The 121,896-nt window shown below is 43.5% G+C and overlaps 11 protein-coding genes across 17 annotated transcripts in view; 6 read left to right on the forward strand and 5 right to left on the reverse strand.

Moving 5' to 3' along the window:
* mphosph8 (M-phase phosphoprotein 8) overlaps positions 1-224 on the reverse strand; it is a 13,722-nt gene extending 13,498 nt beyond the window's left edge. For 2 of the 4 annotated variants that reach the window (XM_048977782.1, XM_048977781.1), the window contains exon 1: positions 1-224. This exon is cut by the window's left edge and continues 25 nt beyond it. In XM_048977782.1, the coding sequence (XP_048833739.1) occupies positions 1-80 (80 nt within the window). In that variant the 5' untranslated portion in view covers positions 81-224. The other 2 variants (XM_048977785.1, XM_048977784.1) reach the window with 1 other exon arrangement.
* Positions 225-5,192: 4,968 nt separating this feature from the next.
* Positions 5,193-9,262, forward strand: LOC125710274 (gastrula zinc finger protein XlCGF57.1-like). The gene is made up of 2 exons (XM_048979837.1): positions 5,193-5,558; positions 6,198-9,262. The coding sequence occupies exon 2, from the start codon at positions 6,403-6,405 to the stop codon at positions 8,011-8,013; it is 1,611 nt and encodes a 536-aa protein (XP_048835794.1). The 5' UTR covers positions 5,193-5,558; positions 6,198-6,402; the 3' UTR covers positions 8,014-9,262.
* A 6,423-nt stretch (positions 9,263-15,685) lies between these two features.
* LOC125710047 (ribosomal RNA processing protein 1 homolog A-like) lies at positions 15,686-23,819 on the reverse strand. Its single transcript, XM_048979212.1, has 16 exons — positions 23,373-23,819; positions 23,179-23,261; positions 22,720-22,777; positions 22,411-22,496; positions 22,010-22,071; positions 21,514-21,643; positions 21,267-21,331; positions 20,962-21,179; positions 20,719-20,813; positions 20,166-20,263; positions 19,818-19,837; positions 19,461-19,613; positions 17,666-18,561; positions 16,935-17,081; positions 16,552-16,618; positions 15,686-16,448 (listed from the first exon to the last, which is right to left on the reverse strand). Exons 1-16 carry the CDS (start codon positions 23,518-23,520, stop codon positions 16,273-16,275), a joined length of 2,502 nt encoding a protein of 833 aa, XP_048835169.1. The 5' UTR covers positions 23,521-23,819; the 3' UTR covers positions 15,686-16,272.
* A 10,174-nt stretch (positions 23,820-33,993) lies between these two features.
* pde9aa (phosphodiesterase 9aa) lies at positions 33,994-54,195 on the forward strand. Its single transcript, XM_048978111.1, has 19 exons — positions 33,994-34,197; positions 38,009-38,079; positions 39,649-39,726; positions 40,971-41,014; positions 42,190-42,244; positions 42,348-42,418; positions 46,238-46,322; positions 47,139-47,196; positions 47,962-48,036; positions 48,989-49,075; positions 49,214-49,318; positions 50,157-50,239; positions 50,382-50,538; positions 51,483-51,596; positions 51,698-51,802; positions 52,649-52,777; positions 53,562-53,657; positions 53,758-53,820; positions 53,980-54,195. The coding sequence occupies exons 1-18, from the start codon at positions 34,135-34,137 to the stop codon at positions 53,806-53,808; spliced, it is 1,527 nt and encodes a 508-aa protein (XP_048834068.1). The 5' UTR covers positions 33,994-34,134; the 3' UTR covers positions 53,809-53,820; positions 53,980-54,195.
* A 335-nt stretch (positions 54,196-54,530) lies between these two features.
* On the reverse strand, positions 54,531-58,412 carry wdr4 (WD repeat domain 4). Its single transcript, XM_048978115.1, has 11 exons — positions 58,243-58,412; positions 58,016-58,078; positions 57,764-57,910; positions 57,525-57,681; positions 57,008-57,120; positions 56,802-56,862; positions 56,545-56,640; positions 56,306-56,367; positions 55,871-56,057; positions 55,696-55,765; positions 54,531-55,385 (listed from the first exon to the last, which is right to left on the reverse strand). The coding sequence occupies exons 1-11, from the start codon at positions 58,323-58,325 to the stop codon at positions 55,177-55,179; spliced, it is 1,248 nt and encodes a 415-aa protein (XP_048834072.1). The 5' UTR covers positions 58,326-58,412; the 3' UTR covers positions 54,531-55,176.
* On the forward strand, positions 58,394-64,479 carry si:ch211-140m22.7 (uncharacterized protein LOC570370 homolog). Its single transcript, XM_048978116.1, has 6 exons — positions 58,394-58,505; positions 58,906-58,958; positions 61,013-61,112; positions 62,830-62,893; positions 63,202-63,326; positions 64,143-64,479. Exons 2-6 carry the CDS (start codon positions 58,914-58,916, stop codon positions 64,172-64,174), a joined length of 366 nt encoding a protein of 121 aa, XP_048834073.1. The 5' UTR covers positions 58,394-58,505; positions 58,906-58,913; the 3' UTR covers positions 64,175-64,479.
* Positions 64,480-64,621: 142 nt separating this feature from the next.
* Positions 64,622-76,981, forward strand: LOC125709537 (uncharacterized). Of its 2 annotated transcripts, XM_048978107.1 has the most exons (4): positions 64,622-64,967; positions 65,683-72,297; positions 75,260-75,443; positions 75,853-76,981. In XM_048978107.1, the coding sequence occupies exon 2, from the start codon at positions 66,015-66,017 to the stop codon at positions 71,976-71,978; it is 5,964 nt and encodes a 1,987-aa protein (XP_048834064.1). In that variant the 5' UTR covers positions 64,622-64,967; positions 65,683-66,014; the 3' UTR covers positions 71,979-72,297; positions 75,260-75,443; positions 75,853-76,981. The 2 variants fall into 2 exon arrangements, with proteins under 2 accessions (XP_048834064.1, XP_048834065.1); XM_048978108.1 differs by lacking the exons at positions 75,260-75,443; positions 75,853-76,981 and adding an exon at positions 72,970-75,251.
* Positions 76,982-79,537: 2,556 nt separating this feature from the next.
* On the forward strand, positions 79,538-84,781 carry ndufv3 (NADH:ubiquinone oxidoreductase subunit V3). The gene is made up of 4 exons (XM_048978113.1): positions 79,538-79,717; positions 80,124-80,229; positions 81,245-82,324; positions 84,508-84,781. Exons 1-4 carry the CDS (start codon positions 79,673-79,675, stop codon positions 84,675-84,677), a joined length of 1,401 nt encoding a protein of 466 aa, XP_048834070.1. The 5' UTR covers positions 79,538-79,672; the 3' UTR covers positions 84,678-84,781.
* An 894-nt stretch (positions 84,782-85,675) lies between these two features.
* LOC125709542 (homeobox protein PKNOX1-like) lies at positions 85,676-99,831 on the forward strand. Its single transcript, XM_048978114.1, has 11 exons — positions 85,676-85,835; positions 87,523-87,622; positions 89,300-89,430; positions 89,691-89,862; positions 91,795-91,965; positions 93,821-93,935; positions 94,564-94,661; positions 94,752-94,880; positions 96,089-96,165; positions 96,800-96,963; positions 98,047-99,831. The coding sequence occupies exons 2-11, from the start codon at positions 87,584-87,586 to the stop codon at positions 98,262-98,264; spliced, it is 1,314 nt and encodes a 437-aa protein (XP_048834071.1). The 5' UTR covers positions 85,676-85,835; positions 87,523-87,583; the 3' UTR covers positions 98,265-99,831.
* Positions 99,832-100,681: 850 nt separating this feature from the next.
* On the reverse strand, positions 100,682-115,290 carry tmprss3a (transmembrane serine protease 3a). Of its 2 annotated transcripts, none has more exons than XM_048978110.1 (13): positions 115,118-115,290; positions 114,151-114,400; positions 113,450-113,569; positions 111,893-112,009; positions 111,379-111,502; positions 111,124-111,252; positions 110,203-110,243; positions 108,256-108,421; positions 107,893-108,062; positions 107,701-107,796; positions 107,304-107,446; positions 105,240-105,392; positions 100,682-100,878 (listed from the first exon to the last, which is right to left on the reverse strand). In XM_048978110.1, the coding sequence occupies exons 1-13, from the start codon at positions 115,190-115,192 to the stop codon at positions 100,834-100,836; spliced, it is 1,629 nt and encodes a 542-aa protein (XP_048834067.1). In that variant the 5' UTR covers positions 115,193-115,290; the 3' UTR covers positions 100,682-100,833. The 2 variants fall into 2 exon arrangements, with proteins under 2 accessions (XP_048834067.1, XP_048834066.1); XM_048978109.1 differs by having other exon boundaries at positions 114,151-114,403.
* A 2,929-nt stretch (positions 115,291-118,219) lies between these two features.
* fgf9 (fibroblast growth factor 9) lies at positions 118,220-121,593 on the reverse strand. 2 transcript variants are annotated; one of them, XM_048979916.1, is made up of 4 exons: positions 121,301-121,593; positions 119,954-120,079; positions 119,735-119,838; positions 118,220-119,447 (listed from the first exon to the last, which is right to left on the reverse strand). In XM_048979916.1, exons 1-4 carry the CDS (start codon positions 121,500-121,502, stop codon positions 119,265-119,267), a joined length of 615 nt encoding a protein of 204 aa, XP_048835873.1. In that variant the 5' UTR covers positions 121,503-121,593; the 3' UTR covers positions 118,220-119,264. The 2 variants fall into 2 exon arrangements, with proteins under 2 accessions (XP_048835873.1, XP_048835874.1); XM_048979917.1 differs by lacking the exon at positions 119,954-120,079.
* Positions 121,594-121,896: the final 303 nt, after the last annotated feature.

The following is a 121,896-nucleotide window of genomic DNA, read 5'->3' on the forward strand; positions in this document are numbered from 1 at the left end:
TTCTCCACCTCGTAAACATCCTCCTCCTCGTCCTGTTCGCTGTCTCCTGGTTCAGTCCTTTCGGCAGACGATACCTCCATCTCTGGTGATGTTGAATCTTCTGTCCTATTTATTTATTTTTAATCCAAACTTGTTTGCGTTCCAGAAATGCCCGCACCACAGTTCAGGCCGCACGGTCTGAGCAAGCGCTAGTTTTTTCCGCTCCCGGACGGAGGGGAGGGGACAGGACGCTTCTCTGAGGGGGCGGGCCATTGCGTCACCCGCTCAGCCAATAGCGTCGAAAGCTGGGACGAACAATTTTGGACGCAGGCAGTATGGTCAAACATATTAAAACAGGTGTAACTGCCGAGCAAGAGGGCGTATTGGATGAAAACCAGATCAAACTGGAATTAATGTTTTCTCAGTTCGAGAAAGTGGACTCGTCTGTAGACGTGGGTTATGAGATACGTCACGGGGAAACAAAACGGGAACACCTTTCACACTTCTTATTATAACATTAGTGCAGTTATAAGATATGTGCTTGTGGCACTCGGCTTTTGCGATTAACATCTTTCTGTGGACAAAAGTCTCTTGTTTTTCTGTACTTTACCGCCGTGATTAAATGCATGCTGCACTCCGGAAGAGGACAGAGGATTATATCCAAATCCATTTGGAACAAGATAAAATGCATTGTAGCGCTGCAACCAGTAGAGCAAATTGTTTCATTTCTAATGCTTTATTAATAGTCATTCTCAGCTGGTTCTTAAGCACTAAGGAATATAAAATAAGCGCTTACTCAGAAGGTATTAAATAAAAAAATATATACCTTTTAAAACACAGAAGACGGTGATTTTCAGTGTACAAGTCAGGGTCCGGGGAAAGAAGAATAACATAAAACATACAAGACGATAGATATTCAGTTAGGACTTTACGAGTTTGATATTTTTACTGAACATGCAAGCCCAAAAGAATCGATAATAATATTAAACTGTGTTTAAAACATCATATACCTTACTCTTGAGTATGTTAAAGAACTAAAAAGCTCTTTATGGTTACATAAGTGATTTAAAGCGCTGGGAGTGAATGTTTCTGACATTAACAGACGTTTAATCTTGCTTGTAAAGCCTGTTTACAAGCACATTCGGAGCACATTCAAATTCACCCCAACTGAAATTGATCTACAATAATCCCACATTTTTGAGTATACTATAAACTCTATTTCATTATAAAGCAGCAGTTAATTTCTGAAACTATATTTACCCTAAATATTTTATTTTTAGAATATTTTGACAAGGAAATTGCACACTTTTCACCAGCAGGTGTCAAATTGGAAATTCCATGTAATGAAAAATTACCTAGTCTTAAAACCCCTTGGACCATCTCAATAAGGAACAATTAATAGGTGAAATAAAGAGCCTCCTTGGTCTGGTGAATTGAAAGAGGAACACAGGAATTTGTCCTCAGTCCCACTGTGCAGCATCTCTATTTCTAAACTACCAATAGATTCCTGCTGAATGTCCGCGATGCACGTGCCCGCAGTTAGGCTGCTGTGTCCAAATCTGTTAATGTGGTGTCCAGATTGCTATTGTGCCACTATGTATACAACTACATGTAGTGTCCAGCAGGAGGGGGATGCCTTGCATGGCACTACATTTGGTTTTCATGCTGTTGCAGGCATGCCTGGCATTTTAGGTGCAGAGGGTGGAAGGCTTGTTCCTGTTGGTATTCCCAGCCTCCTGAATCCCATCTGCACCTGTCAAAAATGCTTCTCAGCACTAGGTATAAATGTCCAGGTGATATGCAACCTTCAAGGACATTGTGGCCAAGTGGTCTGGGAGTCCACATGATGCTTATATCTGCTCCAGCTTTGAAGTGTGTCACGTGGCAAAGAATGGTGCATTCGCTGGTTATTGGGAGACAGCAGGTACATTAATGGTGAAGAGCAAGATCATGGCTGCCACCAAAGCTAGAAAGGCAGGCTGGCAGCAAGTCACTCACAGCGTAAATGCTTGCAAACGGTGTGATTGTTATTAAGAAAAAGTAAATAATTGTCATCATTTTCAAATAAGATAAGATAAGAAAAAACTTTATTTATCCCGAGGGAAATTCTTTTGTTCTTTACATGCTCAGTGCAACAATAGGAATAAAGGTAAGGTAAAGAAAATAATAGTGCAAATAACTATGAGTAATACTTTGTATTATAACTATATAAATGCTCATAAATACTCATACTCTGTACAAAGTAAAAAAAAAAATGTGCTTTGTGGTTTTCGTAACTATCCTTAGTCTTTATAATCCATTTTTGATTATTCATCCATCCATCCATTTTCCAAACTGCTTATCCTACTGGGTCGTGGGGGGTCCGGAGCCTATCCCGGAAGCAATGGGCACGAAGGCAGGGAACAACCCAGGACGGGGGGCCAGCCCATCGCAGGGCACACTCACACACCATTCACTCACACATGCACTCCTACAGGTAATTTAGCAACTCCAATTAGCCTCAGCATGTTTTTGGACTGTGGGGGGAAACCGGAGTACCCGGAGGAAACCCCACGATGACATGGGGAGAGCATGCAAACTCCACACACATGGAACCCAGGTGGAGACTCGAACCCGGGTCCCAGAGGTGTGAGGTGACAATGCTAACCACTGCACCCCCCTGCCACCCCATATGAAAATTCAAATATTAATTAAAATTTCTTTGTAATTTGGAAAACCATGGGCTGTGCAAGAGATGCTATAAACTCAAATTGCTGAACTAATATCTCATTAAAGCAAAGATTGACTCTTCGTAGATATTGACAAGATTTTCACACATAGTGAATGAGCTCAAAATGCAAAAATGATCAGTGTGTATCTCTGACTGTGGACATCAAAGGTCTGAGACTAAAACTTTCCTGACTTGCTTTATGAAAGGTATTGCAACCTGAAGAGTGAATATCATATATACAGCCACAGGGCTTGGACAAAGTGACTGAACTACCTGGCCAATAGTGTTTGAGGTTTCACGCCTATATATGCGTGGCCTGGTGGCCAATCTTCACGGATTGTACATTCCACCAGTAAGAGCAGAGTGTGAAGGTTGAATTAGCAGAGCAATAGTACAGCTGTACATAAAATATTGTAATCAGCACCTCATAATAGGAAACACATCAGAGTTCAAATGAAAACATATGGCTCCATAACCTCCGGTCATGTACCAACAGCATTCAAAATAGCCAGGGTCATTCCCATCCTAAAAAAACCCACTCTAAATCCCTCAGACACTTGCAGCTACCGACCAGTATCGCTTCTTTCCTTCCTTTCAAAAATCCTCGAACGTACAGTCTACAACCAGCTTTCTCTCTATCTCTCTCAGAACAACCTCCAGGATCCTAATCAGTCTGGCTTTAAAGCAGCTCACTCTACAGAGACTGCCCTCTTAGCAGTCACTGAGAAGCTACATGCTGCCAGATCAGCCAAACTGTCATCTGTCCTCATCCTTCTTGACCTATCAGCAGCATTTGACACGGTCAACCACAAAACTCTCCTATCCATCCTTAGGAGTCTTGGCATTGGTGGCCTGGCCTGGCGCTGGCTGGCTTCCTACCTAGAAGGCCGAACATACCAAGTGACATGGAATGGATCCACATCTACTCCACGTTGTCTTTCCACCGGTGTCCCTCAGGGCTCGGTTCTTGGCCCTCTCCTATTCTCCCTCTACACTAAATCTCTTGGCGAAGTTATATCCTCACATGGCTTCTCCTACCACTGCTATGCCGATGACACTCAACTCATCCTCTCCTTCCCTCCCTCAGACACTCATGTCTCCACTAAGATCTCTACATGCTTGGCAGACATCTCATCTTGGATGACCACTCACCAGCTAAAACTCAACACTAGTAAAACTGAGCTGCTTTAAATCCCGGCTGACTCATCCCCCCTCCAGGACCTTGCGATCTCTTTCGACAACTCCCTGATCCGTCCTTCGGTTTCTGCTAGAAACCTTGGAGTTACCATAGATGATCGGTTGTCATTTTCCTCACATATCGCCAGTCTTTCTCGCTCTTGTCGGTTTCTCCTCTTTAACATCAGGAGGATACGTCCATTTCTTTCCACTCAGGCTACCCAGATACTCGTCCAGTCCCTCGTCATCTCACGCCTTGACTACTGTAACTCGCTTCTAGCGGGTTTACCACTGAGCGCCATCCGTCCCCTCCAACTGATTCAGAATGCAGCTGCTCGTCTTGTTTTCAACCTTCCCAAGTTCTCCCACACCACTCCTTTGCTGCGCTCCCTCCACTGGCTTCCTGTAGCTGCACGCATCAGATTCAAAACACTGATGCTGGCATACAAAGCCAAAAATTCTCTGGCACCATCCTACCTAAAGGACCTCATCACACCACGCTCTGCACCACGGTCTCTCCGATCCTCCAGCACTGCTCGACTGGTCCCTCCTCCCCTCAAGGCACAAGGAAGACACGCATCTCGGCTCTTCTCTGTCCTGGCACCTAATTGGTGGAATGAACTCCCCCTAGATGTCCGAACAGCTGAATCCTTGACTGTCTTCAAGCGACAACTCAAAACATTTCTTTTTCAGAAATACTTGACGTAGAACTTCTATATTCTTTCTCGACTCTTATTCTGGTGTGTTTTAAAAAAAAAACAAAAAAATAAAAAAAAAAATTCTGCACTACTCAATGGAGTTCTCAGAGATAGTATTCATAGCTTGGGTCCTTATTGAGCTAGCATCGGAAATTCATTGCAGAGTCTCAAAGCACTTATGTAAGTCGCTCTGGCTAAGGGCGTCTGCCAAATCCTGTAAATGTAAATGTAAATGTAAAACAAACTGTGGACAATGTGAGACATGTATTCTCTAATTAGTCCGTCTTTAAGAGCATGATCCTTAAACCAAACATGGGGGGGGTTCCACAAAGCAGGATTTCTAGTTATCCAAGTTAACTTAACATAGATGTCATAATTGTTGAGACTTTAAGTACAGCCCTAGTGACAAGCAAAGATACAAATTGGTACTGTAATTCTGGGATATCGGCCTACAAATAATGAATATACTGATAGTATTGTTCGTTAAGTAAAATATTGTTCAGGTATTGCCAATGTTTAAATTCCGCTTGTTGACTGCATGTTGGTGACAGTCATTAAATTAGGAGGCAGGTCACAGCATACTGACTGCATCCCGGGATCTAGTAGCTAACTCCCAGGCGGTAGGGGGCGCACAATACCAACACCATGAGCAGAAGTGGTGTACTTCGGGGATAGGGTTACAACCAGGTTACAGCAGTATTATGGATACTAGACATCGCGTAACTGTAAATAGTTACTTGATGATTTGAGGACGGGCTTTAACCCATCATTTTTAGCAGTGACAAGTCTAACAGATAAGTCTATTTCGAATAGCAGATAAAAAAAGACCCCACCAACCATGTCTGTCGAACGACAGGCATTTATTCTGTTCTCACTGTATATATTGACTTTAATTTGTCACCCTTAACAATTATTTTTGAGATTTTTCCAGCTGAACTCGCATAAATACCGTTAACATATCGCGTACAACGCTTATCCATCCAGAGAATATTGTGGTAAGTAGGACTTTCATAATCGAGTTCAGCGACGTTGCAGATATGTATAATATGTAGCACGAGGATTTATTGGTTTATTTGTATCCTGTAGCTGCATGCCACTCTGTAGGCAAGTTTTATCTGCATTATTGAATAAAAATTTATATAATAAAAAATTAAGTAGTATGTTATTGCTGGGGGTGGGTCATGAAGGATGTCTTGCGGCGTGGTGTTTGCCACTAATTATATTTATATGATTTTTTTTTATTTTGAGAGTTTGCTTTACATTCCGTATTTTGCATTTGTGATTTTGTTTTCATATACTGAACGTGTTATTTATATCATGGGTATTGTTAATTATTCACGCGGTAAAGTGTTAAAGTTTGCCTTTGCAAAAACTTGTTAGGTAAACGACGAATCAGTGAGACGCAAAATAATAACCCACGTGGAGCCGTGTTACGCAAGCAGCTACCTCCATTGGTGACGAGCCTCTTTAATGATATTCAGGTTCAAAAGGATTAAGAAATCAAACATTTACGTATTTAATAAAACTGGTAAATGTATAGCGATCGAGTGTAACAGCATAGGAGTAGTATCAGGTTCCATTTCCATTTGCATTGTCTTGTGTTTTACACGGTTTGTTTCATTTTTTTCTGCCAGGAACGGTATCAAGAACAGTGGGGACAACTGAACCCTGTCCATAAAGGGCAAATGGAAATTACATTTGGATATGGGGCCTTTAAGAACAGAAGACTAATAGTATAGTACCTAATACACAGTAAACGAAGTGTGGTGCTGCGGTGTTAATTAACACAACAGTAACTGTAAGAGCCAACAGACAGCAATCAGGTGCAACACAAGGGTCATGGCTTTGTGTGTTAAAAACGAATATGATACGGGCTCTTTATGCACTGGGGATTCAGCAGCAACACGGGAACCTGGCAGTCGTGGATCCTATCTGGATACTGAACAAATTAAAAGAGAAGTTGTTGATCCAGGCTACATCAAAGTAGACCAACATAGTGACTTGCAGTGCTTTGGTGATGCAGGGATAGAAGTTGAAGAAATGAAGTGTGAACCAGTTGGAGCTAAGACTGAAATCAAACAGTGTGAAGAGGATCTCAAAGAAATTATTGGAAATAGTATAGAATCTCAAGAGGAAAATCGGCTCTTAGTGAATTATAACTCTCAGTGTGGGAATGGGAGTAATATTTATACAGTAATTAACTGGTCAGATTGTATCCAGAGTACAAAGACATTTGACTTAAAAGACCAGCAGATTAAACCAAACAGAAATAAACATAGCTGTCCAGAATGTGGCAAATGTTTTACAAGATCTTATACTTTAGGGCAACACAAGAAAATTCATTCGGGAGAAAAACCGCACAATTGTGCTGACTGTGGAAAAAGTTTTGCCAATACAAAATATTTGGCAAAACACAGAAGAATTCATTCTGGGAAAAAAAATTACCTGATATGTGATTTGTGTGGGAAAAGTTTTGCAGATTCTTCATCTTTGAAGAAACACCATAAAGTGCACTCAGGGGAGAAACCCCACAGCTGTTTGGAATGTGGAAAAAGGTTTGCAGAAACATATTCCTTAAAAATGCATGTGCGACATCATTCAGGCGAGAAACCATACAGCTGTTCCCAGTGTGGGAAAAGTTTCTTCACTCTGTCGTCCTTAAAGAGGCACAAAAGGATTCATACGGGTGAAAAGCCAAATATCTGTGGACAATGTGGGAAAAGATTTTCGGATCCGTCATCTTTCAAAAAGCACCTTAAAGTTCATTCAGGTGAAAAACCACACAGATGTGCTGTCTGTGGCAAGTGTTTTGCAGAGGCTGAAACTTTAAGGAAACATATGAGGATTCATTCAGGTGAAAAACCGTACACCTGTTTCCAGTGTGGGAAGAGTTATACACAGGCATACCAATTAACAATACACAAGAGAATTCATTCTGGTGAAAAACCTTACAAATGCATTGAATGTGGCAAGTGTTATGCACAGGCAAACAACTTAACAGTACATATGAGAATCCATTCAGGGGAAAAACCATATAAATGTACGCAGTGTGGAAAGAGTTATACACAGGCAAACAATTTGACAATACATATGAGAATTCATTCAGATGAAAAGCCTTACAAATGTACACAGTGTGGTAAGAGTTTTGCTGAAGCCAACAGCTTAACAACACACACAAGGATTCATTCCGGGGAGAAACCCTACAGCTGTCCCCAGTGCGGGAAGGGTTTCATTTCTGTAGACTCCATAAAACGACACCAGAAAAGACATTTTAGTGAAAAACCTCATGGTTGCTCTGAATGTGGGAAGAGATTTGCTGATGCAGGATCTTTAAAACTGCATAAAAGAATTCATTCAGGGGAGAAGGCGTTCAGCTGTGACCAGTGTGGAAAGCGCTTTGGCTATCCATCCTCATTATGGTACCACCAGAAAATGCACACAGGTGACTAGATAAGCATAATTCATTTGAGAGTATGCTGGAAAAAAATTGTTATAACAAAGAAATAATATAGTTGTACTGCTACTGCAAAAAAAACACTGTTTGGGAAGTGTGTATAATACTACAAATGCACAATATGTTGGTTAATATTGCCAAACTTTAGTCAGTATTCAAAGTTAGCAGCATCGCAGCTAAAGATGTAATTACTAAAATCACAGAGATGATTGCATTACATCAGTGCTTCTCAACACGGTTTTCAGTCCACACTTCTGCTCCCTCTCAGGTCCTGGTAGGTTAGATGATCAGCCATTTTCCATATGGGAGAATGAGGGATTTCGTTGGCTCATTCACCACGTAGAAGCTCACTACACTCTCCCAATTCGGCTCTACTTCACTGACATCTCACTGCCTGCATTATATGATGTAGCTGCTGCACACATTCACAGGATCTTAAGAAGTAGTATCACCCACATCAGTTTCGCAGATTTGTGAAGCTCAAAGGTTAGTTATCAGTATCAGTAATAGACAAAAAAAACATTTGTTAACTATGGGTCAAAATGTATACATGGGTGTACCACTATTTGTTACCAGCATCACCATTGGTCGAAAATGTAATTGTGCAAGATGGCATGGTGACTAATTGAGCATTGCAGTAGTCATCACTTTCAGGCTTGTAGGTTTAATTATTCTCCATGGCTCTGTATGTATTCAGGTTTGCATGTTCTTCCTGTGTTGTGCTGGTTTCCTCCAGGTAATCTAGTTTTCTCCTGCAATCCATAAACATGGTAAATTGGTGTCTCTAAATTGCCCGTAGGGTCTTACTGTGCATCTGTAATCAACAGGAATCCTCTGCAGCATAGCATAGGCCCCACATCCACCACAGCCTTGTGCTGGAAAGGCGGTTATGATAGGTATGTGGATGGATGAAGACATGCATCGGAAATAAATAATCACAGTAAACCCACATATCAAGTGAATTTAATTACTGTGTCATTCACCTTTGAGTTTGCTTTTTCAATTTTGCAAATAATTTGTAAAGTTTTTAAATGTGAGATACTGCCAATAATTGTATGCAGATTTAATTAAAAAAAACTAAAAAGCATTAAATATTCCTGACATATCAAGTGTTGTGTAAATCAAGAACAGGGAAAATCCACTGGAGGAGAAGTGTAATTATGAATACATTTGAATAAAAAATGGAGATTATAATGCAGATCTGTGGGTACAACATTGCTTTTCAGTGAGAAACACAATAGTGTTGTAGACCAGTGTTTCCCAACCTTTTTTGAATTGTGTACCCCCTGAGAGATTTTCTCATACCACAAGTACCCCCTTTGTCAAATGTGTTGATGATTCAATAAAAGTAGAACGTACAACTGATTATCAAATTTAAAACATTTTATTAAATCTCCATAACTTGAACATTTAATTCATTAAGCAACACATCCCAGATAGATTTTCTTTCTATACCAGGGCACAGCTAATGGAATGGCTGATAATATTTACCCATCATCAGGGAAATTAAATATAAAATTTTTTTCCACGTACCCCCTGTAATGTGCTCGCGTACCACTAGGGGTACGCGTACCCCCGGTTGGGAATCACTGTTGTAGACTACAGGAATAGCAGACGTGTTGATCCACTATTGTCTAATGTTTTCTCATTCACTATTCCGTTTTATCACAATGACCATGTACCATTTTATTGAATAAAATGTCATCATTAAAAAACAAACAGGCTGCAATCACAAAAGGAAGCAGAAGCAGCCATAGGGTTTGTTTAACAAAACAACAAAATAAATGAAAGAGATGGTTTGGCTACAAGTTTGCATGTGTGGTAATTATGGGTGTTTAATTTGATTTCTAGTGATATGTGCATTTGCAGGCTGTCTGCAGAGCTGACTGTGTTAGAAAACCTTTAGCATTTCTTTCATCACACCACTTTTTAGTGTGAGATGGATGTGAAATGGTTTAATTTAAGCTCCACCTACATCTGAAAATGATTGTATGTATCCTTATAAGACGCTGCAAATCTGTTATGTAAGTCATTTGTAGAACAATGTGCAGGTGTGCTAAATGTGCAAATTATTTTGATTTATTTTTAAAAGGCACATGCAAAATAAAACACAGTCTGTGCCATTAAAGCTACGCAAACCCAGCATGTAAAGTGCTCATATCTATTCCAAATGCGGAGAGAATTCTCAGGAGCAAAAAGAAAAATGTACACCAGAATGCATTTGGGTGAGAAGTCATACCTGTGCACTCAAAGTGGGCAGCTTTGCGTGGGCTGTTGCTGAAAAAGATCATGTAATGTGGCTTTCAGGTGAAAACCACGCAATATCGTCAGCTTACAAAGTAGTTTTCAAGATTTTTTGTTTTCAGGAAAAAAGAGGCGGGTTTACCAGTGGAAACTTGTTAAAAGTAAATAATGTGGGGTTTTTTTGGGGGGGGGGGGGTTACAGTGGTTTGCAAAACTTCAATATGTTATTATAGAATTTATAAACTAACTTGTTTGTAACAGTGCATCAACAGGCAGAGCATCTACTGAAGGCGGTAGTGGTGAAGTCAAAGCATGTCTTCCTGTTTGTATTTCACCTATGAGGGATATTGCAAATACAATTTGATTTATAGTTTTGTTTACATAATATAAAGATGTTTAATGACCAGGGATATTTTGGTAAGCCGAATATTGCAGAAACGTTAGGAATAAGTTTCAGGTAACAAGCCAGACCATAATATGCATGAAGCAAAACAATAATAATAATAAAAAAAATGGGTTAGACAGCATCCATCTACTTCTATTGGTACGTAACAGGAGATCTAAAAATTAGCATCACACTGCATTTTGCATTTATAGGCTTGACTTCTTCCCATAGTGCATCCTGGTGTCTATTCTCCAGGTAAATAACTCACATGCATCGGGCCGTCCACATGATATAACAGAAAATGTGATTCATGAGACCAGGCCACCTGCTTCCATTCCTCCATGTTCCAGTTTTGATGCTCATGTGTCCATTGTAGGCGCTTTCAGAGCTCCACACACTGATCGTGTTACTGCACAAAAGATATAGCTGGGGTGCTCCCGATCGTTCCTTCTGAGCAGTGATACGATTTGGTGCGTGGAGTTCAGTAGAAGAAAATAGTTCGGACATTAAACTGCTTGTAGATTATCTTCAATATCCGGGTCATGATTTCTGTTGAGACAGAAATGCAGTTTAATTACCAGCTTTAACTACCACATAAAGAATGCCATTCAACCCCATTATATTCGAGTGAAGCCCGAAATTTCTACAGCCGATTTCTCTAAGACTATGCAACTCCCAGCAGAGCAATCTTGATTGATAGATAGTAATGAAGCCCCTCTAAAAGGTATCTTTTTCAGTTTTGAGGTGAAGTCGCTCAGCTCCTTACGCTTGTCCATTTGTCCTTCTTCCAACATATCAACTTCAATATATATTAGCGCTGTCCCAAACGATTATTCTTTAAATGATTAATCTGGCGATTATTGTTTTTATTTTCGATTATTCGACTAATCTAACAACTAATTTTTCGATTGATTTGATAATAAATTTATTGATAAGTAATTATTTTCAAGTTCGTCATGTAATACAATTCACCCCGCCGCCCCTCCCCCCCACAAATCTGAAATTCTCATTAACATTTCAATTTATTAAAACATTTCTTAAACATTGGAGCATTATTAACAAAAATGGCAAATCTTAAGAGATACAACTGAATTTCTGTGTTAGACTTAAGTTAATAATCACTGCAATAGTTTTAACAATTATTTCAGTAGACGAATCTGACTATATAATGTTGAAACAGATGCTAAAAATTCTGGAATGGGGAAGATGGTGGTGCAGGAGGTAGTGCTATCGTTCAGCAACCGAAGGGTTGCAGGTTTGAAGCCTGGTTTCTCCTGACCCCATTGACGTGTCCTTGAGCAAGACACTGAACCCCAAATTGCCCCCGGTGTTCAGGTTGGTGCCTTGCATGGCAGCCTCTGCCACCGGTGTATGAATGTGTGGTATGGATGGGTGAATGTCAGGCATAAAAATGTGAAGTGCTTTGAGTGCTCGTAAGAGTAGAAAAGCACTATATAAATGCAATCCATTTAAAACATGGAATGATTTCATAACTAAAGAAATGTTTTTAACAAAAACTAGCAAAGGTAGCTTATAGTTAAGCTCACTACAATGAGCCAGGAACGATTTAGGCTACAGTGTGTAAGAGAAGTCGTAAACGATAATTTGTCTCACTCTTACATGGCAGAATAAGTAAACAGAAAATATAAAACGGCTGAAACAGAGTCATTAACGTCAGCTACAGTAGAGGTGCAAAAAAGGTGTCATGACTGAAGTATTCCCAAGCTTTGGAAGACCGTGTGCAATCCTTTTTTGCTGCATGTGTATACAGAGGCGCAAATTTCCTTTTTGCAGGGTGGTAGGAGATGTATCATTAATATGTATGAGAAAGTGCTACATGATTGGCCAGTGCATGCCTCACAAAATAGTGCGGCACTGCAGGCACCGGTGCTGCCCTTATTTCAATGAACTTAGCAGCTAGCCTTTATGCAGGTACAGGTTTTACGCAGCCTTTGACAAACCGGAGCTAAGGCCAGGCAGCAGTCTTAAACATGCTCTGTCTAACAGAGACATGGATGAAACCTAATGAGTACTTAGCCTTAAATGAGGCGACGACTCCGGGATATAGTTATGAGCACAGAGCCCGACTCAATGGTAAAGGGGGAGGCGTTGCAGCAATTTATGAAAAAACACTACCGATAATGCAGAAGTCAGGATTTAAATTAAAGTCATTCGAATTATTGTTCCTCAAGATTTCAAGCACCTGTTCAAAATCTAAAACTCTATCTCTCCCCCTCATTACAATTTACCGTTCACCAGGTCCTTATTCGGATTTTTTAGCTGATTTTGCAGAATTGCTTTCAGACCTAATTATTCATAACTGAGAGAGCAATAATTGTGGGGAATTTAAATATTCATGTAGACAACGAACGTGATCTCCTGATAATAGCCTTTACTAATATACTAGACTCTATGGGTATCATTCAAAATGTAATTGGGCTTACCCATAACTGCGGTCACACCCTTGATTTAGTCCTATCGTTTGGTCTTGATATAGGTAATGTAACTCTACTGCCTCAGACCAGTATTATCTCAGACCATCATCTTATCACGTTCAATATTTACCATGCTCAAAATTATAACTCCCCGACTCGCTTCTATGCCAAACATACAATCACGTCACATACAGCAAGTAACTTGATAATTTCCCTGAGCTATCGTTTTTGACCAAATATCAAATCCTGCTGAACTTGATAGTATTACGGATTGTTTAGCATCTACGCTTAGTTCCACCCTAGATAAAATTGTTCCGTTAAAAATAAAAAAGATCAGAGTAAATAAAATTACTCCTTGATATAATGACCACTTGCGTACTTTAAAACAGGAGACACGGAAATTAGAACGTAATTAAGTGGAGTCATACTAAACTAGTGGTGTTCAAACTAGCATAGAAAGAGGCTGGTAGCATAAAAAGGCTCTTAGTGCCGCTAAATTAGAGTATCTGTCACAGCTAATTAAAATAAAGAAAAATAATCCAAAATTCCTATTTAATATGGTGTCCAAGCTGACTAATAACCAGACTACTACTCAAAGTGTGCCCGCGATATTTTCCACTGATGACTTTATACAATTTTTTTTTTTTTTTTACCAAAAAATAGGTTAAATTAGACAGAACATTTTGAATATTCCAATAACTATATTCTCTGGCCTTGACACTGCATGTGCTAATGCTGCAACCACCCTATTTGAACCATTTACTTCTCCTGTCTGCTGACCAAGGCTGTGCCTCGCTCCTAGTGCTGCTTAACCTTAGTACTGCTTTTGATACTATAGACCATGCCATTCTCCTAGACAAGATTGAACATACTGTAGGCATAAGGGGAGTGGCACTCCCTTGGTTTAAATCTTACCTGTCAGACCGCTATCAGTATGTGAATCTAAATAGTGATTCCTCAGAACATGTGAAGGTCAGATATGGAGTGTCACAAGGTTCAGTTTTAGGTCCCCTACTATTTAACTATACATGCTACCTTTAGGCTTAGTTATTCGTAAGCATGGAATTAGCTTTTATTGCTTTGCAGATGATACACCATTATATATAAACCAGAAGATAGACAGCAACTTCAGAGAATGGAAGAATGTTTATGCAAAAAATGTTGCATAAAAGTGGATGTCAGAGAACTTCCTCCAGTTAAATCTAGACAAGACTGAGGTTTTTACTGGCACTAATAACAGTGATTGATACTTTATTAACCCCCTGTAGGGAAATTATCTTTACACCTCCCTCAACTTGCTCTTTGTGGAGTAAGTTGACTGTGAAAGGCTGCCACCTGTAGCAGTGCCCAGGGAGCTAGGAGTTAAGGGTCTTGCTCAAGGAGCCACAGACGTGCTGAGGTTGGGTTCAAACCTGCAACCTTCTGATTACAAGGACACAGGCTTAGCCCACTGAGCCACACGCTGCCCTTCTGCTGACTATACGTCTATAACTTATATTTTTTTAATGATGCCATCAGTGAAACAACTAGCCAGCTTATTAGTGGAATAACTTTGTGTTGCAAATGAAAACCATGCCGCATGTCCAATAAATAAAATATTGTAGCTCTCGAGTGGTGAAGAGATTATCAGATGGACAGTAACTCTTTTATTGCGCAATTCTTAAAAGGACAGAATTAATGTTCTCCCGAGGGGATAATGTACTACTTTACCTTACAGTACGTCCGGCTTATCACTTAGTGCATTCCAGTTACAAAACATTTACGTAGTTTTACACAATGCGTCGACACAAAAATTCCACATCAACGTATTTTTATAATCGATTACATCGAATAATCGCCCCATTCCTTTTATATATATAATGTATTTTTGTATTTCAAAATATCTGGCAATCATCAAGATTACCTTAACCCTCTGATATCAGGTTGTTCAGATGAAGGCCGGTGGAAGGACCCTCTTAGCCACTGGAAGAGAAGCTAGTCATTCCAAGATTCATTTCTCCTTCAGCAACATATGGCTCCTTCCCTGTGAGCGTCACCCATTCAGCCAATGTTTTCTATTCAAGACAGTGCCCCTTACCACACTGCCAAACGGGTGAAGCAATTCCTCAAAGCCGAGGACATTGAAGTGATGAAATGACCAGCCCAGAGTCCCTATCAAGAATCTCTGGAAGCTAAATGGTGTCAAAGTTATGGCAAACCCACTACAGTATAGAATTGTGGAAGGAACTGGAAGACAAATGGAACAAAGTCAAGTCAGAGGGTTGCAAGATATTTCTCATGTCCTGTGGGCGCTGATGTGGCAGTCATTGAAAACAAGGACCTCTACACTTCCTATTCATTTCTGAAAGCTGTAACTGTCAAACATGTTGACAAAATTAATTTGCAAGTTTCTTCTATAATAAGTATCAATCCTGTAATTTTGATTGCAAACCTTCTTTAAATTTCTTTATATCTATTATTTTGTGATGTGGGATAGATTTCAAAGTACATCTATTCGGGAAAGAATAACTTTGAATTCAAATAAAACATTTTTATAATTTACAATCCTAAATTGTACAATCTTATCTTTAATTTTGATCAGTGGGATCATAATAAAGTCAGAAATAATTAAGAAAAATCTTTACTTGTCTATCTGCATTCATAGTCATGTACAGAATGTGGGCTGGTTTAGTAGCCTTAGGTAGGTAATTTACACGCTCTCTTTGGATGAATAGATGAATGATTGTATCCACTATCTCAATTTCTATTAAAATTTGTTGAAATTAATACTGTTTAAGCTCAAACGCTAATTGCATTCTCCAATGGCATAAAAACAAGGAAGAACAGAGAACTGGGTCAGCAAGATACACAATTGCTACATAAAAACACTCTGTCATTATGCTCTCCTAACATTACAAACCACATCTGAGGGGTATAACAGCAGTGACTCTCTTGTGAGTCTAACCAACTTATGGATGAAACGTATAGCAAAAAATGTGACTAAATAATGTATTATTTACAGGAGTAGGGAAAGATTGCAATGCTCAACCAGAACACACTCCCAGATTCTTCTGCAGAAGAATTTTAATCTAGCACTTATTTTGAATATAGAAAAGCTCATAGAACAACCGTTTTCAGCCAAAACAAGTCCATATTACTCAGTCATTCTGTAGATCGACATCAGGTTTTTGGAATTCTCTGCAAAAAGGTCCTTAAAAAAAATCAGCTGCACAAGGTCTCCTCTGGGTGGCACTGCTGCTGATTTTCTTAGCCTGAGCTACCACTGGTGACTTCAACACTCCAAACCGTGGCTTTTGCTTGGGGTCAAAAGGCACTCGGGATGAGCCGTCGGGGCTCACCAATAGGCTGCGGTCCGTCTTCCTGAACTCTGCATAAATGGAAGATAATCAAAATTCCATAACGTGTGCACATCAATCCAGAATTCTCACAGGCATGCACCATAACATCACCCCACATAGCAAGCAGCTAACCTGCGGTCTTGTTGTTCTTCAGCCCAAAAGTGACCTTCTTAGATTCAGACAGCGGCGTCCGCATCACCTGGAAGGAGAAACATTTTAGAACTTTCAAGCTCCTCATGCCAGATCCTTCAGGATCCTTCAGAATGAAACGTGGGAATGGAGGCACTCTGGAGCTTCCACCGCAGTGATGGTGCCACAGCTTCATTCTGAAGCATCCAGCCCAGCCCTGAGACCCTCAAATCATTTCATTGCTGCTGATTTGTGTGAATCATCTTTGGTTGACTGTCCTGGTTTAACCTACATGGGGCTCATTTACTCCAAACTGTCGCTTCATCCGATGGACGTAAGCAGGCCCCAGGGTGCCTGTTGCTCAGACCCATGTGTGGTAGCGATACCTGCTTGGTGGACGTGGCTCGGCCTCCTTTGCTCTTCCTGCAGAAGAGAGGAACTGGCGCAGCACCACTTTGAAACTTGACAAAATCTGACTTGGCCCCATTTGCTTTCTTCTTAAGGGCTTTTTTAGTTCTGCCTGGGCCAGCATCCTGTAGTAAGAGAACAACCAGGAGTGTTTTTACTGCATTTTCCTGCCCTTTTCTCTCATGTTTTTGAGTGTTGTTTTCCGTTTTCAATATTACATTTCATTATGCAGTTTTATTTTGTATATATTTTAATATCATTGAAATATTCAAATCAGAAAAGCAGACAAGGCTACATGACACTGGTATTGTAGTGTGGGTTTGTGAGGAGATTTTAATGTGGATATCAATAATTATCATGATATTCTAAAATTCTTATGTAGAAAATGGTAAAATATGACAGGTGGTCTTTGGTTTTTCTGAGTATGATGACCAAACTATTTTACTAATAGCTGGAGATTTCCTACTAAATAGAAGCAACTCAGAGGTGTTAACCATGCACCCTACTGACGATCTTTTTTCTATCTCAACCCTTAAAATGAATTAAAATGTCTAGTACACTAACGAGATCACCCTGAATGTTAATATCCATGTCATTAGTGTTCTCCCCATAGTCCGTAGTTTCTAGGCTATGTACATCGAGCTGGATAAGAATCTACATTAAGGGACGGTAACGCTGATGGTCGTGGGACAGCCATGTAGTGACTTACACTGGCCGCCGTGGGGGCACTGGTGCCCGCCCCCTCCACATGACCATTGGTCTGGCCTGACTGTTCCTCAGTCCACACGGTAACCTCTGCTGCCGCCTTCTTCATCTTCGGAACTAGGCTCTCTGCTGCAGGCTGCCTGTCTGCACACACACCACTTACGCAGAGGCCATCGGCTACCTGCCGCCTCTCACATTTCACGGACGTCTCTTTCATCCTTTTCTTCTTCTTCCTTTTCTCATTGGCCCCCTGGGAAGTAGCCGTTCCATTTGCGGTTTCTGGCCCTGTCTCCTCTGCCCCCCTGCTTTTTGTCACTGGGCTGTCTTGTTCTCCCCCCTTCAGGGCTGTGGGAGGTTCCAGCCCCAGTGGGCTCTTGGGCTCCTCTGCCAAAGAGCTGTTCCTCCTCTTCCTCTTCCTCTGCTTCTTCTTCTTCTGGCCAGGCATGCTGGCAGCGGTCTGGGCTTCTAATGTGGCCGCAGTCTCCTCCACCACCTGGCGTTCTGCCGTCGTCACATCATCCTGAACCAGGCCATCTGACATTTTCACACCGGAGTTGATCTTCTGCCTTTTCCCCTTCTGGTTTGTCACAGTGGCACCACCTTGTCCCCCCCTTTCTGGCACAGCTGGGTCTGTCCTTTTGTCTGCCATACAATGTTCTGACTGACCCTCCCTCACCACCTGAAAGCCCTCTTCTGCTTCTGGAACCCCCTGGGCTGAACCACTGTTCTGCTCTGACCCGTCCGCTGAAGGATCTCCTGTCTCCGCCCCTTTGTTCTTCTTCTTCCTCCTTTTCTTCTTTTTCTTGGCCATAGAATCAGTCTTCCCCTCGTCCCCTGTAGTCTCTCCTTCCACAGAGCCTTTTTTCTGCTTGACCGGAATCTCCTTTTCTTTCTTTTTGCCTAAAAATTAAGATGGCATAACAATTAAACCCATTTATCTGTATTGCCCCAGCAAAATACAAAAGTATTAGCTACTGGCACTAGGGTGTGAGGATGGTGCCTCCATTAGAGATGTTTTTCAGTCTTTTGGGTCGCTTTCCGCCACACCAGTTACCATACATTTGGTACAGTATTTTTGGTACTTTCCCTTTTCCAATGACTTGCAGCCAAGTACCAGTACCAAAAGTGCCAAACCAGCTGACGTACTTCAGTACTTTGGGTGGGACTTGAAATTCTTTCTTTGTCAATTAATAATGTAAAGTGCTTCTGAATTACAGTACAACCACAATCTTAAAAAAAGTTATGAACATTTTTTTTGTGTCACTGGGCAAACACCTAACGAGATCGCCCTTTCACGCCATGAAACCTAAGGAATCCACTTTCTTTCACTCCACTGTGTATTGGCTTGTGTGGGATCCGAACCCATAGACCAACAAGCTGTGGTACTTTCTCAAAGTAACAAAAGTACAGTACCTGGTGCAGTGGAAAAGCACCCTTGGTTCCAGTTTTAGGTTAATTAGGGAGCTGGCTATAGTGTATTGTGTAGGAAAGGTAGAGTTTGTACATTTATGTAGATGTGAGTGTGTGCTTGATTTGGCAAAACCCACAAACCATACTGGTTCTGCATCTCTCTCTGCACCCTACGTGGTACCCCAAGCCGCACCCTACGCGGTACCCCAAACCTGACGCACATCCCCCCAGAAACAGAACTACAGGCATCAGGCCACAGCGAAGGTTCTACACAGGCCAATACTATAAAATAAAAGCAAAAACTATAAAATCAGTAATAAGGCAGTTAATTTACTAAAACTGAGACTGTCCATTTACAGTAACACAACTACCGCTCTCTGCAAGCTCACCTTTGCCTTTCTTGGCCTTGGGGCCTTCATCCACGTCTTCCTCATTGATCCAACTCATCTTCCTCTTCTTTAATCTCCGCCGGCTCCCAAACATCTCGTCATCATCTTCATCTGTGGAGACCTCCTCTGGGTACTCATCCTGGGGGAACACACCTGGAGTGTAGAGGTTAAAAAAAAAGTAAGTGGATACAGAGAAAGGATGGATTAATGAAGGAAGAGAGACTGGCAGCCTCACCGACAAGATACATCAAATACTCAAGATTTTCATCCACTGGTCGTGATTATAAGACGGCTGACCCATGACACAGGGACAGAACACAATTCCACAGACACTGTAGTATTTATGGAGGCCCATACCTTCACTGAGATCTCGAAACCTGTAAGAACAAGAGTCGGAAAAGAAAACATAAATTCCTGAAAGCAGTAACAGTAAAGCAGACAGACATGGGTTCAGCAGCTCAGCAGAGAGGTGAAAAGCACCACCCAGTCCACACTCACACATGTCAACCAGGACTGCGATAGACCCCGCCAGGTAAGCATTGGGGCAGGGCCAAGGACAATTGTAGGAGTTCACCCATGGGCCTTAGCCCCCTGAGAAACATGGGATGCCATTCTCCTATGATTAAATTTGCTGAGCAGGGGGTACTACAATGCCTATCTCTGCTAAATAGGGTCTATAAGTGCCTATGGAAAGGCAACACTCACGTCTTCACTGCTCTGTAGAGCTTCTTCCTGTTGAAGGCAAGCGTGTTGCTGCGACCGGATAGCTCAAGCAGCCTGTCCGCCAGTGCCTTGTAGTCAAACTGTCACACAGAGGAAGAGGAAGCCTGGGCTCTCAGCATCTTACATTTGCAAACACGCCACATCCGTCTCCAGGCTCTCACATGCCAGATTCCAAATCTTATACAGCTTGGCGGTCACAAGCTGGTCTAGAAGATACAACTACCACAGACTGCCCGCCAGTACCGCACAGTGCACACGTCACTCTGTTATGCTTAAAGCCCTGTGAGAAAACCCCTAGAACTCTTTGAATATGGCCAAAAATTCAAACTTTGACCAAAACCTATAGAATACTACAGGGGAAGAAGACTCTGTGATTGGAAGGGACACAGTTAGGCTGGGGTCCTTCAGACCAGGATTCTGCTCATGGTGTCTAAATACTAAACTTTAAATGTGAGAAAGAACTAAAAGACAAGAATGACACCGTATGCACTGCAGATTTTCATTCTAGACTCTCCTGAAACACTGCATCACTGACCTGAAGCACAGGCCCAATGTTGTCCTCATTCTCCGGCAGGAGAGAGTCACCCTCCTCAAAGTCAGACAGCTCATCCGCTTCACTAGCAGGGACACCTAGAGAAAAGTACAAGAAGAGATGATTATTTGAGAATATTCATCTAGTTTCTACCAGAAACGTAGGAATAACAAAACAATCTGCATTGAAATTTGTATAATGTGCCCACTTAAGATATTCAAATATGATACAGTGACAAATACGTACCATTAACATGTTTGACTTTAGCTTTCTTAGAGCTTTGTGGGACAGCGTCAATCTCACACCCCTCTTCATCCTCCTCATCACCAGAGGCCTGACCCGAATCATCCTCCCCTGTTCCACCTCTTCCCTGAATCTCATTTAGGAGGTCCTCGATGGCAAAGGGGGCATGGTCAACAATCTCTTGGAACATGGTGCTACAGATGGCCTGTACTAACATATGACTGGGGGGGGGGGGAGGCAGAGAGAGTTTTAGTCCTCAGACACACTGAAAAGGAACGTTCAAGAACAGCACTGAAACGTTCACTCACTTCTTTGATTTTGCTGCCGTTCTAAGGAACGGATCAATGAACGTCAGGTTCTGCTGGGCCGTGAGCTGCAATCAGAGTCCATCAGCATGATTCACACTGCGGCTGAGCTCCCCCTGGCATCATTATCATCCAAAGCTGTCCTGATGCTGTACCTAACTATGCCACCTAAGGCCTCGGTATGCATCTTACAGACTGCACCCGATTTCAAGCAGCTTCTCAGCCCAGGGACGACAGACATTCTCCCTACCTCTTTGGCTCCGACCCTGGCCAGTTCTGTCATATAGATGTCCAGGACGTGGAACTGCACTCCTGAGGGGCAGTCACTGGTGCTTCGGAGCACGTGGTCAAACAGCAACTCGACAAACCTCTGCACTAGACTGCAAAGTAGATGGGAATAGTTTGTGTTTTATTAGTCCATCCAAAACACTGCAATAAGTAAAATGACTAATATGACACAATCTATATTGTATCTACGTTAATATACACCGTATATTATTACTTTTCATTTACCTTTTTACTTTTCGTCTTTTATAGCATTGTATAATGACAAAGATATTTTATTCTAATACTGATAACACTATAACTACTAATAACTTGCTAAAAGCCATTTTATCCCTTAATATCCTCCAATGGTAAAGAGCATTAAGACAAAGTACAAATACAAATAGCTCTATGGACACACAGCCATTTACATTCAGCAGTGGAGCTGCCAGCCATGTCCTTGCGGCCCGACACGGACTTACCCAGTGTCCCAAAGCCGCCTCTTCAGCAGTTCAAACGCCTGCCTGAATACGAAACGCACCAGCTAGATGGGAGACAGAGAGAAAGAGGCAGGGTGTTTCAGTCTAACCTCCCTGTTATTCTGAATGATGACAGGCATAACCTGGCTGAGTGGCAGTATTTCTCATCTTAAAAACTTTTTGATGGCAAAAACAATGCATCCTTGAACAGTCCACATTACTAATGACATTTTTTACTATCACTAATGGTTTACACTTTACTGATAGATTAATAATATTTTCTGAGATCACAATTGACTGGCAATATTTTGCTTAGTTTTCAGAATAATAATTATTTAGAGAGACAATTGTAAACCATTAATCATTTCACTTCTGGGACACCAGTCAGCCGAACAGTACAGTACCATGTAGAACTTATCCATGCGGAGTCCGTCTATACCGTTCCACTCCCTGTTCATGGTCTTCAGAAAGCTCTCCAGGAACAAAAACTCTATAGAAAGAGATACACGGTGAACGCAAGCACAACAAGAGGGCTGCTATGAGATGCTGCTCTGGACAAGGGTGCTTCCAGGCAGCCACCACAGTGCTGTCTCCAGCTTAGAGGGAAACGATCCCGAAACTGATTAAGATTAAGACTGAGACATTACATTCTTAAAAGACCGAAGTCCCATCATTTAGTTCATTTCCGGAATTACGGTCAGCAAGGTACTTACGGACATCGACATCGTGCAGTGAGTGGATCAGGTTTGATATCTGGGCGGACAGGTCCTCCTATTGAACAAATACAGCCAGTGATCACACAGGCAGGAAAACTCGGTTTAATGAGGGTAAAATCACAAGAAAGATGGATTGTCGGGGTCACTGACAGCTCTGACGCTCCCTTTTTCTACTTCTCACTTTTATCATTGATGCACAAAAAATATATGCAGCTCCCGCAAAGATGTTAGGAACAGTTATGCTAGAAACTTTCTAACACGTGGACAGAAATATTACAGTGTACGGAAATAACCAAATAGGTCTCATTAAGGAATCTATATAGTCAACTTCAGACTATGGACCTGAGACTGCACTCATTAATTTCTAATCGGCATTTTTCTCCAGGACTGACAGATTTCGGAAACTATTAAAAAAACTACTATGCTATGTGATGAAATCGTGACACGGAAAATTACCTGCAGTAGTGGTTTATCTTGCATCCACAGGCAATAAAAGAGCCCCTTCCATATTTTCAACAGTTCTTCAACAGTGAATCCACCTAGACGATGGAAGAAAACGACCAAAAATTTAAGAAGCTTAAGAAAAGTTGGATCGACACATCTTCACGACCGGTATCGTTTGATGTTGGAATCTTTTCTGTCCGTCTTACCATCGGGTTTCTGCGACCTCACACTTAAGTACTTCCTTAGTTTTTTTATTGCTTTGGTCCGGATGGGCTTCTCGTTGGAAGCTAATCTCTGAGCAAACTGTATCTCTGGTTCTTGCACCACAGGCGCCATCTTCCCAATGGCTAACATGTGGTACGGTACGAACCCCTTCTGTACACGAGTCTCAAGCGTCGCATGAAAATTACGTCATGATAGAGTCTGTGCCGCAGGGATCTTTTGAGATCCTATAGGTTATGATCATAAACTTCGAAAGTCAGGTGACATTTGCAATAATTATAACACCATTTATTGTTAGGCTGCAGCACTTCGATCTTGTTTCTTTTGTTTCATATTCGGCGAAAGAACGTTTATTAGACGTATTACTACCACAACTGTTCGATTCTCCCATTTTCAACCATAGAGTCAACAGAAGACTTGTGCCTTCATGAAACGCAGACGTCGTACCTCTCCCGGAAGTTCCGGGAGTCTCCTGCAATTCATACCCGTGAATGATGGGCGAAAGAGATCCTTGAAATCTGCTGTTCCGCTAAAATTAGCATGTGTTTCCCAAAAGCTCACGTTAGCAGCTTACATAATTGTAACCATTCAGTTGCAAGGTTCCAAATGTTTAAGTTGCCGACATTCATATAGCAGCTGTGGGAAATGTAAACCCCGGTTAAATTTTACTGCAGGTAACCAGACCCCAGCCAACCCACCATATAGGCTTGGGCAGTATCTAATTGTAATACCGTCCAGGTATTGTATTGGGGGTATACTGTATTTTGATGGTATTTTAAAAGCAGTGCTATTCCAGTATTTCCAGATAAAAGTTGCCTTTCTAAAATAGATACACCTGCGGTGGTATGTCTGATGATCAATTCGTTCTAAAATAATGGATACTTTGAAATGTTATCGATCACTACACTGATCAGTTCGTTCGCCACCCGCTGGTGAAACGATGTACAGATGTTTGAAAGAGTGAGTATGCCTAATATATTTTAATCAACATCAAATTAATGAAATATGATTAATTATCATAACTTTTTTGAAAGGGACCCTCGGAACGAAAAATAATCAAGGGGGAAGTGTCAGAAGGAATTAGAATGAACCTTTTAGGTGAACTAAGGCAGAATAAATGCACTTAAAAGAATAACAATTTCCTTCTTTATTTAACAGATAGCTTTACCCTATTTCCTATTTCATTATACTGCTTGGATCATTCGCACTGTCAAACTCTGCTAGGAATGTGGAAGCAATGACAGCTGACCAGTTATCATTTGCTGAACATACAGCAGTTATCCTCCAGTGTACTGGATTTACTTTGTATAACATTAGGAAGAAACCTCATCTATCATAATATGCAGCTCAGTTCCTTGTCCGGATACCTGTCATCTCACAGTCAGTGTCTCTCTTTACTGACAGGTCTGCCAGTATGTATAATGACTGCAAATTAGCAGTCATTCCTGTCTAGCACCTTCCTGTCTTGCTCTTTATTTAGGAGAATAGCAAGTTTAACATCAGACATAGGGCCAAATTCAAATTAACATCCCCATAATTGTTAGATCTTCGTTGTGCTAGTTTTTAAAATAACATGCTAAACATTTGATGGAATTTAAAATATAAAAAATAATAAAATGGCTATTTTTGCTGCTGGGGTTAAATATAAATGCCTAAAATCGAACAACATTCCCTTATTTGCCACTGTAATTTTATGCAGTTATAAAGGAAATGGTACATATGCTTAAAATGGTGTTTTCACTGTACCATTATATGTATCTGCAGTGTATGCCGTCATGGCGATGGGGGCATAGTGCAGGCAGAAATGATGGTGACGATCCACTGATGGCTTATTGGTTTATTAAAGAAACTGAACGCACTCGACTAAACTACAAAACAAAGGACCAGGAGGAGTCAGAACTAAACATGAGAAAAGGAACAACTAAACAAACAATAATTTAATATACACATGAACTTGGCAAAACAGCAGCGTGACACAAAGTAATAAAGCACAATGACAGACTGGGGAAATGAGCAAAGGCAGACCCTTATATACACAGGTAATGAGGGCTAACAAAGGGCAGGTGTGAATCATCAGAAAACATCAACCAAATCAACAAGGCCATGGAAGAACAAAACACAGGACAACAAGTAACAGATGAAATAAATTACCGATACATGGCACAAAAAAATAGGGAACATAACAGAGGGCTGACTACACTAGAAAAAACCTAGGAAGAAATACAAGCAGATGATAGTTAACCAAGGCACCAACAGGGAAGGTCAAAATGAGGAACCCAAGGCAAAGACAAAGAAAACAAACCAAACACTAAGGAAAATTAAACCAAACAAAAAGGTGAGACTGGCCTCAGACTCATAAGTGATAATCTGAGTCACATCCTCAACCCACAGAGCTATGCAGCAGGAAACACACTAGGCACACTGACGCTGAAGGGCAAGAGACAGAGAGGATGACAGGATGGCCAGCAACACCTGCTGGCCAAACAGAGAGGAGACATGAAGGGCAGAGCCGGATGGTACAGACTCTGACTGTATACATCTCCATCCATCCATCCATCCATTTTCCAAACCGCTTATCCTACTGGGTCGCAGAGTATGCATCTCATATGGCTATTTGTTTCTTACAAGTGGAACAATAGGACACATGATTATCCCTGCAGTCACCTTCGGCCAATTCCGGATGGGTATGATTCACAGTGCTGTGTGATGTAGTGTACTACAGGATTATCTGAATAAGAAGGTGAGTGATTTCACCTTAGGGAATTGGCATGCCCCCTGCTGGGAGAATTACAGTATGACTACCTCCTTTCCACATTTCTCTGACTCCATTAAGTTGGAAAAACGCTTTAGGGCAGCGTTCTCTATGCTTTTATTTTTTATTGCATAATAAAAATGTAATAATATAATGCACATTATTACATTATAGGATAAAATTTCAACTTATGGCACTATGCGTCATGTCATAGTTATATTATCAGCCTATCCAGTCGCAGGATTTGTTATACAAAATAGTTTATAATTTGATGGCATAAAGACCAAAATTACATGAAAATAAATATTAAAACATGAAAGTTAGTGACATACTAATCTAGCTGCACAGCTGTATAATTAAAAAAATGTTTTATTTAGAAGGGTGAGATTATAGGTACATTTTCCTGAGCACTGACCTTCAGTTTTGGACCATGTGTTGGGATGACTTACTAGAAAAGGTCTACAGAAAGAGCTAAGTGTCAGAGCGAGCTGTTGTCTCACTTCCAGCTGCAGGTGACAGGATTTGCCAAACTGTCACAGTGGACGGATACACATGCATATCTAACAGCTCATGCATTTGAATCCCTGATCATATGTCGGGCAGTGGTGACATTTTGATCATTTATATGAGTAAATATGAACGTAACTTCCAAAGAAGTTGTTGTTAATCTCAAAGACATACATTTAACTTCAAACGGCAGGGTCTTTGTGGCTGACTGTGACGCAAATGGTTCACATAATAACCGCGTGGCAGAAGGTTCGAGTTGTTTAATAACGTGTATTGATCCCAGAAAGCGCCAGACCATATAATTATATCCATTCCCTCACCGATGAGGCCTGTCCGGGGGAAACCCACTGACACGTGCATATTTCTTTAATCCACATAATTTTCCCGCAACTGATATATCAAATAATAAAGCGAGAACTTATTTCGTTTACAAATCGTGCCCAAATCTTCCGGGTTTTCAGTTATATATTAACATATTAATTTTGTCCTAACGTAGTCGAAACATATTAACAGTAATGTAACGCCGACTTTGGGGTACTTCAGCGTTATCCTTATTTCAGGCCGTGGGTACAGAGACGACGCGGAGACAACGTATTGTGCTGAACATGGAAGACTGACTCTCCCTTTATTTTCCCGCGCCCAAATATATATACAAATAGTCCCGGCTACTAACCACAAGAACACTATTGCTCCGCTCCCAAAGCGTCATATAGTTCCCTTATCTTTAGGTACTATATAAAGAATCAAAACTAAAATAAACATGAAATTATAAAGTAATTAATCTTAATGAAAATGAAATATCCTCTTACATTCATCCCCCTCTTCAAAATGAAATGTCCTCATTTCAAAATAAATATAAAAAAAATAATAATAATAAATCACATCTCCAAAGTGAAAGAGAAAGAAAAAGAATTAAGTGCCGCTCTGTTAGTGGACAATGAAGGAACAGTAACAAACAGCATGTGAAGCTAAAACCCTAAAAGAATAGCACATATGAGCCAAAGTGACTACAAATAACAGCATAACCTTACATGAACACAACAGGTCCCAGCACTATCAACACAAAATGAAAGCTTTCGTTGTAAAAAAAAATATATATCAGCCATCAAACACAATGTGATGCACGTTAAACTGTCACCATAAATATGTACCCTGTTATATATATCAAACTTAGGGGTGTCACAGCAAAAATCGCTGTGGTCTGCGAACAACCCGTCCCAAACGAGTCATAGACAAGCCTTGTGTCCCAGACTGTTCATTATGATGTGGCAGAGCTCGTGAGCTACATCGTGAAGGTCTCCTTATGAAGGGGACGCCGGGTCGACCAGTGTCAGAAGCCTGCCTGGTCTCAGTTTGTCTTCGGTAGAAGGGGAGTGAACCAGATAATGCTGTATAAGCAGGGCGAGTGTCCATATGCTGTGGAACCACTGATTGGCGTACTCTTGCCAAAGGTTCATCCCAGGTGGAGCGATACGGTTTTAGACGATCATAGTGAACAACTTTCAGTCCAGCGTGAGGACGTCTTAAATCCAAAAGCTTATAGAGCAGTCCCGTGTCATCCGACGAGACAATTTTATAAGGTCCAGTCCAGTTTGGCTCAAGTTTCTTCCTCTGAGCAGTGGGATCATCAATCCACACAAGCTTTCCACACTGATAAGGTTCAAACCGCATATGCTTGTTAAAGTAGTACTCACGTTTAAGTCTCTGTTCCTCACGATGGGAGTGAACAGCTTGAAAAACCACGTCAAGCCGCTTTACCAGGTCTGTGGCATAAGTCTGCGGTGTTAGTGACTCCCCTGGGACAGCAAGAGATACAGCAGCCGGTAGGCGAGGCTCTCTGCCATGAGCAAGAAAATAAGGTGAGTATCCAGTGTCAGAGTGCGGTGTGGAGTTGAAGGAGAGAACCACTGCTGGCAAATAGTGATCCCATTCACCACCATGTTGATGAACAAGTTTTGCCAACTGGTCTTTCAAAGTCCTATTAAATCTCTCAACCATCCCGTTCCCACGAGGGTGGTAAGGTGAGGTCCTTTTCTTTTTGATGTTTAGTCGCTGACACATTGTCTGGATGATTTCCGATTCATACTGTCTTCCCTGATCCGAAAATAGCTCCTCTGGAACTCCATGTTCAGGGATGTACTGTTCACACAACAGTCGCGCCACAGTAGAAGCTTTTTGATCAGCCATAGGAAATGCCTTGACATATTTCGTAAAGTGGTCTTGTACTACCAACACATATCGATATCCTTGCGATGTCAAAGGTAGCTCAGTAATATCCGTACACACAAACTGAAATGGTCTGTCTGCCTGTAGGGATCGTAAGGGAGCTCTATGCCGTGGTACTGGTTTCCTATAAGCCTCACATATCTCACACAAATCACAAAACTTGTCAATATCAGACCTCATGTTTGGCCAGTAGCACATAGAAAGAGCTTTTTTGAACGTCCGATCAGAGCTGTAATGGCCAGAACAAGGATTACCATGTAGAGTGCTCATTACTTCATTAGTGAGTGATTTGGGAATTAGCACTTGCAAGACTGCTGGCTTCCCTGGTGCAACTTGGGCTTTACGACAGAGCAAGTCATTACAAAGTACGAGCTTTGGGAACTGCCACCATAGTTTTCTTTGCATCGCCCCTTTCACATGTCTAAGACAAGGTCTTTTGCGTTTCTTTACCCACGTGTACACTTCTGAAAGCACAGGGTCGGAAAGGTGCTCAGCCAGCATATCCTGTCCCTGACTAGAAAATGTGTGTTCCCATAAGTCCAAATCATTATTAGATGTCTGACCAACAGAACTGTCGGTTTCTGCTGCACAAACCTGAGCTGTAGTACTGGCCATGGAAGGAGGCTGGATGGGTGAAGTTTGAAGCACTGGAACTGTAGGAGTTCCCAATTTGAAAGATGGTTGACCATCCTGTACGGACCATGATGTACCCTCTGGGACCTCTGGGCCCTGTTGTGGGAGAGGAATCCTGGACATAGCATCTGCGTTGGTGTGCTTCTTCCCATCCCTGTGTATTATTGTCCACTGATAAGGATCCAGTTCTAAAGCCCAACGACTTCGGCGTCCAGTGGGGTCAAGTGTGACATCCAGCTTTCTTAAACTGAGAAGTGGGCGGTGATCAGTTATGATCGTGAATGGAGTACCACTCAAGTAGTGTCTGAAATGCCTGACTGACCAGACAATGGCCCAAAATTCTTTGTCAAATGTGGACCATTTCTTTTCTGTGTGGGTCAAAACATGACTGGCATACGCGATAACTCTTTCTCGTCCATTTTGAACCTGAGAGAGCACAGCACCAACTGCAAAGTTTGATGCATCAGTACTTATGATAAATGGCTGATGAAAGTTGGGGAAAGCCATTACAGGAGGAGAGGTGAGTGCCTCCTTTAAAGTCTGAAAAGCATCTGAGCACTCTTTTGTCCAGTCAAATGACACCTGTTTTTGTGTGAGTCTGTGAAGAGGATGAGCAATAAATGCATAGTTGTGCACAAAACGTCTGTAATAAGAACACAAACCCAAAAATGCCCGTACCTCCGAGGCTGATCTCGGAACAGGCCACTCACAGATGCGCTGGCTATTCACTGGGTCCAATGCCAATCCATCACGTGAAATAATGTGTCCCATGTATTTGACTGCAGACTTGCAAAACTCGCATTTCTTTGGGTTGAGCTTTAAACCTGCTTGTCGGAATCGTGTAAGAATGTCGGTCAAATTCTGAAGATGTTCATCAAAGTCTCGTCCCATACAAATTATGTCGTCAAGATAAATGACACACGTTGTCCAGTGAAGGCCTCTCAGAACCAATTCCATTAGTCTCTGAAAGGTTGGTGGTGAGTTTTTGAGACCCATTGGCATAACTTTAAATTGGTAGAGACCATCACCTGTTGTAAAAGCTGTTTTGGGCCTGTCAACAGGATCTACTTCGACTTGCCAGTATCCACTAGACATGTCCATGGTAGAGAAAAACTGGGAGCCAGACAGTGCATCCAAACTATCATCTACTCTTGGGAGCGGATGTGCATCAGTGATGGTCACCGAATTCAGTTTTCTAAAATCAACGCAAAATCTATATGTACCATCCTTCTTTTTCACCATAACCACTGGGCTGGCCCAGGGGCTCATGCTGTCTTCAATCAGATCATTAGCTTTTAGGTCCTCCACCTGCCGATGGATTTCCACTTTCATGGAGGGTGAGGTACGATAGGCTCTTTGTGAGATGGGAATGTCACAGTTAGTTGTAATTTTGTGCGTGACCAGGTTTGTCCGTCCAAAGTCGTGTGGGTGCTGACTGAACACATCCGAGAACGAATTTAGGGTGTCTTTCAGTTGTTCAAGTTGCCTGTTAGTCAAGTCAGTGTTGGAAAAATCCTGCAAGTCATATACATTAGATACTACAGGCATTGGAATGTTTACATTGCCAATGGAACCGTCCATTACAGTGTACTCATCTCTTGTACAGCTAGAGGTTGCATAAAATGTCCCTATCTGCATTCCATCATGCAACATGACTTCTTCTGTGCTTGGGTTAGCCACTTTGACATTAGTAAAACCCTGTTCAGCTTTTGCTACAGTCCATGCAAAACCAGTAGATGCCTGAGTACTGTAGTAAGGCTCAAAGACACCTACATAGCCAGTGGGTACCAGCCCTTTAAGAGATGAATCCAATTTAGCAGTAATAACCATCTCTGACATAGGGGGAATAGTAACTGTAGAAGACACAGTCACCTCAGTCAGTTTAGGAACATACTGTTTTGGACTAACTAACGGAACCACCATTTCACCTACTAAGAGAGACATGTTACGAGGGTTTACAATTACACCCTTAGAAACCAAAAAATCCCAGCCCAAAATTAGTGGCTTGGTACAGTTTCTAACCACTTGAAAGGTATGTGTCATAGGAATGTGGGCAATATTCAGATTAACAGTGACCGAACCCACAGAATCAAGAGAGTCACCTGTGACACCAGTAAGAGGAATAAACTGCTGTAGAATTGGCTTTCTGCGAAGGGTAGGCGTAGACATCCTGAACTCTTCACTAATAACCGAAACATCTGCACCAGTGTCAACAAAAGCATGTACGACAGTGTCCTCAATAACAATCGACACATATCTACCTAACACATCAACCTCAGATAAACTGTCTTTGAGGACGTCGGTATGTGAAATATCCTTGTGGGCCTGGTGAAAGTCCACAGCTGGCAATTGGCCCTCGTTGCCAACTACTTGTAGTTTACCTTATTAGAGCTGGTGTATGGTGGAGAATGGAACCGTACACGTCCAGGACTTGGAGTGTGTTGAGACTGTCGTCCCTTCTCCCAGCGGTCAGGAGAGCGACCACGCCGTGTGTAGTCTCTGGATGATGGACTGGGGCCACGTGCATTGCGATCAGGCGAACCAGAGTGAGCGCGGCCATCCCATCTGTCATACCGATCCCTGCCATGTCTGAATGCTCTGTAGGAACCATCACAATCTGGGTGACGGTCATGAGAATAGTCTCCATAAGTTGTCCTATTGGAAGTGCAATAATGATGGCAGACTCGTCCATTGTCAGGAGTGAGGCTCCGCTGGCGAGATCTGTAGTCAGATGAACTGCGTTGTGTATGTCTTCGCTGGCTTTGCACATCTAAGTGCAACTTTTCAACCTTGTCAGATAGAGTCTCCAGTGTTTTCTGCAGGTTCCGAAGATCATCAATAGTGGCGGAGTGAACTCCCGGATACGTGGTTGAGTCAGGTAGCTGAGTTGATGTTAAAGGCGATACAGCAGGCGAGGCTTGTATGTGGGGGAAACACTGCAGTGTGTTTGCAGTTGAAAACACCCGGCTAGCATGATGAGCATTCTCAATCTGCATTGCAAACTGAAGAGCAGAATCCAACGTTGTCAGTCCTTGTTCATGACAGCGTACCTGGAGATAAGGCTCAATTCCTGCAATAAAACGCCTGAATTTTTCTCCATCCTTAGCATTTCGACCATATGAGGGGAATGCTTCCTCCACCAGCCTGCTAATTTCAGCAGCAAAGACCGGAAGTGCCTCACCAGGCAAACGGGTACGCGCATTAACATAACTTTGGAAGGTTGTGAGATAAGCATGTTGTCCAAAAATCTCTTTAAGTTTATCTTTCACTGCGGTATAATTTGATTTTGTTGTATCTGGTAGGCTATCCCAGTAACTAAAAGCAGCACCACCTAGGCGTGTTGGCAGCAGCTTAGCCAAACTGGCCTCTTCAAAATTTGGAGTAGCTTCCACAGCAACTTCAAATCGTCTGCACCATTTCGTAAAATCTTCTTTTCCATCTCCCATGAAAACATGAGGAAAATCGCCTTTGCAGTATTGCCACATTTTAGTATGCGCCGAGTCAGAATGAAAAGGAAGTTCGTTCCAAAAATTATTACTATTAGCCATAGTTCATTTTCATACGGAGACGTATGAAACACGTATGGTGCTAAACTGTGCTAGTCTTGCTCACGGTAAAACGCAGAGGAACAGCGTAATAACTTTACCATGCGACCGTCGCGGGCAGATCCACTCACAAGCAGTCCACTTGTTGCGTGAAGCAGGGTGAAAATCCACGGAATTATTTATTTATTTATTTATTTTTAAAGGCAGTATGCACAATGTCAGTCTCTGTTTCTCGCGAGCATGAACGACAGAGTTCGCCTATCTTCTTTAATCTACAACCGACTGACGTAGTCTCCGTTTAGCTTTAGCTTGTAGCCAGCAGGAGCAAGTCACGGCGAGAGAGCAAGAAGAAGAAAACTTAGAGACGACTCGTTAATCTCCGGCCAGACTTAAACAAAAGTTTGTAATCCACAAACCCGCTGCCACCAGTGTAACGCCGACTTTGGGGTACTTCAGCGTTATCCTTATTTCAGGCCGTGGGTACAGAGACGACGCGGAGACAACGTATTGTGCTGAACATGGAAGACTGACTCTCCCTTTATTTTCCCGCGCCCAAATATATATACAAATAGTCCCGGCTACTAACCACAAGAACACTATTGCTCCGCTCCCAAAGCGTCATATAGTTCCCTTATCTTTAGGTACTATATAAAGAATCAAAACTAAAATAAACATGAAATTATAAAGTAATTAATCTTAATGAAAATGAAATATCCTCTTACAGTAATAATAAGTGCAATTGTTGTAAAGGAGAAAACTGCATGCAAGAAGCCGCTTTTCATTCTTGACGAGTGGGGTAACTATGACGATATGAAGCATCCTTACTGCACTTCTAAGTCGCTTTTAAAGCTGCCCACACTCTCACTTTGTCCAGTACAGCTGTACAGTCAGGGGATTGACAGCCGGCGGGGGGAGGCGGAGTGGGAGGGGCAGTATGGGGTGGGAGTTTAGGGAGTCCTACGGAAAGGTGACTGAAAAAGAGATGCTGGCAAGGTATTATTGTAATTCTTAGCACAGAGGCCAGGCTCATTCTGCGATCGCTAAGACGGGACGCTGGTCTGTGGCAGAGATCGGAGAGGGGAGATGGGATCCGCGTCTTCGGCGTATCGAGTTATCTACCTGGACGTCGATGGCAGATCGCAAAAGGTATTTTCAACGGCGTTTACAACCCGTGTCCCTGATTCCTTCGTTTCGTCAGCTCCAGTGTGCCATCGATATCAATTATCTCCTGATATATTGCAAAAAATATAATGAAAGCAGTTCTGTATGTAAAATCCCATGAAATACATTTGACACAAATTGATTTATATGCTTGAGATCAGTGTCTTCGTTCCCGTTATTTTTTTTAACATGGATCTAGGAGAAGGGGTAACTACTGGAGATTAACAATAAGAAAGTTGAAAGCTGTGGGTTAAGTACTGTTGTATTGCCACTAGCAGTGATGTGGTCATTGTTTTAAAGAAAGTGCTTTCTTGTGTGTGTGTGTGTGTGTGTGTGCGCGCGCGCGCGCACGACTGTTTGCCTTATTAATGTATTTTTTAAAGGGACACTGCATTCTGGTAATGACCGAACCATCTACCGTTTAGATCTTTGTTTTAGTAATATCCTGCAAAAGATAAGGAAATAAGGTTGTTGGGGTTGGGGGGCGGTGGTGGAAGTCGCCAATAGCCGCAAAACACCTTTAGGGACATCCTCAAATAGAAAACTACAGTTCCATAGGAAAGACCACGCATAAAGCAGTATGTTAACTGATATGAGATGTTCGACGTGCTGCCGGCTTTCTGGTTGTTTGTTGTGCGACAGTCCCGCAGTCGAGCTTTCTTTTCCTGCCGGTATGTGACTGGTGGATGTTAGGGAGAGTAGATCCTGGGCCAAATGAAGCAATGGGGGTTTGGGCCATTGTGTGACATTTAGACGATCTGTGTCCGTTCCTAGCGTGTCATCTGCAGTCATTTCAGATAAATGGGCAGGACACAGATGTTATCAGAAGATCTTTAAGCAAATTTTATTAAATTACTAAGCTGACTCTGTGGTCTTTCGGCACAGTATTCTTACAGTAACATGTACTTTTCGTGCTATCCTCCAAAGTGATTAATATGTTTGCGCAAATAATAAAAAAAAAAACAAACAAGAAAAGAAAAATCAATACAAATGCATAGTCATCAAGAGTCTATGCAGTGCTTCTGTTTATGTGAGAGATATTACTGTAAAAATAAGGAAAGACAAAATAATATTAATTATAGTGCCAATAAACATAAGGAGACACAGGCAGAATTCTAGTGACTGGCTTGATGAAAATGAGTACAATAACTATACAGTATACATATGTTTAAGTACTCGCATAGTGGAGAATTCAGTAAAGTAAATAAATCACTGGCATTTCACATCTAATGCCCAACGAAAGGTCAAGGGCCAAGGGCAAAGATAGATGGGAATCTGATTTCCCTTCTGGCCCAGACAGCTTGACACGATCAACCACGGCCATGTTGCGATGGTGGAAATGGCAGTGCTGGTAACCTTGTATGCAAGTACCAAGACTTTTATTGTGAAATGTGACCTCCAATTTAGCGAACCATGTGAAGGTTTTGGGGAGGTTGATCACAATTCATGGAGAATCGTTGTACATGAGTAGGAGTGATTGGATGGGGAAACAGAGAATTCAGCCAGGATGGACAATTCAAGTGAGAAACCATAACCTGAGCATCTGTCTTTTGCTCATGAACTGTTTGATAGTTATAGGCTGCTGTTTATCCTGAAGGCTTTGACGGGAATGTAGGCAAAGCTCAGGAGAGGAGTGCATTTCTCAACACGGTTGTGTAAGATCCTTCAGTGACACTGCAGCAATACAAATCAGCCAGTGAAGTACAGTATGACTCAGAACCTGCAGAACACCCATTAGCTAGGTGTCTTTGCTGTTAGATAGACTCCATTTCAGTATGTATATTTTCCTTTGTAGTTCGTTTCTGTCACAAAGAAAGCAATTCCAAAATTTGTCACATGCATGCCATGGCTGCACTGCACAGCTAGCGACCAAGCACCTAGTAAGCTTAAGAGCACCATCAACAGCTCACCATTGTTCTTTAGCAGTTCAGAATGTATTTTGCCCTTACTGGATTTGTTCAAGCTGTAGCGTATACATGTGTGTGCTTATTGCTTTTTATGAAAATGAGATCCAGTTCTACCAGTGGTCTCCCGTTTTATATCATAACAAAATACTTTGATTTTTTTGAAGACTTGGTCACTTGATACAGGGATAAACAAAGTTGGTCAAGAGTTATGTGACATTTAAATGAAATTTTATGACTACAAGATCATATAATGATATTTAAATAATATGTTATGACAGATCAGCCATATTTGAAAATCCGTCACTCATACATCATGCCTTCCTTTCCCACTCATTTGGGCTCCTTAGCCATTCCATCTGTTTGCCACATTCTCAGCCCTTGTTTTGCCTTAGTTTTATTTAATATAATAGCTTAATATTGCTCCACACAGTAAAAGAGGGGTGACTGCATGTGGAAGAAAAGGGTTTGCAAAAGAAAAGGAGTTATCTCTTTTGACATGTACAGATTTGCATACCTTTGTAATTTACGTATGTGCAAATTCATTTTTATCTTACCTGGAGATACAAATATGTCAGCTTTGTTTCAGGCCTGCAGACCTGCAGCAAGGTTAGCTCTGGTTCCTTCACGTTAGCAGGCTAACACCTTCACCGCGTGGAGAAGCAGCAGCCAGCCTAGCCAAAGGGCTGGGGGGATTGCAGGCGAATTGTGCTTTGATTGTGTTTTTCCTTCTCATTGGGGAAAGCATTGTGAGCAGAGGGGAATCAGTTTTAGTGTGAGTCCCACAACAGCGGCTTTGAAATTATTTTGTGGGTTTTTAACATGTTTTGTGTGTCTTTCCATGTGCTGAGATGGATGGATGATTGAATGGAGTGTGTAGCATTAAATTAACGCCAATTGGGGCTTGAGGGCCTGACTGAGTAAAGTGTGTTTACCAGGGACATCAAAGCTTGCATTCGCCGGGAACCCGGCCAGAGCTGCATGCAGACGGACAGCACAGATGAGTGCGTCTGAAGAGCCTGCCTCTCCCCAGTGGAAATGTCTCCTAGTGTGGACAAGGGGGGTGTCAGTTTCAGGAAAATTGTCAAGGGAAGTAATCTGATACGAAAAATCAGCCAGTCGAAATATGATCTGTAATAAGCCAACACAGTGAGACACTCTGCTCTTCACGATTGACTTGAGTCTGTGGGACTAGTGACTGAACCAAATAAATGCCTTGTCTTTCCCAACTGCCTGTACCTGCCATTCTCAGACTTTTCAAGTGTTTCCTATTTGTCTCATGTCTCTCCTGTCAAACTCAGACCTCATTAAATCTCATTTCTTTCTAATTGACTCTCATTGCTTAAACTCACAAACCTGTGATGTCCTGGATGTAATTATTCAACAGAGATAGCATTTTGATGACCTATCAGCAGATACTTATATCCAAACCAATATACAGTTGAGAAAAGAGGGTCAGTTGGGGTTTGCACAAGGGCCCAATGGTAAATGGTAACCCATATTTTGACTATGGGTTTTGAACCAGCAGCCTTCCAAATGCAGGGCACCAAGCCCGAACCACACACCAGCCTCACGGATAAATGTGGTTAATATTATGTAAACATACTGGAATGCTATGTTTATCAAGTTCAGATTTGAATGTGAGGATGTTTACAAACACCATCCATCAACCCATCTTGACATCACTTATCCTGGTCTAAGTTACATGGGTTTTTATTGTTCATGGCAGCATTGGGGGTCTCAGCTGAAGCCCACTCCCAAGTGGGCTGGGGTCACTTACTGTCCTCCCTGAATGTGCCAGTCCATGTTAAAGGTAAAATGTGTCTGTGTTTTGGGGGTGGGGGTTGGTTTTAATTTTAGCAGCGCCCTCTTTGTCTCCCCATGTGGTCCAGGTGGTCTTCAGTCGCTTCTGCAGCCCTTGTGACATCAAGGAGCTGCTCTGCTCAGCACTGGGATTGCCCAGGTACACCAGCCTGTCCCTGCTCACCTGTGCAGCCTCTGTGTATCACTGTATCTGCCCAGTCATGACCTAATCATGTCATTTCTGAAGTTCCAAGAAATGTTCTTTTTTCCCATTGTTTGGACATTTTAGTTCATTATTTATGGTCCATTGTCCATTCTTCCATTTTTCATCACCCACTACAGGGTCATGCAAGCCTTGAGCCTATCCCAGGATTTAGGGAACACCTTGGTTTGGATGCCAGTCCATTTGATATCAATTAGTATAATATGGACAAAATTATTGGGGCAACAGGTCAAATTGTATGATATCCTATTCTAAATAATTAGGCATCAATATGGAGTTGGTCCCCCCTTTGCAGCTGTCACTCTTCTGGGAAGGTTTTCCACTCGAGTTTGGAGTGTGTCTGTGGGAATTTTTTGCCTATTAATCCAGAAGAGCATTTGTGAGATCAGACACTGATGTTGGATGCAAAGGCCAGGCCTACAACCTCTGTTCTAGTTCATTCTGAAGGTATTTCAGGTCAGGGCTCTGTGTGGGCCAGTCAAGTTCTTCCACACCAAACTCACCCAACCGTGTCTTTATGGACCTTGCTTTGTGCACTGAGGCACAGTCATGCTGGAACAGAAAAGGGCCTTCTGTCCCCACAAAGATGGAAGCTTAGAATTGTCCAATATGTCTTGGTATGCTGAAGCATTAAAAGTTCCCTTCACTGGAACTAATGGGCTCAGCCCCTGAAAAACAACCCCATACCATTATCCCTCCTCCACCAAATGTTATAGTTGGCACAATGCAGTCAGGCAGGTAACGTTCTCCTGGCATCCGCCAAACCCAGACTCATCTATCAGACTGCCAGACAGTGGACTTGTCACTCCACATTCTACCTGTGGTGGCATGCTTTACATTGTGCTTGGTGATGTGAGGTTTGCATGCAGCTGCTCAGCCATGGAAGCCCATTCCATGAAGCTCCCAGGGTACAGTTATTGTGCTGGGGTTAATGCCAGAGGAAGTTTGGAATTCTGTAGTTATTGAGTCAACAGAGCTTTGGCGAAATTTATGCACCATGCACCTCAGCAATCGTCGATATCTCTTTTACTTCACGTGGTCTGGCACAGTGTGGATGAGTTTCTGTTGTTCCTAATCCACTTTGCAATAATACCACTTACAGTTGATTGTGGAATATCTAGCAAGGAAGAAATTTCACAAGCTGACTTATTGCGAAGCTGGCATCTTATGACCATGCTTGAAGTCACTGACCCATTCATTCACAAATGTTTGTAGACCTGACTGCATTGCTGGGTGCTTGATTTTATACACCTGTGGCAATGGGTCTGAATGAAACACCTGAATTCAATGATTAAGAGGTGTGTCCCAATACTTTTGTTAATATAGGGTATATCATCCCTCTGTCAAGTGTTACTATTGGGGTAAAATGCCTAAAATGTGTAAAGGTATTCTTTCAGATAAGAATGTCTAAGTTTGTAGGCTAAAACTTCACTCCACCAAAAAGCTATGATCTGTTTCGCTTTGCCATTCTGTGAAATGTTAGTATTCGCCTGCTGTGTCTGACAGAAACACAAGCATTTTCTTGCTGGATATCACTGGTGCTATGGTGTCCATTGACCCCACCATGCCACACAACTCCGAAAGGTAGGAGAATTACCCCCTGCCTGCTTGCATTCCGCACGACCAATACCTGTGCTGTATGCACCGTAATGACAGAGATGTGTTTACATGAATACTGGAGACCACAAGTGGCCACACGTCTGCTGAACTAAGTAAATGTGTTTGAATATTGTAGTCTTGTAGCCTCCTCCCTGCATTCTGAACCGTTCATGTACCTCACTTATGCATACGTACACAAGCACGCATCCACATACGTTTGACCAGTCTTTGTATTCCACTCCGCAGACTTCCTGCTCACTCCCATTTTATTATTCATGAAGATTTTTAACTTCAAGCAATCAGAATTGATTAAAAAAGAGAGGAACTAGACAAACAGCAGAGATAAGATGCTGTTTGTCTCATTTGGATGTCCCACAGGCTCTCTGCTTGGGCGCATACAGCTCCCCATGACACATAACTGTTGTAAAAAACACACTTACAGAAATGCACTGAGAGGCATGGACACAGGTTCACAGAAAGATGTCCTGTGCTAGCTGTCAGAGCACTGCCTTCTGGGAGAGGTTAGGGGACATCCCATAATGGATGGGTCTGACCATCTTTTTCACCCCACCCTTAACTCCTACCCAGCCCGATCGTAACCATAAGTAACCAAACTAAATATTTTTAGTTTTTTAAATGCAGTCACACATATTTATAAAAAGTTTCCCTTTGTGAGGACTGAAAAAATGGCCCCTACAGCTGCACAATGGCATGTTTTTATCACATTATCATATTATGGGGACAATTTGTTCCCATAATGTAATATATACATGACCTACCCACACACACACACACACACACACACACAGGTTTGTAAGTATATCATTGTGGGGACTCTCCATTCATTTCTTTGTGGAAAACTTTAATCCCAACATGACGACCTTAACCACTACCCAGCCCTAACCTTAACCATAAGTAACCAAACATGATACAAGACTTTTGGCATTTCTAGTTTTTCGAATTGCAGTCACAGATCTTTGTAGGGACCTGAAAAATGGTTCCCTTTGTCATCAGAATAACAGGCTTTTATCACATTGTTTGGTTCCCACAATGTACTATAAACCTAATCACACACACGCTTCCCACCAAGGTTTGCACACACTCGAAGATGGTGCCAGAGCTTTGAACATGAGTGGGGGGTGGTTCCTTGTAGCTGGTGGGAAAAGGGGTGTGTTTTGATGAAAACACTGGTTATTCTAGTGACACATCTCTATACTCTTGTGTTGAAGGTCACCATACAAAGTGGTTCCTGTGGCTGGTGGACAGTTGGCTGGTGAGTGCCTTAGTTAGTGTCCAGACCATACTTAACAAGTATCATCTGTTTTGACCTATCACTGTACACATCACAATCACAATCACATTAGATACAAAAAATATATGGGCTCTTAATTTTGTACTGAGTTTCAAAGCCTTATTCCAGGGCTATTCAGATCACGGTCCTCAGGGGTAAAGCACTACTGATTTTCCAGCCCTCTTTTACCTGTGAGCCAGGTGTGAAGCCTCTGCCCAATCAGAACCAATCATCATTAAACTAACTCCCTGGGAGAACTGAAAACAAGGCCTGGATTTGGAATCGAGGGCCAGATTAGAAGTGCCCTGCCTTATTCTAATCAAAACCCGATAGCTGAAAAATAATAAATTATAGCCATTACTGGGAATAATCGAAAAATATCCAATAAAACCCACAAAACATTTCTCAGTTTCGCTTGTGTGTAATAAAATCAAAGGGATTGTCCTGCGGCGTATTTAATGTCAGGTGTCTAGCAGTATAAGACCTCGGCTGTTTCTCCTCACTGCTGCATGAGTTATAGCTGTCTGACAGCATAAGTTTCCAGGCAGTGAAGCACTTGCTTACTGTGTTCCTGGACTCGCAGACCTGGCCATCGACCTCTGACCTCTGTTGGTATAACAGCACACAAAAAACTGTCGTGTTCTCGCAGCTCCAGCTTTGAATGACCTTTGTCCATGGCAGAGCTGTCATCTAATGACAGGCTGTTGCTTTGGTCCCTGTGCTCTGTGTGCGTTAGAGAGAGAGCTAATTAATGCTTGGAGGCCTTATGTAAGGGTAGGTTCTTTGTGGAGACTCATGTGGCATTCAGGGGGGTGAGTGGGGCCAATACCCGATAAGTCTCACTTCACGTGTATTAAGCTCTGTTTCCCCTCGCTCTCTTTGTCACCGTCGCTCCACACCCTCCCTCTCGCTGTCCCTTCACCTTAAATAAACAGACCGATTTATATAACACAGCCAGGGCACCGTGTGCATGTGTGTTCATGTGTTAGGGTGATATTATGTACCGTGCTCCCTGACAGAAGGAAAGGGTGGTATGATAGGGCAGGACGGCATGCTGCTGCCTTCACAGGCTCACACGTGCAGCTCCTTTCTGTTTTGCTTGGTTTATCCTCATGAAGGAGTGCTGTGAGATTAATGCGGCTCTGCTTGGCATCCAGATAAGGAGGAGCTCTTCCAGAATGTGCTGACCCAGGTGGCAGAGCAGTTCTCCAGGTAGGTGGCGTTTGCTGACATCGCCGCTGCCGCCACCGTTCCCGTGGGATCGCCCCGGCCACTGATGCTGAAGTGTGCCCTTTCGCCATGCGCCTCTCCACAGGGCGTTCAAGATCAGCGAGCTGAAGACCGAGGTGACGAACCGCCTGGCCATGCTGGAGAAAAGAGTCGAGCGTGAGTGTTGCCGCTTTGGTCGTGAAAATGCACAGAATCTCCTGCGTGTCCCACAGCTTTAATCAGGCACATTTCCATCAGAAAAAATATTGTAAACAGCTAAAAACCAAAGGGAGGATAAAACAAAAATACTTAATGGTTTTTGTGCTTTTAGAGGAAAACCAAACATTATAAAATTATGGCCTGTCTGAAATAAATAAGTAGCTTTTAAACATTTTGGGAATTCTGTTATGTTTTCTTGTAGGTAATATTTTTGTGTGTGGGCATATGTATGCGCTTTTAGAAAATCTGTCTAATGTTCAGGTCCCTCGGGGTAATATGTGTGAAGATCAGTAAACACTGGCACCAACTTGCAAGAGAACCTGACAGAAGTGTCATATAAAACCAAGGGTTTGTCATCATCACGCTAACAATGGTTTTGTTTATTATAATATATGATGGGACTTGTTTGCTGGTTCGGTGCCTTTTTTTGGGGCTCATAAATCTGTGTCCTGTCACACATTTACACAGCTGTTTCTCAGAAACATTTTATGGGTCTGCTATGTTCTAGCAGCAACAGCAATGTTACAGTAGGACAATAACCCCTGACCCTTGGTCCAAAGTACAACTAACTCCAGTATTGTTCCACATTGCTCTGCATCTGTAAACATTACACTCCATTATACTAGTCTGTCAGGTGTGTGCAGGTCCCAGGTTTGTCACCACAGAGTGTGAGCAGTGCATAGTGCTTTTGTTAAGTGAATTGGGTTCTCCAGGGCTGGCAATTCACAAATGTAAAACATGATTGTGGCTGCCATTGTGTCACCGTTTCCACGGAAACCCATCCTAACCTCCGTTTCCTTGGAGACTCTTTGTCTCCACTAGAATGTGTAGGAGGCCTAGTCACTGTGGAGACTTACCCTAAAGATAAAGTACCCAAGATCAGCTACGATAACCTTTGTCCAAAAAGAAATATTCCAAATTTACAGCTACCCTAGAGCCCAATTCTACCGTGGTCTTAAATCAATGCACATAGCTGTGTGCTTTTTTGACTTACGCAAATACTTTTGACTTGTGTGGGGTATATGCAGTTTTCGTGGAGAAACATCACTATATGGGCACGTCACATGAAAATGACATGTACATTCTGCCACTGGCACTCTGGTTATATTAAATAAAGCACCTCTACCTAGACAAATGCAATATTACATTTTTTAGAAAGCAAATCACATAAAATACCAAAACTTTTTATTATCTGTAGACATTAATTTTACAATCCAAAATGCATGTGAGTAATTTATGTAACACCTTAGTATATGGAAAAATATCAGTATATATAATTATATTATCAGTTTCGGTGATGAATTGGCACCCCATTCTGGGTTATTCCCTGCCTCATGTCCGTAACGTCCGGGACAGGCTCCAGCCCCTGGGACACTGCACAGGACAAGTGGATACAGAAAGTGGATGAATGGAAGTATGTTACCCTAAGGCTGGATTCAGCGTTTGTGACAATTAAAATAATTATAAATATGTACAAAGGAAGTTATGTGTCTTTGCAGTCCTAAGTCGCAATGCTGCATGTACTTGTGTTCCTGCGAGACTGGGACAGACAGAAAAGGGTGTAAAGGCAGAGACGACCAATAACATTCACCCCTCGTCTTGATCTACTTTCAGTGATGGCCACGGAACGCAACACGTCTTTCCAAGTGGATCATGAAACACTAATCTTTCTATGCCTACTCTTGGCTGTCCAGTCAAACAACCATCCAAATTCCTTGTCAGTCCTCCTGAAAGTGACAAGCACTTTGTCTGTCCTGGCAGCCGAATCTTCAGACAGTGGCTGCTTTTGTGGAGCACATTTCCCTGGCTCTCCTATCAAGGCCCTTGCCACAGTTTGCTGAGGAAATTTTGCTCCATATTACCGCCTTTATTAAAGACCACAGGAGGACAATAAAGGAAACGTCTTATCAGTTGGCCGGCATCCTAAATGTCATAGACCGTGCACATGTTACCGTCAAACCTCCTGCTGAAAATGAACAGGTGTTCAGAAACAGGAAATGGCAGCATAGAATTAACGTGCAAGTCGTGTGTGAGTCAGCCGGCCAAATCCTGAGGATCTGGGCTCAGCCCATAATTCATTTATTTTACGCAATTACGCCTTGGCATAAAGAATGGAGGAACAACCTAACCAGGACACACACTTGAATGTTAACCATTCTGTGCCTAATGGGGTAGGTGTGTGGGTTTTTAGTGACATTGACTAGAAATTGGTTTGGAATACATCACAGCCTACACTGTACCCTATAAGCTTGTCTGGTCTGATGCAGTTGATTGCATTATTACTTTATCAACAATGCATCCTAAACATTCAGTCCATATTACTAATGTTTTACACCATGTCTATTGGCTCGGCATATTTGCTTGTTAGCATGACTTGAATAAAAATGAAAAATAAAAAAAGCCTAAAAAGTATATGGTTTTATTAAACTCAGTATAAGCATAGTCAACATTCTTTCATTTTCAAAACCAGGGACGTCTCGTAGGGATTCTGAGGATTTTAATTAGATGCATGTGGTAAATTAAAGTCCATGTTCCATGTTTTTCAAAGGCAAAATCACTGAGGGCATGACCCTCTTTTCTTATTTGATGAATTAATTCGACTTCTTGCAGTGCCCCGCTTAATTACTTTGGGATATACACTGAGGGCATGAAACCTTGCTGCAGACAGGAGAATACACGTATCTCAGAAGTGCGTAACTATTTATGCTTAAAAAACCCTTATGTTCCTGATGTGAGAGTGGGGCCCCTGGGCAGGAACAGGGAGAATGATTGTAATAAGGCTCTAGTTTTGAATAAAAGTGAAATTACTGAACTACAAAATAATACAGAGTTCATATTAATCAGATAAATTATTAATGTGCTGCGAAAAAAGATTTTGCTCTGTTGTCCATTGAAAGTAAAAGTTGGGCTGGACAAAAGCAGGTCTGGCTGTACGTCTTATCTGTAGAAGAATATGTGCCTTGCTGTCTTCTGACATACACATACACATTGAGTCAGTATGTTTATATACCTGATTTCTCTCTCTCAATTGCATGCACACACACACAGACACACACATACACACGTACACACACACACAGACATACACACACACACAGACACACACACACACGTACACACACACAGACACACACACACCCGTACACACACACAGACATACACACACACACGTACACACACACAGACATACACACACACATACACACACACAGACACACACACACACGTACACACACACAGACATACACACACACACACGTACACACACGCAGACATACACACACAGACACACACACACGTACACACACACAGACTTACACACACACACAGACATACACACACACACACACACAGACACACACACACACACACACGTACACACACACAGACATACACACACACACGTACACACACGCAGACATACACACACACAGACACACACACGTACACACACACAGACATACACACACACACGTACACACACACAGACATACACACACAGACATACACACACACACAGACATACACACACACAGACACACAGACACACACACATACACACACACAGACACACACACAGACACACACACACACACACACACACACAGACATACACACACACACACACACACAGACAGTCAGCGTACTTACCTGTCCCTGCTTTGCTGTCAGCCTGTCTTCTTCCTTTTCCCTTTCGTTACTCGGGATCCTCCCGTCTGTTTTGGCCCTTTTCTTGCCTCCGTTCCTCCTCTGGTAACTTTCCTGTATCGCTCTCAGTGGAAGGGCTGAAAGTGGTGGAGATCGAAAAGTGTCGCAGTGACATCAAGAAGCTCCGAGAAGAAATGGCATCTCGGAATAACAGGTCAGTCACTCGGAAGCCGTTAGACGCCCATCTGAAATCCTGTCCTTTCGGCAATAGCGATGCACAGGTAGATGCATAGTTCAAGATTATTTTTAAGGTCCCTTGTGGCTTTATGTTAGGTACCTGAAATATTATATTCATGCATAAAGCAATCAGCAAACAGCACAAATATAACTTGGTAGGATACCCTTCATACTGTATGTGTGTGTACCTAAAATGAACAGGGGAAAAAATGCATACAAAATGAAATGTTACAAACATAGTAAAATTGCAGTTTTGTATTTTAAAAGTTTTTAAATATCTGCATTAAAATTATTAAGAGGCCATATTGTAATTAATAGTAATTATTAATGAGGCTGATAAGCCTCATTCCCTCGAGACTTGGCTTTTACACTGGTTTGTTCCCAGTGGGTGCCGTAAGCTTTCCATGGCCCTTATGCCGCTTGTTACACTTGTGGCCCTCTCTTATAGCGTGATAGTGAGAATATTTTTTTTATTATGTCATTTCAGTAATACACTTCCGTACATTTCAGCAGAATATAAACTCTGTAAAAATCCCGTACAGCACAATAACACTATTGTTTTTTTAGTAGTTTAGAAACTATTTTACTATTTCTTAGTAAAATATAATAAACTCAAGAACCATCCAGTAAAATCAGGTTCACACCCACAAAAATCCAATAAAACATTAAAGGCGGTTCATGTTCCCTTTTCCTTCTCTTCATTTGCTGATTGGTTGACTTATTGACCTGCTACCCACTGGACCAATTAATCAGTTGATTTGATTGGCTGACGTGTTCCTCCTGTCTGCTGTAGTTTCTTTGAAGACAACAAAAAGCCGACACCCCGCAGGGACATGCCTTCATACCCCAAGGTGAGATCTTAAGGTCGTTGCCGGGTGTTTTGCCGTGATATTAGTGTGGATTTTGCAGTTATTGTGATTTTCACACTGTTTTTTTTAAACCAAGTAAATCTTATCACAAGATAAAAACAGAGCCTCAGAGACCCGATTTGAGTCATAACTCAGTCTCGATAAATATATGCATTCTGGACCCCATGAAAGCGATATGGTATTGAGCCCTCAGCCTTGACCAATCCGATTATGTTCCCAATTTTTTAGGGCTCGTTAGCCCAGTATAGTGCCTCTGTACGCAGTTACAGTGTTTGGCCTTCTTATGGCAGTATGAACAGATGTGAATGGTGGGGGGGCATTTGTCAGGTAAGCCGCTAGTGGGTTTAGCAGGTGGCTGGAGAGAGTTGCATAGGTATTCTCCTGTGATGGATTTCCCTGGACAGACCAGGTGACCAGGAAAACTCAGAGATACCTCTGCAGGTCATGAATTTGAGGCTCAGGTGTTTTGGCTGTGAAGTTTGTGGAGCAGTAGGTGCCTTCACAGTTTGTGGAGCAGTAGGTGCCTTCACAGTCGGGTTTGCAGCAGTGTCCACAGCCAGCTGACGGTGGGTTAGCTGGGAGCTCTGCCACCTGCATGCTCTCGCAGGAGAACGTTGATGCCCTCAGGAAACCCGCCTTTCGACGTCTGGCTGTGGGAGCCCAGTGAGGTGGAGAAGTGACAGCCCACGGTTCTGTCTCTCTCTTTCCTGTGTGTGTGTGTGTGTGTGTGTGTGTGTGTGTGTGCAGTACCATCTCTCCCAGGAGACGGTGGAGGCTTTGCGAAAGCCAACCTTCGACGTCTGGCAGTGGGAGCCCAACGAGGTGAGAGCAGAGAGACAACCAAAGCCCAGAGGCTCTTCACTATGAGGAACATTGTGGCTGTAAGGGTAAAAACACATTTGGTCAGTTACATTCACATAGTATGTGGGCTTTCATTCTAATGTTCAATATGCTAATTGTCCAATTTTATAATGTAACTTCAAGACATCGTTTTTTTAAATAGGTATGCAGTATTTCATAGATAATTCAGAAATAGTTGCAATTACTTTCTGTGGAGATTTATTGATTCCTGGATGTAGGCTGGCTGTCAGTCATCTTGGGATGAGAAAAACCCCACTGAGCTTCTTGATGCTTTTTATACTGAGCTCATCCTTGCACGATCTCATCCTTGCACCACCTCATCCTTGCACCACCTCATCCTTGCACCACCTCATCCTTGCACAATCTCATCCTTGCACCATCTCATCCTTGCACCACCTCATCCTTGCACCATCTCATCCTTGCACCACCTCATCCTCATCTCTTTTAAACTGGATTTTGTCAGTGGTGTATTTCGTTATCTTATTTCTTTAAATATGGATTGTTTGTCATCCATTGTGACTGAGAATTTCCAGTTATTTTTGCATTTTCTGTAAAATACTTGACTTAAATAGATAATTTTCTTGAAATGTGTATCTAAAAATTAATATAATGCCACTTATTTTTACAAGCTAAATAGATGTATCTGATAAGAAAAAACATACAAGATTTGATTGAGAGACTTGATACAAGATTTGATTGAGAATATAATTCAGGAGAACTCAGACATTTAACTGAAATGAAATACACTTATGTATTCTGTATTGTTCAGAGATACATGATCACTGAGCCCTGAAATGGAAAGTTAGGGACACACAAAAGTTCTGTCACCCCCCTTACTTAATACATCAGTCAACTGAAGAACTGGCATGTTGCGCTCTGCTGTGGTAACGCTGCTCTGGTCCACCCGCCCCAGATGCTGAGCTGCTTAGAGCACATATATCATGACCTGGGCCTGGTCAAGGACTTCAGCATCAATCCCATCACCCTGAAGAGGTGGCTGGTGAGCGTGGCACAGTTTATCAGCGCTCATTTTGTTCTCTCATCCTGTCCCAGTTTCTGTCAAACCTGCTCTGAGAGTAATAGAGCTGTCACTCTGCCCCCCTCCCCTGCCCCCCTCCATCTACCGTCATGGCGGCAGCTCTGCATCCACGATAACTACAGGAACAACCCCTTTCACAACTTCCGTCACTGCTTCTGTGTCTCTCAGATGATGTACAGCATGATCCACCTCTGCAGCCTACAGGTAACACACCTGTCACAGTTACACGGCAGCATTAACGCTGTATTAATGCACTAGCAGAAGGAGAATTCCGTGTGTTCCCGTTTCCTGGTTTACCGAGGTGTTTTTGTTGACCTCACAAACTCCCTCAAGCTCTCTCAAGATATAGTTGTTTTACACTTGTAAGGCTAAAGAAATGTGTATATGTAGGCCCCAGGATATTGGGCCTAAGGATTGACACAGAGGGAAAAAACCTGTTTGTGCTAAATAGCACATCGTCTGGTGTTTTAAGCACTTTGTAGCCCTTGATGACCACAGCCTACTCAGACACTGAAGTTGCCATCACCCCATACTGTGTCCCTACAAGCAGGAATGCAAGGAACACAGAAACACTTTGTGTATCTAAAGGAAATTGGCTTACATGCTACCTGTGGGTTTCTGACGTCACCAAGAGACATTTTTGTCCTCATTGTTTTTAAAATGTCTGTCCTTCGTCAATATTTTACTGATCTCCATGTCAGTACCAGCACCCGCATTCCTGTTCTCTGTCAGTTGATGTATTTAAACAACATTCATATATGGTGTTGTTTAGGGGTAAGTTTAATTAATATAGTTTTTAAATCACTGGTTTTTAATTGTCAGTTTCCCACAAATCCGTAGACTTATGAAAAGGTAATTAATCATAGTCCAGATGATGAAATGCATTGTGGGAAAAACATGAAGCTGCCAACCATGATCAACCTTGCAGGAAAGGAACCATGGATAAGCGAATGTTTTGGTGTGGTTTGGTTAGATTCTTGCAGCACTGATTATGCAGATGTGGGACTGTGTTGTGAGCAGACCTGTTGCTTTGTGTCTGCAGGAGCGTTTCACGCAGATGGACATCCTGATCCTGATGACTGCTGCTGTGTGCCATGACCTGGACCACCCGGGTTACAACAACACGTACGACCTAGCAGGGGTGCTGTGGTTCTGCCCAGAGCTCATACCCAACTCTTATCTCTGCATTCATTTGCTTCCTCCATTAACTCCTCAAACTTCCTGTCATCCATTCCCTCGCTTTCCCTTCCTTTCCCATACTCCCCAGGTACCAGATCAATGCGCGGACAGAGTTGGCAGTGCGCTACAACGACATCTCCCCCTTGGAGAACCATCACTGCGCTGTGGCCTTTCAGATCTTCTCCCAGCCTGACTGCAACATCTTTTCCAACTTTGACCCCGAGACATTCAAGCAGATACGGCAGGTCTGTCTATGTATGTGTCTTCCTAATAATCTGAGAAATCGGTATTTGCATGCAGGTCACCTTATAGCCTTCCTGTCATGTGACACACAGTTTATTCTGTGAATCAGTCTGACTTGATATATGGGTGACCAGGCCAGCTATCTGTCTTGCTCTTGCCTGGGGACATGATCATTTCCAAGAGCCCCCCCCACACACATTTCCAGACTGTGTGCAGGTCGCTCACTGGCTGTAACACACAATGTGTGACTGAAAGGGAAGCCCCTCCAGCATATTAGAGACATGCTACCATTCCTTCACAGCTTCTTGTCTATTGGAAAATTCACAACAGACATGTTATTTAATGATCTCTGCATAAGATTCAAACGTGAAAAGGATACATATCGAGACCTACAGCAGCCCAGACACAGGCCCATACAGAATTATCACATACATTATAAACCAATTTATTCATTTATGTATATAACCCACCATTGTCTTTTCAGTCACCTCTGCTATCATTTCTTTTTCATGAATGAATCAGTGTTGCATTTATATAGCACTTTTCAAAACAGCTGAAGTACGTTACAGAACCAATGGAGAGCCACTTCAACCATCACCACCAGCCACTTTCTTGGTCGCCTGTAAGGCGAGAGGCTGGCTAAAGGTTACACTGTTGACTTCAGCATGGCGTGACGAACCAAACCAGTTTTTGTATTATAGGGAGGGAAAGTAAAACTCTTTTCGACTACTATGTCAAGCAAAATTAGGAAGATATAAAATAACAAGCTTTTCTGTGATTCACAAAATACTACATAAAGTTATCTGTTACCTATTTGACAAATAATTCCAGCAGATTATTTAAAGGTTAGAGGGCACTTTTGGGCTCCCCTTGACCCTGGGGCAATTGACCCGGTTTCCGCCCCTGCTGGCAGCCCTGTGGGTGACTCTGTGCACTCATGCCACAGGGGACGATCACGCTGATCCTGGCCACCGACATGGCCCGGCATGGGGAGATCCTGGACTCCTTCAAGCAGAAAGTGGACAGTTTTGACTTCACCAATGAGGAGCACGTCACGTGTGTGAGAGCCCGCCTCCCGTGCTACACGCTTTCTTCTTATTGGTCAGACTCGCTCCTAACAGACCTGTCTGCCTGTCATTTTTCCTGGCCCCGCCCCCACAGCTAAAGATGGTGCTCATCAAATGCTGTGACATCTCCAATGAGGTGCGGCCCATGGAGGTGGCCGAGCCCTGGGTAGACTGCCTGCTGGAGGAGTACTTTATGCAGGTGCGCTGCTGCCACGCCGCCCTGCTGTCTCGCACCTGTACTGCAGCTCCGTGCAAATGTGGATCATCACAGTGTCAGTGTGGAAAGTGAATGAGTACAGTAACTGAGCTGTAACTCACTGCAATAAGGAGGCGGCCAGTGACAGACTAAAGGTGGATGTGTACCATAATATCTATACAAAACATTGGTGAGAACAGTCGGTCACATACTTAAAACAACACCACCACCTCCTCTGTGTCACACTACAACCTTAGAGGGTGTAGAATATTTCTGATGGAGCAGAGTGCAAATAAATGTGTTGTGGCGAGTGCGTGAGTCAGCTTAATGAAGGAGATGAGAGCTCTTTTAAAATGGAAGCTGCTCCCATTTTCAACAGCCATTATTGGTTTAATACTAGAAGCGGCACAGACTGGGAAGCCAACAATTTACATGACACTCGCGGTTACGTGCTAATGAAATACACACAATCCATGGCAAATATTACATGGTTATGACATTTAGTATTAACATAAATACATATTAATATACACTATTCCGAGATACACACAGTGAGGTGCAAAGCATGCCAGTAACCGCATAATTAGTCACGCTGACCAACCCCGTGGCGGCACATTGATGTCAGCCAGTCGTGGACAGTGGGCGGGAACAAAGGAGAAGGTTCCTCACAGGGACCCTGCACAGGTGGTGCTCTGAAACGGTGATGTCATCGTCGGGCTCTTGAGGAAGGCCCTTAACCTTCATCGCTTTCTCAGTGGTGCAGAGCATCTGCAAGATAAATATAAATGTCATGGTAATGAACGTGAGTTTTTGCCAGGCTTCCCCTTTAACAGCCTCCTCCCCCCCCAGAGTGACAGAGAGAAGTTGGAGGGCCTGCCCGTAGCCCCCTTCATGGACAGGGAGAAGGTCACCAAGCCCACTGCCCAGATCGGCTTCATAAAGTTTGTCCTGATCCCCATGTTTGAGGCCGTCATGAAGGTGAGGAGGTACAGCTGCCTATTGGTTGTGCCTGATAATGACAGAGGATTCGCTTCGTTAAACACCCATTTAGCTGCTAATTATCCACACATTTCCTGATGCATCCTTACTGTGACTGATGTCAGAATCATGTGACTCTCAGCAGTGGCCTGCTAAACGCGGCTGTCTTCCTAATTAAAGGTGCAATGCTTTCCTACAGTCTTCAGTAACATGCCCCCCCCCGTAAGCTGCCCACCTCCCCTCCGATACTTGACATCATCTCCTGCTGTTTCATTACAAATATAACATTGGCAGTGATTATAATTAAACCCCTGTGCTCTTTAAAGAATTTTAGAGAATCACACAAACTGTGTCTGAATCTGGTTATTTTCTGTCAGTAACACTTTACTGGAAGCTCTCGTCTATAATGCACTGTATGTACCTTCATAATGCATTTAAGAATTAAATCCAGGTTTGAGAATTAAAGATGCTTTGAATTGTATTATGAAGGTACTTATAATGCATTATAGATGAAAACTATACCTATGATGTGTTGTGCCTTTTTATGAATATTTCTAGCCATGTTCAATTATGCTTTATGAATGCATTATAATGTGTTACGGATGTGTTTATAGATTTTTATAAACATGGCATTCGTAGAATGTGTTACCGCTCATGTTTGTCTGCATTTTAAACAGTGAAATAGGACAAATGTAACGCTGTAAGTTGCGGCTTAGATATGAGATGCTTGCTAAGAACAAAGGCAACCTGAGTGAGGCAGGAGACCTACCTTTGGTGCCTGCAGCTCTTCCCTCAGATCGAGGAGGTGATGGTGCAGCCACTCCGCGAGTCGCGGGACAGATACGAGGAGCTGAAGCAGATCGACGATGCCATGAACGAGGTGAGAGGGGCTCTGGGGAGGGCCGGCCGAGCCCGACACACCAAGGTGACGGGAACACTCCCCACACGGGGTCCACAAATACATCTCGCTTTAATTTCAGGTCCAAAAAAAGAAAAGTGAGAATCTGACTATGGGCGGGAAGAAAAAGTAATGTGGATTTAAGGTCAGTTTCTCCACTTTTACTAGTTGCCTGATACTCATTCACTTCAGCTTTATGACTTTATATAGCAGTTATAGCTGTAACTTGAAAATGCATAACATTTTAACAGATTTCTTCTTCTTAGTACATAATGCTACATTGGGGGGTTATGTTTTCATATAGGGGAAGCTCTTAGCAGAGGTGATGGAAATGCTGATGCCATAGGAACCAAGCAGATGGGTGGCCCAGAGCTCCAATCAGGGATCAGGAAGCTGTACAGCACAGACACTTCAATCACCACTTATCTTGTAGAGTTTTTAACATTTTGTTTTATACAGACTGTACAGATTTGTAGTCACACGATCTTTCCTACAAAATAAACATTTTACTTTAATAAAACCAGTAGTATTTCTGTAGTTATTTCACTGTATTTCTTGACTTCCTTACAGCAAAAATATTTGGCTTTGCCTCTAATCCTTAATGGCTTACATGAAGGTTAAATGTGCCCAAATAATGTGCTTTTTACACTGAACCCTTAGTCACTCGAGAGCGCAGGATGTCTGGGTTTGGTTGCAGCAACCTCACCTCAAACAACCAGCTGGAAATGCACAGATGTAAAAAATGAACAAACACATGCAAAACAGAATAGGGCACAGGGACTCCCTACATTCTTATCTCCTACCACAATCTCATGTGGCTTAGCTGTCTATGGGAGTGGTTTTGATGGCAGAGGCTATTGATGAATTGATTTTTTATTTTTTTTTTAAACAGTAACTGATCAGGGCTTCAACAGCTTGCAGTGACTGACAGGTAAACCAGCAGTAGGAAAATAATGCAGGTCCCTCTACAGCACATGGATCACCTATGGGCCATGGGGAAAGCCCATGCAAGAGCAGCAGTCCTTATTGAATACTCCCCCCCCCCATAGTGAGGGCCTGCCCTCTGTTTCTCACCAGTGGGGGGTATGGTACAGCACCCCACTTCAGTTAGGACACTTCACACCTCCAAGACAGGGGGTGCTGAGCTGATGGTGATCTGATTTCTTTCCGCTGAGCCTCCCAGTCACCCCAAGCAACCAACTAAGTAAAAGCATGAACGAGCATCCAGGCACAGAACACAGAGATGGAAAATAAAGACTGGCTTACAGAAGCATCTGTACCTGCACACAGCTGTCCCAATTAGACAGAGTTTGGAGTCATATACAAATACACATTTAATAACAGCATTCTAATGCATGCCATCTTATTTTGCAGCAGCTTAAAAAAAAATGAAATCTTTGTCAGGTGCTCTGTAAGCATGGCCATTAAATTGTTTCTTAAAACGCCTCCATCACGTCCATAAAAGCAAAACATCCAGCAGCAGCCCAGGACCCCACCAGTCTCAGCCAGAATCGTGAGTGACAGCGGGGGGGGTGTCCATCTTGGCCTTCTTGCTCGCCCCGTTGGACTGATGGAGCCGGCCCACCCTCTTCTTGCCCCCCTTCTGTCCTTGCTGTTGGATTCTCTCCTGCTTCTTTTCCAGGTAAGAGGCCATATTGTCAAAGTTCACCTTGTACAGGTGCTTGAAAGGACTTTCCAGGTGCAGTGAGTCTGGGGAGGGGAGGAAAAGCAGCAGTGAGGAGGTCAAAAAGCATAAGTGTCCCGACATCACTATCCATCCCAAAGCAGTACAGGCTTCAGGCAGAGGGGGACCCAAGATGCGGAGATCCCAGTCGCTAGGCTCACACTTACACACAATCACACACTACACACCACTATGCTGACAGTCCTACTCCCAGCATATCACCCACCCTATTGGTAGCTGCCATGATTCACGCTGCTGCTTTTTAGGGAACCGGCTTCACTTGCAGGCCACAGACTTGACATCACGCCTGTGCCATTTATATGGGCAGAAACTCACCCTTGAAGATATCCCAGTGGCTTTGTAGCGCCTCCATCACCATTTTCAGCTCTGGACTCTGACTTTCACACTGCATCATGGAAAAAGTGAGGGTTTAATTGACAAAAGCACACCACACTGTATAACATTTCATCCAGCTTGCGTGCATGTATGAGTGTATGTGCGTGTTACATACCTCCCAGCCATCTTGTGTGTGTGTGTATAGCAGAATGGGCTGGTCCTGGCTCTCCAGCTGGACCCAGAGGTGACCCCGGGGGTCAAAGGTCAGATCCCAAGCAGCGTGAGGGAGCGTCAGCGTTTCCGAAGGTATGAGCTTCTGCTCTGTTTCCACATCAGCCCGGAACAAATGCACTGCAGGAACACTGACACCAGAGCCATCGTGACAACAGTGCCTCCTAGTGGCTATGCACCATCTCACAGTAGCTGCCCATTATGGCCAACATCACCTTGTATTAGCTATAACTTTAAAAAAAAAAAAAAAAAAAAAAAAAAAAAAAAAAAAAAACACACACACACCATAGCCAGATGTTTCCAGATCTTATAGGAAGCTGCAACCGTAGAAACCAAATAGATCAGCTGTGCTGCAGTGGATAGCGAGACCCACACTAACCTTTCACACAGCACTGCCACGTGACCATCTGGCGAACTCACGACCCTGGAGATGGCAAGCCTCTGCGGGCCAAAGAGAACAGACAAAGGAGAAACACACAGGGCATTTCATGCCAGAGAGAGGGGAAAAAAAATGCACATTGAACAAGACGTTCATAGTGACACAGAAACATCATGAGGGAAAATGTACAAGATGTTCCCATTGTTTCCAATCAGATGTGGTCAACTCACTACACCTGCCTTGGTGTTTGAGGGCGACATCCCAGCAAGATCCTTCAGGTCCAAGCTCTGCAGCTGTCGGCCGGTCTCGTACTCCCAGAGCTTCACTGTCCCATCCTAAACACGAGGCGGGGGTGGGCTAGTTATTTTTACAGACCGCAGAGATTGTGTTTTACACAGACTTTGGAATGAATGAGCCCCCACTTCAAATACACAGAGATATGGTGCCAAGCTCAGTGCCCACAAGATGCCAACATAAAGAAGGATGAAGGTCTTACCCCGGAGCCAGACAACAGCCAATTGGGATGCAGAGCAGAGGTGCACAAAGCACTGACAAACCTACAAAGAAGAGCAGGACAATTTATACATGAATGCACATACACTGAATGAATGCACAAACCCCACCAGTGCCCGTTACTTTTAAAAATACTGGCACGTTCCTGCTTAACGTAAGACGTACCAACACAAAGTGCTGAGCACTTACTCTCGATGCCCCAAACAGAATGACTGGATGTTGTGGGGCGACTTGAGGACGCTCACCCTAACTTTCTCATCACGGTCAGCTGTGATTACATACTTGTCGTTGTTGCTTACAGCCTGAAAAGGTCACAGGTAGGAAGGAATGAAGAGTGTGTTATATGAATTACAGAAGCTTACATACCAAGAGAAGGACCAGAGCTTCTGATGGAATGGATATCAGCAGGTCAGCTGAGGAATGGCAGCTCTCAGGTTAAAAGCTTTTGGCTTGTGTGTTTTTTGCTACAATGCATCTTGAATGGTATAGGAAAGTAAATCCTACTCAAGGAAATTTTGGCTTATGTTAGGGTTTTCAGAACATATTACTTGCATCAGATGAGAACTGCCTGCATACCAAATTCACCAATAAAATGGAAAAAAAGAAAAAAAAAAAAAACCCACACAACCCATTTACAATACACATCGTGACTATGGTCATTTTACTCTGGTGGTATATCCTGCAGGGTCAGCCTGGTGTTCCTTACCACAGCCAAAAGCATGGAAAGATGCCCCAGCTTGAGCTGGCCCTCCTTTTCGTATTCCAATACAGAGAAGGAGTAGACGTCACCAGATTTATCCGCCACCAAAATCTCATCTCCGGCCTCGGTGAACACCAGTGACGTGCATCGCCGCACAACCCACCTGCGAAGACGACGAAGGACTATCAATCGGCTCTAAAAAAGCAATCGTGATTCAAAATATAATAAGATAAAATGGTCATTACCTGATACTGACACGGTGCCAGGACGGCACAGTACGGAATAGAACTAGGCGTTTGCGGTCATCCGTTAAGGCACAGAACTTTCCGCAGGAGGAAATAGCGAAAGCTAAGATCTTGTCGGTACTGGTCTCTTCCGATCCACCTTCTTCACTTAAATGGCAACATGCTTAGCATCAAAGACACTTCAATTTGAGAAAGTCCCTTAAACTCAGTAATATGAACACAGAGATTCACGAATAGTTATGGAAGAGTTACCTTTTATTATTGCTGTCTTTAGGCTTTTGCTCCGCCTTGCTACAGTCGTAGAGGAATGGTTCTCTGGTAATCAAAGAAACCGGTGAAACATACATGAAGTGAATGTCCTTCAAATAAAGCTGAAATACTCTGGCATCGCACAGTTTTCAAGAATACTTTCAACAACTGCATTATAAGCAGACTAATACTATTAACATTTCTGAAATAACCTGCAAACTTGCACTAACCTCTCTGATTTAATCGGAACTGCAATTAGACTTTTCCCACTGGTCGCCACAACCCAATCTTCACAAGCTGCGAGAGCGGCCATGGCTATCAGGAATTCACGTGGGGTGAGTTGGAGCCCGGTCGCAGCCTTATTGCGTCACCAAATCAGAAGTCGCTTTACCCCAGCTGGTAAAACACTAGTTGAGAGGCTTGCATAATTATTTACTTAATAAAGTTTATTATATACTTTAGTTCAGATAATCAACAGTACATCTGATTGCTGGTGAGTTGTTTCTGTTTAAAGCAATACCAATCGGGGCGTCAGAAATGGGTTGGAAACCCTGCATAATTCGGGCTGTCCGGAGATGGACAGGGTCACTGAAACATACCAGCAGTGTGGGTAGGGGTACTTCACCGAATATGGCAACTGGTTCAGCCATTTTGCATGTAATGATGTATGCAATGAACTAATACCTAGATGTTGTGGGCAGTAAAACTATTCAACAGTACCAGAATAATACATTTTGGCCAACATGTAATATATATAAATATATAGACAGACAGACAGACACACACACACACACATATATATATATATATATATATATATATATATTACATTCCATGAGGAGAGGGGAACAGCACCGTAAGTCTGTGTTTCTACACGGATTGTTTTTCCCAAGAACACAAAATGGCGGTTTCCTTCCTCAGGATCGGCCGAGCTGGCTCGCTTAAGGTAAATAAATTCTTCATTAAGTCACTAATTGTCAAATAAATACCGCTTTCTTGGGCTCAACATACTTCGTTTAAACAGTTTGTTTTTGAATTGTGATATTGATAAACATACAACGTGCTGGATCTTTGCTGAAGGTAAGCATGATACTGCTCTGTTCGTTCGAATTCTGCATGTGTTCTTTTATACACTGCTCAAAAAAATGTAAGGAACAGTTTTCCATCAGAGTATAGCATCAACTCTATTAAACTTCTGGGATATTGATCTGGTCGGGTAAGTAGCGGAGGGGGTTGTTAATCAGTTTCAACTGCTTTGGTGTTAATGAAATTATCAACAGGTGAAGTAGAGGGCCAACAATGAGACGACCCCCAAAACAGGAATGGTTTAACAAGTGGAGGCCACTGACATTTTTCCCTCCTAATTTTTTTGGATTGTTTTTTTACTAGTTTTGCATTTGATGACGGTCAGTGTCGCTACTGGTAGTATGAGGTGATATTTGGACCCTACAGAGGTTGCACAGGTAGTCCAACTCCTCCAGGATGGCGCATCAATACGTGCCATTTCCAGAAGGTTTGCTGTGTCTCCCAGCAGTCTCAGGGGCATGGAGGAGATTCCAGGAGACTCAAGGAGAGCTGGACAGGGCCGTAGAAGGTCCTTAACCCATCAGCTGGACCGGTATCTGCTCCTTTGTGCAAGGAGGAACAGGATGAACACTGCTGGAGCCCTACAAAATGACCTCCAGCAGGCCACTGGTGTGAATGTTTCTGATTGTTTGGTCAGAGACAGACTTCATGAGGGTGGCTTGAGGGCCAAACGTCCTCTAGTGGGCCTTGTGCTCACTGCCCAGCACCATGGAGCTTGATTGGCATTTGCCATAGAATACCAGAATTTGCAGGTCTGCTACTGGCACCCTGTGCTTTTCACAGATGAGGGCAGGTTCACCCTGAGCACATGTGACAGACGTGAAAGGGTCTGGAGAAGCCATGGAGAACATTATGCTGCCTGCAGCATTGTTCAGCATGACCGGTTTGGTGGTGGGTCAGTGATGGTATGAGGAGGCATATCCATGGAGGGACGCACAGACCTCTACAGGCTAGACAACGGCACCTTGACTGCCATTAGGTATCAGGATGAAATCCTTGAACCCATTGACAGACCCTACACTGGTGCAGTGGGTCCTGGGTTCCTCCTGCTGCACGACAATGCCCAGCCTCATGTGGCAAGAGCATGTAGGCAGTTCCTGGAGGATGAAGGAATTGATACCATTGACTTCCCCCCACACTCGCCTGAACTAAGTCCAGTAGAACACCTCTGGGACATTATGTTTCATCCATCTGATGCCACCAGGTTGCACCTCAGACTGTCCAGAAGCTCAGTGATACCTTGGTCCAGATCTGAGAGGAGATCCCCCAGGACACCATCCGTGGTCTCATTAGGACCATTCCCCGACATTGTCAGGCATGCGCACAACCACGTGGGGGCCATACAAACTACTGAGTATGATTCTGAGTTACTGTAATGAAATTTGGGCAAAATGGACTAACCTGCCGCATCATTTTTCACTTTGATTTTTGGGGTGTCTTTGAATTCAGCCCTCTGTAGGTTGATAATTTCATTTCCATCAAATAAAGTAGCATCCTTTCGTTCCTAACGTATTACCCAGTCTACATCAGTATAGATATCCAGCGTGATTTTTTTCCCCATTGATATCTGATGTGTTTTCAAAGTGTTCCTTTATTTTTTTTTTGAGCAGTGTATATTAAAACGGTCAGGTTCCTACGTTGCATAGTGCGTATCTTGTCAGTTACTGCAATACAAGAATAGTCTGCTTAGTGTTAATTCGTCTTAATATTCCTCCGGGACTTGGGACTTTAAAAATCACAATAATGAATTAAATGCATGCACTAGAAGTCGCACATTATGGACCTGGAATTCTGTAGCACCTGCGCCAGCACCTCTGTCCAGCTGGGCCCTACCACCACGCTCTTTTTCTAGAGACATTTCACTTGGATAAGTTTTAAAAAATTATTTGCTGAAGCAATATTTCTAATTCTTAGAAATGGCTTGAGAGTCGGGGTTCACTGACTTCAGCTCCCTTTGCTGCCCTTTGTACGAAACCTGGGGATCCCAAAAAACCTGCAAAACAGACCAGCACAAGTAAGTGTTAATCTCAAGTAACTTCATTGTCTGTTACCCTGAATTACTGCTGGATTAAGGTGGCGGTAAAGACCACATTAATTAAACTACAAATGAGGATCAAGAATGCTATATGCTAATTATGATGATCTTCAAAATTAAAAATTAGACTATTAATGTATTTTGCCAAGTTTGATTTTACTACAAATACCCTCAACCCTAAATGCAAGAACAGGAAGTCATTACTTAGAATCATTCAGGAGTGATCATTTGATTCAAGATTTACTGGATGTGTTTGACAGGTGCCTTGGTATGTTCATTCCTCCAGACCAATTACAAAAATGAAGTATAGTTAAAAAAAAAAAATAATGCAATTTTGAAGAAGTTTAACTTTAATAAACATGAACACATTCCCCTTGTTAACATAACTGAACACAAAAATGGTGTGAGGCATGACGATTGGTGAAGAAAGTCAGTCTGCTAAGCCTGTAAAATTTGCTTACAGTCATTAATGCGCAATTGAGTCAGAATCTGCACCCTCTGAGTCACTGTCCGCTTCACCTGAGATGTCGGATGTTGGGGTTCAGTGTAAAAGAGCCTCAGGTTTGCCTGAATTGCCGGCAGTTTCTCTACTTGTACATTTGTCTGCATTTTTGTGTACTTATTTCCAAAGAGAGACTAGTTACACTCTGAGGCAGCTAATTTTAAGAGGTTTTGTAAAGATTACTTCTGCAACCAGTAACAGGGCCTTGGATGTGCAATGACCCAAACATCAGTGCAGGGTGGCTGTCCTTGGGACTGGGATTCCGTGGTACTATGCAGATGGAGTAACCCTAACCCTAAAAAACTGCCATTGACAAAAGTCTGGCCCTGCAGCATCACAAGAGTATGGAATTCTATTGCTTTACACCCAGTCCGAATTATCATCGATCATTAATCATTAAGACTCTGTTTTATTAACACTCTGTCCTGGGGAGAAGGCACCCGCTTCCATCCCTCTTTCCTCCTCTTGTCCTCTATCCCTATTCATCTGACTCTTTGGAGATGATTGCCAGTCTTTCTAAATACCGCGTGGTGCAGACTGGGCTACCCTGGAGTTGGCAGAAGATGTGCATCTCCACTTCTGGTCAGTCAAGAAGACATTGATGACAAACTGATCCTCGTGTTCATTAATTGAAAAGCCTGTGTACTGAGATGAGCAGTGAGATGAAGGATTTATCGTAGGTGTTTTGCTTGGACCAGCTGCTCGGCTACATATTGTCCTTCATTCTTCGTTCCTTGGCTCCCTTCCTCCCTCTGGTTATTTGAAGTGGATGATGTGTATAACTGGCTGGTTGACACGTTGGATTTCTTTTGTTAAGTAATTATGTCTCTTGCCATGTTTTGTCCCTTGGTGTTTTGCGCCTTGCAACCAACAAAGAACGAATTGCTTCTCCAAAATCCAAAATCTCAAGTGTCAACAAAAAATCTAAACATTTAATAGTGGCATGAGCCAGATACACAGGCTTAGGTCATGTGCAGGACCTGGTGTCACTGTCCAGTGCAGGTTTCTATTCACACTGACTTCCTGTTCTACCCTCCAGTTGGACCTGGTGGTACATTCTCTACCTGGGTGTATCTGTGTATAGGCGTCTGAGGGTTCCCTCCTCCCTCCTTGAGTTGGGGCACTTGCTGGACTTGTACACTTAAGTTGCACCCCGCCAAATACATGGAGAATAAATTGTATTCTCTTACTCAGCTCAAGTGGACCCAATCCAGAAGCTGTTCATCGAGAAGATCCGCGAGTATTCAGCCAAGAGCAGGTTTGTTGGTTCAGTCTTGCCCACAATTACACAAAGGTTTTTCCCTATTTACTTATCTGCTTGTCAAAAATGACACCCTTTCAAGTTAAGACTTTTTTCCCCCTTATATGCTAGTTCAAATGTTTGTTTAGATATGGACTCCTGCGCTGTATTGCATTTGTCTGTTAGCGATCCGCACTACATATCAGATCCATGGTACGCAAATTCCTGCTTTTGCCTTTCAAAGAGTTATTTATCTTCCTTAACTGTCACCTTTGCCCTTTTGCATTTAGCAGCCACCCCTGTTAACCCCTTTCTCCTCCCCCAAGGTCGGCTGGTGTTCTGGTCGATGCCGGCCCTGAATATGAACGCAACTTGGCTGAAGAAATCAACAGACTGCAGCGGCTTTATGGTGGTGGCGACCTCACCAAATTCCCAGACTTCAAGTTTCCTGGTGAGCTGGCAGCTGGCTAGGGGCAGACGAGGAGCCAAACTTGTGTGACCTGCAGGCAATTCGATTACATTGCATTTTTTTTTTTTGAGGGAATTATTCAGTATATTGGATTTTTTTTTTCCCACAATTTGATTCGATTAATTAATCATTTAATACGTTTGATAAGCTAAATTCAAACCTTTTTTTTTACTTTACTAAATAACTACGAATATTACCAGAGAAATTTAATTACACATTACTAACAAAATACAAAGAAAGTAGAGTCTTGTTAAATGGGGAGATGACACCAGTATAAAAGTGTGAAAAAGGCCAGGTACTGAACTGTACAGAAGAAGCTAACCCGTTAAAGGAAGCGCTGGGGGGGGGGTGTGTGTGTAGCCATCAGTGAAACTTGCCAGCGCAAATTCGGAGGATGACATTACATCGTTTTTTTTTTTATTCTGTGAAAAATACTAAATCGACCTGCTGTGGCCACATTTCATAATTTATAAATGTTAGCCGGGTACTTTGAGACCTTTTATAAGAGGGGAATGAGTGAATGAGCTGAGAATCTCCACTATGGAAAATGGCTGATTGGTCAGTCATCATCTCCATCATTTTAGCAGTTGTCTTTAGCTCTGGGCTCAGGTGCTGCCAACACCACCTTAATAATCGACTTTTCATGATCCATCTTTATACCCCTACTGTGTACTTTTTTAATCTTTTTTTTTTTTTACCGACAGTGTGAGTGGAGTCACTTTCAGGGGCTCAGCAGGCAAATAAATTATGATTCACTTACCATTCAGTAATTTTTTTTCCCCCATTCTCTGCTTTCAGAACCCAAGCTGGAAGAAGTGTCCCCCAAGTGAATCTGCACTGGCTGTACCGTCACCTCCATGACCTGATCACTTAAAGATAGATGAATTGTTAATACCCACCCCAGCATAAGAAAACAATAACATACAATAACAGCTATATATGAGATACTTTATTGATCCCTGGGTGAAATAATTTTGTATAATGTGCACAGATACAAACACAGTGCAGAGATAGCATTTGTAATGCAATTAATATTGTGCAGAGAAATACACCCTGTTCTAAATTATTATGCAAATTCCATTTAAGTGTCACTAAAATGAGATTTTTTGGTTTTCAATTAAACTCGTGGATGGCATTGTGTTTCCGGGCTCTTTGGATCACTGGAAGAAATTTTAGACACCTGTGACAATTACTTGACCAGGTGTGCCCAATTAAAGGATAAACTACTTAAGAAGGATGTTCCACATTATTAAGCAGACCACAGTTAGCAACCAATATGGGGAAGAAAAAGGATCTCTCTGCTGCTGAAAAGCGTGAAATATGTCAGTGCCTCGGACGAGGTATGAAAACATTAGACATTTCACAAAAAAAGCGTGATTGTTGCGATGAACGTCATTCCAGCAAGTGGTTACGTCGTTCACGCAAGTGGTCATGCGGAACCAAAGTTTACTCACCTGTGTGCACCCGAGGGGAAGGCATTAACGGACGCACCTGCTCTTTATTTTGGATAAAGTCGGCAAAACGCATTGGTAGCGCGACAAGCAAAGGGTCAAATCTACACCAAGTGCTTCTGGAACTGTGCTGCGATTGTGTACTGAAAAGTAGACTCTGAACGGACAGCCGGTAAGACCATGAACCATGCGTGTTGGACTTTGTTGCAAATGTTATTTGTAGCAAGCACTACCTGTTGCGAGTGGGGTTTATTTCTTAATGGGGTGCGCTAATGAGGCATTGAGGCGCTGGTGCTGGCTTGTAACATTATATGAGTTGTGGTATTTGACTGTATTAGGAATAAATGATGTGCTGTAAGTGTCTTAATGACAATATGTGGAATGCTGTTTTATTGATTCAGATGTTTGCATTAATGCGGTTTAAAAGGGGGGTTTCTATTTTTAGTTTATCTAAAAGTTAAATATTAAATTGCTAAAAAGAAAAAAAAGTATTAAGGGTGAACTTTCCTTTTAATAATTCATATGGGCAGAAGTGTTAAACCTATTGTTCGATTGTCTAATTGGTTAGCTTTTCATTGCAATTTATTGCGTTGAGTAACTCATTTATGTGTTTCCCCAGTGGTTTGATCTTAAACTTTGATGTTTGGAGGAATTTTATTCAGAACAAGTTATGTATAATTGTGTGGAAATTTGAAGCTGAGATTGGTCATTTATTGTATATTTTGTGGGTATGTGTGTGTGTGTGTGTATATATATATATATATATATATATATATATATGTGTATGTATATATATATATATATATGTGTATGTATGTGCATTTAAAGTAAAATTTTGTGTTTGCTCATAAGATAGATTGGTGAAAGTTGGTGTTTTGTGGTTTAAGGTTTTTCACCTGTAAATGCCTGGCTTGAGGAAAGCGAAGATAAAATAAAAAGGGATAAAGAGTCCAAAAGGAAGGCCTGGTTATTCTGAGTGAAATCCAGTTATATGTTCAGTTTTGGTACATCCCTATCAAGTGAGGGGTAAAGCACAGTAAGAATTGTGATCACTTGACATTGAAAAACCGCTGTAAGTTGGTTTATGAAGCTTCAACTAAGCCTGCCCACTTAAGCTCCTGTCTAATAGCTGCCAAGGCAAGCCCAGTACCTCCCATTTAGAGTTCACCAAGGTTTAGAATGGCCGAGTCAGTCTCTGAAGCAATTAAAGAGAGAGCGAATGACTGCCAAACAGCGGTTTTCCCGACTAGCAAACTCCGTAATGAAGTCTTGCAAGAAAATGTCGGCCGATGAATTGATGGAAGCCTTCAATAAGGTTGTGCTGGATGCTGATAAGGTCTTGGAGGCAAATGAGGAGGTGGAAATTGCCTGGTTGGAGGAGTTGGAGCATGTGTCGACCCCGAAAGAGAGCATGAGAGATGACATCAAAAGGACAGTGGAGGAGTGTGAACAGAAACTTCACGATGTGGAGCACTTCGTTCAGAAGATCCTATGGGGAAATTTCGGCAACTCTGAATTGACTGTGGCCCTGGAGGCTGCTGAAAAGGAGTGTAAGCGCCTTTTGATGAGTCAGCCTGGCCTGAAGTTGGAGGTGTATGAGTTGATGCTTAATCACCTTGAGGGGCTGGTAAAGGCAGCGAAAGAGGCTGTTTTTCGATGGAGTCGTTGGATCTCAGATGCAGAGCGGCCTGACTTTCAGCAGCGTATGAGGAACATAGAGAGTTTGTTGCCTGAGTTGATTTCGGGGAAGGCTGACCTATTACAGGCGAAGTTGGAACATAATGGGTCCTCAGATGCAACCCTGCCCCCGTCTCCAGCTATTAAGCTGAGGCCAACAGCACTTCCTCGGTTTGATGGAAATAGGCGGAACTTCTACCTCTGGAAAAAGGAATGGGAAGCATTGCAAAAGCAAGGAGAACCCACTGGGTCCAAGGAGGTGAGGAAGTTTCAGCTTTTGGATAGTCTCGAGGAAAGGGTGGCAAGAGAACTCCGCCTGCCAACCTATGGAACAGCTGATGAAATATTTCGGGTTCTTGGAAATCGGTTTGGAAATAAATCAGCAATTGCCTTGGAGATTGTAGAGGAACTGCAGGCTCTGCCTCCAGTGAGAGGCCATCAGCCACGGAGGGTTGTGGACATGATACAGGTTGTTGAAAAGGCCTTGTATGACCTTAGTGAGTTGGGAAATACGGGTGCTTTGAGGAATCCTCTTGTCACGAAATCCTTAGAAAGTAAACTGCCTGAAAACTTGAAAAAGGAATGGTTGGTCTATTTGGCAGGAGAGGAGGAGGTTGCATCACCTGAAGGTAGATTTGACATGCTCCTTAAGTTCCTGAGAAGTCAGGAAAAGATTTATGAGCAGTTGGACCAATTAAGGGACGATGATTCCAGTAAGAGAGAGATAAAAATCCCACAAAAGCATGCCCGGACCAAAGCCACTAACTCGTTAGGCTTTCAAGCATCTTGCATTGTCTGTGGAGAGAGGGGTCACAGGAAGAAGTTGTACTACTGCAAGAAATTTAAAACGCTTCGAGTGGGGGAAAAGAGGGAGGCCGTTAAGAAGTTCGGCGCTTATGTGAGGTGTCTTGAGATTCACGATGGTGACGCAGAGTGTAAGACCACCTTCCTGTGTAAAAATGAGGGGTGCAAGGACGCTCAAGGCCTAGGTCATCACTACTACCTCTGTCCCAAGGTTGGAAGCAAGGAAGGAGACCCAAGGCGGTTGAGGCCCAGTCCAGCAAGAGCTGAAGGGAAGAGGTATACTGAAAGCCAGGAAGAGTTCCTAACGAGCTTGCCCCCTGATTTAGCTCAGCGGTGTCGGAATGTGTTCTGCAACTCTGTCTCAAAGACATTTAGCTTAACCGTTCCAGAGCAGGGGTTGCTAGCGGAGAATGACCTCAAGGAGTTTCCAGTTATAATGATGATCCTTGAGGTCACTGCCAATGCTGGGCAAAAGATTGGAACTTTGATAGACCTGGCATCTGATACCAATTATATTACCCATGAGGCTGCTGGTGAACTGGACTTAAGGAGTGAGGATGTGACCCTTATAGTCCATGGAGTTGGCGGAATGCAAGTAACAGTTCAGACCAAGCGTTACCTGCTGAAGATACGGGTCAAAACCTCAATGGGAGCCCTGAAGTCTCATCAGCTTGTGTGTTATGGGCTTGATAGCATTGCAGAGGTTAACCGTCATGTGTCAGCAGAAAGACTGCAAAAAATATTTCCTCATGTTCCCTTTTATCAACTGGTCCGCCCTACTAAGATTAAACTCCTCATAAGCCATAAGGAAGGGCAGCTTGTCCCTCAGAAGGTGTGCTCTGTTGGGGACCTTGTCCTGTGGGATGGGCCTCTGGGTAAAACAGTGGGCGGTTCTCATCCAGATCTGTTAGAAGACGTTACAGTCACTGTCCACGATTCTAAAACTCATTTTGCACGCTCCATGCGGACAGCGGCTGCTGGATATAAAGAGATCACCAGTGACTACTCAGGTAAACTTCCTCGACTCACTCGGGCTACTATGTCCTCTGTCAACCGAGATTTTATGGATTGGTGGAGGTGGGACAGCATTGGGGCTGCTTGTGAGCCTCGGTGTGGTGGCTGTAGATGTGGAAATTGCCAACCTGGGGGAAAGGAGATGACTATTTCCGAGGAACGAGAGCTGGAGAAAATAAAGGATGGACTTACTTATGTGACTGAAGATCACCATAGCATAAAGCCACACTGGCATGCAAGGTATCCCTGGATTGAGGACTTGGGAACGCTGCCTAACAATAGGGGAGCTGTTGAAGCAACGTTCCTGAGAACCGAGAAGCAACTGACAAGGGAGATTGAATGGAAAATGGCCTATAAAGCACAGGTCCATGACATGGTCGAGCGGAGGGCTGTTATTAAGCTTTCAAAGGAAGAGTTGGAAAACTGGACCGGACCAGTATGGTATATCAGTCACCTAATTGCACCGAACCCTCACTCTGTTACTACACCAGTCCGTCTTGTGTGGAATAGTAGCCAGAAATTCAGGGGTCAAAGCCTAAATGACTTGCTCATTAAAGGTCCAGATGTCCTCAACAGTATACGTGCTGTTCTAATCCGGTTTCGGCAAGGGGTGTTTGCTGCGCTTGGAGACATAAAGAAAATGTATAATTCTGTATGGCTCGAGGACCAAGAGGTACATCTTCATCGCTTTTTGTGGAGAGACTCTGAGGATGAGGATATTCAGGAGTATGCAATTACAAGAGTCAATATCGGTGATAAGCCAGCAGGCTGTATCGCACAAGTTGCCATGCGTGAGACAGCAAATTTGCCCATGTTTAATCATCTTGTTGAAGAGCGTCGCGTGCTGGAGCAAGACGCTTACGTAGATGATGTGCTTACATCCCATAGTGATTTGAACCAGCTCAAGCAAATAACGGCCAATATCGAACAAATCTTGGAGACTGGTGGATTTTATATGAAACCATGGGTTTACTCCGGCCAAAGTGGGAAACCAGAATCCAAGGACCCTGAGGAAAAGAAACCTGTGGTGATGGTCCTTCCGAATCAACTCCCTGATGAGAACAATAAAGCTTTGGGCCTAGGCTATGATCCGGCGAGTGATAAACTTCATTTGATGACAGCGGTAAACTTCTCCAAAAGGAAAAAGAGGATGAGATTGGGAGAGAACTTGTCTAAAGATGAAATCAGGGCGCAGGTGCCAAACCCGCTCACTCGTAGAGAGCTCCTGAGTCAAGTTTCTGGGCTGTATGACCCCCTTGGTCTTGTGACACCTGTCAAGCAAAAGGGAGCCATTTTGGTGAGAAGAGCATTTCAGGAAGTAAGGGGCAAATACAGCCCATCAGAAAATACATGGGATGCTCCTTTGTCGGAGGGTCTATGGGAAGACGCTGTTCACCTCTTTGAAGATTATACCGAGCTTAGCCAGTTAAGATTCATCAGAGCCTTGACACCTCCTGCACCATGTGGCGAGCCCTGTGGTATTACGTTCTCTGACGGGAGTGAGTGCTCGTATGGGGCTGTGCTGTACTTGCGGTGGAAATTGCCACGAGATGTCATTGTACGGCTTGTTGAGTCCAAGGCAAGGTTGACGCCGTTAGATCATAAAGGGGATGCTGTAAAAGCTGAGGTCTGTGGGGCTGTTTATGCTGCTCGCTTGAAAAAGTATTTCGAGAAGCATTGTAAGATTCAGGTAGCAAGATGGTACCATTTGGTTGATAGCCAGACTGTCCTAGGAGCTGTCCAACGTGAAAGCTATGGCTATCAGACATTCTTTGCCAATAGAATCGGGGAAATTCAAGGCAGCACAAATGTTCAAGACTGGTGGTGGATTCCTGGGCCACTCAACATAGCGGACATTATTTCGAGGGGGGCAAGCCCCAAAGAGTTGGACGAAGGCTCAGAGTGGCAGCTGGGTCCTAAGTTCTTAAGGCTCCCAGAAAGTGAATGGCCAGTGAAATCTGCTAAGGATGTTACTATTGAAGCAAGAGAGAACCTCACAAGGATCCAGAAAAAAGCTTTTGTTGCTGCTCTTACGAGGGTCAGGGCAAAAAATGCAGGCCTGAAACAGGACTTAAATCTTCCCTCAGTGGTTTTGCATAGGCCATCTGCCAGGACTGTTGCAAGTCTGGTAGATATCAAGCGGTTTAGTAGCCTAATGCAACTAGTTAAATCAGTAGCGATGGTCTGGAGGGCGGCAAAGAAGTTTCTTCATGCCAAAGCTACCAGAAATCCAAAGAGGGAGGCAGTCCTATTGACAGGCATTGTCACCGTGGCCGAGAGAGAAGACGCCTTTCGAGACCTCTGTCTGTCAGCTCAAGAAGGAGTTACTTTCCCTACCACTACAACGGATCGGTTGGTGGTGTATAGGAATGAAACTAGTGGACTGTTGCTGTGTGGGGGAAGAATTCAGCATTTTAGAGAAGACTATTCGGCTGTCCCACTGCTGCCTTTTGATACTTGGCTAGGGACGCTACTAGCACGTCAAAGTCATCAGCAGGGACATGAGGGGGTCGCTGGGACACTGCTTAGGATGCGGCGGAAGGCTTGGGTTGTTCAAGGGAGAAGGTTGGCCCAAAAGGTCGTCAACCAGTGTGTCCTTTGCAGGAAAGTAAGAGCTCGAATGTGCCGGCAAGTGATGGGTGATCTTCCAGTAGAGAGGTCAAGACCTGCCGCTCCTTTCCAGTTTACGACTATTGATTTGTTTGGCCCGTACCTGGTGAAAGATGATGTGAAAAGAAGAGTGTCCATGAAAACCCCCCAGACCATCTTCTGCTGCATGGCAAGCCGTGCTTTATATGTAGATCTGGCCAGCAGTTTGTCTACAGAGAGCTTCTTAATGACCTATCAAAGATTCACAGCCATCAGGGGCCATCCCCTTAAGGTCTGGTCAGATCCTGGGACCAATTTTATTGGTGCAAGAGCCTTGCTGGTGGATCTGTATGCCTTCTTGCAGAGCCAAGATACATTGAGCTTGGAGGAGTACGCTGTAAAGAATGGGACAAGCTGGATCTGGAGAGTGCTCCCTGCTGACTCGCCACATCGAAATGGGGCTGCTGAAGCGGCTGTAAGAATTACCAAGAGAGCTCTTCAAGGACTGGGCAAGTCAGCAAATCTTACCTTCAATGAGTTCCTTACGGCCCTCCATTTGGCGGCAAACCTGGCTAATGAGAGGCCTATCGATGCAAGAGTCCAAAGTCGAGAGGGTCGCATTCAGTATGTAACACCAAATACGCTTCTCCTAGGTCGAGCATCCCACAGTGGGGACTCCAGGTCCTTCAATTTTAACGACTACCCCTACAAGCGGCTCAGGGAGATCCAGAGCCAAGTTAGTGACTTTTGGAAAGCATGGTGTCAGCTTGCTGGGCCAAACCTCTTCATTAGAGCTAAATGGCATACCACAGAGAGAAATGTTGCTGTAGGGGATGTCGTGTGGCTTTGTGATCAAAACTCCCTGCGAGGACAATTTAGACTTGGCCGAGTCGTCTCTGTGGCACCAGATTCAAAGGGCATCGTGAGAGATGTTGAAATTCTTGTTGTGCCTGGGGGCTGTGTGTTGGTCCAGCCTCAGAAGCCTGAAATCCAGCACTTAGCCTCTGGCGACGGGAAGGAAAAGCCTATTGGAGTGGTATTGCGCAGGGATGTCCGGCGACTTGTAGTCCTGTTGCCTGTGGAGGAGCAGGAAAATTAAAACTCTTTAGGGTCTATATTCGCCTTGAAGTTCTCCAACCTTTCTGTTCAAGAACAAAAAGGTTGAGTGGGAGGTGTTGCGATGAACGTCATTCCAGCAAGTGGTTACGTCGTTCACGCAAGTGGTCATGCGGAACCAAAGTTTACTCACCTGTGTGCACCCGAGGGGAAGGCATTAACGGACGCACCTGCTCTTTATTTTGGATAATGTCGGCAAAACGCATTGGTAGCGCGACAAGCAAAGGGTCAAATCTACACCAAGTGCTTCTGGAACTGTGCTGCGATTGTGTACTGAAAAGTAGACTCTGAACGGACAGCCGGTAAGACCATGAACCATGCGTGTTGGACTTTGTTGCAAATGTTATTTGTAGCAAGCACTACCTGTTGCGAGTGGGGTTTATTTCTTAATGGGGTGCGCTAATGAGGCATTGAGGCGCTGGTGCTGGCTTGTGACATTATATGAGTTGTGGTATTTGACTGTATTAGGAATAAATGGTGTGCTGTAAGTGTCTTAATGACAATATGTGGAATGCTGTTTTATTGATTCAGATGTTTGCATTAATGCGGTTTAAAAGGGGGGTTTCTATTTTTAGTTTATCTAAAAGTTAAATATTAAATTGCTAAAAAGAAAAAAAAAAAGTATTAAGGGTGAACTTTCCTTTTAATAATTCATATGGGCAGAAGTGTTAAACCTATTGTTCGATTGTCTAATTGGTTAGCTTTTCATTGCAATTTATTGCGTTGAGTAACTCATTTATGTGTTTCCCCAGTGGTTTGATCTTAAACTTTGATGTTTGGAGGAATTTTATTCAGAACAAGTTATGTATAATTGTGTGGAAATTTGAAGCTGAGATTGGTCATTTATTGTATATTTTGTGGGTATGTGTGTATATATATATATATATATATATATATATATATGTGCATTTAAAGTAAAATTTTGTGTTTGCTCATAAGATAGATTGGTGAAAGTTGGTGTTTTGTGGTTTAAGGTTTTTCACCTGTAAATGCCTGGCTTGAGGAAAGCGAAGATAAAATAAAAAGGGATAAAGAGTCCAAAAAGAAGGCCTGGTTATTCTGAGTGAAATCCAGTTATATGTTCAGTTTTGGTACATCCCTATCAAGTGAGGGGTAAAGCACAGTAAGAATTGTGATCACTTGACAGTGATCATCGCACTATCAAGAGATTTGTGTCTGATTCAGAGCACAGACGGGTTTGTGCAGATAAAGGCAAATTGAGGAAGATTTCTGCCAGATCCATGCATCGGATCAAAAGAGCAGCTGCTAAAATGCCATTATGTAGCAGCAAACAGATATTTGAAGCTGCTGGTGCCTCTGGAGTCCCACGGACATCAAGGTGTAGAGTCCTCCAGAGTATTGCAACTGTGCATAAACCTTCTATTCGGCCACCACTTACCAGTGCTCACAAGCAGAAACGGCTGCGGTGGGCAGAGAAATACATAAAGACTAATTTTCAAACAGTCCTGTTCACTGATGCCGTGCGACCCTGGATGGTCCAGATGGATGGAGTAGTGGATGGTTGCTGAACGGCCACCGTGTTCTAACAAGGCTGCGACGTCAGCAAGGGGGTGGTGGAGTCATGTTTTGGGCCGGAATCATGGGAAGAGAGCTGGTTGGCCCCTTTAGGGTCCCTGAAGGTGTGAAGATGACCTCGGCAAAGTATGTGGAGTTTCTGACTGACCACTTTCTTCCCTGGTACAGAAGGAAGAACTATGCCTTCCGTAATAAAATCATCTTCATGCATGACAATACACCATCTCATGCTGCAAAGAATACCTCTGCATCAATGGCTGCTATGGGGATAAAAGGATAGAAAGTCATGGTGTGGCCTCCATCCTCCCCTGAGCTCAGTCCTATTGAGGACCTTTGGAGCATCCTCAAGCAAAAGATCTATGAGGGTGGGAGGCAGTTTACATCCAAACAGCAGCTCTGGGAGGCTATTCTGACATCTTGCAAACAAATTCAAGCAGAAACTGTCCAAATACTTACAAGTTCAATGGATGCAAGACTTGCGAAGCTGCTATCAAATAAGGGGTCCTATGTCAAAATGTGACGTGACCTGTTAAAACGTTTAAAAAGTTAAAATGTTTTAAAAGTTTGATTCAAATAGCTTTTGATTTCAGTACATATGCTACAAACACAACAAACGACAATTTTCAGTTCTTTACAACTTATAGGCCCGGTTTCACAGACAGGGCTTAAGCCTAGTCCCAGACTAAACTGCCAACTTGAGCTGTCTTAACTCAAAGTGACTTGCACAGATATAGATTAAAATAGTCACAGACTTAGCCTATTCTGGATTAAACAAAGCTGATTGCAAGAGGGAGGATTATAGCTAGTCTATGACTAAATTGAAGCTTAAATTAATCCTTCAAGGAGGCAGGTTTAACTCCTGCTTAGCACTGTTTGTGAGGGGAGCATGGAATATTTGGAATATCTAAATGAAAACCAGCATGCACAACAGAGGCCTGCAAGAGTACTTTTGGATAGGAGCGATCCATTACATTACTTTGATGACACAGCTTTTCAAGACCGCTTTCGCATGTACAAAGAACATGCATTGGAGATAATATCTTTGCTAGAACCTACACTTTCCTGTCTGTCTCTGAGAGGAAAGCCTTTACCCAGTTCTCTCCAAGTTCTGCTCACATTGAGGTTTTTGGCATGTGGGACCTTTCATCGTGAAACTGGTGATTTGTGTGGTGCCAGTGAAGCAACTGTGTGTAGAATAGTTCATAAAGTCTGCAGAGCCATTTGTGAACTGAGGAGTGTTTACATAAAGTTTCCTGATGCTGCTGACCAAGCCAACTACAAAGTGCAATTTTATGAATATGGGCACTTCCCAGGTGTCATTGGCTGTATAGATGGATGTCATGTTCCCATCAAGTGTCCATCAAGTCCTGATGCTGAGGAGTACAGGAACCGTAAGAACTGGTTTTCAATCAATGTTCAGGGCGTATGCACACCAAATTTAGAGTTTGCAAACATTGTAGCGCGTTGGAAAGGTTCAACTCATGATTCAAGGATTTTTCTCAACTCCTCATTGTGTGCTCAGTTTCAGAGAGGACAGCATAGTGGACTTCTACTTGGTGACAGTGGATATGGTCAGAGTAACTTTTTATTCACTCCATACATAAATCCCACAACAGTGGAGCAGCAAAGATACAACAGAGCTCATATCCGAACAAGAGGCATGGTTGAACGCATGTTTGGAATATGGAAAAGTCGATTCCAGTGTTTACGCAATACACTTCGTTTCAGCCCAAGAAGATGCTGCAAGGTCATCATTGCTACAGCGGTGCTGCACAACTACCTGAAGCAGCGCTGCTGTCCTGATCCTCCAATGGAAGATTATGATGAAGCAGATGTAGCAGTGGCTGAGGCAGGCAATGGCCAACAAGGACTTGCACATAGAGCTGCATTCACAATACAGCACTTCAGCTAGGTAAGATGAATTTCAATATGGAAGGTATTTACTATGGCTTATTTTTCCTTGATAATGTTCTGTACAAAAGTAAAACAGTGTGCAGCAAAATTTACCAAGTCACTTAAACAATACTGCTTGAAAATGTAAAATAAAATACTTTCACTCATGAATATGTAAATGACAAATTGGTTATTATTCTTTCTTTTTTTTTTAACACATCTTTTACACACCATGGCTTGTAATCACAGCTGTCTCCTTACTGTATCTTTTTTGTATCATACCTCTTTCTGCCAACTTCATATCCAATTCAGCCTGTAGAATTCTCATTTTCATGTCATGCTCTTCCTTCATAAATTTAATTTTTTGCTCATGGAATTCTCTGGCTAACTTTTCATGGATGGTCATTCTGCTTGCTCTATTCTGACAGGTGGTGGCAGCATCTTTTCTCAGGGATGCTGGAGCAGATGTGGAGGGCACACACTCACTGTGCTCTGGCTCTGCCAGCCTGTTCAGATCCCTCTGTTCTGTGGGGGGAAAAAACCCACAGAAGCACAAATAAAGAAGCACACATGATCCTTAAGAAGAATAAAGATTGACAGAGTGGAATATGTGCCAAAGGCAGTAACCAATTTCTTTCTTACGTACCATTTGTTCTCAGTTCTTCATCTGAACTGTTGAAGTGATCATCATCTGGTATACCTTCCAGAGGTTGCTGGTTCTGTATTATTCCAGACAACAAGTCGCTCACTTCATCAGTTTTGTCTTTATTTGGTGCTCCACCACCAGTAATAAATCGCTGTCTTCTTATCTCTGCATTCTGTCTTTTTAAAGCCAGTTTTACGTTCTTCCACAGAGTCTATACAGGCAAATATCATTCATTATAAATTGTGACAAAAATATAAATATGAAAAATGTGCAATGATAATAACAGACATCTCACCTGAAGTTGTTGTATTGTTCTTGTGGTTGCATTTTCATTTGCATTGAATTCATTGCAAATTGCATTCCAAGCACTCCTTTTCTTTTGTTCACTAGCAGTAGTGTGGGTTTTACTTTCAATGACTGGATAGTTTGTCAAAATTTGTTTTAGTAGTGTTTTTTCATACTCACTAAAGTTTTTTGAACGAATTCTTTTTGCCTCAGCCATTGCTTTGTGTCAAGATTTAAACCAACAATAGTGTTTTGTAGTCCATTTCAGGTTTTAATCAACACCATCAGACCAACATCATGTGCTTATACTCAACCTAATCAGGCCTATCTCAGGTGTTCTCATTTAACCTTACTTAAATTACTCCAGGACTCTGTAGTCTCTGACTAACTAAGCCTATTTTAAGCTATGTTCATGAAAGATACTTAAATGCCCTAGATTAACTAGTACTGATTACGGTCTACTCCGGGCTTATATTAAGCCCTGTCTGTGAAACCGGGCCATAAAGTGTTTTGAAGCTTACTGTGCATAATAATTTGGAACAGTTCATTGTAAGTGTTTTTATTTAACAAAAAAATACTGTAATCATTAGGAGATTTGTTCAATAAAATTTGAATTGCACTCTTAATAGTTGATAACATGAGAATTATTCTGACTGTTGTTTACATCACTTATTTAGATAAATGAGGAAAATATCATTTGCATAATAATTTGGAACAGGGTATAAATATACCAGTGTGGTTTTGACCTGTTAAGTGGAAATGTAAGGAGATGGTTGAAATATATAAATAACCTGTTGACTGTAGGTGGAGGCCTCACGCTCACCCCATGTCACCTGGGCATCCACCCGCAGAGCGGAAATATACCGATGGACTCATTGGTATCTCTGACTTTCCAGTGGAGTGTGATTGTGTGAGCGTGTACATATGTGTCTTTTGACAGCCTGCTACCGAGTTCAGGGTCTAACGCTGCCTTGTGCTGCCTGGGTTAGGCTCCAGCCCCCCCTGCACTCACCATGACCAGGACAAGCAGATGGATGGATAATTCCATGAATGCAGCTGTCCCTCTATAAGACTGACGTTTACATGCAGGCATCATATCTAAACTGCGTGTAGTGTGTCAGTATGTGTAATGTAATGCCTTCTGCCTGATGTCTTGCCTAGGTGTTCCCCACCATGTGACCTGTGCTGACCGGAATAATCCTGGAGCACTAAACCCTACATTAGTTTCTACATCGACTATAATTTTTTAGCATTAGATTGCATTAGGTGCACGGTAGAGAGTAGATGGCATGTAGTTTATTTAAAATGAATCGTCTGCAAACATATTTCATATTTTGAACCTGTCATGTCCTGACCTTAGGGACTGGGGATCCCAATGCAGAGCAGACATGAATCCAAATCATGGGGCGACAGTCATAAACTAAAGTATGTGCCAGCGTGGAGAAGCTGAAGGATATGCACAGGAATATCACGGAAATGGATTGCAGGTGCTAATACTCAGACGAATTGAAGCGGTGTAAAGGGATGCCGTGATTGTTGTGGTTAAGGAGGCAGTAGACTGGAGCACAGTAGCATCCTGGGAAGTGGAGGGGCTGGCCAGTCTGGGTGCAGGCAGTGAAAATCGGTGATGGGGCCAAGTAACGTAGGGGATTGATTTTTTTCGAGGGAAGATAGAGCTGAATGTCTCTGAGGGAGACCCATACTTGTGAGGTGATGACAATGATCTGTGTCGGTCTTCTGGTGGGACATAAGACTTCACATACTTGCCTGGTCGTCCGGAACCAGTTGTCTACTGCAGCCTCCCATGGTAAAGACGGGGACTACATAGAACACACTGGAAAGGGGTTAGTTGGACATAGGAATGGAAGAGAGAATTCTGACCATATTCAACCAAGGGGAGGTACTGGCTCCAGTCCGACAGATGGTCAGGGAAATATGATTGAAGGAATCTTCCAATTCCCTGGATAAGCCAGTCACATTATCCATTTGTTTGAGGGTGGTGGCCAGAAGACAAGGTCCACAATAAGAACAGGTGGTGAAAGAAGGCACTGCAGAAACTACAAGTGAACTGAGGAGCGTAATCACTCACAATATCCTCAAGCATCCCAGAGTAGTACAACATGGGTGTATGTGGTATTGGCTAAATCTGGGATTATCATAGGACATGATGAAGACGTGGTTAATGATATATTGACATTTTCTATGCCTGCAGATGGTTATGAATGCTGTCTTCCACTTGTCCCCCTCCTGGGTGTGGATCAGGTTATATACACTGCACAGGTACAACTTTGTAAAGTACTGGGCTGTCGATATTGGCTCCAACCCAGCAGGAATGAGAAGCAGGGGAAAGCTGAACTTGATAATCACTTCGTTTATGGCTCTGTCATCGATGCGTGGATGAAGTTCACCATCCTTCTTTTCTACAAAGACGGAGATGGAGGAAACTGGGGTGGGGGTTAGCAGGAAAAGAAAATCACAATTGAGGTACTTCATACTGTTCCATTGCCCAGAAAAACTTTTGGGAAGCACTAACCTGGGGAGCAGGTCCATTGTGCAGTCCGAAGGGGATGAAGGGGTGGAAGTTTAGTGATGTTCCCTTTATGGAAAACATCCAGGAAATCTCAGTATTCAGAGGGAGTTTATACCTCCTGAGTAGTTTCTGACCTCCCAACAGTGGTGGACAGTATGGGGAGTTGGGAGGAATACGTGAAACAGGCAGTTAAATGCTAAGAATTTGGAATAAACCCTGCTGTTCTCTGTATATCAGCACTTTGGCAAAGATCTTCCTCACTTGCAATCCATCTACGTCTCCCACTACCAGAAGCGAGCTGAATCCATCATCAGGGATGCCAGCGACCCAGCTCATTTCCTCGTCGCACTCTTGCCCTCATTGCTTGCTTCAGGGACTGATTCTTTGCCCAAGTCATCAGATCACTAAATAATCAGAGACCTGCATCCCCCTCCCCCCAAACACATTGTAGTGTACATTTTTTAAATTCCACTACTACACTTTATTATTACTGTACTACCTCTGTGGCTACTGGAACATCCTTCCCCACATATTTACTGCATATTTATTGCATATTATTAGCAAAGCGTCAGCTTGTACACCATTTTGCACTTCCTTCCTTTTGTCTCCTGTTACGCTGCTGTTTGTCCTGTAATTTACTGTCGTGTTGTCTCACTTCTAGCTTTTGTTGTAATGTGAAAGCAAGTTGTTCTTGTTTCCATGTTGACTCCGCTCCATTTGCTAACGGGGTAGGAACTCTTCTTAAATACACTTTGTCATTCGGAACAATAATAATCGGAGGACAAACATGGCGGCCCTCTTACTACGGCTCGGACGGGCTCGGTCACTCAAGGTAATAAATCTAATATGATTAACTAATAACTAAATGAATTACAATGTTTTCGAGCATTGCTGTTTTCTGGTTAGGGTGAATAAATACAATTTAGCAACCTTGTTTCTTTGGAGATTTCGTATTCTGGCTCTGAAACTGACGTCATTACCTTTCAAGGAAAGCGATAAAAAATATTTTCTATACGTTCTTTTTCAAACTGTACGAGGGTATCTGAGTGCTGAAATAGACAGTAGTTATCTGTGATAGATTACCAATTCTGGCTTAGCAGAGTCCACGATTATATGCCATAGTACAAACGACAGTTTTACGTAAAGTTTAATTATCTTTGTAACGAATTTATAATAATCCCACTACCAGTAATGCTGGTATCGTCTGTCATTATGTGCATTCTCACGGGATGTTGCAGTGTTTCCAGCGGGAGAGCTGGGCCGCTTTCCAAAGGACTCCAGCGGTAACTTTTGCCACCAACGTGGATGAGCCCAAGAAATCCGGAAAGAAGCCTAAAGCTGCTAGTAAGGCGGTCATTTTTAGCTTGTTTTGTGATTGGTGGTGTCTGTCTGTCACATTATTTGACACGGGGAGAACATGTAAACACTACACACAGAACCCCGTCCGTGGAGGTTTGAGATGAAAGTTCTGCCCCATTGGGCAATGTGCCTCTTGTTTACAACAAACCCCCAGACCATACTGTAAACTCAGTGTAAGGTTTAAGATCTGGTCGTGACTTCCTGCTGTTGCTACTACTTCCAAATGAAGATTCAATGTTAATAGTCTGCATTTTTATTAACCCTTTTCTTCTTAATGAAATCATGCCGTAATAGAATAATATTTTTACTCAGGCTATTCTGGTTAAACTAAAAGACCTTTCCCTAGCAGATGGCCGACTGTGAGCTGTGTGCACATTGACCTAGATATTGTTGAAACTATAACAAGCCTGTGATTTTGTTTTCACCATGTATCCCATTTACACTGGTTATCTAACAGATGCTTTTGTCCAAAACAACATACAAGTGATGAAGTGATGTAGATAAGGCATCACAAGCAGTGATAGATTTTTGCATCTCCATACTAATCAAAATGTATGTTCTCTCCCTCTTTGTTAGTGAACATAATGTTTTATTCTTTAATAGTAAAAAGTAGGGTTTCCCAACTGCTGGTTTGCAGCCGGTATTCCAACAGACCGTGGAACTCTGGGATAACAAAAATAAGCTATATATTTTATTTATTTTATTTCAAATCTGAAAATATTGAAACAGGTAAATTGGTGAAATTGTGGATCAATCCACCAGCAACCCTGCCCCTCCCCGGCCATTTTACCAGTCCATGCAATTTTTATATCATGGCAGTCGGTCTGCGAAAATCAAAAGGTTGGGAACCCCAAGCCTAAAACACCTTAACCAAACTGAATTTCCCCCTTGGGGATGGGGAACATGTATATCATGCCATGGAGAGAACCTGCCCTGTCCAGATTAAATATAAAAATTGACTGGACAAACTGTTATGCTGTTGTCTCCTGTCTACCTTCAGCTGTAGAGGGCGCTGATGAGCAGGGTTCCCAGCTTGCCTCCAAGACATTGGTGGCTTTTCCCTGTAAGGTTGTCCTACCTGCAGTGCCTCCAGTGAAAGCTTTAGGTAGCTCTTCCCCAGGTCAGGGGTCTGCTGCCACCCACCAGTCTGACTCCTCATCCACAAGTACAGCTTCTGTCATCGGTGAAACTGTGACTTCGGAATCTACTCATCTGGCTAAAGCGGAGACTCTCAGCAGTGCTGCTGCCTATGAACCAGGCATTGTCACAAAGTCCACTGGCGCTACAATAACAGAACCAATTTCTAAAGCTACACTCAATGAAGATGGAACCTCCGGAAGTTCCTCTTCCTCCAGTGACTCTGATTCTGACTCTGACTCTGATGATGAGAAGGGGGAGAAGGCCGAACCACGGGCAGATCCCTCAAAGAAGCCAGAGGGGGGTGTTTCAGCTCCTAGTGATGCTGTCACTGGTGATAAGGCTCATAGCCCAGGTCCTTCTCAGAGCACTCGCAGCTCTGCTGTTGCAGATGCGTCGCCTGATATTACCCCTGGAGCCTCTTCAGAATTTCCACTGACAGCTGCCAATTCTGTCACCAGCAAAGCTCAATCAGAAGAAACCTCTGCTGTACCTCTGTCCAATGTCAAGGTCACAGAAGAAAAATCTTCCAAAAGTGGTATGAAAGAAGCTAAACCTTCCAGTCCATTTGGATGGGAAACTGGAGCCTCTGCTGATGAACAAACAACTGCTATGAGCTCTAAGAAGCTGGGTGATTCAGTCTCAGTGGTAGCAACCCCCAAAGATCCTGCTGCCCCAGGAGAGGGCAAAAAAGCTGCCCCAGGAGAGGGCAAAAAAGCTGCCCCAGGAGAGGGCAAAAAAGCTGCCCCTGAAGCCGCCCCAGGAGAGGGCAAAGGAGCCGCCCCTGAAGCCGCCCCAGGAGAGGGCAAAGGAGCTGCCCCAGGAGAGAGCAAAGGAGTTGCTAGCTCGGAAGGGCTGGTGGACCCTGCCTCTGTACTGTCTGAAGCTGCAGGAAAGGAGATGAAGCCTGAAGCTGAGGCTGATGCCTTGCAGTCACCTGATGGTACAGGCCATGTCCCTTTATACCTTCTTCCCCTATGGACCCTGCAGCACACGTAGAGAATGGCCTCCTTTTCATTTATCTACACGTATTATTTCTCCATTATAAGTATGCTGGAATTCCTAAACATCTAAACTCTCACATAGTTGCTCCTGCTTTGCTTAGTAACTTTGAGGTAGTATTTGCATTAATCTTTTATTTTGCTTTTCCATCATGCTAATTTTCTCGAGCTTATAATATGAGCTGGGCTTTACATTTTGGAGAGCACTACTGATTACGATTGCAGACTCTGGGTCTTCCATGCTAATCTGCACTGCCTTGCACTTATGCATTGATTTTTCTCCTTCACCGCAGTCTGGGCAGTTTGGATGTTGGGCCTAAGATTTAGTGCTTATGTATGCTTTTCTTACCTCCAGCAATACTGGCTCTTGGGCAGCTTTAGAGATCGACTGGCTTCTGCAAATTGCAACTTTGTTCAGGCCGAATATGTCACTAATGAGACTGGACTGTTGGAGATTTTCTGTGTGTCAGCTTATGGTGTTACAGTATGTGGAAAAACTGGAAGCGATGCGTCTGTTTAATTGAGATTTTTTTTATCTTTCCCTTAATCTTAATGTTTTTTTTTATTTTTTGGTGACACATTAAGCCAACATTAAGCCAATCTTGAACACAGGAAAACCTTGCACATTGTATTACTTAAATAACCTGGTTTTACAAAAGCACTGCTCCTGCCATCTAAAGGGCCAGAGATCTGGTAGTTATTAAAGAGATTGCAGAAACATTGCCTTTTGGATACAATGTGTTGGCTTTTCTTGTATGTACATTTGGGCTTGTGGCTATTCCCCTGTGGTGTCTAGGTGACCCTGATATTTAGAAATTGTGTCACTGATTAAGCAGGCTTCTCTCAAAGGTACAAGCAGGTGGAACCACATTGTAACTGATTGTAATATATTTCTGATTCCTGTTTTCTGAAAAAATAACCTTTTTTTCCTGAATTTTATGTTGGGTCTGATCCCTGAAGTTTCCTTTTGATGCCTAGAGTTTTGCCAAAATTGATCTTTTTGGGTAACGTGGGGTTTTTTCCATGTGTCCTTCTGTTTGATTTTACTTATTCTAAGAATCTGTTTAAAATCTCTCTCCATTATATAGCTTACAGTTTATATACACACATATATACTATTTCCGCATCAATAAAAGTATTGTACAGACCACTCTAGGTTATCTGTAGTGCAGGTTGCAGATAGCGATTTTCGGCTGATCCTTCAGTCGAGCAAGAATAAATCTAGGAAATTGCAACCTAGGTGGTTTACTAGGGAAATAAAGCACAAAGTAAGGAGGAAAAGGGCTTTGTTTCAGCAATGGAAAATAACTGATGATGACAGAATTAAGCAGGAATATCTAAGTCTGCAGGCTGAGTTAAAAAATATTAGACGAGCTAAAAGAAATGTCGAAAGGATGGTTGCATTGGAAGCTAAGGATGACGTTAAAAGTTTCTTCCAGTATTTTAACTCTAAAAGAGCTCTAAAACCTGAAATTAAATACACGAACTCGTGGCCATAGGTGGAAATTAGTGGGAGAACATTTCAAGCTGGATTTAAGGAAGCACTTCTTTACACAGCGTGTAGTCAGATTATGGAATAGCCTTCCTGATAATGTAGTGCAAGCTGAATTCTTGGGTTCCTTTAAATCAGAGCTAGACAAGATTTTAACGACTCTGAGCTATTAGTTTAGTTCTCCCCAAGCGAGCTTGATGGGCCGAATGGCCTCCTCTCGTTTGTATAGTTCTTATGTTCTTATGCTGTCTGCTGGCCCCTGGATGAAGGCCTCTGTTAAGTCGTTTTCAGTTGTGCTAGTAATTATCTGCTGTAAATAAGTAGCTAGGTTTTTAATTTGCTGATTTGTGTGATTTGGTCCTTTTAAATAGATAATGGTAGTGCAGGCACTCACCAAGCAAATTATCTTCTATACTTCTGCACTGCTTGGCGTACTTTTCACTGCTGTGGAGTTTAAGCTTAACATTTAGTTGTAGATTGTCTTGCTTAAGTACTATACCCTGTGTTGATAGTGTACTGATGCAGGAACTCTCCCTGTGGTTGAGACCTTCAGAAACATGATGATGTTGGGGGGGGCAGCGCCCATCCAGGTCACCAGCCTCACGATCCCTGTATTGTCTTGCTCTCCCTCAGAAGTTGCCCCCTCACCTCCTGAGCCTGAACCTGAGCCTTTTGACAACAGCACCTACAAGAACCTGCAACACCACAGCTACCACCAGTACACATTTGTGGACAATGAGGTGGAAATGGCAAAACACCGGCTGCCCCAGCCCTCATCTGGCCGGCCTTCTCCTCGCCACTGAGACGGCGTGGGATTTCCACAGCATGCCAGTGCATGCATAGAGCTCTATAGTAACTCACAGGCTCCTCAAAGATCATAATTACCAATAAAGATAATTTAAGTAAATGAGTTTGTGGCTGTGTTTCATAAAGGTCTTATGAAATGTCTATCACATGGGGTTTCAAGGTGATGTTGAAGTTGACTAGAGCCAATCATGTGATACTTTTGTCATTCGATTTTTGATTAGTTTGATTATGCATTCTTTTTCAGGTGACAGAATTTTAAATGCACATGAAGCAAGCTAGAGGGCGGAACGGTGGTGTGGTGGTTAGCAATTTTGCTTCATACCTCTGGGACCTGGGTTTGACTGTCCGCCACAGATCCATGTGTGTGGAGTTTGCATGTTCTCCCCGAGTCGTCGTGGGGTTTCCTATTGGTAAACCCCCCCCCCCGCCCCATTTCAAAAACATGCAGAGGCTAATTGGAGTTCTCAAATTACCCGTACATGTGAATGCAGTGTGAGTGTAGCCTGCGATGGGTTGGCGCCCCATACTGGGTTGTTCCCTGCCTTGTACTCACAGCCTCCATGATAGGACCCCCCCGCAACCCTGAATAGGATATGCGGTTTCAGAAGATGAATGGCTGGATGAAGTAAGTCAATATGTGCTAAAAATACAATTCCGTTTATGTGAACCTAGCATACAAACACCTAACCGTGCATTTTTGCTTTTTTGTTACTTAATTATCCCTAATAATTGCTCTTAATAATACCAACTTAATTAATCCCCTAAAATAAGAAGTATGACGCATATAGTTTATGTTCTGTAAATCCAGATAATTATAGCTGTACTGCATAAATCGAAAGTATGAAAGAAAATTAAGAGACTTCGATCATTGCTGCTTTAATTGATTTTGCATTCTATGAAGACTAAGGATACGTTGCCGATTACAATTGCGACTGCGAGCCAAAGCAAGCCTCCTCTCACCATAACGCTGCGCCGCATTTTCTGCTTCTGTCCCGGGGGGCGAGAACAAGAAACATCAGTCGTTGTGTCTCCTCCTATGTCATGAATATTCATGAGCCCCCGACTCTGCGTGTCGTTACGCGATGACGCAACGCGACAACTGCGAGTCCCGATTGCTGCAACTGCTTGTCAGTGTGACGAAGATTGGCACTCAGGTAAGCTGTCACTCAAAATCTTCTTTTTCCGTTCCCTATCAATCAAACAATCTAAGCAAGGCGCTAAAATGCCGCGGGCCAGAGCAGGGACCTGGCCGGAGTGGCTAGTGGGGGTTAGGGAAAGGGGCGGTTAGCCGGGCGGGGATCGAAAAAAACCCTTCCATGTGGGAAAAAAATATGTCGGCATTTTGGGGAGTAGAAATTTCTGGATAAGCGAGGAGGAGAACTGGAAGTAGGGCCCAGTTTATTTCCCCCCCTTGTCCGCTTCAAGCGCGAATGGCACAAGGGGAGGGATAGGCAGCTGTCCCCAGCTTGATTGATAGACTGGAGTGGGCAGGTTTTTGTTAATATTAAAGGGACAGAGACGGTTAAATATATCAAAATAACTATAGAGCGGGAATCTTGGCCACGATATCTTTGAATGATACGTATTTTTTAACAGGGTGCAGCGGTGTGCAGGGAGACGCGGCGTTTTACAGCGACGACTCTGGCTGCTCACGGAGCGTACAGCCACTTTAGGGGGGGAAACATGGCGGCTCGTTGTCCGCAGGAGTCGTCAGACGCTCGGCGGATGCCTTTAGCTGGCTAGCGAAGTACGCCAGTTAGGGTCCCCAGCATGCACATTAGTGCCTAAGAAACAGGCATTTTCGTGCAGTGCGGGAAACCTGCGCCTTGCTGCCACTATTGCGAGCCAGGCGGGTTTTTTCACCCGTTTTGTTTTGTAAGCGTTTGCGCCATCTAGCATGAGGAGTCCCGCTTCACCATTTACTGCTTCGGATATTTGCCAAGAATGTTAGCACCCGTGGCTAATTTGCTAAGCTAACGGGGGGGCTGCAGCAGGCCCGAAGTGGTGGGCGTGTAATCGCGGCCAAAGCGCCGCGTCCCGTGCTTCGTCGCATACTGACAGAATGGGCTCTATCTCCCCATGAACATAGCATTCAGACACGCGTGGTCCGCCAGCTGGTGTCCATTTTGTGTGTCATGTCGTTCTCTCTGCCGCAGGTCACTGTGGCATGGTCACCGCCCCCGTCCCTACCGTATTAACTGCACTCTTACTAAACAGACCCCCGACTGATGTACTTACAACGATGCGGCATCCTAAAAATGGAAATAAGTTTCATAACATTGAAAGACACGACACCCTCTAAAGAGCCATACAGTCTTTTGTGTTGACCCGCATGAAATCTGCTTGTAACGGGACTGAGTCGTTTTAGTACTGCAGTATGAACACGGGAAATGCTTACTGAATATATACAAATGGTATTTTAAATAAAGACAGCCGCTTTGGCGCCGCGGTGTAAGGACCGTGAGCCGGGTGCGTAGCCTCCGAATACGCTCGGCTCGCAGGCGGACAGGCACCGAGGATCCACTGATCGCCGCTACGGCGCACGCTGTGCTGCTCAGCCTGCAGAGCAGACCGCCACCATTATTAATATTTAGTGTTTTATGTGTATACTATCGGCTCCATATTTCAAAGCCACTGGATGATTATCAATGTAGGCACAAAAGTATTACACTCGTTTTGCTAATACAAAATTAAGTTTATATATACATTATATATATATATATATATATATATATATATATATATATATATATATATATATATATATATATAATCTCATTATAGGGCTTCTGTCCGGTAGCGATTCAGCGCTTATCGGTATATATATGTGTGCGTTTGCAGAACTGGGGCTTCGCCACGATCCTATGATGTTTCACCTCCCACTGTGCCTGCAGTAACAGCGATGGCAGCTCAGTCGGTGTCCATGGAGGAGTACCAGGAGGTATGGCTAACACTACCGTTTGAGGACAAAGTTTTTATCCCCCAGGGGTGTATCTCTCATTAGTCCCTAATGAGGGAGGTGTGCACCCCCCAATAAGAGAGAATATTTTTTCCCATGCTGACTTATCTGGATTTTTTGGAACCCCACCAAAAGTCATTGGTCCCTTTGAGCACTGGTCTCAAGCCTCATTCTGGAAGGGAATTAAAAAGGAGTTAAATGGTTGCTGGTTTAAAGCCCCAGGTCCCGCCCCCGCCCCCCACTATTACACATTACACGCACCAGCACCAGAAGGTCCTTGTGATTTGTTTCTCCAGTACCATCCTGATGAAAACTAGAAAGCTGCTGATTCATTGTTAAAGGTGTCTGAGATTTTTATCATTTAGTCATCTTACAACATCTGTCAGCCTTACACTGAGTCTCACGGGGTTAATGCTCATTATAACTTCTTGGCAGCCATTTACTTCATTGCTGATACTGTTTTGTGGTCCTGAGTCACATGACTCATTAAAATAACGTTCCAGTAACGTGGGGCTTTAGCAAATAACTGCCTCCAGTATATGCCTGAGTCTGTAAAAAAAATGGCCGCCATTAAAGAATCTGGGCCATGAACAACCAGATATTATTAGTTCTTTGAAAAGTATTTTTCAGTGCTTCTCCTGTCAATCGATCTATTGTTGGCCCACCACATGACCTCCTGTCATATGCCTTGTGGCCTGTACCTTCACTGTCTGTGTGTGTGTGTGAGAGAGAGAGAGACAGAGATACTGAAGATTAAAATCCCGTTGGCTCCATCACTTTTCCAATAGTGCAATTAATTGGTAAATGCCCATACTTTTACAGCAGTTAGTCCAGCAGTACGGGGAATGTAATCGGCCTGATAGCTTATGGTAAATGTACAAGTCATACTTGGGATGTGCAGTTGTCCTTGTCCTAAGTCACACCAATAAAGTGTTTGTGTCACATATATACACTTCTGGGCAAAAAAATGGGCCAAACCCAGAATTGCAAAACAGTAAGTTTTTAATGGTCTTAACAAATCATTAGTCAGATAATTAGCAAGAACCAAACAAAATGCAGCCAAACCCTGTACCACCTTTTGCTCATCATCTTGTACGCAAAGATGAAATCATGAAAAAATTGAAATGTTTGTTAAAAAATGCAAGCGATCACACCTCTTTGCGTTCTGAATTTTCACAAATATCTTCTGGCTATTTGCTGTTGAGACCATTTAAAGCTTAATGTTTTGCAGTTTTGGGTTTGGCCACTATTTTGCCCAGGAGTGTATGTCTGGAAAAACTGTAAGTCAGTTAAGCAGCAGCTAAGATCCAACATTATATTTTTGCTTATTGCAGATCTTGTGTCTGCTTTATATTGATTAATTTACCAGTCATTAGGAGCTGGTACAAAAACCCTCATATACTGCAGCCCTTTTTGATGGCCAGTTCTGACCTCTGACCCCTGAGGCCTATCAATGACTCTTCGGCCCTCCAGCCCTGTGTTACAGGGGCGATCACCCTACTCACCAGCTGTGGTGTGTGAGGGGAGTGAAATGGGCTAATATTGTCTCCCAGCACCCCAGGCAGAGGAAGCAGAATCATGTTGACTGTTAGGAATGAGGCCCTCCCCTATTCTGCCTCATTCTTCCTTGCTCCACCCCTGACCCTTTCTCTCACACAGATGAAACCCACTGTGCAGACGGACAGTGGTCAGGACCAGAGGTTTCCGGAAGTGAGTGGCGGGGTCACTGGCAGTCCCCCGCCTGTGGAGACGCAGACCTCTATGGACGCCGACAAGGAGTCCATTTACAGGTACCCCTGTCTCCCTCCCCTGGGGGGGGGGATTTCCCCTGCAGTTTTTGTTGGTACGTGCATATATAGAAGTGTAAAGTTTTATGCAAATCTTCAGGAGCTGAGAAATATGATGTTTTCTGTTGTGAATTGTCATGCTTCAGCCCAGCTGTTTTTAAACATTCCTATGACTACTGTATGCCTCTAAAAATTGCTGCAAAACACTCTTACTTAATAATATTCTATTTTAAACGGTGTGTTTGTGCTCCCTGATGTCCCAGGCACCCTCTGTTCCCACTGCTAGCCCTCCTCTTTGAGAAGTGTGAACAGTCCACCCAGAGCTCAGAGTGTGTCACCTCCGCCAGCTTCGATGTTGACATCGAGAATTTTGTCCGCAGCCAAGAGAAAGAAGGCAAAGCTTTCTTCAGCGATGACCCAGACCTTGACAATCTGGTAAGATGGATGTTTCTGCTCATCCTCCAGCTGTTGTTTCTCCTAATTTCATGGCTCGTGTCATCACTTATGTTTTTATCACTACTAGCATAACTCTTGAGATTATTGATCATATGCATGCGTACGCTTTTGGAGCCAATCCATTGCTGCCTCAGTTACACTCTCGGTAAGATGACAACTCAAATAGTTTCTGACAGACCTTTTTCAAACTTTGCAGAGGCATAATATGGGTGACAAACTGGAAATGATAAAATCATGAGACAGATCATCGCAATATTGTAGTAGGGCTGCATAATATTATCAAAGTTAAGGACACTTTTGACAATAGAACATAAACTGTAAAAGTATTTGAACAACCTTTTCTAAACTTTATAGACACATGGGTGAGGAACTGGAACTAATCAGATTTTGAAACTACTCATCCAAAAACTGAAGTATTGCCAATTAGTGGCTGCAAGGAGAAGGGTGAAAGCAGATGACATTTGATCTTGTGAATGTGTAACATTAAAAAGTATTTGATAGATCTTATTACGGCATCACAAAAATATGTGACCCGTCGTCACGAAATGAGTCTAAAGTCGCACTGGTAGAACTTTTGGTAAAACCACATTTATTGGTTTTTATATTTGCAGTTGATATATGCAGTACAGTAAAATCCTGTTATAGTGGACTCACTTATAATGGAATATCATCTATAACAGACGAGGTCTGCTGGTCCCGGCCGTGCGCCTTTAAGAACATGCAGAAAAAGTATTGGATATAGCGGACTCGCATATAACGGAATTTCACTTATAATGGACAAACAATTTGATAATAATAATACATACGTTATTGATCCCCCTGGGGTAATTGTCTTTACGTCTCCCTCACCTTGCTTTTTGTAGAGTAAGCTGTCTGCGAATGGCAACCACCTGTTGGGGCGCTCAGGGAGCTGGGGGTTAAGGGCCTTGCTCAAGGACCTACAGACGTGCTGAGGCTGAGTTTGACCCAGTGACCTTCTGATTACAGGCACACAGGCTTAGCTCACTGAGCCACATGCTGTAGGTTTGTTCAGCTATAACGGACATGCAGGCTCTGCCTACAAGGCGCATGGTGTGCCAGTGATATACAGTGCAGATATGTAGTCGGAATTATTAATAGTCACGCATCTGGTCAGGTAAAGTTGGATTACTATGTGTACAATATAATAATCTATACCACAAGTGTGTCTGCTGGGATGTGGCATGAGTAAATGGTGTTCTGCAACTCGATATAACGGTCCTTGGATATAATGGACTGTTTTGCAAGGTCCCTTGAAGTCCGTTGTAAATGGATTTTACTGTAATTCTAAATTGTAGCAGCTGTGGGGTGTGGGAGGAGTAGGGATTAGATGGGGGGAGTGACAAGGCTGTCTGGGAATATCGTTGTCATCACTACAACATCTTTTGTAGTTTTATGGTATGTTAATACCTGTATTACGAACCATGATAAAAGAATAATTAATATTGATGGCCTCCTTGCTTGAGTCATCTATGGTTTTACTTTTGGAGTTAATGGTATGGCATCTTTTATCATTATTTATATTACTGCTGAAATCACTGCAGATGTTATTGTTACCTTCTGTACTACAATCATCACTCTTCTTAGAGCTAAACTATATGACTGCTAACTGCTGGAATCATTGCTATTGTTGTGCAAATTTTATAGTCTGTTGAGCTCTTGAGTTTATGCAAGCCTCTTATGATTAAATGGAATGATAAATTACATTTGGATGCATGAAGTCCAGGTCCCATTAGCTGATGTTTGCAAGGTTAAGGTGACATCACTGTCCAGGACAGACTCACATAATATTCATGTTATAATAATCTCTCTCAATCTGTTTTGGCAAGCATTTTTTTTTTCCCTCCATGGAATTTTCGGAAACTTTACCGCTTTCCATCCTCCTCCCTATAGATGGTAAAGGCCATACAGGTGCTGCGTATACACTTGCTGGAGCTGGAGAAGGTGAGCGACTTGTGCAAGGACTTCTGCAGCCGCTACATCGCCTGTCTGAAGACCAAGATGAACAGTGAGACTCTGCTGAGCGGGGACCCAGGCAGCCCCTACTCGCCCGTACAAACACAGGTGGAGACCAGGAGAACCCGGGGGGTTGGGGGGAGGGGGTTTCTCTTCCTTTATAATTGATATTTTTAGCTGCTGGTCAGTCTTCACTTAGGGCACTTTTCTACTTCACCAGGAACCATACTTTTGGTACTTTGAACGCTGCATGTGTTCTCCAAGATGATGATAATCATTTTCATCCTTGCTGTTTAAATCACTCAAAGAGAAATGTATGAACTTCTTTTTTGTTTTATAAATACCCCAATATTTATTACAATAAAATCACATTGCTATATTTACAAAAATATTGCATAGCTAGGACAGTGCGATTTATGTGTAATGTCCTAGTACAGTGAAATATGCTTAAAGTGATCATGCCTATAGTGATCAACCGCTTATATGGATCAAAAAGCTTGGGACAGAATCATTCCTGTACAAATACTATTTAAATACAGTGGAAACCACTTACAGTGATCACGGTTATAGTGATCAACTGCTTATGTGGATCAAAAAACTTGGGACAGAATCAATCCTGTACAGATACTGTTTAAATAATTTGCTTATAGTAATCAAGTAGTCCACTTACAGTCTTCATTTTGGGGCTTTTATACATGAGATCATACGGAAAAAATTTAAACTACGCTAATTCTTTTTTTAACATTACATTTAACATACTTTACCTTGCGGTAACCTGTCTGCTTCTGCCTAGCTACCTGAGTCTAATGCTGCATGCACAGAAAAAGAAAGTAATTTTCTTTCAATGACAAATATAGACCCATTGAAGCTATATTTTATGTACAATATATAGCTGTAAGCTATATTTTATGTACAATATTGTACTGTATTGAAGCCCAGAGCAGACCGAGGAATCGTGGCAGTGGCAAATGAAAATGCCGAAAGGTGGCCTGACAAGTTGTTCTTCATTATACTCCTTAAAGGGACCCCACAACAAGCAACAATAACACAAAAGCTATGAATGACAGGAAACACGGGGAAGTTACATCAAGGACAGTAAGGCACACACACTCAGCGGGTAATTACACAATGGCTAGGACACACGAGGATCAGGCAAAAACCGAGTACAATAACAGTTAGAGGCACACGCGACAACTGGATACACAGCACCACAAGTATCTACACTAACAAATACAAGCAGGGGCTCTATACATATGCTGGGACATGCAGATTCTGCCGGCATTACAGTATTATTGCATACTTGAATTATATATAGTTCAGTAATTGAATTTGTACAGTCCCGTAATTTGACAAGTGTTTGAAACAGCTGTACTGTATTTTGAAATAGTCAATAAAATTCTGTAAATAGCGATGCTGTCCATTCTATTACCTTATATTCATGTAATACATATACAAATGTGAATTAGGTGGTAATCTGCCTAAGACATAAAGAAAAACTAAAAAAAATGGTTATAGTAATCAATTTCACCAAGACACACATGATCACTATAAATGGACTCCACTGTATATTAAAATACCGTACTGTCCTAGTATATTAAACAAAATACTTCATTAATTTCTTGTCATCCTGATATTATTGTATCTGTTCTTCCAACCAGATCACAATATTTTTTTGTTCATTTTATCGTTGTTTTCTGATTTTGCATTCGTTTTCAAGGTGGCGTCTGTTTTGTATTTAGAGGCAGGCCATTTGCATAACCAATCCACAAAGAAAGCATCTCAAATCTCACCCTAAAGTACTGAAGTACCAAAAAAGTACCCCATTTGGTTTGGCACTTTTGTTACTGGTACTTGACTGGTAGTCAGTGGAAAAGCGAAAGTACCAAAAGTAGGGCACTTGTTGCGGTGGAAAAGCCCCCATAGACATCTGTCCCTATATGGCGTGTGTGTGTGTCTCCCCCAGACTTCCAGCTCGTTCACAGGGACCCTCAGCCCTCAGGGGATCGTTGTGCCAGCATCAGCTCTGCAGCAGGGCAACGTCACCGTGGCAACTGTCAACCCTACACAGATGGTGGCAGGTATGCGTGTCTCCGTGGAACGCAAACAATACGTCTGCTCTGAGCAGATGTAAACAGCCTGACCTTTTGCAGTTTTAGTATTTTAGTTTATCACATATTTTCCCTTACGTTAGGCCTGTGGTTCTCAGCTGTCGTCCTATCAGAACCACTGACATGTATAGTGGTTTACATTCCAGCTTTTCCTCAGTTTATTACCCTCATCAGAGCTAAATGAAGAATAGTGCTTGCTCATTGTTACACGGAACACTAAATTAATCAGTAATTGTTACTTAGTATTCTGCTTTTTTAATGTCACAATTAATCAGAGAAATTGTACATTTTACTAACTTCTGTTGCAATTTCTAATCTTTGAATCTAATGTAGTCTGTGAGAAACACATCTGAATCTGAATGAGAAATGGCAACACCCCCACTTTCCCATGTTCAGGATCATCGTAATCCTGATTCCTTGCATTCTTTTGCTAGTTCTTTTAAGGTTAATAAAGAACCTGCACACCTACAAGGACAGTTCTTTGGACCAGCATGGCTTTATTCCACTGTTTTTGTTATCATAATGTAACAGAAGTGGCTGAGTGTTATAATTATTTAGATGTGTACACATCTGTACTAACCCACCATGTGTGCTCCAGGTGGCACTGTGTACCAGCCCGTCACCGTGGTTACACCCCAAGGACAGGTTGTGACACAGACTATCTCACCAGGGACAATACGCATCCAGAACACACAGGTAAATGTCTTTATGGGCATAGTAATGTTGTGAGCCAGGCTCAGCATATGATTGATTCCCCTCATGAGCATCTACATCAAACTCCCTTAGCTCCAGCTCCAGCTAAACCAAGACCTGGGCTTTTTCAACCATGATGATGGTACATCCAAGAACAAGCGGGGGGTCCTTCCGAAGCAGGCCACCAATGTCATGCGCTCCTGGCTCTTCCAGCACATTGGGGTAAGTGGGTGGCTTGGGGGGGAGATATATGTGGAAGGGATTATGAAAAAAGCTATATACTCGAGATTGAGAGCATATCTGTTCCATATATTTTCATTGGTTCAAGGTCTATAAGCAGTTTTGTCCTTTATTGTAAAGTAATGATATTGTAAATGTAAAGTAACCATATTTTACCTGGATGTTTACTCTGTACGTCTCTAAGGTCCCCTTCAGGCTGAGATAGGCAGTCCTGTCCTCAAAGGGCCATGATGTATGCATGGGCAAATACATGGGAAAATTTTAAGGTCACCTGTTCAAACCCAAGTCTTAGGACTCTTCAGCCAGTCAATCCTCTAATTAATAATCGTATTACACAATGACATAATATTCATGTTATTCATGGGTGAGATTGGCCAGCCTTGCTTTAAGATCTTAAATTCCTTGTGTAGATAGAGCTATGTGTGTATAATGAAAAATAAAGGTGATAAACAGCAGCACAGAATCAGTATCAGAGACTGTATCAGAATTTCAAACTTGGGATCGATCTCTCTGTCTGGCAGTGAGTGAGTGAGTGAGTCAGTCATGAGTCTATCATGGGAGGGTTTCTGTGGTCTTGGGTGAACCCAAAGCCTGAGGAGGAGACAGGCTGGGATCTTTCCGGGCACTGCGGGACGGTCTGATAGATGTAGCTCCCCCGTCAGATGACTGCCCCTGAAGCTGGCCGCCTGATCTCAGTGCACTGTCAGGCTGCCTGGGGGCCTGCGTGGGTCCTCAGCACACAGGGACTTGTTGTTCCCTGCTGAGAGATGGAGGGAAAGGCAGGGAGGGATAGAGAGATGGAGGGGGAGAAAAAGAGTAGGAAACGAGAGGGATACAGTTAATGTACATTGAGGCAGTTCGCCTGCGTTTTAATCAGCCTTGCCGAGTCCAGATGTATCACTGTTAGCCGGAAAGTGCCTGAACATGTAGCTTGTATAGTCTCTGTGAGGGCATCTCACCGCTCTGAGCTGCAGGGAGGGGGGCTCCCTTTTCTCCTCTCCTATGACTCTCTGACAAGCTTATTTACCCTATCCAGTAGTTACCAGGAGCAGAGCAAGCATTTTATTTTTAAATGTTGTAATATCGTGATTCCTTTGATAGTGTGCAGCCCGTTTGCACAAACACAGAATGCATACAAGAAGACATGGGTGGAAGCATGGGCAGGACCTGATGTGTGTGTCTGTCCCCAGCACCCCTACCCCACAGAGGATGAGAAGAAGCAGATTGCCACTCAGACAAATCTGACCCTGCTGCAGGTCAATAACTGGTGAGTATTGCTTCATGCCACTCACCTGACCAGCTGATTCCCTCGTCAGACACGGGACACTAAGGATTTACTGTTTACCCTGCCATTCTTTCTTGGCTTTTTAGAAGCAGTGTGTGCCCCGCCCCTCTGCTGCAGTGTTTCTCAGTGTAGTCCTTGGAGACCCCAGATGGTCCATGTCTTTGCTCCCTCCCAGCTCCCTGCCAGACAGTTGTGTCCCAGCTCCTCTTAGGAAAAAGAAATGCGGACTGTCTGGGGGGTTCCCAACGACTGCATTGAGAAACATAGTTCTTCTGCACCCCCCACTCCAAAATGGTCGCACATTTTTACTGCTATTCCCGACAGGTATATTCTACAGGTCTGCAGTGGTATTCTCAGGCCAGTGTCTTTAACAGAAGTCCTGTTGCTTTTGTCTGTGTCTATTGATCTTTATGCCCTGTGATAGGGGTTATAACTTAAGATGTCTCTCCAGTTCTCTTCTTCAGGCTTTATAGCTTTTTGCTTACTTTGCCTCCACTTGTTGGGGAGTTTGCCTCTCCCATTCAGGAGTGTATTTTACTCTCTCTGTCCCTGGGCCCGTGACTGGCCCACCCCCTCAGGTGTGAAGTTCACCTGCACCTTCCTTGTCGTCCGGCAGGTTCATCAATGCGCGAAGGCGGATCCTGCAGCCCATGCTGGACGCCAGCTCCTCAGAGACCCCCAAGACCAAGAAGAAGACACCGCAGAACCGGCCACTGCAGCGATTCTGGCCCGAGTCCATCGCATCAGGCGTGTCCCAGCAGCAGGTCACCATGGCTGACGGTAAGGCCGGCTGTGCCTCTGTATCTGCACGGTGTAAATGAATAATACATTTTCAGAATATCAGTTCTTGGAGATGGGTACCTGCTACCTGGTGGTCACTGTCTACTAGTTATAGCTAGTAGGCAGTGACTGATATTTCGTTTCCACTAACACGAAGCTGGTTCTGGTGCTGGTGCCAGTGCTGGGCTGGTTCTCGCTTGGTGCCTTTTGAGAATCAGCCTGCATTTCCACCAGTTTCAAAAAAGAACGGAACAGAAATGTTACTTAGGCGGAAGTGAAAGTAATGGTTAATCTGTATTTCGTTTTTTGGATTTATTTTGCCGAAAAAAAGGTTTCCGGAGTATGACTCGATGCGCCCTGTCTTTATTGCCTCTATCCACTTTTGTCTCTTTAAAGGTTATGTGTGTAAGTGAGTTTATTCTTTATTCTTGTATAATGTCTTATTTTCAGCAAATTCAGGCCATACTATTTTAAGCTATTTTATGACATTTTGTCTCCGTAAAGACTCCCCCATCTGTTTGTGTTAGTTTATTCACTCGTTGTTTTACTTGCTTGCTTTTTCACCGCGGTCCTTTTAAGGATCGTGCAGTAATGCTAAAAACTGAACTTCGCTGTCCGCTTCATGGTTTCTTCACAACACAAATGGCATAATATTTAATTTATTCCACCTGTGACATATTTATACTTTATTGTTAAATAAAGCAGAGCGATATTTTTTTTTCCTCAGAATAAAAAAATGATGCAACCATATTCCGCTAAGAAGCTGGCAAGTTGTTTCACTGCCAGCACCACCATGGACTAGCTATATCGGTTATGGATAGTATTTTCCGAGTTTACGAAAGGTTTGGACGCCGTAGCCCGTCCCTCTTTTTGCTGATGCTATGATGCCACATTATGAACCGAGCTTTTCTGTGGTGCCGTGCCCAGTTCCCAAGTGGAAATGCATGGAACCAGTGCCAGATTGGGGAGAAGTCCTGCACCGGCACCATGTTGGTGAAAACAAGGCTTTAGTGTTAGGTGTGGGGTGTCTGCAGTCTGATGTGAGAAAGAGACGGGTGTCCATGTGGCCTCGGCCTCCCGCAGGTACGATGGTGACGGTGGGCATGAGCGTGGACGGGCTGCAGACTCTGTCGTCAGACGGCGCCACGTTGGCTGTGCAGCAGGTGATGATCGGGCCGCACAGCGAGGATGAGTCCGGGGAGAGCGGAGACGACGACGATGCTGATGAGGACAGAGACAGCGGCTTGTCACGGGCCAACATGGCCAGCCTTGGGCTGGACACCAGCGACTCGCTGCAGTAGGAGCCAGGGCCTGGCCTATGGGACAGGTGCAGGTGTACCCACATGCACACACGGACACACACGCACGCACACGTACAAACACCGACATGAGGCACAACCCAACACAGCGGAGTGCATGCTTGGATCTGAAGGTGCTCACTAATGTTTGTGGACTGAACACAAATGCAAGGACAATAATGTGCAGAGACACACAGATGGAGAGAGCAACTGGTGACTTGTGTTGAAGTCCCCGAGACAAACGGGACACACCAGTTGGTTGGCCTAATCCTAGTAAGCCCCCATTTGCACTGGCACGCAAAAGCATGTTATTAAAACACGCCACAGACTCCACTTACACGCACACGTGTGTATGGCACGCACGGCGCGCTCCGAGTTTCGCTTTGGAAACCATTTTATACGTAGTTGTAGACGAGTGCACTTTTTGTATTTTATGGTAAGCTACAAACAATTTCAAGAAAACAAATGATGTGATAAACGCCCGCAAACACATTTTTAATGTACGCCAGTGACTGCTGGACTGATGTGTTTTTTCCATCGCCTCTCTTTTGGGACAAGAGCTTAAAGAATTCTTTGATGATTTGCTTTTCTCAGCATGCCTGTGTTTGACTAGTTGTGCACGCGTGGGAGGTTGTCTTCGGGACATAAACCAGGGCTTGCCGCTGCTCGCAAAGCCAACAAGATGAATGGAAAAAGAAGTTATTTTTCTACGTGAACATAAAAATGATGGGTGTTTTTTTTTTGTTCTTAAAGGATGTCTATGTATAAAGATTGATTACTGAAAAGGCCGCCCTGTTTTCGGGGTCCTATAACATTGCTAAAATATATTAATGAAAAAACTGGTTTTAATGAACTACAGAGAGGGCCTTAATTATTTTTTTTTTATTAACTTAGAAGCACGGAAAAGCCTAAACTGTAGCCAAACTAGACAAACAGTCCTCCTCAGTATGAATATAGCAAAGGCAGTGAAATGGCAGTTTCTACATCACATTCTGTACCTGAGCAATCGAGGTTCTCTAACCTGTAGAAGGACAAAGTGTCAAATCCATTACTGCGCTTGTAGAGAAGTCAGTTTCATTGTTTATTTTTTACCTAGTATGTACTTGCATTTGTAGTGTAGATGTCATTCTCTGTCAGTTGTATTATCCCATATACTTTGTACAATGAACAGTAAATACAGAAAAAGCCCAAGCCTTGTGGAAAAAGCACAATTCGTGACCTGGAGACACAAGCAGCCCTGGCAGAAGCTGCACACTGTTTTATTTATACACAAAGCCCTAATCCAGGGTGGAGCTCAGGAGAGCCCTTTGCTGGAGAGGTTTGTCACTGCTCCACTCCTTGCGCCGCCTCCATGTTGGGCCACTCCCAGCTTTCAGGACCCTGTCCCTCACACACCCCATAGCTGGCTGCTGTCATGCCCCGGCAAACTTCTCATTAAGTAAGGAAACTGAGAGCCCCGAGCTGTGGCCCTGTGCGGCTGCCAGCTTTGTGCAGCATTACGGTTCCTTCCTCACTCGTTTTTGTTTGCTTTAGAGCTTTCTATTTTGGAATAAACTACGCCTAACCTCTGTGTGCTACTGGTGATTCTTTGTGTTCACACACCACACGCCTCACCCCAGGTTGCCGCTAGAGCCAATAATAGTGTGTCCCCAGGACTGAAGCTGAGAACCGCTTTATTTGCTTATTGACAAGTCATCCCAAAGAATTGGACCTACATTGGTCCTCAGTGGATCACGTTTCCCAGCCCTGCACTAGACGATACCCGAGAAGTATCTGAGATACTGGCCTGTACAACAAAGCCCGTTAGGCACTAAGACAGTACCCAACAACTGAGACAAAGTGACAGAAGGAGGATATCCTGAAATCACAGATGTAATGTGACTTTTGTTTCACAGGCAATAGGAATTAGTTTTGTCGTGGATTTAAAGTAAATAGTAGAACACAAAATCAAGTTCTTCTAAGCAGGCATCCATCTTCTAAGCCTTTGTTCTGGTTGTGGGAGGTGGATGGAGCCCATCCCAGGCAGCATGGGACATCAGACTGGGGGACATTCTGTAGAGGATGTCAGTCCATCATAGGGCACCTGGCTGACGGACACCCTGGACAGGATATCAGTCCATTATAGGGCTGAGGGCACCCAGAACAGGATACCTGTCCACTGCAGGGTACATACATTCACACACATACACCATTTTAAGTAGGTAATGGAAAAAATACATAGCAGACCTACACTGTTACTTATATTCACTTCATTAACAGCTAAAAATATATAAATGATATCATTAAAATGTAAGATATTGACAGTACATTTCATGACTGACATATTGTCATTTAAAGTTAAACAGACACGGTGGAACATAAGCAGTACTACATCTTTTAATAAAGTAATGTTCAAAGAATACATTTTAAATAAAAATTTATTCCACTGGTTAGCTAATAAATAATCAGGAAGTAAAAAACAGCATCACATCAGTCTTTTTAGTTACATGACAAAAGTACCAGGACTAATGGAGAAGTACAGAATGAGTTTATAGACATAACCATAGAAAAATGTGCCTGTGAGACCATCTCTTCAGTGGTCAGTACTGACTATTGCAGGATTCAAAGCCTCTTCTCTCTAAAAGAAAGAAATCAGGCTAATTAGACTGTAGCTAAATTCTCACCAAACCCCATTTATTAATTACTGGCATCCATAAACATACTTTACCCTCTACTGGTTATATAAATAGGTTTCTGTCGAACAATGTCAGAAAATATAACGGTAACTATGGTAATATTAATAAATATTTCACTTTAACTTTCACATAGCCCCTGTCCCAAAAGTTAAGGTATTGAGATTCGAATAACTCTGAGAAAACTAGAGAACAGAGAAAAAATAATTTGTAATCATCATGATACAAGGAGGACAGACAGTAACATTTTCAACATTAAATACAGCAAAGACAAACATGAGATTTCACTGTCAAGGAGTAAGGGTGGTGTCATGCCCAGCTCGTACGTTCCTCGTGTGTGCCACGCCCCCTGATTACCCACGTGTACTTCCCTGATCGTCTCCATCTGTGTCTGCTTATTTTGATTGGTCCTGTCCTATTTAAGTCCTGGTCTTGCTTGTCTCCCCTGTCCGTCATTGTGGTTTGTGGTTAGGTGTAGTTCGATGTTCCCCGCACCCTGTTAGTACAATAAACCCGTAGTTTGCCCCGATCCTTGCCTGTGTGCCTCCTCCCTGAACGCCTACCCACACGATCGCAGCAAGGTTCCGCCCTTGTCGTGACAGAATGACAGACCCAAAGAAGAAAAAGAGGAGACAGAGGAGGAAGAATGTCCCAGAGGAGCCGATCTGTCTGGGCACCTGCTCGCTCTCCAGCCCTTGGCTCCCTCTGGAGGGCGAGTAGGAGGAGCTCGTCCTGGGCTCAGACCAGGGACCACTCCGACTGGGAGCCTGCTCCCTGGCCAGGCTCTGGGCTCCTTACTATGATGAGGAAGAGGAGCTCTTCTTGGTCCCGGACCTGGAGCCGATCCCCCCCGACCAACTACCGCCCCTCGAGCGGTACTCGTTTCGGCCGGAACAACTGGACAATTGGGGTGGATTTAGAGCGGCGAGAGACGCAATCCCGCGTGTGCCCCGCTTCCCAAAGAGGGCCGCATCCGTCTCCCCCTCACAGGACGAACCCGTCCTGCCTCCAGCGGCAGCCACCTCTGAGGTGCTCCCCTCACCTCTGCCAGAAGAGAGGGCTCATCTGATTAACCAGTTCTTCGCCCTCCAAGAACTGTACTGGAGGGAGGTAGGGGATTCGACAACTCCAGAGAACCCTGAGGTGGAACAGCTCATCGTGCGGCTCGGGCGGGGCTTCGAGGCATTCACTCCCACATCGGAGCGAGCGCACCTGGAGAGCCTCGCAGCGGACCTTCAAAGGCTCATCCCGCTTCGGAAAAGTTCGGCTCCAGAACCGGAGCAGCCGCCTCTGCCGGCGGACCCCGCGACGGTGCAGCCGCCTCTGCCTGCGGACCCCGCTCCCGTGCAGCCACCTGCGCAGCCTGCGCAGCCAGCGCAGCCACCTCCTCTGCATCCGCCTGCAGCTCCCGGGCAGGCGCCCCCTCCACTGCCTGCCCTTGTGACTTTACCCCCTGTGACTCCTCTGCCCTCGCCCCGGCGAGCCCGACCCCGGCCGCGGGTCTTTATGTCTGTGTCCCATAAGGGGAGAGGACACAGACGCCGGGCTAGGGTCCCTCCCGCCCTGCCCCCTGGCTCGCCCTCCCTCGCCTGCGCTAGGGCTTGGTCGGCGCCTGCGGGTCCTGGCCCTCCGGGTCGGCTGTCGCCTGCGGGTCCCCCTCCGTGGCCTTGTTGCCCTGCCTCGCTTCCTCCGCCGGCTCCTCGGCAGTCGCCTGCGGGCTCCCCAGAGGCGGCTCCTCAGTCGCCTGCGGGTCCTCCCGCTCCTGCACATCGGAAGACGTCGCCGCCTGCTGCGGCTCCCCCCCTCTCCTTGCCCTCGCCAGGGTCCCCTCCAGCTCCCTCGTCCCCTTCCCTGGTGCTCCCTCCTGCTCCCTCCTCGGCCCCTCCGAGGTCCCCTCCTGCTTCGGCCTCCCAGCAGCCTGTGGCCCCTCCGGCTGCCTCCCGTCGCCCGCTGGGGTTCCCTCGGGCTCCCCTTTATTCCCCCTCCTTCTCTCCCTGCTCTCCTGCCCTAGTCTCTCCTCCCGTCTTTGTCCATCCTGTCTCCGTTCCTCGTCCCTATGTTCCTCCCGTCCCGGCTCCTCATCCTCCTGTATTCCCTCCGTTCACTCCTGGCCCTTGTGTCCCGCCTGTTCCCTCTGTGTCCCCTTTCCTTCTCTGTCTGTCCTGCCCTCTGTCGGGTCCTGTCTTTCTTTCTGTCTCTCGCTGTGTTTTGTATCTCGGTCCTGTTTCCCGTGTCCTGTTAATTATTATGTTCTTCTTTTCCAGGTCCCGTTACCCTCGTCCCGTCCGTCGCCCCTTCCTTGACGCGCCCGGTGAAGCGCGCCTTTGGGCGGGGGGGGGGTTCTGTCATGCCCGGCTCGTACATTCCTCGTGTGTGCCACGCCCCCTGATTACCCACGTGTACTTCCCTGATCGTCTCCATCTGTGTCTGCTTATTTTGATTGGTCCTGTCCTATTTAAGTCCTGGTCTTGCTTGTCTCCCCTGTCCGTCATTGTGGTTTGTGGTTAGGTGTAGTTCGATGTTCCCTGCTCCCTGTTGGTACAATAAACCCGTAGTTTGCCCCGATCCTTGCCTGTGTGCCTCGTCCCTGAACGCCTACCCGCACGATCGCAGCAAGGTTCCGCCCTTGTCGTGACAGGGTGGTATGTACACTAGTGATGTGTCGGTCGCGAACGAAACAGCTCTCGGAGCCGGCTCTTTGAAGTGAACGATCGAAGCCGGCTCCTACCTGTGAGCCGGAGTCAGAGCCACTTTTTTTCCATCCTCACGGATTGGTCAACTACACGATGCGTGTCTGCACTGAGCAGGAGGGGGAAGGGCGGTGCTACGGGGTGCGTTCGAGTTGGGCTTTAAGTCTTAAGACAGCTTGCTCTCGTGAGGTTTTTGTACCATGTGACATGGTCACGGGTGGTGACGTTTTGCAGCGCTGGCTGAAGTTGGACAGAAAAAAATCTAACCGTGATGCATTGCGTTGGGACCAGAATTCACTGCTTTAAGCCAGCGCTGCAAATGGCTGTGTGAAGTTGAATGCACCCATAGACAAATACAGCAATCGCACGCACAGACAGAGAAACAGCAGGGAAGGAGGTGTGCGACAAAAACAGAGTAAAATTTGGATACATTTCAATTACATTAATAATACACAAAGGCAGAGTGTAGAGCTTGCAAGGTTAAAATCTCATATCGAGCAGGCTCTACAAATAACCTGCATTGGCACATGAGAACTGTACATCCATCAGTGCAGTGGGAAGAAAAAAGACAAGCAAGTGAACCTGCTACTAATGAAAGTGACAGTCTGTCTACTTCAACTGTTGAAAGTGCCAGTTTGTCAACGTCTACACAGTCATCCAGTACTGCACCACAACCACCTATAACCTAGAGCTCTATGAGACAGTTTGTGCAAAAAGCTATGACTCCAGTAAAACAGAAAACAATTGATGAGAAATTGGCTAAAATTATTGCATGCGATTTCCAACCATAGTAATTCATTTCACTAATAATTTTACATTATTTCTGGTAATAAATTAATTTAAGCACCAAAAAAATCTGAAGAGCCACTTGGGAGCTGAAAGAGCCGGCTCTCTTAAAAGAGCCGGAATTCCCATCACTTATGTACACAGGTACACAGATTGTCAATAATTACAGATTCCACTAGGGGTCAGTAATGTTCTAGAATTTGGAAACGCTCAGTAGCAGCCAGTACAGGGGCAGCTATTTAGACACTGATGATCAGGAGTACATTTCCCAAAAGCATACTAACTAGTTAACCACGATAGCAACTTACATAGTTGCAATCATGTAACTGAATGGGTCCAACCATGCAAGTTGCTAATGGCAGCTTTTGGGAAATGCACCCCAGCAAGTCAGTTACCAGGGAATACTACTGGCCTGCCAGGCTGGGCTCAACCAGTTGGGCAGTGGACTGGGTTGTCAGTGTGGAGTGCTGGATCATTCAGTGACATTTTGAGTTTTATGGACAATGAAATGACAGACACCTGTCCAAGTTTTACAGAACGTTGTAATTTGTCTCCAATAATTACGTACAACTAAAAACTTAACTGACATCTTTAAAAAAACCCAGGTGGCACTATGCCATTTTTACGTATATCATTCTTCAGTTGTCTGCAGGACATGCAGGAAAAAAATGCTTATATATGTAGATTATTTCAAGGTGTTTACTTTTATATTAACAACTGGTTAATAAGCATGTGTCACAAACATGTGTTGAGATACCTGCTGAAAAATTCTCAGCATCACCCCAATGATTACAATCAGCACCACCAATGTAATCCTACCCCCTTTTTACCTCCATCTGCTCATGGATCCAGGTCAGGGCCTGGCTGATGCGGGTGTACACTCCAGGCTTGTTTCGCTCCGCGCAGCCTTGACCCCAGCTTGTGACCCCCACCAGTTTCCACACCGACGAGTCCTCACAGGCCAGGGGGCCTCCGCTGTCCCCCTGGCAGGGGTGGCACACAAGGCATGAAGCTGACTGGCTTTATGTAAAAGTCACAAAATAACATGCAGAAATGATGCTCATTTATGACACTAGGTGTGTAGAAATACATTCAAATAGAACAGGCAGCTGGGTTTTTAAATGACGCACTTCCAAGACATTCCTTTTGTTCAATATTCCATTTATTGAATCAGTACCATACGGTACAACATAAAAAAGGTGAGATTTCTAGTTCCCTCAAATTACCACTCAGATATGTCAGCAACTTTACTGAGGTCAAAGAGGCTCCGATGACCTACTGCAAGGAATACTTCCTGTTCCCCTCTGCCTATGAGCCTCCGTAACACTATTCCGGTATTTTGAAATCATGGCAATAAAATTTGCCAAGTTTGGGGGGGGGGCTGTATTTCAGAATACCGCGGTATGCCATAATACCGCCCAAGCCTAGACTAACAATTTTTAACAAGTTTTTTTTTTTTTTTTTTTTTTTAATGAACCCAGTTCTTGCAGAGCATGTGAGCGGAGCATGCACGGGACTGAGGAGCGGAGTAGGCAGAATTTGGTCAGAGCGCAGAGCGGTTTTTTGATTAACGCAGGAGCGGTCTCTCTGTCTCGCTCCAATTTCACTCCGATCCCGCACACACTATGACTCTGAGGCAGGCCAGAGTCTACCCAGAATTCATCTGCACAATTATCAATTATCAATTGGCCGAGATGGAATTCGCAAAGTATTTCACATAGGAAACTGAAAGACCATACAAGTGTACTATTCTTTTCAAACGTATAGATGACAATAATGTAGAGCAAGAACAACAATGTGGTGAAACTGTCAGTGAAATTTTATTTTAGAGAGACAGAAAAAATTGAGGAATTTAAAACGTGGATGCTTAGTCTGTATATTCTTTAGGCTATTAAGCCCACTGATTCCTTTATTTTTAAGCCTATTTTTGTGTGGGATGCCATTGCCAAACCTGTCCGTTGTTGCCTATATGTTGATTACAAATAAATATTTTCTGTTCTGAGTGACAATGTTGCCGTTGCTCATATTTCTTTATGATATACGGCTTCGGTTTAAGGTGACGGTTGTTAGGTATGCAGATTATTTGTCACTCTTTTAAATTGGAGCGAGCGTGGAGCAATTTGACTGGAGCGAGGACCGGTATTGCATAGAGCGGTGTTAAGGGGAGCGGTTTATCGCGAATTAGAGCAGAGGAGCAGGCGGAGCCAACAGCCTCGTGAGCAAGGAGCGGAAATTCTCACTGCTCCACTCCACTCACATGCTCTGATTTCTTGACACTGATTGTATTTCTCTTTGTTGCAATACATTTGCCCTCTCCTGGTTTGGTGGAGAACCACTGCTGTATGCATGCATACACCGACCACGGCCAAATGTAGTACGAACACAAGCTGCTGTGCACACAACTATCCGCAGTCTGAAAGCTCATGCAGAAAATACGTATGATCAACACTTTATTCCTGAACAGAACATTAAGGCCTCCAATAATTTGACTAGGCATTTGACTGGGTAAGATTGTAAGTCATGTTAGAGGGGCTGAATAAACTTAATGTAACACAGACAGAAACAGTCCACCTCTATGATATAAACCAGTGCATACAGTAAGGTAGAAGTTCTGCCTCTATGATATAGACCAATGTATACAGTAAGGTAGAGGTCCCACCTCTATGATATAGACCGGTGTATACAGTAAAGTAGAAGTCCTGCCTCTATGATATAGACCAACATATATAGTAAGGTAGAGGTCCCACCTCTACAATATAGACCGGCGTATAAAGTAAGGTAGAGGTCCCGCCTCTATTGCACATACACGATTTCCTCCGCAAAAAGTCCTTTCTAACTGACCTGAGTCCCTACTTTAAGCACAGGCCCTGCAGTCCTACTCCCCCCTTCTTCACCTGGCAGGAGTCGATGCCCCCCTCCAGGTAGCCAGCGCAGATCATCCAGGGAGAGATGAAACCCTGGTAGACACCAGGCTGGCTGCACGCTTTGTTGGAAAGCAATGGCACACTTGCAGAGTGCAGTGAGATGCTAGCCTCACCTGAACAACAGAGTGCGCATTGGTTAAGGTGCTGATCAGTGAACGAATTGAACATAGCATGGGGGTCAAGGAACTGATCAAAGTCTTACAATATTAAACATTTTATGTTAAATCCAAAGCAAATGCATCTCACAGAAGGATTATACACAAATGTTTCAGAGAACACCAAACACTTGACCTCTGCAGTCTCTACTGATGTCATCAGTCATCACCCAACCTGTCCTACACCATAAACAGCCCCATATATCACTCACCCCCATCCTCTGTGGCCCCCCAGCCTGAGATCCAGCACATCTTGCCATCCTCAAACTCCTCCCCAAAGTTAGGCAGGCAGATTGGCTCAACCACTCCTGAAGCATAAACTTTGCATCAGAGCCTGAACTTCATGGTAGCAAGACAAATCCTGAGAGAAACCAACAAAATGAAAACATATGCAGGCAGGTTACCATTGAAGATGAGTGGCTTGACCAGTTTCAAGAGGGCGATGTCATAATCCAGGCCCTTGGGCCGGTAGCGGCCGTGGTAGAAAATCTTCTCCACTGAGAGGTACTGTGCCCCGTTCACAGGCTGCTCCATCATCCCGACCACCACAGCCCACAGTGTCGGGTATGCAAATCTATAAAGGGAAAGGCCTGCCTTAGAGCACCGCCCACCCATCAGGGAACACGGAACTGGCATAGGAGCTGGACATCAGCAAGCGATGCATCCGTCTCACTGCACTCAAAACACATGAAGCATTCTGTTCCTCAGAGATTGAGCCCAGGCCTGTCGTGAATCTGTTACTTTCATTGCACACAAAGAGAACTCACCCATAGACGCAGTGTGCGGCTGTGAGGACCCACCGTGGGGCCACAATGGAACCTCCACACAGATGCTCCCTCTGGAAGTGCAGGCTCACCTGCCAGGGGAACTGGCCTTCAGCAGACAGGTTTCCACCCACAATGCGCGAACTGTAGCTAGGCCGGTAGCCGCAATCTGCATGAAGCATGTACACACAAGAACATGACAGACTCGGGACAGGCGCATGGCAAACACATGATAGACACGTGACAAACATGACACACACGGGACAGACACATGACAAACACACGATAGATGCGTGAGAAACATGACAGACACAGGACAGATTCATGGCAAACACATGATAGACGCGTGGCAAACATGACACTCATGGGACAGACACATGGCAAACACATGATAAACATGTGACAAACATGACAGACACAGGACAGATGCATGGCAAACACATGATAGACGCGTGACAAACATGACACTCATGGGACAAACACATGGCAAACACATGATAGACGCGTGACAAACATGACACTCATGGGACAGACACATGACAAACACATGATAAATGCGTGAGAAACATGACAGACACAGGACAGACACATGGCAAACACATGATAGACGCCTGACAAACATGACAGACACAGGACAGATGCATGGCAAACACATGATAGACGCGTGGCAAACATGACAGACACAGGACAGATGTATGGCAAACACATGATAGACGCGTGACAGACATGACAGACACAGGACAGACACATGGCAAACACATGATAGACGCGTGGCAAACATGACAGACACAGGACAGATGTATGGCAAACACATGATAGACGCGTGACAGACATGACAGACACAGGACAGACACATGGCAAACACATGATAGATGTGTGACAAACATGACAGACACAGGACAGATGCATGGCAAACACATGATAGACGCGTGACAAACATGACACTCATGGGACAGACACATGGCAAACACATGATAGCCGTGTGACAAACATGACAGACACAGGACAGATGCATGGCAAACACATGATAGACGCATGGCAAACATGACAGACACAGGACAGATGCATGGCAAACACATGATAGATGTGTGACAAACATGACAGACACAGGACAGATGCATGGCAAACACATGATAGACGCGTGACAAACATGACACTCATGGGACAAACACATGGCAAACACATGATAGACGCGTGACAGACATGACAGACACAGGACAGACACATGGCAAACACATGATAGATGCGTGACAAACATGACAGACAGGACAGATGCATGGCAAACACATGATAGCCGCGTGACAAACATGACAGACACGGGACAGACAAATGGCAAACAAATGATAGACGCGTGACAGACATGACAGACACAGGACAGATGCATGACAAACACATGATAGCCGCGTGACAAACATGACACTCATGGGACAGACACATGACAAACACACGATAGATGCGTGAGAAACATGACACTCCTGGGACAGACACATGACAAACACACAATAGATGCGTGAGAAACATGACAGACACGGGATAGACACATAGCAAGCACATTATAGACGTGTGACAAACATGACAGACATGGGACAGACGCATGGCAGACACATGGAACATCACATAGCCATGGAACATCAGCTCAATATTTATATTCAAGGAGACTTTCTAATACCTCTCACTTTACTCTGATCCATAACGACAAACTACAAAGACATTTTAATGTATAGTAAAATGTTTCTGAATGTTTGTGTAGATAGATCTCTAAAAAATATGCATTTTTTGTGGAGGCATCATCACAATATCATTCCAGGATTTGTCATCTTTTTGGCAACATTTAATCATTCTTAGATTAGTAAGAAGCGGACAGACAAACACACACATGTGATGGTCTCTGCCACATTCACTCATAAAGATTCTCCATTAAGAACAAAGACACAACCAAAAAATACATACCCAAACATTTGAGTGCGGTCACTGAACTGCAGTGAGTCTTACTGTGGTAAGATAACAAGAAATTCAATCACGTGAATGGATTTCTAATGCTCCTGTTCCTTATATTGATACTAATCATCATATACTCACAATGTCGGTATAACCACATTGCAAGTACTCTTATGGCACTAGGCAGCCAACTGTGGGAATCTCTGCTGGGCCCAAACTATTAGCAGTATGATATTATTCGCAGCTTATTATACAGAGAAAGATTAAAAGTCTCATAGGTGAACATGACTGGATCAGGCCAATTTCACACTGCCAGCTGAAATGATCTTACTGCATGTCTAGTAAGACCTGGAGTAAGGAGGAGTGGAAGGACACGCAATCACCAGCCTTATGCACTCTGGGACAGTTCTGTTGCTGCTGCAAACTAAGCTTAAGATCACTGACGGTTGCACAATTCAGACTGTATTGAGCAGGGCCAGCCCTGGGTGTTCTATGCCCAAGCTGAGATTCTGTTTTGTTTACTCATTTATATTGAAAATAGCACAGGGTATCTGGCTGCTAAGTATCTAGCTTGTGTCTGTTTCATAAGAAAAGTATTTAAATATTACATCTTGTGTAACGGTAATGTCACAGAATGCAACCAGGGGTATTTCTAATAATTTTTCATTCGCTTTTTTGCACCCCTTAATCAAAGGGAACCCCCGGGGATCGGCTATGTTGCCTACAGGGATGGCCAGCCTTGCTATTGGGCAAAAAATACTACATGCTTTATCTGAAATGCTACAGTAAGATATGCAGTTGTATGAATGGCAAATTACTAAATCTGTTAAACAAATATCTATCACACTGGAATATGTCTGTGATGGATTGATCCCTCAGCTCACGATTGGCTGTTTGAGTTATGAGGACATATTACCTCAAGAGCAGCCCCACCTGATGCCAGTGGCATTGTGGATCTTGATGGCCTGCTGGGGACTCAACTGACTGGGGTTAATGGACACCAGATGGCTCTGGAGGTCCTCCTCAATGGAGAAAAGTGGGAGAGAATTGGACTCCACGTACCTGCAGCAGAGGTGGGAGAACAGATGTCGCTGAAAGCCGGTGAGGAGAGAAAGTGTTGTGATGTACACAGCCATACAGCTCCACAAAGCTGAATGCCTGCATCACCCAGCCCCTCGGACCCCATACCTAGGGTAGCCCAGCTGCCTGCAAGCGGAGAGGCCCAGAGTGGGGGTCCAGTCCTCAGAGCACACAGTCCTCCACACCCCCCCACTCAGCACTTGCAGCACAGAGCTCTTCCCGCTCAGACGAACTTGGAGTGAGAAGACAACCACAGACAGATACACAAACAGAGACATACAAACTTTGCAGTGAAAGTATAGTGACTGTACAAAGAAGGGGATTGTCTAATCAGCAAGTGAGCCTGTGCCCAGATCAGGTGCAGAAGAAGCCTGAGTTACACTTACAGCATACATTATGTTTATTTTTACACAGGGTGAGATGTAGCGCAGTCATTTAAGGATCCCATCTGCTCCAAGGGTGCTAGATGCTGACTGATCCTGCTCTCTGACCCCAAGCTTTCCACACTTACACACTGCCTTTTGCCTCGTGTCAGCTAAATAATGATAAATAGAATAGCCTCAATGTTCTGGCTGTGTTGCAGCAGCAGGCCAGCACAGGCAAGAGCGGAAGCTGTGCTCACCACAGAGAAGCTCATCCTCTCCATGCTCGCAGTCCACAGCACCATCACACTGTGCAGAGCTGCTGATGCACCTGGATGAGGAGCCACAGCGAAACTTCCCTGTGCAGCTGAGACCCACTGTGGAGAGGGCAGAGTCACACGTGATATGCCACATCAGAGAGCCCCACCAAATTGGCTACTACTGACAGGAATACTACTGCAGAGCCACCTACCAGACACCCACAATACATTACTGTTGAAAGAAACTGACATCTCATAGACTACTACGGACAATGAGTCACACATTCTACTATCACAAAGAATTCAAAAGCACTACAGAACCACTAAATATATACTATGCCAGTCACTAGAGCCGTGTCTCACATTACCTAGGAGCTTATCAGTTATACTAAACTATACTCTTACACATATATGCTACGCTGGGCAGTGTAGAGCCAATGGCTCATATTACTAAGTGGCTGATCAGTTATACTAACCTGGATAAGCATAGCCAGAACACTACAGTAATACTGAAGACTAGATATAAAAATTGTGATTATTTTAATTTGAACTGCAGCAACTAATTGACACCAGCTATGTAAAGTCTTTACTACAACTGTAATAAAAAAATACCGCTGTTTGTTTTTTTTTTAAATAAAACATTTGCACTTTTCTTTAAACCTTGTTTTGGCCCAACTAATCATCAATCATTAATCATCAATGATTAATCGATTATGAAAAAAACTTTTTTTTTTTGGAACCCTACTTTTAAAGAATTAATTCTTTCAAGTTTATTCAATGACAGGATTCATTCAGAACCCTTCCTTCCTTCATTCACTTCTGACATATACCACTTCAGACCAATATGACTCGCAGGGGGATGGTTACTTTTCTGTACAGTAAAATCCCGTTATAGTGGACTCGCTTATACCGTAATATCGTCTATAACGGACGAGTTCCGCTGGTCTCGGCCGTGCGCCTTTAAGAAAACGCTGAAAAAGCATCGGATATAGCGGACTCGCATATAACGGAATTTCGCTCATAACGGACAAACTATTTGCTCCCTAGGGCCGCTTTAAGCTGTAGTTTTGTTCGCTATAGCGGACATGCAGGCTCCGCCTACAAAGGCATGGCGTGCCAGTGATAGCCAGCGCAGATACCTAGTCGGGACTAAGTCACGCATGTGGATGCAGTTCGTTCGCGAACGAAACGAATGAGTCATTCAGTGAAAGAAAGTATAGCATGGATCATTTCGTTCACAAAAAGATCGAATCGTTCACGAACATATCAAAATCTACATACAACACCACTAAGCGTCCTGTAAACTTTTAGCCAAAATATATACGTTCATTTATTAGTCTGAGCCAGAACAGCTTTTACACATCGTTAAGAAATAAAATATGCAGTACATCAAAAACCTAAACGACGCATCGACAGTGTGGCCGATAATCATTGTCAGTCAACTCCTCAACGACCCTCCTATATATGTAACCGAAATTGGAAATATAAAATATTTATGTGTCTAGGCTCCAGGTTGGAATGAGGGGGTGATTACGAATTGATGGCGACCGCGCTCACCTCCCACCCCGATGCCGACGGCCAGGCAGAGCGCCAGCAGCAGACAGGCCCCGATGAGCAGCTCGACCCGGTGCGCCAGCAGGCGGCCCCGCAGCGTCTTCTCCTCTGCCTGCTCATTTTCTGTCGATAGACAGGGATGGATTCTACTGCAGTGAAAAACTTAAGCACACATGTTCTCCCTTCTTTATCATCCTCTACAAACAAAACTTTGAAGCTATATACTGGAAACCGTCTACTTTATCTTTTATACAGGCGGTGTACAGTAGCTATTTTTTCAATCGACATCTTCATTGACAAGATTTTAATATCTAATGACTTGTGTCCGATCTGTTAATGAGTACAATATATATATGCTCGTAAGGAACGTTTCACATATATGTTCTTAAAATACGAAAGTAATAGACCAAAAAGTGATTCCAGTGTCACTTTTAAGCCTATTTGATTCTCCTAATTCTTGGTTTATTTATGTGATAAATTGAGTCAATTTAAGTCATTTAAAAGTCATTCACACGGGTCACTTCAGCAGTATGGCTGGAAAACCTTGTATGTCAACTACAAGAACATGCTTAACGAAACTCGTGCTAAAATGCAGACCCAATTATATATGCTGTGTAACTGGTAAGCATCTCTCCTGCCTCCGTTGCTTCACCTGAGAGGTCATCAGGACTATGATGCCCCGCCTGACTGCCCCATCTCCGTACCATCTAAAAATGGCTGGACTTTTGTGATGGGCATGGCAGGACCAGTCGAGCTGGGGGTTTGCCCGAGGCTGTCTTCTGCTGGATTCTGGGCTTCTGTGGCAGCATCAGCATCTGCGGGAGGATCCGGGGCTGGTCCACTAAAGATGCCTTTGACAGCGGGCAGGGTCTCAACAGCAGGAAGGTCCTCATCGGTCAATGACAGCAGCTCAATCCGCGCACTGCCAGGCCGCACCGCCTGTGCCGCAGGATCCTGCTGAAGGGAGACGTGGGCATTTACGGCTATATGTTGTCTAGTGGTGTATGTGCACGATCTTGTGTCACGGTTCGGGAAGACAGAATCACGATATCCACCTCCCGCAACCCGCTGCCTCACGTGCAGCCTGCATGTTAAGTTCTCCATTACATTACTAATGTTACAAAACTCATTTTTCATTTCATAATTAACATTACAAATAACACACATAAATTATAAATGATTATTCTATCTAAAGATAGGGCAAGTTGTACATTTTGCAAATTTTACACATTACAGCTAATCTTCCAGATGCCTGTGTCAATTTTGTCCAATAATGACTGATTGAAGACGCTTGCCGTAAAAGCAAAGCTAGTTTTATTAGCTTAAGAAAGATCATAACCTTGAGATAGCAGAGTAGCCAGGCACATTCCAGTCAGCAATGTGGGAACATTTTGGTGATTTTTTTTAAATTAATTTTTGTTTACGTAGTGTTCTTCTATTTAGTGATTATCTAGAAACTATTTTTTTCTTATTCATTACACCCCCCCCCCCAAAAAAAAGCACCTTTGTGGGGCTGAATCTGACTACCTCCCCACAATGTTACATTTTGTTAGGAACATCATGGTAAAAAAACAGTGCTTTCAGGAAGGAAGCTGTAGCCCAGAGGACAGGAAGACAGTGAAGGATGAGGCGGTCCACAGCCTAACTGAAACAGCAGATAGGTGCACTCACCTTCTCCACGGTGCCACTGAGAGCAGGACCAACTGCTTCCTCATCTCCCCCAGGGGAATGCTGTGGCTCAGTCATGGATCAACACACAGGCCATCATCAGATGTTTTGAATTGGAGCCATGGGAGAGGAGTGGAAAGAGACCAAACTGAAGACAGTAAGTATGGACAGCAGAAGCGAGTGTGGGCAGTGGGCAGATACTCAGGGAAAGTCTGAGGGTCCTTTACTTCTCAGTGTCCTGGAGACTGACGCGGGGAGAGCACCAGAAGCACAAAGGGACACCTGAGTAGGTAAGGAGGGGAGGAGCTGAGCCACCCTGAGAAGGATTGGATGACAGAGACACCCCCCGCTATCCTAGATGGTGTTACAGTACCCCATAGCACCTATGGTTGAGGCCATTTTGTATAAATGCAGTCATATCACCATATCATACTGTCGTATGGGTCTACAGAGATCATATGTGAATGAGTTTTTATGTTGCGATATACTGAAGGTATAGTAGGTATATGGTACAATCACAATTGTAAATCTTATAGATTTATATTCATAGATCTCATAGATTATAACATGTCTGTTATAGATATATGCCAATAGTCAGTTACGTTTCTTGCATTGTAGATGTGCTGTGAACATGCCAAAAGCACACTATTCTGAGTGCCCTGCTAAGTTGAAGATTGACTGAGCACACTGGGTCAGGCTGACCTGTCTCTCCTTGCATTGTGTTCCTCTAACTGCGCCCATCATCTTTTATTTATTATGCTGACTGCCATCCTACAGGGTCCGTGTGTATGTTTTCACAAAGATAATAAGTCTTGAAAAACAGTTCACGTAAAGTTGGAGCCTATTTGATTAATCTGTATCTTTAACTGCATAGTAGCCGGTTGGGTGGACTAGTGCCATGACAACAAGCTCCTTGTGAACATCCCTAAAACAAAGGTTCTTATTGTGGACCTCAGGAAGTCACTGCAGAACTCACATTCCATTCACCATTGATGGGTCTCCAGTGGACACTGTTAGCAGCTTCAGGTTCCTTGGACTCCAGATGTCAGGGAAGCTGAGGTGGTTGGAGAAAAATGGATCCATCCTGACCGACGCCCATCAACGACTTGGCTTCCCGAGACGACTGAGTAAATGGGGTTTGAGTATGGCAATCCTTACTGCTTTCTGCCACGGCACCATCAGGAGTATTCTTGCCAGTTGTGTCATAGCATGGTGTGGTAGAGCCACAACTTACGACCGGAAGGCCATACAGAGGGTTGTGAAATCTGCTCAGCAGATCACAGGGACTGAACTACCCCTAGTGACTAGCTGTAGCATAACCGCTGCTGTAACGTGGTTCAGTCCATAATGCAGGACCCTAACTAGCCCAGCCACGAATTCTTCACCCCCCTCCCCGCACTCTGGTAGGAGGTTTCATAACACTGACTGTGCGATTCCAGAATAGCTTTTCTTTCCAGAGCTATTCACAACTGCATTCACTATGCCATTCACGTCAATGGCATCCAGTCTTTATCATTCCCTTTATCAGCATATTGTGTAGTTTTTACATTGTTCTGGACTATTTGTACTTTTGTGTACTGTCTGTATTGTTTTGCACTTTCCTTGTAATCGAGTGTGGCTGAATGAGCAAACATTCCAGTGAACCTGTTGCCCGTGCCAAAAATGGATCTCGAATCTGCCAAAGAAAATCAAGAAATCCTTAATGATTCTTGTTGGGGCCTTGGAGCAATGGCACTTTCCGCCCAGCAGATGTCAGAGTTAGAATATTTCCTCTACAAGTCAAGAGATGGTATGTTTTGTCTTTTTCACTCTATCGCTTTATTAATGTGATTTCATTGTATTAAAAACCCACACAAACACCATTTTTTTCAGAATTTTATACTACTTTGTTGTATAATGCATATCTCTGCAAAATATATCTATGTAATATGTGAAGTGACTGCAAGACTTGGTGATCAGATGGTAAATTCTAGTCTAATCATTTGAGTTACTTTTCTTATTTTACTTGCTAGCAGGTAATATCTCAGTTTTTCAATTCACATGAGGACACAGCAACTCTGGTGGAGACACAGACAAAATAATTCAGTTCACAATCACTTGTGATTATGCCATTTGGGGCCCTGGGGTTATACTCGATAATGCTGGTTTAGACTTTGTTCCCATATTATTATTTAGTGTTCAAAACTTAATGCTAATGATAAGCACTTTTGAGATAGGAAATTGAATTCCTGATGTGTAGACATAACAGAGATTGTAAGGAAAACAGTGGATGGGTGTGATTTCCAGTAAATTCTTTCTTTTCACATTTCAAATGTCTTCTGGTGCAAAAACAGTAGTGAAACTGACTGTGCTGTGACTCAGGTTCGTAATGGGCTGAACTGACAAGAAACGGCCAAAAGGCATTGCCGCTGAAAATGGAGTCAGTTAGATGAGTCACCAGCTGGCGGTGGAGAAATGCCGCTCTCCCTCTCTCTTCCTCTCCTATATAATCTCCTCCTCCTCCTCTGTTCGCGGTCACGACGACACGGATAAGAGCCAGGCTCTGACTCAGCAGCTCGGGCAAAAACAGTCTTTCTCACACATCATTTAGCGGCTTAGCAGATGCTTCCATGCAGAGCAGCAGACGTGTCTTTTAACCTTATTTTATGAAAGCTGTTCAGGTTAAGCACTTTCCTGCAACGTTTTGGCAATGACTCTACTTCTCTAAAGACACAACCTGAAGACAGCATGCTGCCTACAAGAATTTATAGCCATAACTGCCAGACTGGGTATCTTACGATGAGTCCACCTTTGGAACGCGTGATAAATTTGTGTATCATTCATTCATCAAGTAAAACACCCAGCCAAATAACTGGCTGATTTTTTGCGCTACCTTGGATGAAAACCTTGTCTAGACAAAGAGCATTCAGTAATATATGGATGGATGGGCACAGGTTTAGCAGTTTAAAAAGCAGTTTGCGTTGCTTGTCCACACCGAATATTCCTCATTGACTATGGATCAGTATTTTCAATAAGCTTGCAATGAGGAAAAAGATGCGGAAAATACTAAAATAAGTTAATTGTCCCTGGTAGTCAGGCACATGTGAAGGGAGAGAGGGATGCAAATGCCAGTTAAAGAGTTTTATTGAGTGATACAAAAAGTAGCTAAAGACAACTGAGGGAAACAAGGACACCGACACTACGGCCAGCAGCGACAGCACTAGCAACCACAAACACGACAGCACCTACACCGACAAATGCTAGACTCGCCAGGTAAGCCTGGCATTAATTCTAAATCAATTGAGGTATTTCACATATAAATATTCATTTCTTTACAAACGATTGTGTCAAAGTCTGCTTTGAAAGAAATCATTTATTCCCTTTAATTACAAAATTACCCCTCGAAAAACCGAACGCAGTCTCCCAGCCTCTCTGAATGAGGTCCAGAGTCTCTTCATTACTGGTTTTGCTTAAAATACACAGTCAATTGACTCTGTTTATTGAATGTATTTTCAAGGGGTTTTCATTGGATGACTCACAGTCTTAAGGGAATTTCTTTTGGAAATTCAAAGCCTGAACTTAAAGACAGTTTAATAAAGGCTCATGAAATAAGTAACATTATAGTGACCAGCGGTATCTGTTAAAATGCAGGCTTATGGTGACAAAGCACTCTCAGATGTTACTCTTTTTGGTGTCATGCTTACATTAGATTGCAGGTCTGCATCTTGCCGATGTCTCTGAGAGTAAGAAGCTGAAATGCTCATAGCAGAGCAGTCTTAGGAAAGCTCACATTAGTGCAGAAGGCACAGTGATTCACAATACATGTTCAGGTGTCATCATTTTCCCAAGTGGCTTGTTAAAAGCCAATGACTAAGCAATGCAATAAAATGTAATAAATACATATGATACATATGATGAAAAATAAATTAAATTTGACTATATAAATAAGATGTATACAGACATACTGACTCCCTGATACCTGGCATCATCTTACTGAGTTACAGGCTGACCCAGCTCCATTGAGCAGGGCTGACCACACCTCCTTTAGGTTATGCCCCGCCCCCCTCCATCTTTTAATCACATCTGGTTTTCAGCAATATGTCGTATTCCAGCGTTTCCATGGAGACTAGTCTTCAGCCACAGAGGCAGGCTGGATTTGATTCAGACAGAGTCATGTTTGGAGGCGGGGCAGGAAGTGGGCGCAGGGATTCTCTTTCTGCACAGTGTTGCCCCTCTTGGCCTGGCCATTGCGGGACAGGGCCAAGTAAAGGCCCGGGTGGGAGACTGAGGCGTAGGTGGTGTAATGGTCCTCTTCCATGTCCTCCTTGAACAGGCATTCAGCCATGAAGTGCTCCTGATTTCAAAGCAAAGGGACAAGGAAAATTCAACTCAACCTAAAATTACCTATTAGAAAGTGACTTATTCTTGACTTATTATTTGTTAACTCTATCATAGCTTATCGATAAACATTTACATGAAAATAGCAGCACATTAAATCAGGACCATGTGACTATTTTCATTATTACATCACAGGGCAGCCTCCTAAATACTCCCCATTTTAGTTTTTATGAAGAATATGTGGGTCTGTCTGGTAGAATAAATTGTGTACTTGAGCTTGGTAGCACATAGTCTAGCACTCACCGATCCCCAGGCAATCCCTGCACTGGACATACACAGGTAGAGGTTGCTTTTCAATCCTTTAATTCCCACCACACCCCAATGCATGGAGAACACCTTCAGCCAACCTTTGGGGTGGTGATGAAAAATGGACACATTCACACGCACAAGTATTCATTGAACTATATGTTCAGCGTAACACAAAACAAAGAAACATAGAAAACAGAAAAAAACAGAACCTACAGTACTCCGTGGGCTCATGCACACCCCCAGTGCTGCCATTGGGCAGGATTTGTAAGTGATAGCCAATGCCAACACGGCAGTATAGTAGTTGTTTTTGGGCCAAGCCTCTGAATGGGTGAGAGGTACCTGTGGGAGGGACATATTGAATGTGATGGAAAAAGAAAAAACTAGTATGCTAATGAACACAGTCCCCTCTAGAAGAGTTATTTCAGCCTATAAAGAGTACAGACATTTCCACACATATGTGCTCCCATTCAATGTGTACAGTTGTATTCATTGTAATTATATTTTACTCTGTGTCTCTGTGGATAGGGTCTCTTGGAGCGACTACAGTGCTATGCCTAACACTCAGTGCAATGTCCATCTTTGCAGAGGTAGAAATTTCAGGTCCAGAAAATGAAACTTTGTTACAACCAACTAGCTGAGTATATAGTCACAGACAGAGAGGACAAAATCTTGGTCTAGATTTTTACTTTCTAGATCTGAAGATTTCGCCTCTGCTTTCTTGAATCTTGAATAAACCATCGTATTTTGTGTAACTACTATATTTTTGTATGAGTACTGTATTGTACAGGAATTTGTCAATTTACTAAGTACAGGGATATTGTACATGTATATTTCTGTACGTAACATGTTACCAAATTTCATACCATATATTCTATGCATTAAAAGCTGTTGCTTGGTTTTGTTGAACTAATGAAACCAATACTTAACTATAAAAATTCCCTGGTTGTTCATGATTAAAATAAAGCACATAATCAACTCTCAGTAGCCAATCAGCTGCTGTCTAGAAAAGCAGAATCTCCTCCAGACCAGATGCTGGCTGAAATTTCCACAATCAGAAGTATCACTTCCTAGATACTCAGACTTTGATCTCTGTAAGTGTAGGTTTAGAAGAGAGCTTAAAGTTGGAATTTCTCTAGATATTTTATTAAATATTGAGTAAACATGGAAGCAGTGTAAAAATGTGAATGTACAAATTAACAATGAGAAATGTAATATTTCATTATCACTTAACATTTATTGAAATTTACCCATCAACTGACAGCTATTTACATTTACACAAACATTTTTAAAACAAACATAACTGAAGAATTAAAACGACATAACTGACCTAAAACCCTTGTGAAACCAGTGGATAAAAATTTCAATATAACGGTCTCCCCCAAGTACTCCTCAAAATACATGTCAAATCAATGCAGTCCACCATGTGATACACTGTCAACCCTGAGGTTTAACGGTGTTGACACAGACACTGTATTGATCTGTATACGATGGACGTATCCGCTTGACCTTGATGAGGTACGTTGTGAGCTCCACAACTGGCTGCCCATGTGCGTTTCTTACCTTCCTTTCTCAGCCTGCTGTCCCGGGTGGAGATTTGCCACTGGGTACGTAGCCAGGCCCCAAGGCCCCTTATAGAACCTTGGCCTGTGACCGCCTTTGCGTCCACACAGTGACGCCTCCCGCAGCCTGCCACCAGTGCCAGGAAAGGGAGCATCCTAAGAGGCGCTACGGCGGTCTGCAGAGCCCAAGTGGGGGTCTCCATTCTGCGACTCCAGCCGGACCTCTCGAACACACCGGGCGCTTCTTCATGCCGCAGCTCCTCCCACCATGTGTCTGAACATTTTGTCCTCAGATTGATGTAAACAACTGCGCCTTTGCAGCTGCCACAGAGTTTTTCTTATATCCGAAGGGCTATATCTACCCGACCCCCCCCCCCCCCCCGACCTTTATACCCAGCACCACAGCCTCACCTGCAGGACGAGTGACCACTCCTTCTTATTGTTACCCTGCATCTGTCCCCCTGTAGACCGAGCACAATGCAGCACCTTAATATGTGATACTAACACTGCTATGGTAGAAACACATTGACTTGTGGGATAGATAGGGTCATTTCATATCAATAATGAGATCTGGCTTTTTAGAGGATAAATACCTGG

This window comes from Brienomyrus brachyistius, chromosome 16 (assembly GCF_023856365.1).
Source record: "Brienomyrus brachyistius isolate T26 chromosome 16, BBRACH_0.4, whole genome shotgun sequence".
Lineage (NCBI taxonomy): Eukaryota > Metazoa > Chordata > Actinopteri > Osteoglossiformes > Mormyridae > Brienomyrus > Brienomyrus brachyistius.

Coding starts and splice junctions, on each gene's coding strand:
- ndufv3 (XM_048978113.1), top strand. CDS start 79,673: ATGGCGGCCCTCTTACTACGGCTCGGACGGGCTCGGTCACTCAAG. Junction 80,230..81,244: donor AAAGAAGCCTAAAGCTGCTA/GTAAGGCGGTCA, acceptor GTCTACCTTCAG/CTGTAGAGGGCGCTGATGAG. Junction 82,325..84,507: donor TGCCTTGCAGTCACCTGATG/GTACAGGCCATG, acceptor GCTCTCCCTCAG/AAGTTGCCCCCTCACCTCCT.
- fgf9 (XM_048979916.1), bottom strand. CDS start 121,502: ATGGAGACCCCCACTTGGGCTCTGCAGACCGCCGTAGCGCCTCTTAGG. Junction 120,080..121,300: donor CAGCAGGCTGAGAAAGGAAG/GTAAGAAACGCA, acceptor TCCCTCCCACAG/GTACCTCTCACCCATTCAGA. Junction 119,839..119,953: donor GCATGAGCCCACGGAGTACT/GTAGGTTCTGTT, acceptor ACCACCCCAAAG/GTTGGCTGAAGGTGTTCTCC.
- LOC125709542 (XM_048978114.1), top strand. CDS start 87,584: ATGGCAGCTCAGTCGGTGTCCATGGAGGAGTACCAGGAG. Junction 91,966..93,820: donor ACTCGCCCGTACAAACACAG/GTGGAGACCAGG, acceptor TGTCTCCCCCAG/ACTTCCAGCTCGTTCACAGG. Junction 93,936..94,563: donor CCCTACACAGATGGTGGCAG/GTATGCGTGTCT, acceptor TGTGTGCTCCAG/GTGGCACTGTGTACCAGCCC.
- si:ch211-140m22.7 (XM_048978116.1), top strand. CDS start 58,914: ATGGCGGTTTCCTTCCTCAGGATCGGCCGAGCTGGCTCGCTTAAG. Junction 58,959..61,012: donor GCCGAGCTGGCTCGCTTAAG/GTAAATAAATTC, acceptor TCTAATTCTTAG/AAATGGCTTGAGAGTCGGGG. Junction 61,113..62,829: donor TGCAAAACAGACCAGCACAA/GTAAGTGTTAAT, acceptor TCTCTTACTCAG/CTCAAGTGGACCCAATCCAG.
- pde9aa (XM_048978111.1), top strand. CDS start 34,135: ATGGGATCCGCGTCTTCGGCGTATCGAGTTATCTACCTGGACGTCGAT. Junction 48,037..48,988: donor GGCAGTGGGAGCCCAACGAG/GTGAGAGCAGAG, acceptor CACCCGCCCCAG/ATGCTGAGCTGCTTAGAGCA. Junction 50,539..51,482: donor CATTCAAGCAGATACGGCAG/GTCTGTCTATGT, acceptor CTCATGCCACAG/GGGACGATCACGCTGATCCT.
- LOC125710274 (XM_048979837.1), top strand. CDS start 6,403: ATGGCTTTGTGTGTTAAAAACGAATATGATACGGGCTCTTTATGCACT.
- wdr4 (XM_048978115.1), bottom strand. CDS start 58,325: ATGGCCGCTCTCGCAGCTTGTGAAGATTGGGTTGTGGCGACCAGTGGG. Junction 56,863..57,007: donor TTCTGTTTGGGGCATCGAGA/GTAAGTGCTCAG, acceptor TCTTCTTTGTAG/GTTTGTCAGTGCTTTGTGCA. Junction 56,058..56,305: donor GTGGCAGTGCTGTGTGAAAG/GTTAGTGTGGGT, acceptor CTCTGGTGTCAG/TGTTCCTGCAGTGCATTTGT.
- LOC125710047 (XM_048979212.1), bottom strand. CDS start 23,520: ATGTTAGCCATTGGGAAGATGGCGCCTGTGGTGCAAGAACCAGAGATA. Junction 22,778..23,178: donor AAGATAAACCACTACTGCAG/GTAATTTTCCGT, acceptor TTTGTTCAATAG/GAGGACCTGTCCGCCCAGAT. Junction 18,562..19,460: donor CAAGGCCAAGAAAGGCAAAG/GTGAGCTTGCAG, acceptor CTTAATTTTTAG/GCAAAAAGAAAGAAAAGGAG.
- tmprss3a (XM_048978109.1), bottom strand. CDS start 115,192: ATGACTGAGCCACAGCATTCCCCTGGGGGAGATGAGGAAGCAGTTGGT. Junction 112,010..113,449: donor CGTCGGCATCGGGGTGGGAG/GTGAGCGCGGTC, acceptor CCCTCTCCACAG/TGGGTCTCAGCTGCACAGGG. Junction 100,879..105,239: donor GGATCCATGAGCAGATGGAG/GTAAAAAGGGGG, acceptor TCTTTCTTTTAG/AGAGAAGAGGCTTTGAATCC.
- LOC125709537 (XM_048978107.1), top strand. CDS start 66,015: ATGACTGCCAAACAGCGGTTTTCCCGACTAGCAAACTCCGTAATGAAG.